This window comes from Cryptomeria japonica, chromosome 11 (genome assembly GCF_030272615.1).
Source record: "Cryptomeria japonica chromosome 11, Sugi_1.0, whole genome shotgun sequence".
Classification (NCBI taxonomy): Eukaryota; Viridiplantae; Streptophyta; class Pinopsida; order Cupressales; family Cupressaceae; genus Cryptomeria; species Cryptomeria japonica.
In genome coordinates, this window is record NC_081415.1 from 357,705,262 (window position 1) to 357,849,440 (window position 144,179).

Below are 144,179 nucleotides of genomic sequence, written 5' to 3' on the forward strand. Positions count from 1 at the left end.
TCCAAAACCAACATTTTCAAAACACAAAAAGATCAAAAACAAAGAGCAACAATCAAAAGTATCAAACTATATGACCATTCTTCACATCTTGAGAAAGAAGAATCTTCATCAACACATCAACTTGAAGAAAAGACCATTGAGCTCAAAGGTTTTTATCAAAAGGAGGAAATTCTTCTATCTTAATAGACAAATCTTTGTCTCTCATAGAGCTTTTTTATGTCACATGTGTCTTTACCTTCAAGGGAAATCAAACGAGTTTGATCAAGAGTCATTAAACCCCAGAGCTTTTACTCAATATCGAGCTTTGAGTTATCATCAAAATAAGGGAGGCAAGATCAATCCTGTCTTCTTTCCAGATATTTGTATCACATTTAACTCAACTAGGGAAGAACCACCAACCCCTGAACAAGAAGAGGAAGAGTTTGTTCCTTTTATAACACAAAGTTTCTATTGAAGTTCACATCTCATCCATTATCATATTCACATCATCAATCCATTCCAACTCTCAAAACATCAAGAGGTTTTTGTCCTAAGTTCTATTTTGATATTGCTTGAATCAAACACAATACATCACTTTTAGAGTGTCTCTACATCTAGGATAAACTCATCCTAAGAGGCATTTCTACGCAGGTTAAAACTAGTCTATGAGTGAATCCTCTCATTACTAGGTAGTTGAGTCTGTAATACATCTCAGATTTCTCTAAACCTTATCACATCAAACATTGTCAATCAAACACAACAAGAAATTCAAGGAAGAATTTTGGTAGCATCTACCTTTATTGCTAGGGATTTGTATGCAAAGCACTTCACCAAACATCAATCTTTCATTTCATCATCAACTCATCATCATTTTCATCAAACTTGAACAAAAACTTATAAACAAAATGGCTCATACCAGGTCCAAGTCTAGACAACAAGAAATTGAAGAGGAAGAGGAGGAAAATATCAATGAATTCCAAGAAGCCCTTGGGGGAAACGTAAATGATGACAATCTAAGTACTCCTACTCCTGCGGCAATAGAAAGGGCACAACACAACCCTCTCTTTAATCGACTGTTTGATGAAATACTCAGGAGCAATGTCGATGCTCACTTTTAAAGACTTGCTCAAGAGGGAGCCAAACTACCCTCTGACTTTGATGTTGCACAACTAAGGCAAGCATCAGAACGCCAAAGTCGCAATGAGGATGAAAGAGGTCGAGATCACATTAGATATAACCTTCATTAAGGTAATCCCCCACCTCCTCCTTCTCCAAATGAAATAGACATGTTGCGGCAACAAGTCAAAAATATCGCCCAACAACTTCATAGTGGTGTAAAAACTAATCAATTTTCACTCAATGACATATATCCCTATCCCTTTGATAGGAATCTTCATATGCCACCTTTTCCACGAGGGTTTGAAACACCCAAGTTCGAAAAGTACCGAAGAAAAGGAGATCCTCGCAATCATGTTAGATAATTCCATTCAGCTTGCCTCGAAGTGGCATACGAGGACACATACCTAATGCGAATTTTTCTCCAAAGCTTGGGAGGAACAACCACATCATGGTTTTCATGATTACCAGGTGGCATTAGGACATTTGAAGAACTCGTCCAGAAGTTCCTGGCACATTACTCACACAACATTGAATGTGATATCACAATGGCTGATCTATGTAACACTAAACAAAAACCAGGTGAGCTATTTTCAATCTTTCTGCAACGATGGCGTCAAATGTCTAGCAGACGTTCTTTTCAATTACCTGAACAAGAACTAGTGGAAATATTTATTTCCAACTTAAATGACGAAATGGAATTTCACCTAGACGTAAAAGACACAGACTCTTTCAATGACATGATCACAAAAGGTTTAAAATGTGAAAGGGCTCTCATCAAAAAAGGGCTTATCAAGATATGCAATGAGCCAAAGGATGGCCCTCACCCATGCTTCAATAGTGAAAAGCCTAACTTTTGGAACAAAAACAAAAACGTCATCAACGACGGGGTTGTGGATGCAAGAACTATCAAAAGTGCACAACATGTGGTCCGATTTGCAAGACAGAACCCCCCACCCAATAATAACACAGTTGCTCCCCCAAATCAAGGATGCAATGTCTCTCAAGAGGAACCCAGACAACGCCAGCAAAATTTTAAACCAAAACAAACATACACTCCCTTAGGGGAACCCATCGAAACAGTGTTACGTCAGTTGGTTTCTCAAAATCTGGTGACCTTACCCAAAACATCAAATTATGAACACCAAGTCAAACCTTCATGGTGGAGGGATACTGAACATTGTGATTTCCATCAAGGGAAAGGGCATAAGACAAGCAATTGTCATAGATTGAAAGATCTTATTTAGGATCTTATTGACCGAGGTGAAATCGAAATCGAAGGACATGACCCAAAAACAACAAACAATGATCATCTTATGTTCAAAAATCCACTTCCATCCCAAGATCAAAGGGGTCCTTCCACTTCAGGGAGAAACACAGATACCACTGATTATACGCAAGCCGCATGTAATTACACTGTGAATCACCTATATGATGCCAGTGAATAAATTGCAACTATTACCATCAAAAATCTCAGCTCCACTTGCAATGTTGTTACACGTTGCGGGAAGATTACCATAAAAGCAGCTCCACAAGGTACCCCATCTATCCCAAAGCAGTATAACCTTGTGGAACAGTTAGACAAAATGCACGCATTGATATCTATCTTAGAGCTATTGCCCCTATCACCATCTCATAAAACAATCTTGGATCAAGCTCTCCAAGAGGCGTCAGTCCCTACAAACCTAAACACAGATCAGTTCCAAGCTATGGTTGGTAATCTAAGGTCATCACCTTGTCTCACTTTCTCTGAAAGTGACAACACATCCTTCCAGCAACCTCACAACACCTCACTCCACATTGAAGGGTTTATCAACCAACATAGGATCAAGCGAATCTTGATCGATAATGGAGCAGGCCTGAATATCTGTACACTACAATTAGTCACAGCTTTGGGATATGCAATTGAATCAGTGGATCCCCACAAGAAGATAACAATCAAAGCCTATGATGATGCAGAGCGTTCATCCAAAGGAGTTGTTGTGCTACCAATCTGAGTGGACACTGTGGTGAAACACATCATCTGTCAAGTTCTAGACCTTCCTCTGCCATACAATTTGTTGTTAGGAAGACCTTGGATACATGCCATGCAAGTCGTTCCATCCACCTACCATCAGCGTATCAAGTTCCCGCATAATGGTGTAGAAATCACAATCATGAGCGATGCAAACCCCTTTGCATATTGTCACAATATCTATCATCAACTAGAGATTACCATTCCCAACAACAAAGAAGCCATCTCATCCACCCCATATGTAATTCCAATCTCTCTTTCCAGTTCAAACACCACTATACCCAAGAAAGAGAAGCTCAAGATGAAAATAGCAAAGGAAGGTCCTGGAGAGTACAATTTGAGTCAACTCTTTTGTGTTGGACAAATGCCTACTTCTCCTAGAACTCATGGTAAACCTCAACAGTTACTTCAAAGCCACTGGTCAAGCCAGCATGCACTTTGACACCTTTCATCCTTGGAAAGAGTCAAGAAGAAGAAACCAGAGATGAAGACTTAGCAGAATGGATCTATACTGACCCAATCACCACGGACATTCCACAAGCTAAGCTTCCCACAGATCAATATGGCAAAGGCCTTCTCATTATGCAAAGAATGGGTTATGATGGTCAGAGTGCTTTGGGACCTTGCAAACAAGGAAGACATGAACCGCTGCAGCCAGAATTTAAGCCCAAAGACAACACAGGACTAGGTTTTCAAAAGGAGATCCTTCCTAAGCTTAGATTCAAAGGGAAACCCAGCAAACCTCTATATCAACCTGCTACAAAGAAGTCACCTTTGATTATATCAACAGCACCACGCATCATAGCAACTGTCCCACTAAGGCTAAAAATCCCAGCAAAACCATCCACAACACCAATCATCCCACCAATCAAACCAGCAACCCCATTAGCAGCAGCAATAACATCAATAGCACCATTAGTAGCAGCAATTGTATCAAAACCCATAGCAGTATCTACAACACTGGTAATTCCAACAGAAGCAGCAGATTCAACACTACCAATACTCCCGGTGTCGGATTCTTTGATCCCCATAATCCTTCCTGCAGCATCGATCATTTCATCTACAAAGGTACATCAACCGATCACACCTGCAACGTTTAACTCAAAGGACATCCCAGTATGGTATAGTAATCGGATACTAGAAAGCGACTCAGAGACTGACTCACATGAGTGGGAATTTGATTCCGTCCAGCTTAATACTTCAAATGAGGAAGACGCCTCATTACCTCCACCTCGCAAAGACATTCCTGTTTATGGAGAAGCAAAAATAAAGACCTCTTGGATTCCTGAACTGGAAACTTCTTGATTAATGTTGACTGATATTTATTAATAAATTGACAAGTTAATGTTTAAATGAAGTTCAATAGACTTTGTTATTGTAATTAAGATTCTTCTTGTTGATTGCTTTAATTTTCCTTTGTTGGTCTTTTCTTTAAATAAATAATTTAAAGTCCGATGTGCTACCCAAAAAGGATTTAAACGCACATCAGACTTTAAAGTCCGATGTGCTTGCAAAGGGGAAAGGCAACTGGTTGACATGTCGGGTTTTAAAACCCAACATGTCAACCTACTCCCCTCCGCATATTGGATTTTAAAGTTCGATATGAGAGGTCAAGATCCCGCATATTGGACTTTAAAATTCGATATGCGGAGAGACTTTTCTTCAACTACACACTGGACTTTAAAGTCCGGTATGCAGCTTTAGAAAGGGGACTTTTGGAGGGCAATCAGGTTTTGAAGTTCGATTGTCCTCTGAAGCATGGGAGACAATTGGACTTCAAAATCTGATTGCCTTCCGAAAGAGAAACCCGAGAAGAAAAGCAAAAAATGAAAAGGAAGACAAATAAAATGAAAACTTGGAAAATAAACCCGAAAAGACAACAAGAACCTACCTCTTCTGCTATGCTGATCGAAAAATCCGACGGCGAGCAAAATCCGAGGAGGGCGTGCGGAGAAAACGAAGGAGTGTGCGCGCGAGACAAACAAAACGAAAACTAAAATGCGGAAATTAACTTTAAAGAGCAAAAAAATGTTTAAATACAAAAACCCTAATTAGCAATAAATGCTTCATAAATGCAACTCGCAGTCGCAGTTTGGGCTTTAAAGTCCGAACTGCGAGCAAAGACTACCTGCAGTTTGGACTTTAAAGTCCGAACTGCAGGCAAAGAGACCTGCAAATACACACCAGACTTTCAAATCCGAAGTGTCTTTGGCCAAAAGAACTCTGCAGTTCGGACTTTAAAGTCTGAACTGCAGGTAAAGCTACAAACTTAAGAAACAAGGAAAACAATAAAAACGGAAAGCAAAGGACGAAACGAACTAACCGACCAAGTCGGTTAAGCTCTCCCAGAGACCATAAGGTACGAAACGGACTAGTTTCGTAGGGTTGCCTCATGATTTTGGCCATGCTGAAATCGAGTACAACAGTTGGCTCTAACTGGGGAATAAGCTGCACCACTTGAAGCTTGTAGAATCTAGAACTCCGAGTGCCTGTATCCATTGGACTATAGAGTTAGGCGACGAAAAGGCTGAAAAGAAAAGACTAAAAAATATGTACTTCTTTTACATCACTCTCTATTGAGTAAAGAGCTTCAAATGTTCTCCGCTATGTGGTAGTGTGAACGAGGTACCATCTGCATATGCAAGTAAGTAGCTATGCTCGCCACATACTTCATGAATAGTAAAGGGACCTCTCCATAAAGAATCAAACTTTTCGTGCAAACCCTTTAGTTCCCTCCTTTTGTCCCATAACAAGACTTGATCACCAACTGTGAAGTCACGGGAAGTTGTTTTCCTATCAAACAACGCCTTCACTTGGCTTTGGTGTGCAGCAATCCTATCTACCACTTCAGCCCTTGTTTCTTCCAACTGAGAAAGAAACATAATCCTCTTGTCTAGTGAATCTTGATATGTTTCGTCTTCAATAGCCTTGGCGAGCTTTAGTGTTGGAAGTTCCACAGTGATCGGAATCTCAGCATTCAACCCATACAAAAGTTGAAAAGGTGACATACCAATTGCTCTTTTTGGAGTTATATGGTCCTCCCATAGCGCATCATAAAGAGCTTTATGCCAAATCTGTTGTTTCTCATCAACAAGTTTCCTCATAATAGTAACCAAATTCTTGTTGCTTGACTCAGCCTGCCATTTCCTTGAGGATAATAATCAGATGAGTATGAAAGAGTAATACTATGATCAAAGCAAAAGTCAATTATCTCATAAGACGAAAAACATGAAGCATTATCAGCTACAATCTTATGAGGAACACCAAACCTTGAGACGATGTTCTCCTTTAGAAATTGACAAACCACTGCCGAGGTAGATTGCTTAGTTGGAATTGCTTCCACCCACTTGGTGAAGTAATCCATTGCTATGAGGATGTATATGTGACCTGCACTTGATGTTGGATTGGCAGGTCCAATAAAGTCCAACTCCCACTGTTTGAAAGGCTCTTCAATTATTACTGTCTTTAGTGGGAAAGCAGCTAATTTAGGCTTGCCAACAAATTACTGACATTGCTCGCACTTGTGAACCCAATTGTATGTATATTTAAACAATGTTGATCAGTAATACCTAGCACGCAAGATTTTGTGTGCAGTAAGAGGGGCAGAAAAATGTCCTCGACAAGCAAGATCATGAAAAGCTTGAAGTAATCTTACTTGTTGTTGTTTGTCCACGCAGCGCAGGAAATTGTCGTCCAGACCCTTCTTGTACCGACCTTTGTCCCATAGGACAAAATTAACTACTTTAAGCTTTAAGGTTCACTTTTCTTTCCTTGATAGGTGTGCAGGACAATCTCCATATGTTAAGAGATATGCCAGGTCAGAATACCACTCATCAGTAGTGCTAACAAATAGAACATGAGGAAGATCTTGATTAACACCTTCATTTTTAAGCACCACTTCATCTATTGATTTGTTGTCAGTTATCAACTGAAATAGACCTTTTCCACGAACCAACTTAGTGGGCTTGATTTCCATATCATATTCTTGAATCTTGGCAACCCAGTTGCCCTTTTTAGTCCCAAACTCGTGTTGCGTCAGAATCGACTTGACAACAGCATCAAGAACAAGAGCAATGACATGCAAATTCAGAATATAAAACCTGAAATGTTTAACCGCTTTCACCACGGCAAAAGCATGCTTCTCCATTTCTGATTAATTCAACTCATGAGCCTTCAGTGGATAACTCATGAATGCAATAGGTGATTCCACACCTTCCTTATTTCTTTGCATTAGTATAGCCGAACAAGTATGATCTGATGCATAGCTATACATAATGAATTCTTTAGTATAATCTGGGCATACTAAGACTGGAGCATTTGCCATGGCTTCCTTGATCTGGTGGAAAGCTTGCTTCCCTTCGAGATTCCATTTGAAGAGAGAAATACCTTTCATCATATTGACTATATGACGAGTTTGTTCAACGAAGTCTAGAATGAATCTTCGCAGGAAATTAACTTTTCCGAAGAAGGAATGAACAGTAGTCTTGCTTGTTGGCGAGGAAAGGTCACGGATAGCTTTTACCCTTTCTGCATCAATTTTTATACCTTCCTTCGAAACAATATGCCCAAGCAATTTACCTTCAGTGACCTCAAAAATAGATTTCTTGGGATTGAGGGAAATTCCATGCTGACGACATTTTTCTAAGACTCGTTGCAGTTGAGAAAAATGATCTTGACGTTCTTTAGAATAAACTGTCAAATCATCCAAATAGACCACAATGAACTTACCAAGAAAACTTCGGAAGGCCAAGTCCATTGCTCGTTGGAAAGTTTCTCCTCCATTTATTAATCCAAAAGGCATCCTGTGATATGCAAAGGTACCCCAAGGTGTAGTGAATGCGGTCTTATGTTGATCTTGCTCCAGCACTTCTACCTGATTATAACCTGAAAACCCATCCAACATGGACATCATTTCTACTTCAGTAACAGCTTGTAGGACATGGTCCATGACAGGTAAAGGATAATTATCCTTCAAGGATGCTTGATTCAAGTTTCAGAAATCTACACATATCCGAATTTTGCCATTCTTCTTACGTACAGGTACAATATTGGCTATCCAAGAAGAATGGTGGATGGGGAAGATTATCCTTGCTTTCAACATCTTTTGTACGACAGGAAAGATAGTATCGGAGATTTTTGGGTTGTATTGTCTTTGCTTCTGACGGAAAGGCATAATACCTAGTTTCAATGGAATGTCATGGTGGAGCTCTTCGTGACGAAAAGACTTTAGATCTTCATAGGAGTATGCTAAGACGTCAACATACTGCTGCAATAATGCAACAAATTTCTGCCTTTCTCCTTATGAACAACACTTTCCAATGTTGATCATTTTTGGATTGTCTTCAGTCCCAATGTTTATTTGTTCATATTTCATTGACCCTGTAGTTGATCTTTGTCGCTTCTTAACATAGCGATCATGCTTGTCAAAAAACTTTTCTAGCAAAACTAGACCCTTGGCGATCTAGTTTCTGCGTTAACACTTTCAATTACATCATTTGAAGGGCAGTGACTACCTTCAAAGTACAAATCATCAAAATTGTCAGAAGTCTGCAAGATATTTATTACATGCTGATCATCATTAAACACCTGCCAATGATCAGAGTTGTCAGTAATGCTTGGCCGGAAAACTAACTCAACAACATAAGTTGATCCTAAAAAATCTTTGTGAGGAACCAAAGAAGTTGCTGATACTGCTAATGAATCAGCTATATCGTTGAATTCACGGGAAACCACAGATATATCAAAAGCATCAAATGTTTCTATTAGATCCCAGACAAGGTTGCGGTAATGTCGCAGCCTTTCACTCCTTGTTTGATATTTGTTCTTGATCTGACAGACTATTAACTCGGCATCTCCTTGAGCATGCAAGTTCTTGATTCCCTTCTTCTGAGCAACATTCATTCCCAGAAAGAGAGATTCATACTCAGCAGTGTTGTTTGTGTTATCGAACTGCAATTTGAAGGAGAAAGGAAAAAGATTACCCTCAGGAGAAACCAAAACAATATCGGCTCCTGATTCGGTAGAAGAACAGTTGCCATCAAACTCCAGCGTCCAAACATCATCTGGACCAGCAATGCTGACGGTATCAAAATTGAGAATTTCTTGTTGTGAAGTTGAAGATCCTTCTAATTCAATAACACTACTTTCACAACTACTTTCACAGTCAACTGGGAAATAATTGAGTGAAGTATCAACTTCACTCTCAGGATTCATCTTTAAACCATCATCAGCATGCATGAAATAATTACCCATGCCTGATGATTCGAAAAGAATCTGGGCCCGCTGATCGTCGGACTTGACAACGGTATATTTTGATTCTTTTTCTGGAAGTAACCTTTGGACAACTCCTTTAACTGGGATATGAGCCTCGGTCATATCCATGTTTAAGTCACCCCCAACATCTCTATAGAAATTTCTTCCCAACAATAGCCCATAGGAAGCCGGTACATCGTCTACCAGTACTGTCATCTTGATTTTCTTTTCTGGGAATGAAGCAAAGGCAAACTGTGCATCCTTGATTTGACCAATCAAAGGAACTTGTTTGTTATCCATAGAGAAACACCTTCCAAATGTTTTGGTCAAAGTTAAACCAAGGGCATTGGCAACTTTTGACGGCATAACATTATCAGATGCCCCAGAATTAATTACACAATTACTAAGCTTGTAACCATTTATTAACAAAGAGATGTAAAATGGTTCTATCTTCTCGACAGGAGAAAGGGAAGATACTAGATTGTTTTGAAGCAAGTTTGATTTTGGAAGATTGCTAGGGGTAGTATCTTTTTCTTTAACAAATTTGACCAAACGGTCAAATTGATCTGGGTTAGATCTCAAAACTTCAACTTCAAACATTTGTATTTTGGTTTTCTTTGCATGATCTAAAATATCAAATGACTAAAAGGAATTCATCATCAAAGATGGATTTGGATTCTCATTTTGAGAATTAAAAATATTTGGTACACTAGTCTTCGATGCATGTGTAGAAGAATTGACAGGTGCAGAAAAATTGACAGCAGTCGAAGAATCACTTACATTTTTATCCTTCGCGGCGTCCATTGAGATAGTGTTGTCCTTTGCAGGATTTGGTATGGGAGCCCCACGCTTCGCAATATAAATCGGCAAACATTGAGAGTCCTTTATTTGAGTAGAATCGTCACTCTTCGCAATGATAGGTGGTTGAGCTGCCTGTGTTTGCGAACGGGTGAATACTGCAAAGACATCTCCATCATGTGCAATTGACGTATCATCTTCTTGATATTGCATAAACCTTATATTAGAGTCGCCAGCCAACTCTGCATCACATTCTTGATGCGAATTAGCATCTTCTTCACCAAAAGGAGGAAGATCATTATGTTCAGCTTCATAATATCCAGTAGCTGAACTTTGAGGTGGTGCTTCCAATGCAAGCCACTCTGGAGCAGGAGGTAATTTATTTTGATTACGCATGGCATAATTGGAAGCATTGTTTGGATAAGTCCTTCTTGGAACATCACGATAAGAAGTATTTCCTTGTGAGGAAATTTGCTTCTTAAGCGCCCATAACTCATTTGCTAGCTTCTGTATCATAGGATCTGCAGAACTAGTTGAAGGGAGAGATGCATCGACAGCTTGATTACTCCTAACCTTGTTAGGATCTCTCCTTATCTTACCTGCAAGGATAAGATCGTCTTCAACAGATATAGCCATTTGTTGAGAAGCGGTCAAATCTGAAGGATTGTTCCTTCACAAAAGGAAACTCACCTCTGGCAATTGGGAGTTGATGAAAAAGCATTTCAAGTTTCCAGCAGTGGGTCTTGAAGCAACTGGAATACGATTATGTAACTTGTCAAATTTTGCTACAAACTCATGCATGGGTTCCTGAGGCTCTTTTTTCAACTGAGTTAATTGTGTCAATAAAGCATGATCATCTTCGGCGAACTTGAATCTCGCCTCAAACAACATTCTGAGAGTTGCCCAATTTGTGATACAAGCGTTAGTAAGATGATAAAACCAATCAGCAGCAGCTCCATGAAAAGTCTCAATGAATAATCTCACTGAAACATCTTTGTGCTCAACACCTAGGACTCCACATGCGATGTAGAAGGCAGCAATGTGTTCGTCCGGGTGCTGAGAACCATCCCCAAAAAAATTGGGTAAATTTTTCCGCGTACCTTTGGGAAGTTCATGCAAAGGTGTGGTCAGGTTTAGAGGACCAAAAGCAGTGCCCCAAGGGCCAGCAGCGGCCATCCTTAATGAATTATAAGATGGTATTACAAAAAGATTTGCAAGTGGAACAACTGAAACTTGCAAACTCGATGCCTCACTTGGTACGGGAGATCGCCGTGGAGATGGAGGAAAACTTCGTGTCCGCTGCAAGGGAGAAAGCGTCCGTGGAGGTGTCACAAAGGGAAAATTAAACTGTTGCAATACTTCAAAAGTAGGATCAACAATTCCTGCTAATCGTTGCCCAAGAGTGTAACTTCGATCAACCAGATTATGATTTGAAGAAAAACAACAATATGAAAATTACAATGAAAACGCACTGCAACCCAAAAGACAAACCGGTTGCACGTCGCTCCCTAGCAAAGTCGCCAAAAAAATTGTTGGGTGAATATTTTGTCACCAGCGTACTAATGACAAAACATAAAATTCACACAACGCTATGCTAAGAAATTAATCTCTCCTCTCATCATGAGGAGGTTCCCTATGAAATTTCTCCTCTAATTAATAAGAAATTAAATTTGTGGGTTGGTGTTGGGCATATAACTCTCTTTTTTCAGAGTTTATGTATTCTCCCTTCACCTAGTTACAATTTCTCTACCTCTTCAGATACTTAAAGAAAAGAACTATTAATCTAACAAACTACACAAAGAGTTAATTTTAAGCAGCACAAAGTCTCCTTTATGGTAACACTAATTCACACTGATCGTTACAAATTAAACAATTGGAAACTTAGCTTAAAGCTCAAAGTCTTCAAGTATAGATTTCTAATCCATTAAACTACAAATAACCGCAGCAATACAAAGCTTACTACAAGTCACTTAATTTATCAGCAAATTTCTCAAGTATGCTAAGAGCACAAAGTCTATTGGCAAGATTTGAGAGCTCTCTAACCACGTAGCAATATCTTAAAGATCAAAGAAGTAAAGGTAATATGTATTCAATGGACATAGGAACATTAAATAATATAAACAGCTTTCTTGATACAACACAAAGTTTGCAATCAACAAAACTATTTTCTTTATTTGTTTGATTGAATTTTAACCACAAAAGCCCAAAGTCTTAATTGGGATAAAAATCCAGCAGAGTTTTGCTAAGCATGAAAAAGAGAAAAATATTTACAAAAAGGTCCTCCTTATATAGGAAAAGAAGTTGAGAAAAAGGTGGGCACAGTTGACTTGTTCAACCGTACAGTCCCATTTTACTACAACTACTACATAAAGAAAACGTGCAGCTGCACAAAAATTGACAACATCTATCAATGCAGCTACATGAAGAAAGAGTGCCAAAAGAGGGTACTTCATTCTTGATTCTCTTCTTCATTGGATTTCTGGAAAACTTCGAATTTAGCAAGGATGGATTTGACCTCTGCTTCGTTCGGCATTAAGGTAGAACTTGTGATGATTTGGATGCGGGACATTGCATCTTGAATCTTCACCTGTTTCTTTTTAACATCCTTCAACATGGATGTGAGGACTTCAAAGCTGGCCTGAATTTCTAACAATTTATCAAAGGTATCAAGCGAGAAATCCTGTCTCGTGCATTGGTCCATCAAGGAAAGGAATTCATGTGTGACGACTTCAACAGTGACGAGATTTTGATCGCTATCATATAAATAGCAAGGGAGATCACCAACTTTAGAAAAAATAAGGTCAACCTCGTCATCACCTTGTTTCTTCTCCCGATCCAGCTCTGCAATCATTAACTTCATTGTCTCTTGTTTATGAGACAATAATGACAAGATCTGAATGTACTTCTCCCTTGTGGGAATTACCTTGTTCTCAACCAGGACATCTATCCTGAAATCCTCCATTTTGCTCCACAAGGTAGTGCTTTTCACAACTTCCTCAATTTCCTGTGGTAAAGAGGTTTTGAGTCTTTGCATTCGACTCTGGATCACTTCATAATCAGACAATAGTTCCACTGTTAAGCTTAGAAGATGAGAGCCTTCTGACCTTAGCCGCGAGATCCATTCGTCCATTACCTGGCCTTTAGCTCCTACCTGTTCAATCTTTTTGAGAGCTTCGGTGTCTATTGATGATCCTATAGGTTCAACCTCTTGAGAAGATTGCGTTACCTTTAAAAGGACGTTGGTCAGCTGTTCACACTTCTATTTCAAGACATTTTTCTCATCCCTCTCTTGATCCAATCTTCTCAATAAAGAATTAAGGGTTGTTTGAGAATCTAATTTCACACTCTCGTGTGTTTCCACCCCGAGCTCTACAACCTGCATGGTATAATCTTCTGATTGTATGTTGCCTTTGTCCTTGTCTGATGATGGCACCATAGCTTCAGCGTATTTCCTCTTGGAAGCTGGGTCTACAACCACCCGAGATATTGTCTTTGGCTTTTTCGTTCCCTTAGGCTTTGGAGGAACTAAAAGTTCAAAGTCAAATTCATCAGGAGATATTACCTTTTTTTTCCTCTTAGGGTCCACTACTTCCATCCAAGGGGGTAGTTCTAGATTGGATGATGGAGTAGTAGCTCCTTGTTCACTTAGGGTCGAAGATTCAGGGGCAGGTTGATTGGAACTTGGAGCAGTTGTGAGTGTTACTGATGGTGCTGACATTGAAGCATTTAGTGGAACATTTGTTGCTACTACCTCTTCAATTACAGGTGGGAGAGTCGAGGGTGTTGTGAGTGTAACTTCAGCACTTACCAATGGAGGAATTGTTGTGATGGTGGTAGTAGTGGCGGGTAAATCTACCGAAACCTGTTCTGCAAGTGCATCTTGTAAGGTTTCATTAAAATCCATCATGGTAGACTCAAAAGTAGATGAAGGGATATCATCTAAATTAGAGAAGTCGGTTATTGTAAAAAATTGACCAACGGTCTCTGATTGCGTCATGCCCATACTTAGATCTCCATCCTCATGAAAATCTTCATCCTCTTGGTCAGAGTCAGAGTCAAAATCAATAGAATGGACGATTACCTGTGAAGTAATCAGGGCATCAACTTCAGATGGATGTGATACTTCCTCTGCTTGTACTTCCTCTTGTTGAGTAATTTCACCTTCTTCGACCTCTTTTCCCTTTTCAGCTTCACTGGTAGGCGGTTGTTCTGACTCCTTCGTCACTGCTTCCTATGGTGCGGATGATGATTCACACTTCTTCGACCCTTTAACTGTAAATTTGATTTTGGGCCCTTTACCTTTTGATTGTATCACAGTAGCTGAGGATAGTGCTTGTGAGTCTACCCTGCTCTTTGTTCTTGTTTCAGCCGTTGTTGTCTTGCCCAATGGACCATCATTGTTGTCATCATCTCCTAAACTGGTGGGAAGTTGTTTCATCCTGAGATTCTTTTTTAGCAACCAAGCATTGGTGTTTGCTAAGATGGGAGAGATCCTCTGCGTAATGGACTTGCTTTCCTTCTTTGACCATTGCACAAGTGGAAGTGGGGAGTCTGCAATCTTCTTCTCATAATAAACAGGGTCCACTATGTCATCTATGTCTTCCATAGTCATTGGGATCTTAGCTAGATCCATATTTTCAATTTGTTCTAGAGTAAGGTGGCTGAAATCCATCCTTCTTATATCCTCCTCATTCTTACAATCCGCCCAAACATCCTCAAACCTATAAACATGAGTGTAAGTCCTTTTGAGCTTGCTCTTTATACCCCGAAAATCAAAATCGATTCGGGCCTTGAACCTTCTCATGGTATTCCACTGCATTTCCTCCTCAATATTTTTGGCCTTGGGGTTGGTTAGCACTGAATACCTGCCAATTGACTCTGGGAATTTCAGCCTAGTCTTATGTGCTTGTGATTGTTTCTCATGCACATTAATCAGTTGTTTGCACAGCTCCATAAGGACGATTTTGTCTGAAGGAAACCTTGGAAGAATAAAGGGCTCACTTGAGAAACATCCAATTCGGATATAGGTGAATGTGGGAAACTGTAGAAATACACACCCAAAATGAGACACCCTGCTGTAAGCGGCCTTTGATATTCTTCTCTTCTACAGGCCTTTATCAAAAATGCACTTTCATATAGCAAAGAAGGCGTCATTAACCCTCCTGTAATGATTACCTTGATTTTTGATAGTTAGCTGGTCATAGTACTCCCAAACGGGCACCACTCTTTTGTCACCCTTGGTTGACAAGCCTGGATATTGCCTCATTGAAGCAGCTGCGTAAACCAGGTATGAGGTCATATAAAACTTCAATGTTACCTTGACCTCTTTCACTCGGGCGCAAAGCGCATCACTGATCTGTTCTCCCCAATCAATTCTCGCAGCTCCCTTTCTGATTATATTTATGTAGTAAGTCATCCAGCTTTGGAAATAATGAGTCTTTTAATCCTCACTCTGGATAACATAGTAACCATGTCATTATATTCTTCGTTAAAATCACTCCTATGGAAGGACTTAGGCCATCGTGTGGTGAGGGACCTTCTTGCAGTGGAGAGATAAACAATATTGATCACTTTTTTGCATTTATCCTCATGTTTCGCGTAGTACTCTTGAGCACTCTCTTGATAAATATCAGCTACTTCTTCAACTGATGAACCTTTAAAGGCACTATTGAAGAATACACTGTCTAGAGTCATGATAGCATTCTGATTTTCATCTTTCACTTGCCTTGTGCTTGGATCAAAGTGATCAGCTATTGCCAGTACAAATTTAGGATCATGAGCTGCAACTGGGAAAGATGCATACTTATGCAGCTCAGATTTGATTAAATTGGTTAGACGTGCAGGAGCCCTTTGAACCCGGTCAACAAATTCTTGCATATCAACATGCCCAATTTTGGTGTCTCTGATCTCCTTAATATTTGAGTCCACTGAACTCTCTGGGTACATATTCAAGTACCTATCGTACTTGTATTTCATCTTTTTTTATGATGCTTTACTTGGAGAAGGTTGTCCTGAGGAAGACTCGGGTTTGTTGTGAGAGAGCTTTGACATTCATGCACAATGATTGCATTCAACACTGATGATTAGCTATTCATCATAATCAAAATCAATTTTTCTCAAACGGATCGAAAAACGGGACTCAAAACAGGCTTAGGAGTAAAACTATCAAAAACAGCAGGTCGGGGAAAAAAGTCTGACCTACTTCTTTACAAACAAAAATTTGCACATCGAACTTTAAAGTCCGATGTGCAATCTGGGGAAAAACATTAACACATCGATGTGTAGGGGAAAACTTACAACTAGCATATTGGACTTTAAAGTCCGATGTGCTACCCAGAAAGGATTTAAAGGCACATCGGACTTTAAAGTCCGATGTGCTTGCAAAGGGGAAAGGCAACTGGTTGACATGTCGGGTTTTAAAACCCGACATGTCAACCTACTCCTCTCCGCATATCGGATTTTAAAGTCCGATATGCGAAGGTCAAGATCCTGCATATCGGACATTAAAATCCGATATGCGGAAAGACTTTTCTTCAGCTGCACACTAGACTTTAAAGTCCGGTATGCAGCTTTAGAAAGGAGACTTTCGAAGGGCAATCGGGTTTTGAAGTCCGATTGTCCTCTGAAGCAAGGGAGACAATCGGACTTCAAAATCCGATTGCCTTCTAAAGGAGAAACCCGAGAAGAAAAGCAAAAAACGAAAAGGAAGACAAATAAAATGAAAACCTGGAAAAGAAACCCGAAAAGACAACAAGAACCTACCTCTTCCGCTATCCTGATCGAAAGATCCGACGGAGAGCAAAATCCAAGGAGGGCTCACGGAGAAAACGAAGGAGTGTGCGTGCGAGACAAACAAAACGAAAACTAAAACGCGGAAATTAACTTTAAAGAGCAAAAAAGCGTTTAAATACAAAAACCCTAATTAGCAATAAATGCTTCATAAATGCAACTCGCAGTCGTAGTTCGAGCTTTAAAGTCCGAACTGCAGGCAAAGAGGCCTGCAAATACACACCGGACTTTAAAATCCGAAGTGTATTTGGCCAAAAGAACCCTGCAGTTCAGACTTTAAAGTCCGAACTGCAGGTAAAACTGCAAACTTAAGAAACAAGGAAAACAATAAAAACGGAAAGCAAAGGACGAAACAAACTAACCGACCAAGTCAGTTAAGCTCTCCCGGAGACCATAAGGTACGAAACGGACCAGTTTCGTAGGGTTGCCTTACGATTTTGGCCATGCTGAAATCGAGGACAACAAGACCCCAATAAGACTTGATTGAATCTATTTTTTTATTGTTGATCGTTTCTAATACATGAATTGAAAGGCATGATTGTTTCAATGGAATGTTTTAATTCTCCAATCTGCAAGTAAAACTGCAAACTTAAGAAACAAGGAAAACAATAAAAACGGAAAGCAAAGGACGAAACGAACTAACCGACCAAGTCGGTTAAGCTCTCCCGGAGACCATAAGGTATGAAACGGACTAGTTTCGTAGGGTTGCCTTACGATTTTGGCCATGCTGAAATCGAGGACAACAAGACCCCAATAAGACTTGATTGAACTATTTTTTTTATTGTTGATCGTTTCTAATACATGAATTGAAAGGCATGATTGTTTCAATGGAATGCTTTAATTCTCCAATCTGAATTAAATTCCTTTACAGTGAATTGCTACTCTAAAATGTTATGATCTAAACTTTTGTTTTTTAATCCCTTCTAGATAATGATCTCCTTCAACAAAACTTGATTTATCCTTTACATCTCTTTCTAGGAGGGTTTGCAAGTCTTCTTTACTACCTTTTGCAAGGAGTCACACTTCATAATGGAGCGTTGTCTTCGCTCTTCATTTATTAATTTATTTTATTGTTTTAATCCTAGTTGACTCCCCCATTCGATTGGTGACCCTTTAATTTAATAAATTCTTGATTAGCCATCACATTTATTCAATCGCCTAGGTTTTACTATTTCAAGTTATGATTTGCCTTTATAAATGTTGTGATCTAAATTGGTATTTTGTGTGGCACCATAGTCTACCCTTCCGAAGATTGCTTGTCCTCGAGCAATTTTGTATTGGGATTATCATGGAGAGTGTGTTCAAGATGACTTTTAATAGGAAATGGCTTGGCCTTTGAAACTTCTAGCTTTCTTGGGAATCATTTTATTAAGATCTATTTCACAATTCAACTTTTGTTGTGATACTTTGATATTATCAAGTTGAAAATTTGAACCACAGTATATTTTTGCCTTTGATTCAAAAGTGAATTAGCCCACAACATAACCAAGAATTGGAAATTTGTAAGGTTAATAATTTTAAGACAAATTTTCTCTCAATCTTGAGAGAAGGAACAAGGTCATCTTGTAATTGCATGGCATCAATCATATTTGTAAGAAACTAATTAGTTGGCCCTATGTTTGCACAATGTCATTGATGTTTCTTTAAGTGAGCCTTCCATATATTAAGATGAGGATTAGAAGCATGACATACATCTATGACCTTAAATGTGATTATTTTATTTTGAAGAGTTTGATATCCTTTAGTCCACCTTCAAAATTCTTCTTCTTTTAGTGGTTATTTTAGGATCAAGGATTGGTTATTGTAAAGGTCTTTTCTTATTCTAGTAAACTTGTTTGTTATATTTTGCTTCCTTTTGGATGATGCAACCCCTGGAGATCCATTTGATAGACCTTATAGAATTACTTCCTTACCATTATGTTGAAAACGTGGTTCCATCTTTTGAAAATCTTGATAGAATCTATCTAATGAATGTGACCATTAAATGCCCAAAACCAAATTTGTATCTCATGTATTTACCACATAAAATTCTTCATTATTTGGTGTCTCCCCAAGGTAATTCTTAGTTGGAGAATTCTTCATGTGCAATAGTTATTAAATCCATCTGCAATGGTTATTAAATCCATCTACAATGACTACCTTAAAACCTTAGAAGTTCTCGACTTTTAATTGCATTCTTGTTACTAGACCTTCATCAATGAAGTTATTTGTAGCACAACTATCAACAAGAACAATGACTTTTTGACCCTATAGAACACTAGGAATTTGAAAAGGGTGATACTAGGGTGCCCCTAAAAGCATAAGCCAAGATACCATTTTCAAACTCTTCTTCACCTTGTTTTTTTTATCCTCAAGTTCAAATTCTTCTTCCTCTGATTGCTTCTATGAGGTGTATTTTTTCCTTCTTGGAACATCAATGACCCATTTCCATCTTTCTCTACAAAAAACACAGTTTCTTTCAAAGCTCATTCTTGACTTCTTCCATCATTTTGTATTTAGGAGGGAATGGTTTCTTATATTGCTCAGTGCATCCTTTGAGTATGACTTTTCTTGGTCGTTGAAATCTCTAACCTCAATGCCTTTAGAATTGCATCTTATAGAGATGTGATATCAAGAGCACCCACCAAGCTACAAATAGACTATGTCAATCCTTCAATAAATAGGTATGTGAGCTTTTTCCTTCAACAACACTTAGCACCATGATGGAAATTCTATAAAATTTTGCAACTTAAATCTTCTACTGAACCCTACTACTTCAATTGTGTCAATACTTTGAAATGTCTTTCAAGATGCTTTTAATCAAATCAATCTATAAGTCTTTGTATAAAGTCATCATACATCATGATGTTTTGATGTCCTTGCATGACAAGTTTGTGGTGCCAACATTTGCAGGCAATCCCCTCTAAATGAAGAATAGCAAATTTGGTAGCTTCCTCTTCTATCATTGGGTTGAGAAATAGATATGTATGTAATTTTTGGACCCATGCTCACATAATGACCCTCCCAAAACAATTGAAAGTGGGAAGAGACATTTTACTTTATGTTGTACAAACTTTGTTGAGTTGCTTCTTTTCTCTTTTAAAGGTATTTCTTGTCCTTGAATCACAATATTCTCTAAATGGAATGTCTTTTTACGTCAAGTTCAATTCTTGAATATGTTTCAACAAATTCGTCAAGGTCATTTACGGCCATGTTGGGTTCTTTTTCTTCTCTTGGCTACTCTTCTCTAAGTAGGAATGTAGGTCTTATTAGTCTAGGTGACAATATTAGTGGAATTTATTATTTTCAAAATGGTTGGAATTAACCTCTCTTCCATTGGTTTGGTTAGGCCTAAGAGTATTTTGGAGTGCTTGGAGTGCTTGGAGGAGCAATTGTGTTGTCTTTTTGATCTTCAAGTTGGCAAGATCAAAGCTCCAATACCAATTGTAATGTCCCTTTCTGAGATATTCCTAATTTCTTTATCTTGAACAATGATTCTTAATTCAAAATGATAATAATTATCAAATACTATAAATTCAAGATAATAATCAAATTAACCAATCATATCACAATCTTCAAAATCAAACAAATCCTAAATTTTAACTTGCCTATGGCATGAAAGGGTCCCTATACCTTGAAACAGTCCCTTGCCAAACTCCTAGCCTCGGAAGCATAAAAGCCCTAGAGCATGAAAGGATTATGTCCTTACATATCCTACAAGATACTTCCTCACATTCAAAGTGGTTGTTTGATGGATTTGCTTGATTAATGTTGATCCATATTTCTTTATGGATTGACAAGTTAATGTTTGAATCAATGCTCAATAGTTTATTCTCAGATGAATAGTTTCTCTTTGCTGTTGTTTGCTGATCGCTTTAATTTCCCTTTGCTGATTTTTTAATTAAATAAATAATGGTCATTTATTCTACAACTGCTGTAGATCCCAATGCGTCTAATTGAATCTGTTACTCTATTACTAATCGCTGCTGATATTTGAATTAAAAGGCTTATTTGCTTAAATGAATTGTCTTAATTCTCCAGTCTGAATTGAATTCATTTTTTCTGCTTCTAATTCTGAATGGTTATGATCTGATTTATTGTTTTGAATCCCTTTTAGATGATGATCTTCAACAAAAATTGATTTCTCTTTTATATCTCTTCATAGGAGAGGTCGCACCTCTTCATTACTATCTCTTAATGGAGCACTACCTTGGCTCTTCATTTATTATTAATTCATTTTATTGTTTTAATCCTGGTCAGGTCTCTGACCCTTTTAATGTCATTAATTCTTGGTTGGCCTTCACATTTATTCAATCCCCTATGTTTTATTATTTAGAGCTGCGATCTGCCTTAGTAAATGCTGCAATCTAAACTCGTATTTGGCAGGCTATTACAGTGGATGATGAAAAATTGCTCATATAGTCTAAATCCAAAAATCTTCAAGCTTAACATTTATGGACCCAAAATCGAAAATTTAATGTCTTTAATCAAGTAATCAAGTACCAGTAACTCTTATAACGTTACGATGAAACATCAACTGGAGGTGGGGTATGAGTTGGGAATGTTGTGTCATCTGCTAATCAGTCTTACCAGTAATGGTTCAGCTTTAAATTAACGATTGCTAGCAGTTACTACTGGTGTAAAGACTGTTAGGACGCCTGCTTGGTTTGTACTCAGTTGTACCCTAATCATTTTTTGCACTTTTGCAGATGGGCTTTGTTACGTTATTCTTCTGTTATCGCGATGAAACAGAAAGCCATTTTGTTTTTACATCTCTCTACAAAGCTAAATCTCAGAAGTATAAACATCTTGTTTTTTCACTCAATTTTAATAATACCTTTTTCATAAGAAAAACATATTAAAATATAATAGTGCAATATTGATATAACGGTCATCTTAGTCATTAAAGTATTTAAAAACTTTATTTTATATCTTTCATCTTTATTTAGTTTTAGGAAGTTTCCTTCCTGTCTTTCGTTGGATCATTTCTATTGTGAAAATATCCTTCATAATCTCTATTTAAGGAGCTTTCATCTCCTTTTGTAATCATCAAATAATTAATAGAAACAATCATTTATTATTTCAGAGTATTAAAGCATGGAAAGATTTTGACGAATTTTTAATAAAAAATTGTGATTTCATTAGTTGGAATTTTTTTCTAGAAGTTTCTTGACACAATTTTTTTATGAAAAATCGTGGTTTTCTCAAACCTAGGTTTTCTGATTTTTTTCCAAAAAAATCATGGTGAGTTTTTCATGATGGTCTCAATTTCCGTATCTCTCAATAGCGGCAGGGATAGCTTTGTTACCCAGCATCACTTGGTCATATCCAGAAGTTCTACAGAACCAGGGAGGGTCTCAACAACAGGTTCATGTTGAGAGCACTATAAGGAGAAGGGGGCAGCCTTCTATGCATTCGTGACCAAATGACCTGCAGATTATATCACAATTTCTTAGTCATTTAGTATTTAGAAACTTGTTTTTGTCTTTCATCTCTAGCTAGTTTTAGGAAGTTTCCTTTGTCTTTTGTGTTTCTATTCTTGATCATTTCCATTATGGAAAGATCCTCTTGTAATCTCTATTTAAAGAGCTTGTCTCCTTTTGTAATTATTGAATCAATCATTTATTAGTTCAAAACAAACCACCAACTGTGCAAGCCATATTAATATTTCCTCCAACCACAGCGGAGAACAACTATGATTCAGTGTAAAATATAACATTAATTTGCATCTAGCAACGGCATTATTAAAATGCAAAGCAACGGCACTAATATCCAGATAGGCAACCTTAAAGCAACTAACGAATAAGTTTTTTCTGATAGGCAATCTTAGTCCTGTTTTGACAGAGCCTCTGACACCTCATCCAGTCAATGGCTGAAATGGTTGCTGGCCGCTCACTAACTGCAATAAAATTCTGAAAAGAATCTAGCTACATTAGTTCGAGCAGAATTCTTCATATGCTCCTACCTGTGGATATTTTTTTCCATTATACTTTCTACACCTTGGTCAAATATTGGAATTATACTTGGTCTGTATGCATTTCTCTCGGACAGCACAGTATTAAGTCTCCTGCACAATATATCACATCTGATCATAGTCCTCAAATTTAGCGTCAATTTTTTGCATAACATGCTCTTTTCAAATTCAAACTACATATAACACTTTTCTTGAAATGTGATTAACATATAATATTTCTACAGGACTTTTAAGCCACATCTTTGGCCTTGAAAATAAGAACCTTATGAACATCATTATACATTGCATCATTTAGCACTTATCTCTAAATCTACACAACAATCAGATACTTTTGATGTCACACTATCATTTAACCAGATTGTCCTCTACACTTTCAACTATTATTCCTGCCATGTTCACATGTAACAAACCTTTTCGATGTTCTTTGTCATTTTCCTAGGTTATGCATCTAAAGGATCTTATTATCAAAGGACATGAAGTCTTCACCACAAAGACAACAATCAAGAGTTCAACAAAGACCTGCAGAAAACAATATGAATAAGAAATCAAGGGGGTCCAACATATCAAAAGTTGAAACAATTAATTGAAGATATAGAGAGCTTAAGGCAAGAAGCCTTCCATCTTAGGGAAATGTTGCTTCCATCTACAGTTCACAACACCCCCACCAAGAGTTGCAGAGGGAGTAAAGCATTTATAAGATTCCTTTTCTTAATGTTTTAGCAGTTCAGTGGATCCATGATGATGGCTTACATGCACAATAAACATGCCCAATCTTTTTTGCTCTTCTCAAATTTCACAGTAACATGATAGCACAGAAATCATAAAGGGCTTACTGCTTGAGTTGCTCCATGGATACAACACTACATTTCCAGTTAAGATATCAAAATAGGATACATCGTAATCAGGTGACACCAAGTAGATTTGGTCCTCAAAAGAAATTGAAGCAATGAATAATAGAAGCATTTAACATTGATCATCAAAGTTTTTTAATACTAACAATACACCAATCAATTTCTTCAAATCAGTTATGCAAGCCGCATGTGACATTCAAATTTCCCCCGAATTCCACTTGACTCGTGAATTGTATCTTTGACAAGCTTTTCTTATGTACACAAAGGTGCAATTGGATGTCATCTACCAAACTGGTTTTGAAAAGCACCCTTCAAACACAGGTTTGAAAGAAAATGCCAATTAATCAAATGACAGAACAATCAAGATATAAACTGCCGCTTCCCAATCCATCAATGACAGGTATCGTGAACTTCAATGCTTATGTTTGATACAACTGCTGAATCCTAGGCCACAAGAATACAAGGGGCTCAAATTTATATAAATTGTCCAAATGCTTCCGTGCCTGCTCAGTATCACAAAATGCACCAAAAAAAGCTTAAATAACCTACTTCATGTGGTAAAATCTCTCTCTCTCGAAGAGAAGCTCTTTGTGGATGAACAAATGTTTTATGCTATTGTAAAATTATTACATCTATATAACTTAAGTTACCAAACAAGGATACTTATTATGCTGTTCTGAAATTATTAAATCTATAAAACTGAAGCTAATGAACTACAATCTTAAGTTATCCAAAAACAATCTACGAAGTTGCTTCCAAATCCAATTAAAAAGTACGTCACATTTTGAAGTCAAAAAAGATGTGGTGGTTCAAGACCGACCGTTTGAAAAGAAAACAATGGGCATCAATAATCTCAAAACCAACAGCATTCAGTAGCAAGAAAAATTAGTATACAAGAACCCATTAATTAACTTGAAAATGCTTTGGATAGGCAATTTTCCTTAAGAATGATAAAACCCAATTGGGATACTACCCTAGGGCATTGCAGCAATATGCAATTAAATTGTATGCTGAGTTAATAGCTAATGAGAAAGATTGCATTGGAACAATAAAAAACAGCATTTAGGAAAGAATTTAAGCAGCATACAGATGCCCAAATTTTGAATGAGTTAACCACTTTAAAGTAGGGCAAATATCTAATGAGGTGGAGGTGAAGGCTATAGTGAGTAGCCATATGCCCAGGAACTCATGAACATGTCTACTAGAAAACAAAACATAAGTAGGGATATCGATTTTGATGAGGGTAACAATCTTTTCAGTTGTGGTTTCTAATCAAAACCAGCAACCATATAAATTCTTCCATGTATTTTGTGTTCTAATGGAGAGGCTTTGAACAAGAATCAGAATTTTCAGGTGGTCCAAGAAGGTTGTAGAACTGAAATCCATTATAGACAGCATTATTTACTTCTTAAACATGTTGATGATAATGCACATGTAAACTTGATTAGATCTGATCTCGATACCTTGGTTATGCTGATTGAGTGGCTTGCACCAGTACGGAAACCATGTATCATATGAATTGAAGGAGTTTGAAGCAAGGAGTCAGACATATTGTGGCCAATACAATAGTAAATTTAAAATTACAATGTGTACATTCACTGTTGCAATCCAGCATACAGGATCAAACCCTGATTTGCTGACCACTTTTAAAGGTACATGTATTTTATTTTTTGTGCCATAAATGTCTGCCCTCTGCTAAAAGGGATGCCATCTCTCCCACTCCATGTCACCCACACCTCCTCACCCAATACTTTTCCCCAAAATAATCAAAGACAGCCACACAACACTTTTAATGCTACCTCCCCTAACACTTCTGCTAAGATAAAGCACCCATTGAAGTGTATGCCATACGATTCTCTCAAACTCAGAGCATTCATTCTTCCAACATGGAAGTCAAAGCCAAGCCCAAGTGTCCTAGTAAAGAGGTGGAGTTCATGCCTTGGATTGAAGCTCAGATGCTAGCATCTTTAGGGAAATATTTTCCTTGTAATACTGTTGTTAGACTGATATCACACATTTTTTTGGTAAAGTAAATATATGATGCATTCCTCACTAAAAAAATTGAATGCGCTCAAATCAGATGTTGCCTTGAGAACTTCTGAATCTCTGGTAAAGTTGTTTTTCCCAATTTAAATGTAGTTCCATTGTGGAACACTAATTGTAGCTCAACTCAACTTGATGTTAGAGGGGGAAAATGTGGTGTTTCTGATGTGAGGGACAGGTGTTGCTCAATTAAAGTGGAAAAATAATGAGTTTAGTGTACTAATCAGATTTCAAGATGGTTGTTTAAAAGTTAGTGAGCTAAAAATAAAAGGGATGGTTGACACTGCTTCATGGATTGTTCAATGCAACCAGGTATTTGTCTTGCAAAAACTTATATGGAACCTTGAATTGGCTATTCATTTCTCCGGGATGCCCACACGTATCTTCAGTCCCTTCTTTTAATTTAGTGATGCATAGCAAGCTCTTTGTTCTTGCCAACCCATATGCAGAGGCAGCTTCCCGTTTTGAACAACTATTTGGCTGCTCTAAGAATGTTTATCCTCTTGAAAAGTTATGTCTTCAGGTAGTTCGTGTCTGTTTAGGCTAATCCTCCTTTATACAGGATTCTGAAGCAATTAAACCCCTTCATTTCCCTCCAGATTCAAATGCCGGATGCTGATTGCAGAAGAAACCTGGTTTTGGATCATTATTTCACAGTTTCAGACCCTTTCTCTATGGTTTATGATGGTAAAGTATAACCAAACCACCTACCCAAGCACATCATACATGTTTTTTTCTCGTTTTTCTTTTTTTTTCTTTTTTTTGGTGTGTTTCTGAGCTGCTGTCTCAAGGTGGCCAATAAGGCCCCCATCCTCAAGATTCTCTATAAATGTACTATTTGCAACTCAACTTGCCCTGTGAAATCCGTTGCATTGCCAGAGCTGAATAACGCATCTTATGCTACTTATGCTATTGCATAAGGGTGAACCTATTAAGGACAGATTTTGTCATGATCCTATTGGGGCTTTTTAATTCTTTTGTACATTTTTCATCATGCAAGACTATCCCCTTCATAACCAGATTTCTTGAAATGAAAAGTTTGTTATATTCTTTCTTTGAAGAGTGAGGTGATCTTATACAGAATCCAGTTAAAAAGATACTGAGGCTTACCATAGGCAACCATTTATCTACAAGCATTATTTAGACTATTTTGTCCACTGTTTCACACAATTCACTCATGGAACTGCTTATAAATAATATTTTCAATATTTCTGAATCTTTAAACTCCATAAGCACTTCCCAAACTCCAATGCATACAGAGACATTCCTGAGAAAGAGATGGGGAGAAAGCATACCTCATAGTAGAATTAAACCTCTGGCCTCATAAAGGGTGAGGAACTTATGTCAGTGCTGCAAAAGGAATCATCAATTCCATAGTAGTTTTCCTCCTTTTCCTCATCCCACTTTAAAACCTCCCGAATATATTTGAAGGCTTCATCAACTGTGCTGCGATCACGGGCCTTTACTTGACATACAAACAACTTGTGGCTGCTAAGGGATGCATATAGTTCCTTGAATTTCATTGCCACATAATAGTAAGCTTGATGGGCTAGTGATGGATTGTTATGATGCGGCTTCACAGGACTAAAATCCTTAAACCATTCACATGTAGTAAGTGGCACTGTATTGATCTTCTCCTCAAATATATCATATTTGTTTAGCAAGAGGACAAATGGTGTATCTTTGAGACAAGAGTGCTTCACAACATTCTCAAACAGGTCTCTGCTCAAGATCATCTTATTGTGGAGAGGACCATTGCTTTCAGCCCACATTTGGTCATATTCACTTATAGCAACACAGAAGATGACAGCACGAACATCTTCAAACATTTCTAGCCATTTGCAGCCTTCATTTAGTCCTTGCGCATTTACTCTGATAAGCTGGTACCTAAAAAATTAGATTTATCCATTACTAACATTTACCGTAAAAGCTAAAATTTAAGTTCTTAAGCCGTCCTATGCATATATTTATATGTACTAAATGCCAGAAATAAACTTCCACAATAAGCTTTAAGGAATGTGAACCAAGGCCCTTACTTTGCAGGTGGTGCTGGGCAATCAAAGTTCTCATTATAAGGTTCTGACATGGGACTCCGATCATCCAGTGAAAATTCTATGAATGTCAACCCATTACTTTGAGTCACTCCTTCAGCATATAAAATGTCTGTCTCTGAAGGCTCATATTCATTACTTGATACCTCAACAGCCTACAAAATAGCATATTTGAGTCATAATACAGCCAAAAACTCAAATCAGAGATTCAAAAATATAGAAAATTATGCTTTTTCTTTTTGTATTAAGAGTAATGCTTTGCTAACCAGACCGGTTATTTCTTTAGATTGATCTTGCTGTATAAAAACGTGTAGGGACAGGGAATTTGTCAACATTCATAAGATACCAAGCAGATTTCATAAGTTTTTTGTGGTCTGTAAATTAGCTCCTTTAATTAAGGAATACAAGCTTAAGCAATGAAGGATCTGCACATGAAAAAACAATATTTGCATGGAAAAAAAACCCTGTAGAGATATAAAATCAACCAACAAAATCCAAAACCTTATCATTCCTTTTTAAATACATCATCACACAGATAGAGAGTGTGTGTTGACTATGTAACAACTCACAAGGTGATTTTATCTTAATTACAGACTACAATTGATTTCTCTGTTTCTGTCTACATTACTTTTGTTCTCATAAATGCTTCCAAGGATAATATCTTTGAGCTACATGGAACGAAAATAGAAAATTACCATATACTTACATTGCCTTTTTCTCTTCCCTCTAGAGTTTTGGTGCAAAAGGGGGATAACAACTTCAACTGCTTTTGACACAATAAAGAAGCAAGTTGGTTTCGGTGTGATTTGGCTTGTTTCTCTCATTGGACATGTCCAATTGTATCTGAGTCTTAATTTTCTCCTACTGTGGTACACAAATCTGTAATGTTTTCATACTCTAGATGAAAGGGTTGGACAAGGCTCTCACAATACAGTATATCAAAGCAGCCAACTCAAAGAAAATTTTGCAACCCTGAGCACTTGTCTAAGCTTTCCAAAAAAAATCACTCCCGAGTCCAATAAAACATTAGTCAAGTTTTCCTTCACTTCAAACGCCTTTTCATTTTTTTATGATGATCAATTTGAAATCATACATATCTTGTTCACAGACCTAATTTTCTTCATATATTAAATGCAAATATTAGAGACAATGCACCAAGAATGCAAGAAAGCAAGTTCTTTGACAACAGTTGCAATCATGATATAGCCTTATATAGCATACACATATACAAGTGCATGTTAGTGCTTGTACTCTATTTTCTTATAACAGTAAATATATCCAAAAAGTCTTGCAGCAAAAAATTTACTTTATTTTTCAGGTCATAAAACACCTCTTCTATGGTGCAGACATTGCTTATTTATGGTTAAGTACTTGTATTGTAGGTGGTGTATTCTCAAGCTGTTAAACTTTCCTAGTGTCTCTGTACTGTTAGTTCATATTTATATTGTGGCTTATTCACCTGTAACTTATTGAAGGGCATTTTGCTTTCAAAAATCAACACTCGAAAAAGATCTATCGTAGTGAGGATATTGAATAAGAACTAATATTCTATGATGAAAAAAACTAAGAAATGCTTGCCATCACTATGAATTTGATTTTAAAGCTCTTCTCAGGTGTAAACAGTAAGAATATATGGTCATAAATTTGATATCTCCAGTCCTCATTCTACAAAATCTTATTCACTCATTTTTTTGCATACTAAAATTCAAATTTCTACTCTAATTTGTTAACTACCCACTCCAAAATAAATATGAAAGACAAAGAAAATAAGGATAAGAGACTCTAGTAAAATACTCGCTCTAGGAAGTAACCAGCAGCATCAGGAAGGACATGCAGCTCATTTCTTCTTTCATAAGTTGCCTGAATTGCGGGGTCCCTCCACATTTCATCAACTAATGGAGCATACTCACGTGTTGCAGCAGGGAAAAAAGCATCTAGATCCCCCATTGCCATAATTTCAAGTAGCCAGTCTGAAAAATGCTTCAGTTTTGGATTGATAGAATAAATACACGGAACAGCTTCTTTTCCTTCATTCTCATCTGCAAAGACAATATATGGAACCACCAAATACAAATCAAAATTATGCTCCTGTGTACTAAAGTAATTATTACAAACTGATCAGAGCACTATCACTATAGCAATCCAAATTACATGGTTTCTTACAGAGAATATGTTGGAGACTTGAAAAGATATATGTTAATAGTGATAAATCCAACCAGAGCACAGTAGGTGAAGAAATTTTGAAATAAAATAAAATTGTCCAATATAATTGTGAGTACATAGAAAAATGACAACATCAGACATTTTTTAGACACTACCATTCGATTTAAAATATAAAATATCAAAATTTTCAGACACAAAGTCCGTGCTTCTCCCTCCTGGGCGACTTGCCATTTATGGCAGACTCTTATTCACCATTATTGCCAACTGCACTTCGCTGTGCTGCTAATCTCATCACAACTCAACACATAAATAGCATCAACTGATTTGTGGTCACTATGAGGACAATGTACAATAAGATCAACAATGTTGACAGAGATAAAATTGTGTATTAGGAGGACTATACATTTTAATATTTTATATAGTAAGTGCAGCCAGTTATAACATTAGGAGGTGACCTGCATTGAAGAAACTCCTGACTTTCCTATTTGACTGCTGTTTGACTGGACTTCCTGTAATTGAACATTAACTGCTTCAAGATAGATGTTTGACTTCAGCAGAAGGTTCCTAATCACTTGACCTTAGTTTGACTGTTATACTTGATTGTTACAAGAAACTACATCCTGCACTGCAGTAATAAATAACTTGGATAATAACAGTTAGCCATCTAAGATGTCGTTAACATGGCAAAGGGGCATCTAAGATGTCCCTCAGCCATCTTAGGGATCTCCAAGAATCCCTAACATCAATATTTTTTCTCTGTTCTGTAAAAGAAAAAGAATACTTCATTTTTTAAAAAGGAAAAAAATAAAATGTGCATGTGGAGGACCAACAAGCACTCCCACATCTCTTATGCAGCCCTAAACACCTTAGAACTGTTAGTGTAGGTTTTTATTTTCTCTTATGTTAGGGAAAAATTATTTTCTTACACACTATTAAGCTTGCTTAGGTTATATTAGAATGGTTAGTATGAAGACATGTGGCATAATCCTGCATTCGCATGTGTCATTCACACCCACATTTGGGTGATTGAATGTCACACCCTCTTTTGGATTTATTAGCCACCTCCCCATAACCGTTTCTTGTCTTTACATGAGTTGGCATAACCATGTACTTGCCATTTACCAAGTAAGTAAAACTCCCTCCTATTTTGGGCTACAGAGAGTTATTATTCCTCTTGGTCTTATATGCCCATATTTTCCTATATAAACAAGCCCTCACCTCTCCCTATGCTTAGTACTGAGAATGAGAACACTAGCCCTCCTAGTTCAATGCTAGGAGAGTGTTGAGTTTTGTTCATCTCTGGATTCTAGTCTTGCTTTCCTTCAATCACATTGATCTTGGGTGGCTTCACCGCTAAATTTAACATGGCACCAGAGCTAGCTGTGAGTTGTGGGCTAGCATTCTTTTAGAATCTAGAGTCATTTCATTCTTGAAAGCATAGTATGATTTTTGTTACATCCGATGATGTCTTAAAGAGTCAGAAAAGCTTCAAGGAATTTAGCTTCTAAGGGGATTCTTGTTTCTTGCTTATTATTGCAGGTGTTTTGGAGCTTTCTGGAGTGAATCTTAGCTCACCATTGAGTCCAGAGCAGCCGAGAAAGTCAGAATTGACCTTTGTTTTATCCAGATCAAACACCGGATGCAAAATTGGTGAAGGTGTGAAGCAGAGCTTTCATTAGCTGATCTGGAGGGTAGCTGATTTTAAGAGCATTATGAGGCCAAATGAACAGCACCATTGCATCCAAAAGGCCCAAAAATGCTAAAGATTGACTGTCATTTTGTTAATTTTCAACAAAGTCAAATTTGAAGCAAAAAAATTTTGCAAATGAGCCCTATGGCCCACGGGCATAGTACGGTACGAATTTGACATTTTCTTTTAAAAATATATATATTTTATCCTGCCATTAAAAAAAAATAACATTCAAAAAATATTTATTATATTATTAAAATATTGCAGGTGTTTTAAATCATCCTAATGTTTTATATTTAAAAAGTTTATTATAAACTTTTTGCAAAAAAAAATATAAAACAAAGTTTTTTAAAAAGTTAAAGGGTAGACTTGGGCCCATGTTGGCTTCACACCCTACATTGAAAAGGTTTTTATTTTATTTAAAAATCTTCAAAAATTTAAAATCCTTGGGCCACGTATTGTCCACGGGACTGTTGGCCAAAGGTTTTGTGGTGTAGCATGTGCTTATGCATTTGATCACCGCCTAAACATTCAACGTCGTGCGCCTTGAAAACAGTGCAAATTGACCCTTTCTTGTGGCTTGGTGTGTATTGCCTCAACCTCCGTGTTTTTTTAAGCGGACCCTTAAGCATTGAAAGGGGACTCTACAGATTTTGCAGCCTCACGTGGAGGGTGAACCCCTCACGGGATCCTTCTCTCTCGGCCTATGTTCCATACAACAATAACTACCGACTTGCAGTGGTCGCCTCATCTCCTGTGTCAACATATTTCTCGGCCTTTGTGTCATTCTTTTCACATGTCCTCCGATTTGAGCAATCATTTTGGCAGTGAAACCAAGTTCAGTGCCACCGCTTAATTTAACGGCTTTTTTGGCATGCTCTTTAAATTTGGAGGTGGTTTGTCAATTTTGGTGAGGCTTATTCTGGCAGTTCTTCATATTTGGCATTATTGAAAGTTGGCCACTTTCAAATTTGGCAAAGGTGGTTGGTTTTTTCAAATTTGGTGACCCTTCATCATTGAAGTTTTGTTTTTTGAACTCAAACTTCAGAAGGCCTGTTCTCACTCATACATAGGTGTTTTCAAGTGCAAATTTTTTTTATTTGGGGCAGAATTTTGTGCTCTTCGTAGTGGAGCTATTATTTTTTACTCAAGTGGTCCTCTTTTTTCAGAAAATCAGTTTTCTCATCAGAACTGAAGGACAATCCTTGTTTTCTCAACTTCAAACGTCTGTAACTTTCACATACGACCTCGAATCGAGGTGATTCTTTTTTTAAAGTTAATATTGTTTCGAGTACTACACATTGGCGCTGGTTTGAAGTTCTCACATTGAGATTATATTGTACTTTCAGTATTTGAGTTCACATTTGGACGTTGTAAAACTCTCAAAAACAACTCCAGCATTGTAAACGCACTGATTTATAAAGTTCCACAATCGTTCTTTGTTGGGGGTGATTATTGATTGAGTGAAAAAAGGGGGGTCTCTCTGTGTGTGTTTCTGATCTACTTTCTTGTGCTCTTCTTTTCCTGTTCCTATGGATCATTCTAAAGTTCCTTTGCTTACACCTTATAACTATGCAACTTGGCATCAGCACGCATGGAATGCACTAATGCAACTAGGGTATACTCCATATGTTGAACAAAAGGTAGCTGAACCTATAGAAGATAAATGGATGCTTGAACAAACTAAAGCTCTTGGATGTCTTCGCAGTTTTGTTTCCCTTGATCTTGTTTCAAATTAAAGCATGTAAAACTTCACATGAAGCTTGGGAAAACTTTAAAACTTTGTATGGTACAACTGATGAAGTTAGAGGCTCTCAGATAGATAATGATTTGATGAACCTTGATCCAAAGAACTTTTGACAACATCCAAGATTACATAACTAAGGTTAATGATTTGAGAGCACAATGTAAAGAATGTGGCAATGAGAAAAAGGACAATCAGTTGGTCTACAATGTATTGAACAAACTTGGTCCTAAATATGCATCTTTTGTTTCTAGCTTTCATACTCATAGGCTAACTATGGGATCGGCTTATGTTAAGCCTTCATTTGCATCTTTTTTATGAGATGTTGTTCATGAACAACAGAAGCTTATTTACATGGGTCTCATTAAAGAATCAAGCCTTGTTGGATGGCCAGCCTAAGGGACAAAAAGAATCAAGGCAATCTGACAAGAAACAGAAGAAATCAAAGAAAAAGCCACATACAGATCAAGCACAACATAAATCATCTTCAAAAGGTGATTCATCTAAGAAGAAGTCTACTTGTTCATATTGCAAAAGGACTGGACATGAAGAACATTCCTATTACAAGAAGGATATTGATGAACTCGAAAAACAATATTGATCCCCCTTCTAGAATGTTTGAGTCAACTTCTCCCAATTCAAAACAGTCATGATATACTGAGGTAAAAGGTCATGTAGAACTTGCTTCCGAAGCAGCTAAAGGTAAAGGTAAAGGTAAAGCTCTTTGTGCTTCTTCAAGTTGTGAATCAAGGAGATGGCTCCTAGATTCTGGAGCTTCTCATCATATGGCTGATAGACTTATAAAGCACTGAGAGAGGGGGGTGAATCAGTGATAGCAAAAACAATACCACTTTAAGCACTGACCGGTTGAGATACTTAACAAGTTTTCTCAACACTATGCATGCAATCCAAAATGATATTAAAGCATCCACAATAAGTAAAACAAAGTGTTTATACATGGAAAACCCAAATGGGAAAAACCACGGTGAGATGGGACTCACGAGTTAACTATCTGCAATAATAGGTAACTGACCAGTTAAGGTCTACAAAAGTGCTCTGCTAAGAGCGAATCCTGTTAAAGATCCCAAAGCTCTGTTAAGAGCTATACCCTGTTAAAGGTAGTACCCTGTTAGGAGTAACCTCGGTAGAGGATTTCAGAATCCAAACTAATGGATCACCTTGTTAAAGGATTTGTACAATGAAGCTTGTTAGAGCTTACCCGATTAGGGGATTTGACTGTTGTAGTGATTAGAAAACAACAGGTGGTGTGATCTAAAAGTAGCACAACTTGCTTGAATAGATCCTCTTTTGCGCACTCAAAACTGCATCACCAACATATTATGTAATGCCTTCAACAACTTAACACTTCTATCTTCGCATCAAATCATCTCATAAGAAATAGTTCATCATAATGTCATTATATAGACATTTAGATTTCATGTCAACTTAGAAATCATATCACAATTTCCTAGATGCAGTGTTTTAGGACAATCTAACATAACTCATCACAAATTACCACCAAAATTTGTCGATTAGGGGTAACTCATCACGATCGGTGATAACTCATCACACAATCAATGATTACCGGTTGGAACACCGATACCGGTTAGAGTTAACCACTATCAACATGTAAACCGATTGTCCTCCATTGCTTCTTTGATGGTCTCCGTTGAATCTTCAAGTTGGTGTCAAATCATTCCTGCATATACTGGTTGTCTACATGTACCGGTTGACACTCTCTAAACCATCATAAACTAAACATCCAATACCGTTGCAATACAAGTAACTTTAGAAGTAATATCAGTAGACAATGTGAACATATGTGTGCATGTACATGTTTCATCAATGACAACACATGAAGTCATTCATTACAATCATCATCAGGCCAACAATGGCTTCTACACAGTCTATGTTCTCCTCTTTTGAGCCTTGAGTCATGCCACCTATTTTGATGGGCGACAACACTTATGTGAGTGTAATTGGGAAAGGTTCTATTGATATTGGGGATGGCACTTTCAATGATGTGTTGTGCATACCTCATCTGTCAAACAATCTTCTTTCCTTTTATCAGATCACTCATGGTGGAACAGGGAAGACTATGGAATTCACACCTGATTCAGTCATCATTCGAGATTTGGAAAGCAGAGATATAATTGCTACTGGGATGGTTGATCATGCATCTCGGTTATATACCTTTTCTAACTTTGCACCTGATGATGGTTTTGATCCTTTGGCTGTTGATCACACTCCTAGTGTGAACTTTGATTTTGAGAACTTTGGTTACTTGAACTTGGGAATTCTCACATTAGATCCAATTCTTGAACCTTACATTCCTTAACCTTCATCTATTGTTGCTTCTGAGGATACTTATGTTGCTACATTCATGGCTACCTGTGATTTAGTGCAGCAAGAAACGCATCGTCTTCTAGATCCCATTTCATGGGATGACTACTTGATAGACATTGCAGGTTTGTTTATGGAGTCTCATATTTCTGATTTGGGAGACTCTATTCAAGATATTCATCTTCTCTTTGATGAAGTTGATTCTTCTTTGGTTGTTGTCGAGGAACCTATGGATCCTCTTGTTCATTCTCCACATGATCATTCATCACAATTTGACATGAGTGTGGATACTTTTGAGCATCATTTGGAGGAGGCATCTTTATCTTCAAAGGAGATTCAGGGGTCTTTCGATCTTATTCAACATACATCTCTACTAGGTTTTGGATTGTCATCTTCATCAATGTGGCCTAGAACGCCTAAGCAATATTCAAAGACTTCATACATTTTACACCTTCCTACATCTTCCATTCAAGAATGGGAAGACATTCTTCATACACCTTTGGTTTTGTTTCTTCCTAAGGGGAGGAATGTTGTTCGATGATCGTGGTTCATCTTCTACATCCAGTTTCGAGCATCAACCATGGGTACAATTGATTACTTTTGGGAAGACTACATAGTCTTTCTTATCCTTTCTATCTTGGAGAGGATCTCTTCCTTACATGGGATTATTTCTTGTGTTGGGAAACTTGTTTTATTTTCTCTCTTTTGGGGAGGAGTTTTGTCCCACTGGGTTTTCTCCTTTACTCCGTTTGTGAGAGATTGTTTTGTACATAAGTACCTAACATGGCCTTGTAGTCAAGACCCATCTTCGTGTGTTTCACCCACCTAAGCTATGTTTAAGGGGTGGTGTTAGTGTAGGTTTTTATTTTCCCTTATGTTAGGGAAAAAATATTTTCCTATACACTATTAAGCTTGCTTAGGTTATATTAGAATGGTTAGTACAAGGACATGTGGCATAATCCTACATTCACATGTGTCATTCACACCCACATTTGGATGGTTGAATGTCACACCCTCTTTTGGATTTATTAGCTACTTCCCCATAACCATTTCTTGTCTTTACCTGAGTTGGCATAACCATGTACTTGCCATTTACCAAGTAGGTAAAACTCCCTCCTATTTTGGGATACAGGGAGTTATTATTCCTCTTGGTTTTATATACCCATATTTTCCTATATAAAGAAGCCCTCACCTGTCCTATGCTAAGTACTGAAAATGAGAACACTGGCTCAGATTATGAGTCTAGTTCAGTGCTAGGAGAGTGCTGAGTTTTGTTCATCTCTGGATTCTGATCTTGCTTTCTTTCTGTCACATTGATCTTGGGTGGCTTCACAGCTAAATATAACAAGAACATAAACCCATTTCTTGAAATTCTCTTTGCCATTGTCATTTGAGTTTTTTTGCAACTTGAACAAAAGAAAGGAAAAAACAACAAGCAAGAAGATTTGCAGTCACTGTTTGCTTTGAAAATCACTTTAATTGATTGCAAGGTATGCCACAATAACCACAGCTGTTTTTTTCCAGCTTTATTATAATTTTATTTTTTGTCTAAAAAATTAAAGAGTACTTTTACTTTGTTTTTTGTTTTCAATTTTCTGTAAAGCTGCCACATATTTATTTGCAAGTAAACATGAGCAGCAATGATGAGTATGAGACAGACAGTGAAGGGAATGTCAACATAAACAAAAATGAAATTGAAGGGAGCGGTGGGGTTCTCATTCTTTTGAAAACACAAGTGATGTTGCACCAAACTGTTTTGCATGTACTTCCTCCAATCTCAAGGATTATACAATAATCTTTCAATCCCAAAAAACCCTTGATGCAATATGTGACCATTTTGGAATAATTAGTCCAAGACTTCAGTAAGCAGCAAGCATTAGTTGTTTCATATTTGCAATATTGATTTGCATGCATATTATAGTAGAGTTGGATACCATTTATTAGGTGAGACTTGAGAGTGAACATAGGGTTAAGGTTTGTGGGAAATAAATTTAGAATAGAGGGTTGAAATGGCAAAATTGGTAAAGAAGAGTGGGACAAAATCTAGATGTACACCCATGCCATCAATTCCAGAGTATTCCAATGTATCATTTGTTGCTAGTAGGAGAGAGTTCTAATAGAGAGAACATGAAGGACACTTTTATCACAAATGGAAAAAATACACACATGAGGATGTTGATGAATTAGTAGCCAAAAAAAAAAATTTGCCCAAGCCATTCCATTATATGTGGCACAATCTTCTTATTTCAAAGAGATGTTTAAATTCAAAAACAATAGGATCCTATTATGCACCCCTGGCAGAACATATATTGCATACCTCCCTCTTCAACAAACAATATTCAAAGGTGAAAATGTTGATGGAGGACATGAGACAAACATGGATTAGGTCAGGTTGCTCCATTGTCATGGATAGATGGACTAGTATTTAACATCAACCACTATATCACTGTCCAATGTCTAGCAAGCTCCCAATTTCGTGTGCTACTAATAGCTCTAGAAAATGCAAGGGTTGCAAGTTTTAAGTTTCAACTTTTGATGGAAAATATAAATGAGTTTGGACATTTTAGTGTTGTGCAAGTTCTGACATATTTAACTCATGTTTGTAAGTTAATTGGTTTCATTGTTAAGAATGATTACAAATACATTTTTGGGGCTCTGTTTTGTGTTCATGATTTGAACAATATTTTCAAAGATACCAGAAAAATAAATTGAGTGAAGGACATTGGCAGTTGAATCTACAGATATACGAACATTTGTATGTAACCACCGCATGGTACTTACATTATTTTGGTCTTTTTCAAAGAAGGAATTCCTCGAGCCAATGGAGAATAGACAGAGCTATTTCATTTTGCTACAGAGGATGTTCGAAGTAAAAAAGGCTTTACAATTCACTTTGGTTTGTAGAGAGTGAAGAAATTGGCTGAATCAAAGTCAAAGGAAGAGAAGGCATGACAAAAGGTATTTGATATTGCTCGGTAGTCCACTACGTGATAAGAATGTTTCATATAATATGTTTTCTTTCGATTTTAGCAGTTTACCTTTAATTTCTATTTTTTTTAAGATTTAGCATTCACTTTTAAATCTTTTCACTTTGTTTTAGTTTAAAATTTGTAAAAATTTTAGTTTTTTAGATGTTGCTTGCAAATATATTTGCCCGATCATATAACCTATCATGGAGAATAATCACATAATGTTGATATGGGCTCTCCTAGCCTTGAAGAGATTTGGAGACTTTTGATAGCATACTTGACCAGATGAAGCAAGCAATTCTTATCAAGGATCTTTTATGACAAGCATATCAAGCCTATGGTGACAAAAAGGTGGAACACAATGAACACGCTTCTTCATATGGTTGCTTATGCTCTTAACCCCCGGTAGTATGTACCTATATCTAGCAAAGTTATTCGTCTTGAAGATGATGAGATGAAGGAGGGGTCCATGAAGTTCATTGAGAATAAGTCTAATGGTGAGAATGCATCCAAATTTTAGGAGCAATAGATTCAACTTGCCAGTCTTTGCAGTTCAGCATTCAAAGACCTAATATGATCACTCTTGCACAAAACAATCATATTAGATTGTGGGCATAACATGGGAAGAATACAACAGAGCTAAGGCATCTTGTCATTCAACTACTCCCAAAGGTTGCTAGTTCCTCTATTGAAAAAAGAATTGGTCCACTCAATGCGTCATCAAATTGATCAAGACGAGCAGGCTTATAAGCAAAGAAGCTAGTTGTAGTTCATAGTACCTTGAATAAACTCCTAAGTATCAATTCAACTTTTGCCACATGTTGGGATGTCAATATTATAGATGCTCAATTTCTTGAGCATCTATAATAATATACAAAGTGACTCAAATTCAAAGAGCTCAATTTATATTAATTGAGCCAAATAACATAGTTGAACTTAGTGTTGTGACCTTTTCACACATTGCCCCATTGCAAATGGGAACCCCCTGTTTTTGCTTTTTAGGGTTTTTGTTAGAGTCTCGCAACCTTCCCAGTACCAACTTTCTCAGTTTTGAAAGGTCTGAGTTTTGGAAGTCATAAGTCAGTCTGTGCAAACCATGGTCAAGACAGAGTCTAAAGGACGAAGATTGCAATTGATTTGGGTCAATTTGGACAACTTTCTATTTTTGAAAAGTTTGGCTTTTTCGCTTTTTCCTATTTTTTAGGAAGTTTTGTTTTTGGCACTTTAAGCACAATCTCCAAAATGGCTATTTTTAGAAAGTTTTCCCTATTTTTTAGAGATGCTTGCTTTTTCTATTTTTGGAAAGGGATCTAGGGTTTGCACTGTTGGCTCTGAGTTACATTGAAAATGATCAAGAATTCCACTCAAAATTCAAGTTTTGTCCTAAAAAGCCAAGTTCTTAAATTTTAGGGATCCAAAGGAATTCAAAGGATAAATGGAGTATGAATTTCAAATTTCAAGAAGATCCGAGTTGAAATGCATAAGTTATGGAGATTTCAAATCTAGTTATCATAGGGATCAACTCTCTCCAAGTCTGCCCAGCAAGGATGCATTTCAAGTTCACATAGAATGAACTCCCCTCGAGTCCGCCTTGTAAGGTGCAAAGGATTGATCAAGTCTGCCTAGGACTAGTTTGCAAAATGGAAGACATTTCATAAAGTCTGCTTGACATAGTGCAAGGGTGTGATGAAGTCCACCCAATGTTGAAGAAGCAACAAGTAAGAGGTGCACAACTTTTGTCAAGCCCGCCCACATATGGAATACAATCTATGAAGTTCGCCCTGCCTTGGAAAATTTGATCGGCAAGCAAGGAAAATATTTTACCAACTCCATGGTGAAGGAAAGAAAATCTGCCTAAGTTCGAACCAAGGGAAAGAAGAAAGTTTTAGAAAGTTTCAAAATTTGAAAGAAGAAACAAAGATGGAGTTCGATTCATGAACTCAAACTGAAAATAGAAACTTTCTAAAGGAACTAAACTCAAACTAGAAACAAAATCAGAACTTTCCCAAGTAACTGAGTTCACTGAAATAAAAATAGAAACTTTCTCAAGAGACTAAACTCAACAAAGAAACAAGACATGTCTAGGTTCGATGAATGGAAGAAAAATAGAAACAAAACTAGTTCAAGATTGGAATGACCAGCTCTGTTTCTAATTGCAAAAATTCGAACTACTTGAAGGTTTATACAAATGGTCATTCATTCATTCATTTCATTTATGATTGAAGTTCGAACATGAGGAGAATTTTAAGAGTTTTTCTTGGCAGGTCTCAAGAGTTTTCAACAAGTTTTGAGAGTTTTTGTGCAGATTTCAAGAGGATTTCGAAGGTTTTCTAAGGCATCTTCAGAGCTTCAAGAACAGTTCGAAAATTTTCTAAGGCATTGAGGAGAAGACAAACAAAGGTTTTCATCTATTTCTCAAGGTGACAGGGGTATTCTAGTTTGTTTCCTTACCTTTTGATGAAGATTCAAGGCATCTTTGGTGGTTTTCAATCTACTTTTCAAAGTTTTGGAGGAGATTTTAAGGGACTCTCTGATTTTCACATATTTTCCAGAATTCAAATCTGATTTCAACATTTATTTCACAGATTTTGGGACTGAGTAGTTCGTTTTCAGATTAATCAAAGACAAATTTCACTTCCAAAGCTTCAAATCAGATTGAGTTTTCAAGGGTTTCTAAAATTTCCAAGTGTTCGCAGCTTGTTAAAAGCTAAAAGTGTTGAGGAAGTAGAAAATCAGAGCACACTCAGCCATCAAACCTTCAAAATTCACGTTCAAAATAAGGATTAACTTATTTTCTTTAATTTTGGCAGGTTTTGGATAACAGCGGAGGCAAGATCATCGCAGAGAACAACAATGGAGTTTCAAGCCAAATTCAGAATTGAAGACGAGTCCAAAAGCAAGGTTCGTCCGAGCATAAAGATGGCCAAAATTTGGCTAATTATGGGAAAACTATTTCATAGAAAAAAAAAATTAGATTCCTCCATTACGGCGAAAGCATAAAGAAATTCTTCTCCAAATTCAAGGCACTTGAAAGAATCTCAAGATATCAAGAAAGAAAGGTCCTCAAACTTGGTGAAGATATGGAAAAGTTAAATAAATTTCCAACTTCTTGAAGGATTTCATCTCCTAGAGAATTAAAGACAAGCTCCCAATCAGAATCAGATGGTGACGAAGAAACAAATTTCCATACTTAAACAATTTCTTCACACAAATTGGAGAATTCACGGAAAACATCCAGCATGCCGAGGTAGCACCTCGTCATCTTCCAACCAATCAGATTGTTCCAAGCCAGCATGTCCAGATTCAATGAACCTGACTTATCCACAGAAGCTTCTAGAGGGCACACTTCACAATACAACAACCTTCTATTTTTGTTGTTGGTTCATATTTAGCAAGAAGGACAAATATCCCCAAATGTAATTTTCTCATTGGTCGAGGGGTAGTTAGTTTTAGGAAACGCCAATTAGGGTTTTGATCTTTTGATTTGGGCCCTTGATCACTGTTCGATCTCGGTCGTTCAAAACTTTTGTGTGCCTATATAAGGTTTCCTCCTCTCATTTGGAGAGAGTGAGGTTTTTGAAACATTGTTGCGAGAAGGTCATTTTGGATAATATATTGCTTGTGTGCTTTTTAGGCCTTGTAATCTCTACTATCTGAAATGATTGGCAAGATTTTCAATTTCCTCAACACAATAGTTTAGATTTTATTTAATGTATGTTAGATTGAATGCAAGATTTGATAAGAATTGATTTATGGTGTATCTCCGCTCATACTTTTGATGAATAGATGATTTGTGTTCATTGTGTAAAGTTATTCTGAGCTTTCCTTTGTGTATGCTTAACTTCCGATCATAAGCACATTCCTTGAAGATTGCATCCGCTTTGTGTAGTTGTCCTAAGCGAGGCGAAGCAAAGTGTGTTTATTGAGTTCACCTAGTCAATACACTCTCTTGAATTCTTAGGAATAGATTAGAATTTCTAAACCCTTGTCTCCTTTTCAGTTTTTCCATGATCCAAGTCCCAAATGATAGAGCTTCATTGTCTAAACCTTCATTGTGAATTGAACAATCCAAGCGTAAGTCCCTTTGTGTATTACCAGCATATCACAACGCCCATTGAGCTTATCCACACGTCAAGACCTGACAAAAGAAACCTTGGAATCGCCATATGATCTTCTCGCAATCTTAGCATAAGCGGTGACTTTTCAAGAGAGGATAGAGTGTCTTTGGATATTTTATTCTGAGTTTCGTGAATGATAAAACAAACACCAACACTAAGTACTATAATTTTTGTGCTACTATGTCTATCAAAAAAATTTTAAAATGAAATCAGAAATTTCTATTTTTATAGCTGCTATACTGCTATCAATTATGTCAATTAAATTTTGATTTAATTTATTATTGAATTTGATACATTAAATGAATGTTTACACATAAATTTTAAGGTCACATATAGCTGAACTTGCAAACAAATTAGTTTCCCTGTATATGTATATACTATCATCTATTGCTAAACCTAAATTTTGAGTTGTAAATAAGGCAACTGAAGCCAAGCTTACGAAGAGGGAACGTCAAAGTCTATAGAGAAATCTACCAAGGTTTAGCAGACTCATGTTGACAAAATTAAAAAAAAGTAAGAAGCTTACGCTTCATGAAACTGCTTAAGATTGTATTCATGAATTTGATATCAGATGCAATGGAACTGTGTTGGATAACGATCAATATTATTGTAGGTGATCAATTATGGAAACCAATGGAAATAAAGATACAACCATTGCTTTAAAAATTAATAAGCACAAATAATGCAATTATTCAGTGTATAGCAATTTCAACATCAACTTCTTTCACTACATAGAAGCTTGTAAGGCATATAGATATTCTTCATGACATTACAAAAGAGCTTAAGTGCACTAAAGTGATTATCGATGTTATACAAGTGCAATGTTCACCAATAAAATTCAATCTAGAATTAAGTTAGTTAAAAGAAGATTTGTGACATGGATATAAAAGGGCAATAAGTTGCGAGTTGTAACCAAACATACCACAGTTCATCTCATATATTGATAGTTCGACGCATCCACAAAAGAGATTCTATTACACATGGATATCAATCTACAACTCTTGTTAGATCCAATTTAGTTATAATCAATGGGTGAATCAAAAAACAATTCAAAAATTTAAGTATATTTGGAAATTTGATCATGGTCCTCATTCTATGTTTCAAGGATCTTCACATTCTGGACTTGCATATAATGGAAAGGTCCCAACTAGAATGCAAGGACAATACCAAGAACGAAAGCAATGAAAACTTTGAGCGAAGGGCCAATGTTGTGTCCACAAAATCAAGCTTCACGAATGAAAAATTACTTCTACACTTTATATGTGATGAAATGGTTATTGGCAAGTCTCTAGAGTCAATTATACGAATAGCAAGATTTGGACCTCAAACTACTAGTACCATGATTTTGTTGGAGTAATTAGGACACTTTATCCAAATTAATTAGGTCCTTTAATTACTTTATCCACTTAAGCTAAACTTAGGTGCTTTTTGCCTTTTATTTAATTAGGCTAATAAAAGCTTAAATTGTCCCATTCATTATGATTGTCACAATTGGCACTAGCTAGTTGAATCTAGCATTAGAGTTTTGCATCTAGGGTTTCATTCATCCTTTTATAAGGATTCATTCGTTCTTTGTAAATATCTTCTTTTGCCCAATCAATATAGAATTCCACGGTTGTGTTGAGCAAATTATCCTTGCTTGATTTGTCTTTGCGATAAGTGGTGTGCTTGCAAATGATTCTTGGCTTGTAGGTTGCAATCATCAACGTCTACATGGTATAAGAGCTAAATATTTGCTCTTGCGTGGTATTAGAGCAGATTTACTAAGTTCTTGTCTATATTCTTGAGGGATCTAGCCTTAAGCGATTTTTTTGTGCACACTAGGCTCAAACAAACGTTGCCACCATGTTCATTGCATCCCAAAACTTATAGATTGACTACCATTTCATCAAAATCCGAATAGTTAAAGTTTTGGGTCAAATTTGCTCAAAATACGAAAATCGAGGCAAAAGTTGGAGGTCAATGAAAAATCTAGGCACTTTGGAGCAAAACGAACACCACCATCGACTCAACAGCCCAAAAAACCTAAGATTACTTATCAAATTGCCAAAATCGAAGGTCAACAAATTTTGGGGCAATTTCTTCGGGGCACACAAATCCGTACGGTCATACAGCTATGCACACCCATACATACGTCGGCAACACAAAAAGCCATCATTAGTAAAAAAAAATTACGCAAGCCATTAATTAATTTTTATTTTGCAAAAAAATTAAATTCAAAAGTTTTTCTTAAAAAAAATCGAAGGCTTTGAAAATCGTGTGCCTGTACAACAGACTTGCAGCAGCATGACATCAGCTTTTTTTAGTGCAGCTCCTCTAATTTCAGTAGCATCTCCTTTTTTAGCAGCTCCTAAATTTGGCATCAGGAAAATCTTTTGAGAATATTCTGTCCAAAAAACACTATCACTTTTTTTTTTGAAAAAATATGGAATATTTTGGAAATTTTCTATTTTTGAACCCTTCAAGCCCTTTTTGCATTTTGACCTAGGTGTGGTTTTTTGGCCATAACTTGGTCAAACGAAGTCAAAATCATGCAAACGAGATATCCTCAGAAAACTGTTTCTGGTGCCAATCTAGTTATCTTGGTAGATTGGTCAAATTCTGCTCCAATTTTCTGTACCAAGCCTGCAAAATCAGATCTTCAGTTTTGCACTTGGCCATATATTGCACATCTGGACTCTGTTTTTCACAAACGAGTAGGCATTGGAAAGTTGGTGGAGTCCTCTACGCAAATCTTAGGTTCATTTTTCTGGATTTTGACCCAAGTACATTTTATTCAATTTTTTGTGATTTCACTAAATGGTTAAATTACTTGGACGTTTTGGCACTTAGAAAAGATTTGTCTGTGCGAAAGGGCTTTGTTTGATCTGATTTACAGTTACTAAGGTTTTGGGGGTCTAATTATTTCATGAGGTATCATGGGTTTTTTTGTTCATCCTTTTATTATCAATCTGGCAGAGGGAAATTATGAGTCTTGGCAAAAGGGCATGTTGACACATCTTAGGTGGCTTGAATTTATGCCTTATCTATATGGTCTCATCCCTCAACCATCCCCAAAGAGGGCTATAAGCATGCTTGGAGGATAATTAATGATCATGTTGTAGGAGTGATTGGTTCTAGTGTTGATGATGACACTATGTGTGCTTTATTGGACATTGTCCATACACACTTTGGACTCACCTTTGGGAGATCTATGGAGACCCTCATATCTCTCCACTTTCAGAGGATCTTGTAGTAGATTGTCTCATTCCCCTTGCATATGCAAATCGTATACCCTATGATTGTGGTACTTTTGAGATGCTAAGAGTATATCACAAGTCTTTCATATCCTGATGGATCAAAAGGCTTGTCTCTCAATTCCCACTCATATTGATACACCATCTCAATATTCATCATCTTTTGTTGTTCCTGATCATATTGGCATTGGCTCATGCATGGCCCCCATTGATTCAATTCAACAGGTTGATTGTTCCCTTCCAGTTTCTGCTTTGTGGGATGAGTATTTGCCAGATATTGCAGCATTGTTTGATACACAACACTCCAAATATTGGGGACATGCTTGAGGATATCCCATTCCTCTTTGATGGTAGCTTCAGTATTCTTGTCATCCCATCTTTAGTGCCTTCAGAAGTTGTTCATTAGGTATTTTCACAATTGCTTGGATTTGCTTCACTTGATTTGGCATGTCATGATTCGACATATCATGATTCAGACATGTGGGCAGTTGAGCAATCTTCCATAGCACACCTCATAAGACTATTGCTTTCGTGGAATTGCTTCTACCTTGGCCATTTGATCTGTTTCTTCCCAAGGGGAGGAACATTGTTTGTCTCTCTTGGATCATCTTCAACATTCATCTTTGAGCATTCACCTTTGGCATTCAAGCTTCTTCATTATGGAAAATCTTGATTGTACTTTGTGACCAATTCAGTACTTGGAATCCTTATGCTTAGTCACATGTACTCTTTTTTCATTTCTTTTTCTCTCTTTTGGAGAGGAGTATCCTCCCATTGGGTTGTTCTCCTTTTCTCTGTTAGTGAAAGTTATATTGGTTTGTACATGAATACCTAATCAAGCCTTTGTTGTCAGGACTCATTCATGCTTGCATTCATTATTAGCTCTTTAGATTATCCCTAAGTTAATCTTAAGGGGGAAGGAGAGGGGGCGGGAGTGAAGGGATGTTGAAGCAATCAGGACACTTTATCTAAATTAATTAGGTCCTTTAATTACTTTATTCACTTAAGCTAAACTTAGGTGCTTTTTACATTTTATTTAATTAAGCTAATAATAGCTTGAATTGTCTAATTCATTATGATTGTGATAGTTGGCACTGGCTAATTTAATCTAGCATTAGGGTTTTGTATCTAGGGTTTTATTCATCCTTTTGTAAAGATTCAATCACTCTTTGTAAATATCTTCTTTTATGCAATCAATACAGAATTCTCAGGTTGTGTTATCAAACTATTCTTGCTTGATCTTTCTTTGTGACAAGTGGGGTTCTTGCAGATGATTCTTGACTTGTGAAGTTGCAATCATCAACTTCTACATGGTATCAAAGCTAAATCTTTGCTCCTACAGATTTCACCAAATAAATTGTTCATCCTAATTGTTGTTGTTGTGGAGGAATGTTAGGGCATCCAATGTGCATGGTTGCTATTATTGTGCAGTATTGTTGCAATGCAGTTGTAGAAAAACTCAAAATTTTGTCCCTGGTTTTATGATATTCTTGGATGGCCAAAAGAGAGATGAAAGATCCTAAACCTATTATAATTTTGCAATACGAATTAGCATACCACAATTCTTTATTCAATATTTGAAAAGACATATATGCAATGTAATTTGTAGGATATGATCTTATCACAATCTGCTCATTCTTCAAAAAATCCTCAATAACAACCACTCAATAAACATATTCATGCCACCAATCCTATTATCTAAGTTAGATTTCAGTTTCAAACAATACCAACCCCCTCACTCGCCCCACCCTTCCTTGCCCATTGCCCATGAACATCCAACTTGTGAACATTGTTCACTACATTTAACCCTATAGTCTAGAGACTAGGAAACTAAACACTTTCATGAGGATTGGAGCATACATAATCCAACAAACAGATAATGGACGAGGATACTGTCTGTTCCCTCATTTTTTCTGATTACATTAATATATCCTTTTAACAGAAATAATAATAAAACAATACTCGATAATTATTACTATGCACCAATTATTATAATCTTTGTTTCTAAGTATTATGGTTAATAGAATTCATTATTTATTTGTTTGTCAAACTGTCATCTAACTAACCGAAAGCGAAGGAGGTGAATATTAAATATCCTAAGGGCGGTGACTTTTCAAGGAGTCACCGCCACTAAGGAGCCTCCTAAGGGTGTGACTCTCCACCACGGGTGTGGGGAGAAATACAAGAGGGCTCCCGAAGAGTGAGAAAGGATACGGGGGATAATATACACGGACTGGAATCTAACATATGCCACACAATTGCCTCTTTGCTGGTACGGGTTTCTGTACTCATGTTCTCTCAATATTTACAGGGTTCTCTGATTAATAATGTTGTTTAAACTGCAAACACTATATCCTTATAAGTATCTGATATATATATATATATACTCCACGATAATATGGGTTCCAATATGAATTAACCCTGCAATGATTATGTTAGTTTCGAATAAATAATCGGTTCACTTTGCAAACCATTGCTGTACAGAATCAATCCTATAATAATAATATTAAATTCTGCATACTAATGAACAGAAAACTCTCTAACTGGTAAATAATAATAAACTGGAAAATTTGCAGTAAACTGAGTAATAACACATATTCGAATAAATTGGTATTTGACGGTAATGGATAAACTGTATACTGGCAACCAACTGATAATTAATCAGAATTGATTAAGATATGGATACTGATAGTAATTCATTTATTAATAATAATCTGACATAAACCCATCCCTGAGACGTAGGGGGAACTGCTGTACAAGGGCACCCTACATGGTAGGGGGAACTGCTGTATAAAGGCACCCTACATGGATACATTGGGTAGGGGGAACTGCTGCATTAAGGCACCCTACTAAATCTGGCACTATAACATCACTACCATCATTCATGATTTTATCTCTGTTAATGTTACAAGAATCCCCTCTTATGTTATACATAGCTAATTCTACATATAATCGCTTATATGATTATTCTTTAATGTGATTTGCAGTATCTTCTGACTTCATTTTTGTAGGTTCATTGACAACAGCAGAGGCTAAGGTACCTTTTCTTAACCCTGTACTAAGAATTGAGATCCATAACTAAGATATTTTTTAAAAGCAATTTACTAAGGGACATTACAAGTGGTATCAAAGCATGTTCCTGCCAGCCTAGGGGAACTAGTTGATGCAATTGAGTCAACGAACCTTAAGGGCCCTAGAAATAGAAAGGAAGAAAGCCACAATAGCCATGAAACACGAGTTTAGGGCCTTCATGGAGCAAACCACCCAGGCCCTACAAAATATAACAGCAACCATAGGTAATCTCAGGCCAAACCAAAGGAGTGAAAGGGAAAGATCTCGAAAGTCAATCAGAAAATGATGAAAGGATTACCCAAGAGTCTACCCATAGAACAAATATACCCCCTTTTCTAATTAGGGAAGAGCCATCCAGGGGTGGTTAAGGAGCTCAATCCCTGGTATAAGGGAACTTGCTGCAGAATATGCAAGATCAGACCCTGAGATTAAAAGAAGTATCCCGTTCTCTGAGTTTTGTGAAGCCGACTCAAGGAGAAACTGTAGAAAAAGGAGGGCACAACCTAACAGAGATATACAAAACAAAGTGGGGAAAATGACCATACCCAACTTTGATGGGTCTGGAAAAATCTCAGCTCATTCATGGATCCAAAAATTAGAGACTTACCTCATGCTCTGCCCTATGATAGAAAAGGATGCTATCACATTTGCCATAATGCACTTAGAAGGGACATCACATGAATGGTGGCATCATGGCCTAGTCACCCAAGATTACAAGGATGTAAAAACATATCATGCTTTCAAACAAAAACTTACTGAAAGATTTGATCAGCTGCACCCCCAAAAATATTTTAAAGATCTTGCTAGGATCAGACAAAGAGGGACCGTAGAGGAATATATATCTGAGTTCCAAAGATTGGCTGTTATGGTTCTAGGGATAGCTAAAGAGAGATTGGTCTACCTATTCGTAGAGGGGTTGGCTGATACAACCCAAGGGCTGGTAAGTGCATTGGACCCCTCTACTCTGCAAGAAAGGGATCCCTCCAAAAAGGCAACATCAAAGGATAAACATTCTTATGACAAGAATGACCACAAGAAGACCTTCGACTCACGCAATGAACGAGAAGAACTAAAGAATAAAGGTCTATGCTTTGATTGCAAGAAGAAATGGGAGAGAGGTCACAAATGTGAAAAGCCCATGTTATGTTACAAATGTAATGATGAATGGGGACCGAGACATGAATGCAAAAGAAAGAATCCAAGAAAGAATAACATGTGTTTCAAATGTGGAGAAAGGTGGGAACCAGGGCATAATTGTATTAAAAGAGGCCAAGCTCATTACATTGAAACCATACCCAATGAAGACAAAGAGCCTCCTGATAAGAAAGCAAAATACCATAAAGAAGATTAGGAGGAAGGGACATTGGCATCCATTTCAAGGGCAATAAAACACCGCCCTTCAGGATCCGAGGAGTAATCAAAGCGAAAAAAGTGATGGCTTTGATAGACAGCGGAGCTACACATAACTTCATAGATGAGGAATTAGCCAAGAGGTTGGGGTTGGAAACACAAGACTTCACAGGATTTAAGGTAGCTCTAGCCGATGGATTCACAACTCCATGAACCAAGAAGATCCCTCAACATAAAACTTAGGGAAGCATGAGATTAAGGATAAATTCTATACTGTAAAACTAGGAGACAGATTTAATTTTGGGCACCCCTTGGTTGGATTCACTAGGAGATATTAACATAAACTTTTCAAAGCAAGAGTTGCGTTTCGAGAATAATGGGGAGAAGATTGTGTTGCAAGGACTCTCTGATGGATCTCCTAGGGTAGTTTCAACAAAGAAAATGGGGAAAATCCTTAGTTGTAATCAAGCAAAGTGAGTAACCCAATGCCTAATTTTGGACAAAACCACTCCCAGGGGTAAAGAAGTCCACATAAAAATCCAGCCATTGCTAAGAAACAACAAAAAAGGTTTTTGATAATATTCCCCTAGGTCTAACCCCCAAAAGAGGGTTTGAACATTCCATTGAACTAGAGGAAGGGACAAAACCATGGTTACCACACCCTACCGTCATGCACACAAATATAAGGAGGAAATTGAAAAAACTATAAAAGAATTATTGGAGATGAGACACATCTAGCCAAATTGTAGCCCATTCGCTTCATCTGTGGTACTCTCCAAGAAAAAAGATGGTACGATGAGGATGTGCATTGACTACAAAGCATTAAATAAGAAGACAATAAAGAATAAGTACCCCATTCCTCGAATTGATAAACTCATCAATGAACTTCATGGAGCAATCTACTTCTCCAAAATAGACTTAAGATTTGGATACCATCAAATACGGCTAAAGGAGGAAGATATACCAAAAACGGCTTTTAGATGCCATTATGGGCACTTTCAATTTCTTGTTTTACCATTTGGCTTGACAAATGCCCCCGCTACCTTCCAATCTTGTATGAACCACATCTTCAAGGGTCAATTGAGGAAGTTTTTGCTGGTTTTCTTTGATGACATCTTGATCTATAGCAAGACATGGGAGGATCATTTGAAGCACATAGATGAAGTTTTAGAGATACTTGAGCGAAATTCCTTATATGCAAAATTATCAAAGTGTGAATTTGGTATGGAAGAAATCTTGTATCTAGGACATAAGATTAGTACACAAGGAGTAAGGGTAGATGAGGAAAATTTGAGGCCATCAGGAGTTGGCCAAAACCTAGAACCCTTACTCACCTTCGAGGGTTTTTGGGACTTTGCAGCTACTATAGGAGGTTTGTAAAAGAATTTTCAAGACTAACAACCCCACTCACTGATCTCATGAAAGAAGGAGCCTTTACATGGACTGAAGGGGCCCAAGCAGAATTTGAGAAACACAAGGAGGTTATGAGCTCTTGCCCCATTCTAGCCATACCAAACTTTTCTTTGCCTTTTGAATTATGTTGTGATGCCTCGGGAGAAGGTATTGGGGCTGTGTTGATGCAGAATAAACACCCCATAGCTTTTGAAAGCAAGAAACTTAAGGAACAAGAAAGGACATTTTCCATTTATGACAAAGAGATGTTGGCAATAATGCATGCCCTAGCAAAATTTAGGCAATAATTAATCTGTGGGAGGTTCATTGTTAAAACCGATCACAATAGTTTAAGATTTTTCTTAAGTCAAAAGGACCTAAATGACAAGCAGCAAAAGTGGGCGAGTAAGTTGCAAGCATATGACTTTGATATTGAAGTATATGAAAGGCAAGAATAACATTGTAGCATATGCTCTATCTCGGAGACCCCATCTTGATGTGTTGACAACAATATCAACGGATTGGAGAACATCTGATACTCACTGAATATGCTAAAGATACATTTTCAAGTCATTTAATTGAAGGATACAGGATGAAAACTATCAAATTAAAGATGATCTCATCATCTATAAAGATCGGGTATACGTTACACCTGGATCTAAGATAAAGAAGGAAATCTTGAAAAACTATCGTGATAATCCATCAACGGGTCATCAAGGATACTACAAAACCTACAAACAGATCAGAGAGAGGTTCTCATGAAGGGACTCAAGGGGGATGTGCAAACATATGTTAAGGAATGCATGATATGTCAAAAGAACAAAGATGAGCATACCTCTCTAGTAGGATTACTTCAGCCATTAAAAAATTCCCAACCAAAAATGGGAAAGCATATCTATGGACTTTAAACCGGATTGCCCAAGGTATAGGGGAAAGATTGTGTTTATGTGGTAGTTGATCGGTTGACAAAATATGCACACTTCATAGCTATTTCCACAGAATTCAGAGCACCTCAAATAATCAAGATCTTCTTTAAAGAAGTCTTTAGATTACATGGATTACCCCATAACATTGTAAGCAACCGGGACAACCATTTCCTCAGTCTCTTTTGGCAAGAACTATTCCGGCTAGTTAGAACAGAATTAACTCCCAACACAAGTTACCACCCACAAACAGATGGAGAGACTGAGATAGTTAACAAATGATTGGAAGGATACCTATGGAATTATGTTACAGGACAGCAAAATGCATGGGTCAAGTGGCTTCATCTAGGAGAATACTGTTATAATAATGCTCATCATATGTCTATAGGGATGACTCCCTTCAAGGCCTTATATGGGTACACCGCAACATCCTTTGGAGACTTGATTCATTCAGAGAGTTGAGTTCTAGGAGCTAGAGACTTCATACAAGAAAGCATGGATATAATGAATGAGCTTAGGGATAACCTTCTCCAAGACCAAAATCAGCAAAAGGTATATGCGGGTAAAAGGAGAATAAAATGAACTTTTGAAGCAGGAGACATGGTCTTCTTGAAGCTACAACCTTACAAGCAGTCATCACTTAAAACAAGTGGAGCAGAAAAACTTAAGCCCCATTTCTATGGGCCATATAAGGTAATAAGGAAAATCGGGGAAGTGGTTTATGAATTAGAGCTACCCTCAAACAGCAAAATCCATAATGTATTCCATCTGTCCCATCTTAAAAGGGTATTGGTACAACATGTCACTCCATGTATAGAATACCCCCACTAGATGATGAGGGGAAATTGATCTTGGAACCAAAGATGATACTCAATGTAAGGGAGAAAAGATTAAGGAAATTGATCTTGGAACCAAAGATGATACTCAATGTCTTGTTTTGCTTTCCTGTTTGTTTTCCTTTTTGGTTTCGGTTTTGCTTTTCAGCCTTTGGTGTTGGTTTCCCTTGAGCTTGTTCGCTCAAGTGGTTTTGCTTAGGTTTAGGATTTTGAGCGGCCTGAAATGTTTGGAGTCCTTGTTTGCAAGTTGGTTGATGATGTTTTCCTTTAATCAAGTCTGGTTGTATTCCTCTGTTGTTTTATCACGACACTTGAGTCTTCAGATTGTCACTCTTTTCACGCTTAATCAATTGCTCTGAGTCATTTAGATCTCTTAGGAGAGGTTATGGCTGGTGAAAACCTTACATCTTGCTTCAGTGCCACTGGAATCTCCAAACCCACAGTAGGCTTCATTGCTTACGAGCCAAAGGAATTGACGAAAATGAAATGAAATATCAAAAGAAAGAAAAGATAAAAAAAATGGAAAGAAATATCAAACTATTGGCTTTGGGAACATGCGAATAACTACACCGGGGCTATAGACGCCTGGCTGGCAATGGAGCAATATTCGTGGGAATTTCAGAGACAACCTCGTCGGAGCTATGGACGCTTGACTGGCAACAAGGCAATGTCCCGGATGCTTTTGAAGTATAGATATCTTTAGCTCACCATGACTGATCTTAGGAGTTTTGGATGGTCTTCAGAGATGGAATTAATGCATATGCACACACTTAAGCAAGTGTGCTTTAATTTGGGTTCTAGCCCTTAGTGTTTTTCAATACTTTCCTCGTGGATTGAATTCTTATCTTTGAAATGTTTGAGAACATTTATTCGGGTGGGGGCTAGATGTTGTGACGTTTTCACACATCGCCCCATTGCAAATTGGGACCCCCTACTTTTCAGGCCCTTCCGGTCTTTTGGCTTTTTGGGGGGGTTTTTTTCGCAGCAGCCTCTCCAGTCTCTTTGCTTTGCAGGTGTTTGGGGGGTTGAATTGGTCAAGTCTGCTTTTCGTTTGAGTGATTTTGGTGAAATCTAGGGCATGTTTCGTCAATTTTAGGGTTTCTGCCTTTAATCCTAGATTTTAGGGGTTTCTGCTAGGTTTTTGGAAAAACTGAACATGGAACTAGAATCAAGACCCTTCGAGGAGCCTTCCAATAAAATATGAGCGGAAACATAGCAACTTTCTATTTTTAAAAAGTGCCTATTTTTTAGGGATTTTATTGAGCCCCAAAATGTCTTCATTTTACCAAAAACAAACTTACTATTTTTAGTACTTTCTATTTTTGGTAAGTTTCTATTTATAGTAAGTCATTCATGTGTCCTGTTTTGGGGTCTAACGCTGACCATCTAAAAGTTTCTATTTTTGGAAAGTTTATTTTTGATAGGACCATTCAAGCAAGCAATGAAGATCAAGCATTCACGACTACTTCTAAATCTGGAAGGTTTGAAAAGCAGATAGAATCAGTCAAAATTGGCTAAGTATTGGAAGCCCATTCTTGAAGTGGAAAGCTCGAGAAATTTGTCTGTCCGGGAAATCACCTCAAATCCATATATGGTAGCCTGATTCGGAAGAAGCTCAGAAATTTACCTAAGGCAAGAAGAAGAAAGGAAATCATGAATTCCTCCACACATGGAAAAATCCGCCCTACTCCTCAGGAGGGCGCAAAAGTGGAGTGGTCAAGGAAGGATAGAATAGTTGTGAATTCCTTGGCTTAGGTAGATTTGCGCCCTAGCAACTAGGGGGACGCCAAAACAAGGGAGACAAGGAAAAGATTGCAAAACAAGTGAATTCCTTCCCCAGTGACAAATGTCGCCTAGGAATGATGGAGGGCGCCAAAATGGAGAAGTTAGGGAGGAATGGAAAAAGTGTGAATTCCTCCTTCATGATCAAAATCCGCCCAAGCACTGTGAAGGGGCGCCAAAAAGAAGAATACATGGAAAATGTAAAAAAAATCATGAATTCCTCCCTCCTTGAGGAATTGTGCCCTGGCCGAGGAAGAATGTTGAAATGGCTAAGTCAAAGAGAATCAAGGAAATGATGAAATTCCAAGACATAGGGAATTCCATGCCTAAGGTGGAAAACTGAAAATTTGTCCAAGGCATGAAAATCCAAGGGTCAAGGAGGAAATTGAGGGTTAGGAATGGATTGAAAAAGCAGAAAATCCCCTCGAGAAATATTTTTAAAAATCCATTTTTGGGCATCAAATCACATCCAAATTTCAAAATTCTTTTAGATTTGGATTCATGGGAGAATTTTCTCTCTCCTAGAACCTAGAACCCTATTTTTGGAAAGTTCCTAAAAAATAGGAGATGGTGGAAAATCATTAAAAATCTCCTCCAGAGCAAGGAAAGTTCGAGAAACTTCAAGAAAATTCTTCATGGATCAAATTCTTCTCTCCTGAAGTTTTCTCTCTCCAAGGTTTTCTCGCCAAGTGGCAGCTAAGTCAACGCACGCTGAATTAATGAAACATCTCTTTGCATGCAGCCATCACATTTATGGCATTATGGCAGATTCCTCCTACATGCAGCCATCACGTTTAGGAGATGATGGTGCATTTATAGCATCATGGGTGATTTTTGCATGAGGGTACATTCATTGCATAGTGCGCACTTTTTGAATGTAATGGTTAATTAATGCTTTATGGGTGCCATTTTTGGCAGGATTGTAATTAATTGTATATGGGCTTTATGGGTTATTTATTGTTGATTCCCACCAAATTGCATCTTGAGTGGAGAATCTTTTGGGGAAACCCTAATTAGGGTTTGCATGTTATCATAGCTTGAGGCTTATATAAAGGGGTGACCCCCCTCATTTGTAACAGGAGGGAGCTTTGTATGAAATTGTTGCGATAAGTTTTTGAGAAAATAACAGTGAAACATTGTTCTCTGATGGTGTTCACTTATGTTATTTTTTCAAAACTTGCATGGTTTCACCTTCCTCACTTAGATTAGAATTTTATTTTCTCAGTTGTTAGATAAAGTGCTTTGATTTCAATGGAGAATGTAATGGTGTTTGATGAATTTCCATGGTTCATACTTTTTGCATCTTGCTAATTGTAAGTTGCAATGTAAAGTTAGCCTGAGCCACCAAATTTGTGCTATGTTCGATTGTGAATAGTCGTTTGGATTGAGTCGTGTTCGGTATTCAAATGCACCTTCTCAATATGAAAATCCTTCATCATCCTCAGAAGATTGCACCGATTCTTGCGGAGTTGTAGTTAATCTTGGCAAAGCAAAGCTTGGTTTATTTGGAATTTGTCCACCAAAGCACCATCTATTGATATCACTGCCCTTAGGAGTAGATTTAGGTCCTTCTAGACACTTTCCCTTTTATTTTCAGTTCATTTTAGTTCGTTCGAAGCAGAAGCATCGCAGAATTGCCATATCCGATGATGGAGTTCCAGCCACAACAAAGAAGTGAAAGAATGATGCAAACGTAAGGCCCCTTGGATTACCAGCAATCACATCGGCCAACTGAGTCACGTCCGTAGCATAAAGGAACCTTGGAGTCGATTGTTTGAACTTCTTGCAATCTTAGCATGCAATCGCACTTTGATCAAGAGAGAGTGAAGTGACTGTTAGGCAGCTTTATTTTGTGTTAGATGTAGTCATAAAAAACACGCCAACACTACCCACTAAGAATGCTACATGGGAAGGACACAAAATATTTGATCATTCCAACTTGAAATTGCTTGAGGACAAGCAAATCTAGGGAGGGAGGACTGTCACGTTCCCTCATTTTTTCTGATAAAATCAATGTATCCTTTAAAAGGAAATAATAATAAAACAATACTCAATAATTATTACTATGCACTGATTATTATAATCTTTGTTTGCTAAGTATAATAGAATTCATTATATATTTGTTTGTCAAACTGTCATCTAACTAACCGAAAGGGAAGGAGGTGAATATTGAATATCTTAAGGGCGGTGACTTTTCAAGGAGTCACCACCACTAAGAAGCCTCCTAAGGGCATGACTCTCCACCACGGGTGTGGGGAGAAATAAAAGAGGGCTCCCGAAGTATGAGAAAGGATATGGGGGATAATATACGTGGACTGGAATCTAACATATGCCACACAATCGCCTCTTTACTGGTAGGGGTTTATGTACTCATGTTCTCTCAGCATTTACATGGTTCTCTGATTAATAATGTTGTTTAAACTGCAAACACTATATCCTTCCTTATAAGTATCTTATATCTATATATATATATATAGATATATATGGGTTCCAATATGAATTAACCCTGCAATGATTATATTAGTTTTGAATAAATAATCGGTTCACTTTGCAAACCATTGCAGTACAGAATCAATCCACTAATAATAATATTAAATTCTGCATGCTAATGAACAGAAAACTCTCTAACTGGTAGATAATAATAAACTGGAAAATTTGCTGTAAACTGAGTAATAACACATATTCGAATAATTTGGTATTTGATAGTAATGGATAAACTGTATACTGACAACCAACTGATAATTAATCAGAATATTGATTAAGATATGGATACTGATAGTAATTTGTTTATTAATAATAATCTGAAATAAACCCATCCCTGAGACGTAGGGGGAACTGCTGTACAAGGGCACCCTGCATGGTAGGGGGAACTGCTGTACAAAGGCACCCTGCATAGATACAATGGGTAGGGAGAACTGCTGTATTAAGGCACCCTACTAAATCTGGCACCATAACATCACTACCATCATTCATGATTTTATCTCTGTTAATGTTACAAGAATCCCCTCTTATGTTATACATAGCTAATTCTACATATAATCGCTTATATGATTATTCTTTAATGTGATTTGTAGTATCTTCTGACTTCATTTTTGCAGGTTCATTGACAACAGCAGAGGCTAAGGTACCTTTTCTTAACCTTGTACTAAGAATTGAGATCCATAACTGAGATATTTTCTAAGAGCAATTTACTAAGGGACATTACAGATACGCTCATCAATTTATCAAGAATAAGATGCATAGACTAGAGCACACCCTGATATCCATACATACACCTATATGAACAAGGACAGACACCGATGTTCACAATAAAGCAATATGTGAATGCACGCACACTCAACTATTTGCACTTGCATAGCGGAATGGCCTCCCTATGTTTCTTCAACAAAAATGGTCTCATTGGCCTTGTTTGAATAGGACACGCAGTTGTTTGTAACAAAGAACTCCATATGAAAATAGTGACACACAATTGTTCATAAAACAATGTAGTTGGACTAGGCCTTAATGATCTAAAATATTTTGTGAATGGAGACAAACACTGCTATTCACAAGAAGTGTGGCCTGCGCCTCCACTAACATATACATTGGTCTTCAATTGGTATAGGCCTAATGAAAACCTTCCTTTCCTCAATCAAATTTGCTACTTACCCATTGATCCAATCGCCAACCTAAAAGTGAGATCAAGCCTAGAAGTTGTCCTCCAAAAACCTCTTGTGGTCCACTACCCTTCTATTGCTTTTTTGCTTCACTTAGGCAAGACAATCTATATGGTCATGTGGACCACAAGAAGCAATATAAAACCCTTTTACGGTCCTAGCAAGTTCTCCCAAGGTAGAAGCAAGATGTTTTCTAGGACTTGTCTCCTCCATGCTATTATGCCTTTCACCCAACTTTCCCACCACCCTCAATCCTTTCCCCCCAATCAAAATATGGATAATATACCTCTTAGAAAACACATCGACAAAGAGGATGTCTAATGAACTTGAAGTGGGAAAACAATTTTATCTTACAAAGTATGAAAGCTGAAGCAAAACCCTTTTGGAGTACAATATGAGTCTAGTACAATTTGGTAAAATTTTGCACATAGACTCCTCATCAATTACAGGATACAAAATTGATTGAATACGAGACTAATTTTTAAGGAAATATTCAATTGCCTCCTAAAGGTTCACTTCATTTTTTTAAAGATTCTTTTTTTTCAAAACAACTAACATGCCCTAATGGTATGAAGCTAAAACTATATGCTTAAAAAAATAGTTTTCAATTTGGCTTCTCCTTGTTGAGACATGGACCAGCTAGGACTCAAACCTAGGATCTTCCATACGTTGCTGGAGTGCTCTGCCACTGAGCTACTGGCCCCTCTTGGACCAATCCATTGTCGGTTCGGGTGTAGCTTATTTCCAACACCAACAACCCCCCTTAAGCCACACCTCTCGTGTGCTTGGGGCTCCTAGCCTGGACCTAGCTCTGATACCATGTTGAGACATGGACCAGCTAGGACTCGAACCTAGGACCTTCCATACACTGCTAGAGTGCTCTACCACTGAGCTACTGGCCCCTCTTGGACCAGTCCATCGTCGGTTCAGGTGTGGCTTATTTCCAACACCAACACTCCTAGGTGACATCTCATAGCATTGTCTCCCCAAACACCATACATAGTCACTTTAAGCACTTAAAACCACACCTACAATCAATAATATATCTTGCTAGATGGAAGGTTAACCGCATCAAGTTCTATCTATTTCCCTACCGTTGTTGGATTGGACAAGTTATGGTGTTGGCCTAAGTGCCAATTCACATATGGTATGTATAGCCAAGGCACAACTCTATTGTGCCCAAGGCAACTCACAATCAAATAACAATTTTTTATAGAGAAACATCAAATCTATGATTTTTTTAACAATACAAAATGCATTTCCCACCTGTTGATGTGTTTTTTATGACAGCGTCGAACACAGAATAAAGTTGCCTAACGATCACTTCACTCTCTCTTGATCAAAGTACAATTGCATGCTAAGATTGCAAGAAGTTCAAACAATCGACTCCAAGGTTCCTTTATGCTACGAACATGACTCAGTTGGCTGATGTGATTGTTGGTAATCCAAGGGGACTTACGTTTGCATCGTTCTTTCACTTCTTTGCTGTGGTTGGAACTCCATCATCAGATATGGCAATTTTGCAATGTTGCTGCTTCGAACGGACTAAAATGAACTGAAAGTAAAAGGGAAAGGGTTTAGAAGGATCTAAATCTACTCCTAAGGGCAGTGATAACAATGAATAGTGCTTTGGTGGACAAATTCCAAAATAAACCAAGCTCTACTTCGCCAAGATCAACTACAACTCCGCAAGAACCGGTGCAATCTTCTGGGGATGTTGAAGGATTTTCACATCGAGAAAGTGCATTTGAATACCCAACACGACGCAATCCAAATGACTATTCACAATCGAACTTAGCATAAATTTGGGGGTTTAGGCTAACTTTACACTGCAACTTACAATCAGCAAGATGCAAAAAGTATGAACCATGGGAATTCATCAAACACCGTTACATTCTCCATTGAAATCAAAACACTTTACTATTTCTAATCTAAGTGAGGAAGGTGAAACCATGCAAGCTTTGAAAAAATAACTTAAGTTGACACCATCAAAGAACAATGTTTCATTGTTATTATCTCAAAACTAATCACAACAATTTCATACAAGTATCCCTCCCTTTTACAAATGAGGGGGGTCACCCCTTTATATAGGCCTCAAGCCATGATTACATGCAAACCCTAATTAGGGTTTTCCCTAAAAGATTCTCCACTCAAGATGCAACAAGGTGGGAATCTCCAATTAATAACCCATCATGCCCATATGCAATTAATTCCATCCCATTACAATTAATTACATTCAAAAAGTGCCCACTATGCAATGAATGTACCCTCATGCAAAAATCGCCCATGATGCCATAAATGCACCATCATCTTCTGAATGTGACGGCTGCATGCAGAAGGAATTTGTCATAATGCCATAAATGTGACGGCTGCATGCAGAGAGATGCCTCATTAATTCAACATCCGTTGACTCGGCTGCCACTTGGCGAGAAAACCTTGGAGAGAGAAAACTTCAGGAGAGAAGAATTTGATCCATGAAGAATTTTTCTTGAAGTTTCTCGAACTCTCCTTGCTCTGGAGGAGATTTTCAACAATTCTCCACCATCTCCTATTTTTTAGGAATTTCCACAATTTTAGGGTTTTGGTCCAAGAGAGAGAGAATTCTCTTACGTATCCTTATCTTCAAAAATTTCTAAATTTGGAGGTCATTTGAGCCCTGAAAATGGATTTTTCAAATTTTTGCCTGGAGGGGAAATTTCTTGTTTAGTTCATCCCTGATTCCTTCCTTGCCTTAGAAATTTTATCTTCAATTCATCCTTGGGTGTGATTTCTTGTTGTGGAGGAATTCTCCTTTGGAAGGAAATTTGTTCCTTACCCTAAGGAAGGAAATTCTTCATACCTTAGCCAATTTTCATGATTTCCAAGAACTATGTCCTGAAGGAAGAAATTTCGAACACTTAAGTCAATTTTTCACCTTTCCTGGGATTTCTTCAATTTTTCACCTTTCCTAGAATTTCTTATTCTTGGGTGCAATTCTTCCCCGATGAAGGAATTCATCTCTTTGTGCACTGTCCATGAGAAGATCATTTTAGCGCACTCTTGTGTTCCTAGGCAACATTTTACACTTGGTGGGGAATTCTTTCAATTCCATGGATTCCTTGCATCCCTCTATCTGGCGCTCGTTCTCTCACTTGGGCACTAAAATGCCTTGGTCAAGGACACTTGCAATTTGCCTGTTTCTCCATGCACTCCTCATTCTGGTGCCCTCCACAAGGCTGGGGCTGAAATTCCTCTTGAGGAAGGAATTCACTGTTTTGTGAATTGTCCATGTCTTCTTTTCAACATCCCTAATTTTTAGGTATCCTCCTAAAATTTAGGAGTCAGGTTCATTGGATGGGGAATTTCATCCCGAGTCCGAATCTATAAAATTTTCCACACTTCATCGAGATTCGGTGTCTAAAAATAGCAAATTCAAAAATTTGCCCGAGGGGAATTTTGCTTTTTATTCCTCCTTGACTCCTTGACTCCTTGGATTCTATGCCTTAGGCGAATTTTCAACTTTTAGCTTGGGCGGAATTTTCCAGTGTTCCACGGAAACGCGTTTCCCCCTCCCAGGCCCAAGTCCCCCCGTCCCCGAAACCCGTCCCCAAAACTTTTTCCCTTTGTCCCCCCGTCCCTGAAGCCCGTCCCCGCGTCCCCCCGTCTCCCCGTCCCCAACATCCGTGGAACACTGGAATTTTCTCTATGTGAAGGATTCTTGAAATTTATCCATCTATCCTTGCCTGACCCATTTTGGCGCCCAACTGCATCCTTGGGCGCAATTTCCACTATGCCATGGATTCGTGGATTTTTCCATCTGTCCTTGCCTTCCTCATTTTGGCACCCAACTGCATACTTGGGCGCAATTTCCACTATGCCATGGATTCATGGATTTTTCCATCTGTCCTTGCCTTCCTCATTTTGGCGCCTAACTGCATACTTGGGCGCAATTTTCACCATCCCATGGATTCATGGATTTTTCCATCTGTCCTTGCCTTCCTCATTTTGGCGCCCAATTGCATTCTTGGGCGGAATTTTCACTATGCCATGGATTCATGGAATTTTCCATCTATCCTTGCCTGACTTATTTTGGCGCCCAATTGCATCCTTGGGCAGAATTTTCACTATGCCATGGATTCATGGAATTTTCCATCTATCCTTGCCTGACTCATTTTGGCGCCCAATTGCATCCTTGGGCGGAATTTTCACTATGCCATGGATTCATGGAATTTTCCATCTATCCTTGCCTCCTCCATTTTGGCGTGACTTCTTGAACCTTGGTGAATTTCTGAGCTTTCCATTTTAGGCATAGGCTTCCAACACTTGATCAATTTGTGGTTTTCTCTATCTGCTATCTGATTCTCCGGAATTAGAAATATCTGCAAACGCCTGATCCTTGTCGCCTTGTCTGACTGACCCTACCAGTACTGACTTTCCAAAAATGGAAACCTTCAAAGTGTCAGCGTTAGAGACAGGGTGCAGGAATGACTTACTATAAATAGAAACTTACTAAAAATAGTAAGTTTGATTTTTGGCAAAATGACAACATTCCGAGACCCGAAAAAATCCCTAAAAATAGGGACTTTCTAAAAATAGAAAGTTGCTCCGTTTAGGCTCAAATTTTACTGGGAGGTTCCTTGAAGGGTCCTGATTCCAGTCGTATGTTCAGTTTTTCCAAAGCCCTAACAGAAACCCCTAAAATCTAGGACAAAAGGCAAAAACCCTAAAAAAGGACAAAACAGGCCCTAGACTTCATCAAACTCGCTCAAACGAAAAGCAGATTAAACCCAAATGACCCTCGAACACCTGCAAAGCAGAGAGACTGACGAAACTGCTGCGAAAAGACCCCAAAAACGCAAGCCAAAAGACCAGGAGGGCCTAAAAAGAAAGGGGTCCCCATTTGCAATGGGGCGATGTGTGAAAACGTCACAACACCACCCCTAAAATGTGATTGCAAGCCTAAAAGCACCCCAAAATATTTGTTGAAGATTCATTTCACAAACACAATCCCACACAAACATCCAATATCATTGAAAATTGCCAATTTTGCATTTTTTAATGCTTTTTGGTTTTTTTCATAGGCCAATGATTGCAAAGGTGCCAAAAAGGTCTACTATGTACTATGCAAGGTGGCTAACTTTCAAAAAGGACATTTACCAACCAAAAGCAATTATTTTCTAAAACTTGTTTTAAGTTTTAATATAGTTTTAATAAAAAATTAAAGCTTTTCAGATTTTTTTAAAATCTTTTTAATTTTTATTATGTTTAATGTATTGTTGGGTTGTATTTTTATTTACATTTTATTTTATTTAATTGTCCTATACCAGCAATCTAATCAAAATGGCTACCAGTTCAAGTTCAATGGTCCCTGAGGCAAATAGACGATTTTATCAAAAACTTATATGCGACTTTTTAACACCAAAAAAACAAACACAAGCCCACAGAAACATCAAATATGATTGAAAGCTAACTTGTTGGTTCTAGTACGAGGTCAGATGTAGGTTCACTAGTCCAACAAAAAAATCTTGGTTACAAAATGATTGGGTATGATTGTGTGTGAGTTGTGTGTGCGTGCAGATGTGTGTGTGTGTGGCTATGTGTGGGTGCATGCGTGTCTGCGCATTTGTCTGCATGCATGTGTGTGTATGCAAAAAAATTCAAAAAAATATTGAAGTGAAGATAAATTTTATATAACATCAATAAAAATGACATTGGATTCTTTGATAGTATGATACTTCATTGTTGATCAAAAATAGTGATAAAGATAACATTAATTGTCAACTAATAGTTCAAATTTTCAATATTGCAATATATCATATATCTCTGTGACTCCAGATAACATTAATTGTCAACTAATAGTTCAAATTTTCAATATAACAATATATCATATATCTTTGAGACTCCAAAGTCAAGATTCAAACTGATATCATTACAATTACAGAATATGAAAATAATACAATCAAAAATCTATATCTTGGTCTTTTATCTTCATGAAAGCACCTAGATCAAAGTTATCACTTGGTTCAACCTCATTTGAACCACAAGCAAATGGCATGCCACTCCTACTAGGCACATCATGTGGAGAAGGATTTTTATTTTTTACAAGTTTTTTGTGAAATAGGTTTGTTTTTGTGAAACAACTCTTAGTATCGGCACATTTTAGCACTTTTTTAATGTTTTAATGTTAAAAATATGCTTTAAAAAATAGGTTTTGATATTAAAAAAATAAATAAATCTATAAGTTGGTTTTCTTATTTGAAAGCATAAAAATCAAAGTTATTGCTTAATTCAACATCATTTCAACCACAAGCTAATGGTTTGTCATCATTGTAACTTTAATTTGTTTGTACTTTGTACATGTCAAAGCCTTTGGTGAGGGTTTTGCACATGGTAGATGGGGAGAAAAATCCAATGGTATATATTTATAACGTCATGGATAGTGCCAAAGAGGCCATCCAGAACTATTACAGAGAAGATAGAAATAAATTTGATCGCATTTGGCAGATCATTGATTGGATGTGGAACAATCAACTCCATCAACCCATTCATGTAGTGGGATATTTCAGAGTTACAAAATTACAAACAAGCAAGGAGGTAGCTCCTTTCTTCGTCACTAGCTATCTTAAGGAGATCCACCCAAACACCAAGTAACATAAATTGGAGTCTTTACTTATATCTTTCAAGTTACAGATTATAATTTTTAATAAAATATAGCTTGCTCAAAAAATTTTGAATCTTATTTGCAAGTTCTTTGTGGGAAGATTAAGATGGAAACACCCTGAATCTTCAAAAGCTTAGCTAGCCTTCTAAATTTTGTCCCAACCTTGTAACGCTTATAGTTCAAGCTATGAGTGCAACAAGAGTTTGTTTGATGCCATTCAATAAGTTGATTCAACAATGCCTCAATTGTTAATGCATAATAGCTTCGGTAAGATAAATGATTGAATGAGAGATAAATGAAGTCTCTCATTCAATCATTTATCATATCAATAACTATGATAAAACCATCAAGCAATTAATTCATCCTTGATAGCCATTCTATATTTGCATATGGGCAATCTATTGATAATCACACTATGTATCTTCCTCATGTTCATCTATCTAATGAATCTTGTATTTAGATGAATATCAATTAAACATAAATAATGATGACACCGATTAATATATACCGAATTGAATGTATATTATATCGGGTTACATATAATATTATATCGGGGTGCATATAATATATATCGGGTTGCATATAAGGTATATCGGAATGCATATCGGGTGGCAATGTCTTAGTCACCGATAGTTATCGGTGTGTTAGTCTACACCGATAGTTATCGGTTGTCAAGGCTAACACACCGATAACTATCGGCTGTTAGCATTGACAGCCACTGATATACTATCGGTTGTTAGCGTTGGGTTAATACACCGATGAACTTCGGTTATAATCACCGATTGGCATTTACCGTAACATGCTTTTGTTAGTATAAACAAAAAGGCACGATCAAGTAATGTCTTGATCGGTCATGACCGATCAAGGCATTGCTTGACCGTGCCTCCTTTGTCATATACTTATAGTAAGTGGCATTCTTGAGATAGGACATAGAAAACATTAAATGCTCCTCTCATCTGCCACAAGCAAGAAGATAGTTAGATATATACAATAAGAAATTAATAATACAAAATTAGATAATAGAATTATAACTTGCATATTGAATGTAAATTGAACATCATTTACATCAATGACCTATTTTTTGTGGAATAGATCCTTTGGCTTTGCACAAGAAAGATGGAGCAAAAATCCCTAGAGTGATTGGACCGTGTTACAAGAGGAGATCTCCTTGTTTATTGAGGATGAGAATGCTAGGTAAATTATGGAACGTGGAGATGCAACAAAAGAATAAGAGATTGGATTGGATGACATCAATGTAGAGGATGTCCAACATGAGGCAACGAAGAAGTCTTTGCCATCTAGTATCAAGGTGGATCCACACATGCAACCTTCTCGGCCAAGCAAAGAGTTGCAGCAATGTGTGAGGACTAGACCCTTCCCCCAATTTTCCACTAGAATGGGAAGAGGAAATTGAAAATTCTTGTAATTCATAACTTGCATGGATATACAACTCATGATGATGATTTTCAATGACAATCATCATGAATTCATTTTAAGTATTTTTTTAAGTTGTCAAATTGTTGAGTTTTTTCCAAGCTGGAAAAATTTTGCTCTACCAAGCCCAAATCAAGTCCAAGTATGCGAACTATAGCATGCTTTTCTTCATCTCGTCTGACAACTTACCATTCCAGATCTGTTGTTCTTGGAAGTGGCATGATAAGGTTTTGAGAGAAGTTGCCCTTTTACAATTGCTAGTCCAAGGCTGGTGTATGAGAAGTCATGGCCTTTCTCTTGGCATGAGTGTCCTGTGTCATTTCAGCCAATTAGCAATTTTGCTTAGCTGATGTGAGGACAGTCTCAATTGCTTCTGCTCTAGTCTGCATATTCTCAAACATATGAGTAAGATTAATAAATGGAAAATGAGTGAGCATTTCCTGTCCCTTTTGTAAATGTTGGATACACTAAAAATACTTATGGAGAAAATTAATTGAGCATTTTGATGGGACTTCCATGCGTTTCATTGTCTGTTACTTGGGCATCAATCCTTTTGTTATCCTCCAAATTGTAGCATTTGTAATTGTTTGTACATATTGGAGGCTGGCTTTGTTATGATCACCCTCATAGGGATTGTATGGTTTATTTGCAGCACCATTCATATAATTAAGACCTTGCAAGGCTAATAGAATTAAGACCTTGGAAGGCACCTAGTGGATAGGGTGTGGGAGCAGACCTTTGCAGGGTTTGGGTTTCAGAATTAAAGTAGTTTTCTGGAGCAAAAGATAAATACGGCAGGGTAATCCCTCTGAAAGTTAGGGATATAGTGAGGCTGTATACGGAGAGTTAAAATTTGATGAAATACCTTGGTAAGAGGAGTATGGAACAGGTCTCCATGAGAAAGGACTTGAGTTGTCCTGGTATATTCTCCATTACTCCTTAAAACACTTAAGGGAGAATTGTTTTGCCTCATGGGACTAGTATTTCAGAAGAGAGAAGCTGCAGAATGAAGCATGGATTTGACTTGCGAATTCATTGAGAATTAGAAATGAGAGGCCGAACATTGTAGCTCCTTCTTATCCATGTTTATGGTCTCTGTTTCTTTAGAGTTGTTCTCTTTCCTTGCTACTGCTTTGAGGATCTGTGTCTCATTTCCTCTATTTTTCCTTTAGTATACCTTTAGAGGTGTATTGTAATTGTGAAGGCACTTACATTTATAACAATAGAGATTTCCTTTTATAATTTTTTGGATGAGGCATTTACTTCTGCTTTGCACTACTATATATATAAAAGTTCCCAACTTTAAGATAACCAAAAAATACTACCTGAATTTATTACAGCTGAGGCATTGATGTTGTATCTCACGGACCTGAAAGTTGCCTCACAAAATTGTAACAAGTGACATCATTATTCTGGCTGGGAATGATTCTGTGACCTGATTGGTTGTGATGGGAGCAAGCAGAAGAGGGGCATTTTTTCAGGCAATGGTTTAGGAGTTCCAAGGTGGCCCCTATAAATTAAAATGTCATCTAAACAAGGCTCAGTCTTTCTGACATTTCCCTGCCATAATGAGAATTAAGACAAAGATTTCAGAAGTACTGAGGCAGGTATTTAAAGCACCTGAGAATAGTAAAATCTTATGAGTTGTTGCAGCATTCCCTCCAGTCACTTGAATGAAAGAAAATCTAGTGAGCGTTAGCTGTCTTTGATGTTCAAATGCATTTTTCACTTACTCAAATGGAATTTCACTTAGTCAGATTTTTAATGGCACGGAATTGTTCAGCTGTTTTGGATCTTTGATCTTTGATCATTTGTTTCATAATGATTGATTAGGTAATTATACAAATGGTCACACACGATAATTACAAATCATAAATGAAAGTATCATGAATTGAGAAAATTGATATTAAATATGGAATTGGGTCATTGGCCAATCATTTATATCACCAATTATATCACATACGCAGGTAAAACCTGCAACATTATGGATGATTTAAACTGGAATAATTTTTAAAAGTCACAAATACCAGGTAAATACAAAAGGAAAAAGAAAGATAACAAAATCATTTGGCAGCCATAGTCAACCACACAAGATTTAGCTAAAAGAGGAAAACCAATCTGAAAACTAATTTGCTTTTTGTGATGGTATCACAAATTGATGCACTACATGCAGAAAGATGCCTTAATGCTCATTCATGACCACTTTTATTCCAAGGACTTGATTCAACCAGTGAAACACTACCCTACTTTTAGGTTTCAACAGAACCATCTCTCTTGAATCCTTGATTCTCAAGGAAATGCTTCAAGTGAAAGCATTACACCATAACCAATCACTCCAGCCAGAAAAAGATGCTATTTCTCCAGCATTTATTATCATGATATAATGGAAAATGATTTCACTTAGGTGTTGAGACTATATCATGAAAGCAGAAAGCTAACCGTGCAATTGCAAATACAAGTTGAACAGTTAAACCAAGTTGAAAATGCAGCCATTCTAGCTGGTCAAATAGAGCATTAAGAATATTAGGATATGAACTGTTTATCTGGAAACCTGCTTGTACCTATAAAGATTGTCCTAAAACAAGACTAACAAAGGCCATTAGTTGCACAACATGCTCATTTATTGCAATGCTTCTGAGAGCAAAAATGGCATAGAACTTTAACCAAGGATGTCTTCTTAAATGAATTCTTAAATGAATATTTGAGAAGAAAGCCTATTTCTCCAGCTGTAGCAACTAATGGATCTGGAACCCTATAGAACATGTTCATTAATTGAAATAAACACAAAGAACACTATTAAGCCATGGAAGTGTATCAAATAATTCATTAAAGACTATAGTAGGAGGATAGAAATGCATCATAGCAGTAGAATGTTGCCAGTCACATGGACCAGCCTATTATTCAATCATCCATGTTACATTATAGATGTTCTTTACAAATCAAATTGTTCTCAATTTCAACATTGTATGAACCTAGGATGCCATAAGTTATAATGAGGTTATAGTATAAAAGACTATGGCACATTTATATTATCTGAATAATAGATAGCTCTTAGTACGACAGTATATTCCTTCTATTTATTTAATGAAAGAAATCGGAATTGCATGTTCTAAATTAGTAAAGAAAAGGATTTCGCCAATGCAAAAGGGTGTAAAATATTGAATTGAATATAACCTGCAGTAAATCCACCAAGAAAAACATATAATATATAATCAATTACAAATATATGGTGCATATATTTAAATTGTGCAAAAAACTAAATCCCTCCATTATGTGTGAATCTCCAATCATTTATTTCCAACAAGAATACCTGCAGGAGTGATTTGCTCGGGTACATCATGACCTTTCAAATTCATCAAGGTTTCCTCCTCAAAACGCTCACGTCCCTCAAGTAATATGCTGAGGTACTTGTACAAGTTGCTCTGTACCATTAGTTTGATACTTTGCAGCTCCTCCTGTGAAAATTTGTCATCTTTGTAGAGAAATTTTGCCTGTCAATATCCAATATAGAGATCAGCTGAAATTCCACTCGCCTATTTGTTGCAATTTCATTCACTTCAGTAAATTATAGATATTCAATAACTAAGAAATATAGCAAGGTGATCCACGAGATGCTGCACAGCAGACCATGAAGATCAGTTTCAACTATCCAATACAAAAAAAGTGAAGATATAATTAATGCAACTTCAAGGCAACCAAAGCTAGTTCAGAATGAGGATAACGAATCCAAATACATCATATGTTTAGTTAGAAAAGCATAAGAAGTTCACAATGATAAGTTGCTAGATTTTGAACTCCCCAACAATGTGAAACCCACACCTAGAAGTTTCTAAATACACTTCAGATTGTACCCTGAAGGTAATCCTGATCTTGCAGTATCAGCTTTCTGCAGAGATAGTAAAGGGATGATGAAGCTTTGGTTTGGTACGGAGCCAAATAACCATGCAAACAAAACAGTTGAGGCCATAGGCGTAAAAATAGAGATGATTGACTCCTTTTGGATAAAAGGCATTGAATTCCCCATGTTGAGACCAAATCCAAAATCCTTTGGTCCCACACTGGCAGTTTTACTAACGTTAACATATTTAGGGTACATGTGTATTCAAAGGTAAGAACACATACACCAGGAAAAAAGGTAAAAACATATTAAGTAGTAGAACTTGAATAAACAGAGTTCTGTGCCAATTAGTACATGGACTAGTGATTCAGCATCATGCTGCAATTTACACAAAGCACACTTATTGTTTGACAAAAGCCTCGATGGATTTCAGTATTAATGAATTGAACTATTGCAGGATATGCACAAAATGAACCTTCTTATTAGATTATTGATGCACTTATATTGTTTTCCCCATTTTTATTTGCTTCTTCTGACCTCAGATAATTGTACTGGCATGTGTATTCCTAGACCCAGACAGATTCAACTCCATATCTTTTTATATGGATTTTTTCTATGCCCATCCCAAATAAAACCCCTCATTTATCTAACAAAAAATAAAAATAGAATTCCATCCTGAGGATCTGATTTAGCTCTACAGCTATAATTTGTAACAGATAAAGGTCCTTTTACAACTATGACTGACAAACCAAAATAAGGGTACAATCCCAAAGGTTACAAAAGTCGGACAATCATTTGCACAACTTAATGATATTATGAATATATCCATATCAGTCTGTACCAGCACTCCAGAAAAAACGGGTCAAACTTCAGGCATACTAAGTATCAGCATATGTAATAGGTTGAAAGATAACAGTGGTCAACCAATTTACTTTGTCTAATGTCCCCACCTTGAAATATAATTTAATAATAAATAATAATAATAAAATTAAAATACAAAAGAATAAAAATAAGAAGGGCGGATCTGATTGTGAAAGGTTGTGTCCCTTTCAAAGGGTAGAAATAATAAAGAGTTGCACTCTTTCAAAGGGTGCTAATGATCAAAGGGTGCGTCTCTTACCAAAGAGCATACATGATGAAGAGGTGTGACCTCTCCCTCACATTGAGAGATACAAAGGAAAGGAATCAAAGCATCCAGTAACATGGCCATCAATCAGATCAGATCAGATCAGCACTGTTATTAAGTTAAAGGCAGTAACATCTTTGTTCTTGTTGGTATGCATGGGGATATGCTTTACATGTATGCTTAATATATGAAGCCTGATAATGTTCTTATGCAGAATTTAGTAGTAATATTTATATAGGCTGCAATATGCATGACAGTCATACTTAATTTCATATATATGTTAGTCCCAACCGGTGCTGAGAGGGGAGGGGTGAATCAGCACTATACCGGTTCTACCAGATTTTAACCTTAATCAAAGTTTCTATTCAAACTTAACACTTATCAGTATAAGCAGCATTAATAAGAAACATGCACACATAAAATCAATCACACATGACTACCAAGATTTATCACGTGGAAACCCAAATGGGAGAAAACAACGGTGTGAGTAGAAACTCACAAAATCTGCACTCTTCTGGAGTACGCCTGGTGAGGAGCCATCCCAGTTAGGAGATTACAAAGACACTGTTAGGTGCCACCCGGTTAAGGGATTTTCTTTAAGGCCTGTTAGAACCTTTACTCTGTTAGAGGTAGCCTTGTTAAGGAACTTAGGATCATCAATTAAGATGTCACCCAGTTAAGGGATTTTACAAAGGGACCTGTTAAAGTTCACCTGGTTAAGGGATTTTACAAAGGGACCTGTTAAAGTCCACCCGATTAAAGGATTTTACTGTTGTAGTTATTAGAAAACAACAGAGAGAATGATCTGCTCTAATAGCTACTCTTATCTTAATCAGATCCAATTGAAGCTCTTTGTTTTGACCATCGGTTACACTTGCTCTGCACTCAACTGGTGCTCTGCATTTCACTTGCTCTACACTCTACTGGTGCTCTGCACTCTACTGGTGCCCTACACACTTTCTCTACTCTTCACACTCTCCGAGCTCCGCACACTCTCTTTACCACTCTACTATTCACTTAGCAGTTCTGCACTCTTCTCACCTTACTAGATCGCCTCTCTTCAAAATTGCACTTAGCAATTTTCCAATCAAACTTTTTGGTTTTCGCCAAAAACCTTTATACCATGTTTTGCCAACACATACCTGCTGATTCCTAAATGAGTTTACACCTAACACTCGATAGATTTGAAATCCAAATCTTCCCGCACTTTCTTTGCGCGCTCTCCATCAATCTCGCCATCAACTCATCCTTATCTGCCACTGCAACTCATAATTCTACCAACTTTTGGGTCGTGTTCTACCTTTTTAATGCAAACCGGAAAATCCGCACAAATCTCACCTTAACTGGTTATTAACGGCTGGAGACTTCACTAGCAGTTTGTTTTGATGATATCTCACCATGACCGACTCACCTTTGGTCATCACATCCAGCTTATTGGTCACTGCTCCGAGATTCTCGATGGATAGCACTCTTCAACCAGTATCACCGGTGTAACACTTCATCTTTTGCCACCGGTCACTAATCATCAAGCAAATTGATCACCTATCTGTCCAGAGTGTTCCGGTCGTACATAAGACTTCTTAACTGTATTCTGAGTCACCTCTTGTGACCGCATCATCATTTCAACTACCAGTTTAAGAGACTAATCTCAACACCTATCAGATGCTTGACTGACTGGTCAGCTACTCTGTTTATCCTTCAACCGATTAGTCTTTGACCAGCACACTGCTTAAGTGTGTCAATAATGCATATTAGGGAAGCATTGAATCCTCCATACTGATTGCAGCCATGAGTAAACCATTGAGGTTTACAACACCTCCTTGCCTTATTCACCGGTAAGTGCTAGTCATCAATGACAATACTAACTGATGAACCAGTTGTGCCAACACCATCAGTTATGCCAACAATATATTCATAATTCATGAGAACATAGTATTCTCATAGCCTAGTCCTTGATACTTCTGCTAATGCCTATGGAGGATGGGCTAGATTTGTGCTAAGGGAGAGGCAGTCTAATTCCAACCAATTAGGTGGTCCCGAGATGGGGTAAGGATCAGTTTCCCATAAACCTTGAGGGAGTAGTCTCGAGATGGAGTAAGGGCCTACATCCGTAAACCTTGAGGGAGCCTGTTGTAGTTTGGTTTCTCAACGCCCTAGTAACATAACCACCCCTTCCTCCCTTGGGGTGAGGTAGTAATAAGGTTAGATCATAATATAGAGGGCTATGGATTATTAATGTGGAATTGATAGAAAAAAAGAATAATAACTTGATAATGCATTTAGTAATGTATAATAATTGTTGGAAATATGGCAGCCTCCTAGTAGGGGACATTACAAATGGTATCAGAGCTTTGATCCTGCCATCCTGCAGGGTAAACATGAATCAATAATCATTCTAGTCAATAAGAAGGAATCTAATAATACATGTATTTGCATGTATGCTCCGTGTTTGCACATATTCATGTGCATGCTCCATGTTTTTTTATGTGTATGCTCTATGTTTGGTTCATGCCTAATATGTTTCCAGCATGCGCATTCCATGTGTGTTTGCAAAGCCATTTCATATTGGAAGTCGTTTTGAACACTCCATGATCAATTGCTTGAGGACAAGCAATCTTGGGTGGGGTGAACTGTAATGTCCCCACTTTGAAATATAATTTAATAATAAATAATAATAATAAAATTAAAATACAAAAGAATAAAAAATAAAATTAAAATACAAAGGAATAAAATTAAAATATAATAGAATATAATTAAATATAATTAAAATTTAATTAAGTTAATGAATTGTCAAAAGACATGGAAAGAAAAGTTGTAACTCCCTCAAACATGAGATATAAAGGGAGAAGAGAACCTCATTTGAGGGGATAATTTGGAAATTAGAATTGTAGATATGATTTAAATAAGAAGTGCAGATCTGATTGAGAAAGGTTGTGTCCCTTTCAAAGGGTAGAAATAATAAAGAGTTGCACTCTTTCAAAGGGTGCTGATGATGAAAGAGTTTGTCTCTTGCCAAAGGGCATACATGATGAAGAGGTGTGACCTCTCCCTCAAATTGAGAGATATAAAGGAAAGGAATCAAAGCATCCAGTAACATGACCATCGATCAGATCAGATCAGATCAGAACTGTTATTAAGTTACAGGCAGTAACATCTTTGTTCTTGTTGGTATGCATGGGGATGTGCTTATATGTATGCTTAATATATGAAGCCTGATAATTTTCTTATGCAGAATTTAGTAGTAATATTTATATAGGCTGCAATATGCACGATAGTCATACTTAATTTCACATATATTCATAATTCATGAGAACTTAGTATTCTCATAGCCTAGTCCTTGATACTTCTGCTAATGCCTATGGAGGATCGGCTAGATTTGTGCCAAGGGAGAGGCGATCTAATTCCAACCAATTATGTGGTCCCGAGATGGGGTAAAGATCAGTTTCCCATAAACCTTGAGGGAGTAGTCCCGAGATGGAGTAAGGGCCTGCATCCGTAAACCTTGAGGGAGACTGTTGTAGCTTGGTTTCTCAGTGCCCTGGTAACATAACTACCCCTTCCTCCCTTGGGTTTAGGTAGTAACAAGGTTAGATCATAATATAGAGGGCTATGGATTTTTAAATGTGGAATTAATAGGAAAAAAAGCATAATAACTTGATAATGCATTAAGTAATGTATAATAATTGTTGGAAATTTGGCAGCCTCCTAGTAGGGGACATTACACTTTTCCTGAATAACATATTTTCTGAACAGTGTTTAAAAGCCTACCACTACCAGTATGTCATCTTTTCCCAATAGGAATTAAGGACCACAAGACTAATGAATGTTCAGCTTGCCACAAAGGTGAATCATGTAGCAAAACCAATCTATACAGTACTTCTAAGCATTTATATTTTAAATCTGCTAATTTCACCAATTTCAATAACTTTGGTTTTTGAAATATATGTTTGAGTCGTCTTATAATTTTCTTTTGCTTTGACCTTTCTTTATCATAAAGTCAGTTTTCAAGTTGTGTCTCTAATGTCCTCCATTTATTAAAGGACACACAACTTGAAATTTGATAAGAAAGATAAAATTAAAGTTAGAAGCAAAGCTTGATTTCCATGAAGAATTTCCAAGTAAATAAATATAGCTAATATAGAGATTATCATCATAATTCCATTGCAACTCAACTTCCATTTTGCAGTGTTTCAAGATTATCATTCAGAAAAGTGCCCCCCAATTGTTACAAAAGCAATGGAGATCAATGAATCAAGGTGTCATGGAAATCACATTCTTCATGTACTAGGAATTTACCTGTTTAAAAATGGTACTGGTGCCAGAGCCTTGAAATCCAAGTAATAGAAGCTTTTGAATCTTTTTCTGCTCCAAGTAATCTGGGACAGATCTGCTTGAGTGGTTATTCGCATCTTCTCTTGAGCCATTGGAACTCCCACGAGGAGTGGGCAGCGAGAGCAAAGAGCATATCAGCCTTGTTAATGCCTGCCTAGCAAACATTGTAAAGCAGATGCTTCAAACTCACAACCAAAGCCATAAAATTTTGGTAATAACAACATAAAGAGCTCGAGGGAATGAAGCATAAACACAATACACAACCAAAACAAAGCTCAAATATTTTTTTTCCTAAAATAAAAGGCGCACCTTGCCCCATATGTTTCCTTTGATATTATTCTGGCCTTCCTCCTCATATGTACCATCAGAATACACCCAAAAATGAGTGTCTCGTGGACACTGCACTCCTGCCAGCTACATGACACAAGAAAATCATTTATGACAGGATACAAACAAGCTTTAATTCACGAGTATGCATTTTAGTGTTCAAACAAACCCAAATGCTCAGGATAGGAAACAACTCAATTCATTGCTGCTGTGCTTGAATAAAGTCACAGCTGCAGCAAAACCCCATATAGAAAATGTTGAATCATGTGTGACAATGAAAATGGACAAAAGAAGGAACAACTTGGTATTTGAAGAGAAACAACTAAGACTTGTTTGCTGCCAGACAGTATCTGATTCTAGACTCAGCAGTTTTGGATAAAAGCCTACATCAAAACTGCAACTCTAGCTATTTCACAAGAACAGCCACAATAAGAAACTGACAAACTGGATGTCAACATACCCAGAATTGTACAGATCAATGCCCAAAGTTTAGTGTTTGAATTGAAATATCTGGTGGTACCAAAGAACTTTTAAGACATTTTCATCAGTATTCCATTCTTTGGACCATGTAGACAAAAATGAAAAAAATGAAAAACTATGTGTGATCAAGGTTTGCCAAGCTTCTCGACAATTCGGTATCCAGTCATGCATGCAGCATACATGAAATCAGAAGCATCATCTAATAAGTCACAACTTATAGAGTATTCTCATTCTTCAATAACATTACATAAAACAGTCAGATTATCTTCTGGTGAGAAGTTATCTAACTATTTTATTTAACAAAGTTCTATTAACAACTTAAGAAACTTGAAATCTAGTTGTCTCATATTTTCTTCTCATTTATAGCATCGGCAATCTTGGCAAAAGACGCATTCAAGCTGAAAAAACATTTGAGAAAAACAGGAACAAAGTCAGCATACTTTACTTTCTAGTTTTGGGAGAGTTTTTCACAAAAAGAGCATGACAGGCGAATTTCCCAAACCACGAGAACATTTTACAGACAATGTAAGTCATTCAATGACCTATCTAGAATTTTCATCTGCTCTCTGGGTACAACAAATAAGCTTCGCAAACCTTCAAAATAATTTGCAAAGACAAGAAAACAGTTTTGTTTGTATACAGTTCGGTGGCATCAATCATAGAAAACATTTCTGTCTGCTGTCTTATAACATCTATAGTGGTTTTTGTGAAGTATCTGTGACTTCAGTGTTTTGAAATGTATAGAAACAACAAATCGAACAACATGAAATAACCTCACAGCTCAATGGTGGAACCCACAGTTTACAATGAAAGCAGCACACAGTCATGGAGATATAATACGATTAAACTATCTGCAAAAATGAAAACTTTTTTTTTTAAAATTGAAAATATGGAGATGCATCAATTAATCAAAGATTATCCCAGCTTCAAGATATCACAAAATTTGCACCTCCAACATGTAAATCAAGGAAGGAAAAAATCATAATTGCGGGCATGATTCATATAACAAAAGCATAAGAAATCTAGCTAATTCAAGCTTAAAAACCCAAATATTTAAACCAGAGGCTACCTTTAGCATCTTTAGCTCTACTTTAGTGATCTCACGCCCATTGATGTAAACTTGGGTATTTCCATTACTTGCTTCAGGTAGAAGTTTTCCTCCCAAGTTCAAGTTTGCACTTATGATCTTATCTGGCTTTTCACCCTCCTGCCATCTCAACAGGAAAGAAAGAAGTACCCAGCTCGTTAATTTTAATGCTCTTACATTTGGTGCTCAGAAAATTAACTATTTTACAACAAACTCTAATCTTACCAATGTTTATAAATACTGACCTTGCCCCAAAGTCCAGATTCTTTGTCATACCAATATCGCCCAGGTTTTAGCTTTTGGGGAGGTTTAGGACAACCAAGTAATTCTACCATTTCTTCTGGTCTTAGTTGCCTCCCATTCACATATAGTTGTTCTGGTCGAAGTTGATTTGCTGGGCATTCCTTCTCAGCCTTCATAATTTGCTGAATCTCTAATGGGCTAAGAAGGCGACACAGCATCCGTGAGGATTTTCCTAGTGCTGATCGTCTTGACTCGTTAATAGGCTGACCAATGCAAGCCACACATTTTCGGCCCTCGGGCATTGATCCCATTGCTCTGAGCACACAATTGCTACAGTATTTGGCATTGCAGACTAAACATGTTTCTTTATCCTTTAACCGATTACTTTTCATGCATCTCTGGCATATGCCTTTCACCTGCTGCTTTTCTGATCCTCCATAATAACCAGTTTCCATATGACCTAATGATACTGGTGGCAGCTCTGCGGAGTTGAACTCGGATGAACATGGATTATCCGATTCTGTGTCGTCTACATTATGAAATGTTACTGAAGCATTATTTTTTGTTTCATTTGAAATTGGATTGACCAATCTGCATAAAGAATTACGAAATGAGGCTGAAGGAGATGATGATGAAGAGTTCGGATTATGATATTCCTGTGCAGATGAACTTCCAATGGCCCTAGAAGTTAGAGAATGTTGTGAGCCAGTATACAAACCACTCAATGTGTTGACACAGACTTCATCATCCTTTCTGGAAACGCTACTTTGAGGATGTATTAATGATGATCCATTCCCAAATTGAGGTGGAGAAGAATCAAATTCTTCTTCCGCTTCCTCTGTTGATAGTTTGTCACTACCATGTTCATGTTCTTTATTCCCTGAGTGAGGGGAATCTGATTCTGATCCGTATAAAACTCTAATGGCAGTGCCTTGTGAAGTTGTTGCGTTGGGTGTTTCTGTATTTTCTGAGGGACTGGTTGACGTAGGTGTAGGAGAGTGTGATGGAGCGCATTCTGAAGGAGAAGAGGGATCTGCTGGCAAGTTAATGCATATGCTTCTACTATCTTCATCCTCGACTAGCGGAGTGGAGGGAGTATGAAGCGCCAAACGTGGTATAGGAAGCGGTTGCACAACCGGCAGTGGCGTCGAGATGGGAAAATCAATGGATAATGATTGTGCAGTGGGAATATCTTCATTGTCATCTAAAGGCAAAGGCTCGACTTTGGGAACCTGGTGGGCTGGGGGGCCTTCATACTCTATTGCAAATGCATAATCCTTAACCTCATCCCCCAATGTCCTGGTCTTGTCTGCTTTGGATTTGTTCATGCTTCAATAACAGAAAAACACTAACTTACGGGGTTGAGGAGGAAGAAATGCACCTGCCATAGGACGATACCTGCCAACTGTAATTACCTTGTAACGCGATCGCCGGCTTCTATCAGTGATTCACTCGCTATCTGTCTGTGCAGAGAGAGCTGGCTTTAGGGTTTGTTGGAAGAAGGAAGGTCTACTGATGCTCGTGTTCTTCTCTCTCTCCACCAAAGCTGAGCCGAGCGGAGCCACTAACGCGCTGACTTGTTGCAAATGTAAAGGTAATAATAGCTGTATAGTTGAACTAGGTAGCTCTTCCCAACAAATGCTCTTCATATTGCATATTGCAGGGCCTGTCAACGCCAACGAAGCCAGCGCCTGTTTCGCCTTTTACCTATATTTACTTGTCTTTTTGGCTTCACCTTTTACATTGCAGAGTATCAAACTGAACACTAGATAGCATCCCATAAATATCTCCTCTCAATTAAAAAATGGACTAGCCATGGTGAAGATAGATAGCATCCCTTGCACTTTTCCCTTTGATGGGGATATTCTTAAAGAGAATTTGTTATAAGTTTAAATTATGTTTACCAGTAGAGTATGTAGTCTATAAAAAGATGAATTTCCATTTTCATTTTCATTTATGCAAGCAATAGTACAAGTCGCTTTTTTTAATTAATATTTATATATAATTTAAATTAAATTTTGTAATTTGTAAGATTGGTTTTGATTGATTGATTTATGAAAACAATCTTTGAAATTTTTTGTTTTCAAATGTAAATTTATGGTTCACTTACATTCATAATTAGTTAGTGTATCAACTTCAAATACAAAGCATTTCATTCGTCATCTTTAGAGTTGTATTTAAATATTGATCCTAGCTTGTTTTCTACATAAAAAGTCAATCCTTATAAGATTTAGTTATGCAAGCCACCCAAGATCAAGAGACTAAAGATAGGCACAAAAGATCAATAAATTGTATTATAAAAGATTAACATATAATCAATGTGTATACAAAATGAGAGCAATATTAGTAATGTGGGATAATAGGACGTATAGTCATATGTGTGCATGGCATCTCCACCAAACTAGAAAAGTACAAGTACATGATGCAAATAAAATATACTTTAGTAGATGCCTACCGAAGCAAGCTTATTGTATCATAGATATATAATATGAAATAAAGTAATAAATTAAATGCAGATAAAATAATGCACCAAGACCCCCCATAAATGTAGCTTGATTAGTTGGGTGAAAAGACGAAATCCAACAAATGAAGCTTGATGCAAAACCAATTTACAAATAGATCCCCCAAGAAGAGAGATGGAAACCCCCCCTACATAGAGAAAAAAAAAGTCAACTTCAAACTAAAGAGAAAAGGGAAGGAGTTAGAAGCCCCTCCCAAAGAAGCAGTGTCTCACAACCCCAATAAAGCTCACAAATGAATACTTAAGTTTTTGTAAAGGGTTTGATGAGGATATCAACAATCTACTCAAAAATTGAACAACATAAGAAAGTAATGACATGTCCATATGTGAGCTTCAAATATTGTCTAAACTGGGGTAGAGACCTAAAAACATCTATATGGCACACTAGTTATCAAAAAATATGATAGATAGTCATCTAAATTGGATACCAAACTTAATGAGGATGTATTGAATTCAAATGACTTTACTAATGGCATTAACAAGCACCCAATACTTGGCCTCAATGGAACACAAAGCGGTAGCAAAGTAGTTTGTGTATAACCAACATATAAGACTTCAACCAAGTAAGAAGTTATAACTTGATGTGAGTGTCACATACCATTTTTATCAATATTTTAATTGCAAATATTAAATTAGGAAAATGATTTATATCTTATGATGATATGGATGAAATGGAAAAAGAAAATGAAATTGAAACTTAAATTGAAATGAAATTGGAATTGGAAATGGAAATTTAAATGTGAATGAATGATTTAAATTGTTTGATTGTGAAATTGGGGATTGTCATTGTTGATGAACAATCGAGTGCAAGTGAATGCAGGAACAGGTGAACGTGGATGAAGCTGAGAACTTGGTTCATGTAGAGTTGTGTTTAGCATTTTGAATTCAATAATGGAGATGGAATCTCACACACCACAGTGGTTGCATCGACTGCATCTTGCATAAATGAATGATTATTTGATACGAAGGATGTAATTTTACATGAAGAGTTAAATTTGATGTCATTGTTTTAAAAATAGATTGATTTAATGTTTTTAAATGATTAAGCGTGTATTTTGATGTTTGTTTGTATATACATTGTTTATGCAGAAGGAGTAATTGTCTTCAAAATGAAATAAATGAAGTACAATGTTTATATTTCATCATTTGAAATATTGATATACGTATATACATGTATAATGTGTATATATATCGACTTGTCTAATGCATGTTCCATACATTGAAACTTGTATTAATAAGGAAGAAGTCGATATGGAAAAAATTGACTTTGCATGCTTTACACTATGCATTGAATACACCAAAATTTTGGAAGCAAAACAAAATCGAAAGGGACTGTTAAAACTAAACTGGCAATTGGATTTAAATGTGGCAAATTAGATAGTCATGACTCATGGAAAATCGACTTGGCATGTTTTGAAAAACAGTTAAAAGTAATAAAGACTCTTGGATATCGATTTGTAGAGGAAGACTTTGCTAACCAAACTACACTTACCTAGCAAAATCAAAATGCCACCACTGCAGTTGGAAACAATAAAACTTCAATTTGTTGTTAATGAACATAGAGTTTAAAGCCATGATTTCAGGAACAAAAACTTACACCCTCAGCATATAGGTAAATACGTATTCATTTTTCAAGGGACAACAGATGAAAAAAAAGGAATAGATACGCTAAGAACACAGCATAAAAGCACAAAGAATAGTCTTAAACATTTAGCCAATTTGGGAAAAGAGAAGAGAGGGAAATCAATAACATCTTTCAGGTTTTTGATCATTCCAATATAGGAGAATCGATTTTATCATGTAGGTCATTGTTTCAGTTTGTTTAAAATATGAATGGTAGAAAAATTATTTATTTTGAATGAAATCATTGTCTTAATCATATTTCTGAAGAATATGTCTTTCTCTGTCAATTTAGAACTCCAATTTGGTAGAATTGCATCTCTGTTTGTTGTAGAATTCATCTTTGTTTGGCTGAAGATCAAATCAGCACAATAGAGCTTATATATATATATATATATATAAATTGTCACTAGGAAATTTGAGCATAAGATTCATAACCTATATTAGCTAACCACAAAAACTAACAGGCTATGAAAGAAATCCCAATACATGCAATAGAAGAAGGAAAAGCAAGATTTCAACATAAACATGCAAACCATATGAAGAAAACTCCTTCCTTGACCTCCATTGTTCTCCTTTCTCCTCCAAATAGCGGATTTGTGTGGATCTCACCTACAAGTGCAAAAGCATGAAGCAAGATTGATTTTGATAGCGCAGGGATACTAGAAGCGTGGTTAAAAATGATGAAAAAATGCATCCAATTTATAAAGAAATTGGAGAGATTGATCAAAGATTGGAATAAAATCAATAAAATTTGCAATTTAATTCGATCAAGGGAAAAATCAAATTGAAAAAGGAATGCCATGACACACTTTCCCATGCAAGAGGATAAGATCATGTCAAGATAAGATTTCCAAATCCTTGAATTTGAAAATTATAGAAGTAATATCTTCCAAAATATCCATAAAATAAGATAGATTTTAGGAAGGATATTAGTTGGCAAAATCAAAATGGAAAGTCGAGGAACTAGTTGGATATTGATGAATTAAAAATTAGGAAAATGAGAAGAAATTAAGAATTAGAAAGATTTGAAAAAAGGAAATTAGAAAGAATCAATAAATAAATATTCCTTATTCATTAATTCATAGTTAGCCAATTAAATAAAAATATTTAATTGTGACAAAGGGACCTAGGATAAAATTAAAAAAATTATTTAACCTAGAAGGACAATGACAAAAGCATTAAATGATTAAATTAGAAAACCCTAAGAGAAGAATTAGAAATGCAAGAACGACAATTAGGTCTTGACAAAAGATAATTGATGTAGGGTTGATATGATCATGATGAAAATTGGACAATTGATAAAGTATCGAAGTTGATTGATAAAGATCAGTGATTATTTGATCAAAATTGACAAGGATGAAATTAATAGACATCAATTGATGAGGACCAATGACTAATCGATCCAAATTGACAAGAAATGATGATTAATTGAGATCGATGACGAATCGATCGAAGATTGATAAAAGGTTGACTTAATGAAGTTCGAATGACCAAAGACCAATGACATATTGGTTGCAAATTGATAAAGGATTGATAAATTGATGATTGATAAGGACATTGAGAAGGTTTGACAATGTCCAATTGATATGATAAGATTGATAATGATCAAATATCATAATTGATGATGATGTCGACAAGACCTAATTGAGAATGCGAGAAACACAATTGAAGAGGGAAGAAATGCAGAAGAATGACAAGATGTCGACAAATGATGAAGATCAAGTGCACGACATAGAAGAAATGTTAATAAGATGTGAAAACCCTAAAATAAGGTCACACAGACATGTTAAAGTATGACACCACAAGCATTGACCATTTTTAGATGCCTACATTTTGCCCCTCTTTGAGACAATGCGATTATGAGTGTTGTTTCAAAGAAAGATCAAGAAATATGCCCCAAACAATGACAACATATATGGATGCCCCCTCGAGGAATTGGCTGTAAAAAATCTAGAAAAGAGGCCAATTTATCGAAAATAATACCAGGCCTAGACCAAGATGACTGCAATGACTGACAGAAAAAATGTTAGAAAGAGAAAATATGATGAAGGAGAAAAATGTTAATAAGAAGGGAAGAATGGCAAGGGATTGTAGAAAAATAGGATGATTGATACCAAATGAAGAAATTCTTGATTGATCAAAGAGAATAAATAGCATGATAATGATCGACTTGATGAAAAGATAGAAGGATTCATGGGATAGAGGAAATGTTAGCCAGAAGAAATGCAAGCGAGAAGTGAAGAATGATTAATGTGATGAAATCTTGCTTTCACAAATTCAACTAGTAGGTGAGATCATTTATTTGATATGGCAAAATAGATGCGGCACACCATGGTAATGAAGGCCAGGGCGATAATGCAATCCCTTTGCGTAAGACATACATGTTCACAGACAAGGAATGGTTCAAAAATCCTAAGACAAACTTGCCCCAGAATGTTATGAAACACTCCACAAGAAGAAGACAAAAATAATAAAGGACCATGAGCCATCCTGACCACTCTAAATCACTTAGTGACATCATCGAGCAACATAGGAACATGGTCGAAGCCAAAAATAAATCAATAAAAAGATAAGACTCACAAATTCAAACAAGTCAAACAAACATTCTAATCTTCGTTGCCAAAGTGACAGTGTCGTGATAAAAGGAGGATCATGTTGTCTAGTTTCAGGGAATGCAGTACCCCGTCTAAGATAGGACATAGTCTGGTTTCGAGTATACCACACCCTGTATAAGACCCATGATAATAGTGACAAAGACAAATGATATTGATGTTGACTGATTGACATGACAATTTTGATCAGTTTGAATGCCTGGTTTGATTGAAAAGTTCATCTATTAATGCATGATTTGTTAAGCACAGTGTTGTAACATGTTATCTGTTTGTTGTCTACACAAATGTTTGTCTATGTACAAAAGGGACAGTTTATTGGTGAAATGAAACAAAAGCGACTGTTTTTTAATTTTTAATGTTTTGAAATTTTTAGGGTTTTTGAACATTTTAATTTTTAGGGCTTTTTTTTGGGGATATTTTATGAATGTTTTTGAATTATTTCGGGACATTTTTTGAATGTTTTTGGATTATTTCAGGACATTTTTCAATTTTTTTAGGACTTTTTTTTTTTAGGACTTTATTTGATTTTTTTGGATTTTTTATGATTTTGCCCCCAATTTCTAGCAAGGCAAGGAGTATGACAGGTGAATAAATAGGCTTGCTGAAATGATGGTGGATAGAGGGAAGACAAAGACCTTTTATTATGGAGACAATGGGACAAGAGATTGGATATGGCAATGTAAAGCAGTGACATGGCATGAGGGACATGTCAAGAGGTTTTTGAATCCATGTTTAAATTTTGCGTCGTTATGTCAGATCAAGCTCAAGGAACGAAAAAAAGAGTGTATGTATAGTGATTTGATATGGATAGGATAAGAAAGACCAAGAATGGATAAGGGACATGGACTGAAGGTTGGGGTAGGCTAAGGGATAGTGGCAGAAAGTTGCAATAAGCCAGAGAATATGGATGAAAGGTTGTAATAAGCAAATGGATAAAGACCAAAAGCTGTGATAGACTAAATGTTGCAAACAAGATACATGATGCTCATGAATATCCTCAGCCTTGTCAAGATCAAATGTGGAAAAGGGGATATGTGCATGAGGGACAATAGGATATGAAGGGTAATAGGACATGATAGGATAATGAAGTGTAATAGGATATGACAGGATAATGAAGGGTAATAGGATATGACAAGATAAAACCTACCCCCAAATATGACATGCAAGAAGCTCATGGATTACACATGACGCCTGTTTGCCAGGTTTCATCATGGTACTTGCCCAAGGCGTCTATTTGCCAAGTTTTCACCAGTGGATGAATTATTTTTGCTTTACTTTTTTTCTTTTTTCTTTTTTCTCACTCTTTTTTTTTGTATTTTGACTTTTTCAATAGAAGTTGGACACATGATAGGGGATGGAAGAAGGACTCAAGCATATTATTGTTTGGATAGTAACCTTGAAATAAATGGACCATGACCTTTAAAAGCATGCTCAAAGACGTTGGTAGGATAAGGATATGGAATATGAGATGGAACTAAGGAAAGGATTGGACCAAAGGGATCGAAGGATGGAAAACATGCATTGGATAATGGATAGGGTATTGGAAGAATTGGGCTTGAGCGGATGGAAATGAAAGCAAGATCAACATTGGCACACACCTTGAGGGGTGATGGACTGATGGAGGAAGAGTGGGTTTTGGATATGGAGATTTTTATGAAGGAATAGCTAGGGATTTGCGGACATAAGGGCCCAAAATGGATGAAGAAGGTGATGTAAGAATAGACTTGGAAAGTTTAGATGGAGGAATAGCAATTTCAGATATCAATCTGGGTTTTTCTTTTTGTGCTTCAAGAAGCCTCTTGGGAATCCACATGGTTTTTGATGTTTCATTTTTTTGTAGTTCCTTGGAGTGCATTGCTTGCATAAAGGATTTAGGAACCCTTATAGATTTTGACTTTCCTTTATTTTTCTCAGTGGGCCTTTGTGGCCTTTTGGATATATTTTTTTCTTTATAGATCATATTGTTTTTTGTTTTGACATGTTGATTATATTGGACATGTTGATCCTTGAATACATGTGGATTGCTAGACTTGTGACTTTTATACTTGGCATTCAAATTGCTTGGAGGGGGAAAGGAATGCATGGATGGATATGAATCAAATGGAGTTCTTTTGGATTGATGAAATTTATTCAATGATGTGTGCATTTGCTGACCTTGCATAGAGGACGAAGGGATATAAGGACCTAAGATGGATAGAAAGTATGATGAGGAAGGTTTATGTTTTGATTTTGATGGAGGGATACCAACGTCTTGAGAGTGAGTTGTGTATACATGACCCTTAAGATCTTCTTTGATATGGAGGGGTCATTTCTCATGAAGGTCTACCCCTTTTCCTTTATGAATATTTTGACATGTAGGATACTTTGTGCTTTTAGAGGAAGATGCAAGTCCATTATTAGGTGGACATGACATGAGAGAAATAATGAGATCATAAAGTGGATCAGAATGGACCAAAGTGGAAGAACCCATTGTGCATATAGGGGGTTCATGAACATATTGCACCAACATGTTAGAATCATGAGGGGGATCAGGATCATTAGGGGGATGACGATCATGAGGGGAGCTAGGATTGTGTGGTGGACATGGATCAATGATAGGCTCTTCAAGAGATGGAATGGGATCATCAAAAGAAATGAGATCTTGGAGTGTATATGGGGGATTAAGACAAGGAGATGGAGGAACAAAAGGATCTTATGGAGGATTTAAAGGAATAATTTGACCTTTACAAGGAGGAAGATCATTGGAATCCTCTTTAAAGGTGCTTTTCTCTTGACTTTCAATGGGATCATCGGAAAGGATGGAAGGGATATCTTGATCTTTCTTAGGAAGTGGAATGTCAATGGGATTTGAAAGGACGTTTTTTTCATAAAATGGAAGGGGATCATTTGGGATTGGATGGACTGGGATATCTTGATCTTCCTCAGAGAATGGAGTGTCAATAGGACTTTGGATAAGATGGACAAGAATAGGGGAATCATCATGAGTTTCTGGGAAGATGAGATCCTGGTCAACAATTGGATGGGATGATAAGGTTTCAAGGTCTTGATCTTCATCTATTTCAAGACACGTTTCTTCATGCTCTAAATTATCCTCTTGACATGGGGTTGGACTTTGGATATGCATGGGGGATTTTGGCAAGGGATCAATTCTTTGGCACGAAGGGGATGGAATTTGAATGAGACTCTCTAAAAGAGAAGCATTTGATGGCATTAAATCTTGCATTTCCAAATAGTACAAGGGATTTGTATAAATGAATTGATTAGCATATATTTCTGTGGCAAACAATCCTTGGGAGGATGCATTATTTGATGCATCATTTGGAGGCGATGGTGTAAATTGCTCTTGTGAAACTTCAAAATATGATGGAATGGGAGGGGAAGTGGAGGCAAATTGAGGGTCAAATTCTTGATGGATGGATGAGCCATTGCTAGACATTGGTGTATGATTTTGATCATCCTCGGGAAAATCACTTAGGACTCTCTTTAAGATTTGTCTAATAAGGCCACCTTTCTTTGGAGACGCATTTGAATCCTTGCGAGGTTTTGACATGATTGGATTTATATTTTTAACTTTCTTGGCAAGAATTTGGTCTTTGTTTGATGTCATGTTTTGATATTGGACTTGGTTCAATTGTTCTGACATGTTTGAAACCTGGGTTGGTGTGTGTTGTAACCTTTGTTTTTGAATGTTTGGTTGTAGTTGTTGACATTGATATTCCACCATTGGTTGAACCATTTGTTGACATTGTATAGTTGGTTGGACATATTGTTGAAATTGGACCATTGGTTGTATATGTTGGACCATTGGTTGTGTCTGTTGGAAATGTTCGAACTGTTGAACAATTGGTTGTGATGGTTGAAAATGTGATTGATAGTAAACACCTTCTTGTTCTTGTTGTGGAGGCACATAATGTTGTTGTCTCTTTTCTTGAAATTGTTTCATTGTCTCTATTTGTGAGAGGAGAGATGGTATGTTTGATTGTTCGATAAGAGATCTGACATCAATTGGCTCAAAGTTTGGGTTTGGACCTTGAAATTTTTGAAATGTTTTGGACATTTGGGATCTAATCTTCTCACTGTTTTTCACTTTTCATTCCAATATCTCCTTTTCTTGAGCTAGTTTCTCCTCTAGTTTTTGTATTTGGACATTTAAATCATCATGATAAGTTTGATCCAAGTTATGAGACATGTAGAGATTGGATTGACATGATTGATTGCTCAATTATGATGACATGGCTTCGTAAGAAGGTTGAGACCTCATTTCAACAAACATGTCACTATGCAATGCAACTAATGAGATTGACAAATGCAACCTAAAAGGATGACAATGCAACTAAATGTTTTTGGACTTTTTGAATTTTTGGAATGACAACTAGATGCAACTAAATGCAATGAAAATGTGACCTTGCTTTGGACCTTTGAGTTTCTATGGTTTGATAATGTTATGCAACTAAGTGCAACCTATTTTTTTGTTATTATTTCAAGAATTTTTGGAAATGATATGCAATATTAAGCAATGGTAATGCAACCTATTTTTATTTATTTTTAGGTTTGGACAAACCTTTGAAATTCAACCCTAAAGACATGACCCTTGGGATATTGAAATGAAGTCTAGACCTTAAAAGGACAAAGAACAAAATGACAATAGGACAAATGACAATGTCTCACCTATATGCTTGGATACTAAGCTAGGTTTGACGAAATCATGTTGACAGAATAAAAACGTTGGACGAGCTCAAGACTTCCTAACAACAACTTAGGGTTTAATCTAAAGAATTGAATCCTCAAGTATGACAAAAACCTAATTTTGACACTATATGCAAAAGGACAATGATCTAAGGTGCAAGCCTACAATATGATATGATAATGACCTAAGTTATGAAGAGAGACCTAGGGTATGCAAATGTGACCTTATATGATGATATGGACAAAAGTTGATTATGACACAATGATATGACACTAAAGATGTAGGTGCAAATGTATGCTAGTGCTAACCTAAGACCAAACTTAGGGTTAGACTATGAAATGATATTACCCTACGTGCAAAAGGACATATGCAAAGGAATGACTTTTTGATATGCAAAGAATATGACCTAGGTGAAACCTAACTTTGGTATTTGACAATGACTATGAAAAATGCAAACCTAGAAAGGACCTAATGTTGGTATGCATAATGACACCTAAGAGAGGACCTAATTTTGGTATGCAGAATGACACCTAGGAGAAGATATAATAATGATATGCAAAAGGACACCTAAGATAGGACCTAATAATGGCATGTAAAAGGGCACCTAGGATAAAACCTAATAATGACATGAAAAAGGACACCTAAGAGAGGACCTAATAATAACATGCAAAACTTAGGAAAATGGTGTTGAACCTACGTTCAAAATGAGGACACCTAACAATGAAATGGACTGAATGGAGTGCAATGACTATGTCCTAAAACCTAAGTATGTACTATGAAGGACCTAAATCCAAGTGACATGAATGTTGAGACAAAGTTTTTCAATGTGTTTGAAAGCCATGTTTTGAAAATGTTTTGAACTTTTTTGGATGAATGCTCTTTTTTTTAAAACCTTGTTTGGATAATGTTTGGACTTGTTTGACAAATGATGTTTTGTGACAATTGTATAATTCAACTTTTGACAATCACAAAAGACAAGATGTTTGGACTTAGACCCAAGACAATCATGCTCATTCACAACATATCCTATGGCTGGCCGGGGCAATATCTGTTGAATCCTTTAACCATATAATACAACACTCAGTCGGATAGCTAGACACTTGGTAGAACTGGCTCCCCCTTACAGTGCACTCACTTCTCAGGCATACCAAGCTTCAAGTTCAAGGGGCATCACTTCCCAAGAACTTGCTATCTCTAACTGAGGAGTACATGAGATGTATCTTCGGCATGCGCGTATCACAACGCCTGAGCCAATAGATAGAAGGTTTTTGGTCTCTACAAACAAAGGTTCTAGTTAAGGCATCCGTTCGAGTGGGTATTGATCTGGCGAATAAATCGTCACAATACCATTCTAGCACCCGTTGTCTACAACTTTCGTTGCATCCACAGTTATTTAGAGTGGTTTGGAAGGGGTTTGTCTTCAACCCTATCACCACTTAGGGTCGTTCCCTCTCACAAATTGGGAGGCAGGCCCACTATCTAAAGTTAAAACATGCAAGCAAATGAAAAACAAACATAGTATACATGGTGTTCATTAACCCTTTAGAAAATGAAGTGTGCAACTACACTAGAAATCACAAACACATAGTTTTGAATATGAATCTTTGGCTGCGTCCTGCAACAAATATGTCAGTAATTTCAATGTTTGTCTTCAATATACGAAAATGCCAACCTCCAAACCTGCACACATCAAAAGCCCCAAATTAGTTGCCAAAAAGAAATCCAAAACACACTAACAAAAAACAAAACATTAATCTAATTAACAAAAATAATGTTTAATCTAATTAAGAAAATTTAAAATCTAATCTAAAAAATCTAATTTTAATCTAAAGAGCAAAATCTAATTTTAATCTAAAAAGCAAAATCTAATCTAAATTAAAATAATCCAATAACAAATTAAAAATCTAACTAATTCTAAATAACAAAATTAAAATCTAACTAATTAAAAATCTAAAAAAAAAAGCTAATCTAAAAAATTAATTTACAAAAATTAAATTAAATCTAATCTTAAAAAAAAAAAAACTAAATAAAATCTATTTAAATCAAAATCTAAAAATCTACACTTTATTTAAGCCTAAAGAAACTAAGCTAAACTAATGAAACTAAGCTTAAATAAAAAAAGAAAGTAGGCCCCCACGTAAGCCTAGAAATAAATGACTTTGCCCAATAAAACATATTTGCAGAGCATGCACAAAATGGTATTGAAAACATATTTGCTCCTTCAATATATTGATTATTAAACCTACAACCTTTCAACGTATTTTGCACTATTTATGATCTGAAATGTATGGGCAGATCTAAATGCATTCAAAAAAAAATTTATTTATTTTTTTTCAAAGATTTGAAATGCCTTTTGTCAGATTTTTAACATATTTAGCAGATTTAGCCATATTTTTAACAAGTGTTGAAACGTTTTTTTTTTTTTTTTTTTTTTTTTTTTTTAAAACAAATTTTTACAAGTCATAAACTGATTTTAACAAATCATTGAACATTTGGAGTAAATTTAAGAGCGCATTTCTGCAGGTTTAACAGACTTTGCAACATACTGGACAATCGTGCATGCTAACTATCATCAAGATCCTATCACATCAAAAACTCACAAGAAAATTTTTGTCAGATTTTAATACGTGATTCACGTCGGGTTCACCAGAAAATGTAACTAGGAAATTTGAGCATAAGATTCATAACCTATATTAGCTAACCACAAAAACTAACAGGCTATGAAAGAAATCCCAATACATGCAATAGAAGAAGGAAAAACAAGATTTCAACATAAACATGCAAACCATATGAAGAAAACTCCTTCCTTGACCTCCATTGTTCTCCTTTCTCCTCCAAATAGCGGATTTGTGTGGATCTCACCTACAAGTGCAAAAGCATGAAGCAAGATTGATTTTGATAGCGCGAGGATACTAGAAGCGTGGTAAAAAATGATGAAAAAATGCATCCAATTTATAGAGAAATTGGAGACATTGATCAAAGATTGGAATAAAATTAATAAAATTTGCAATTTAATTCGATCAAGGGAAAAATCAAATTGAAAAAGGAATGCCATGACACACTTTCCCATGCAAGAGGATAAGATCATGTCAAGATAAGATTTCCAAATCCTTGAATTTGAAAATTATAGAAGTAATATCTTCCAAAATATCCATAAAATAAGATAGATTTTAGGAAGGATATTAGTTGGCAAAATCAAAATGGAAAGTTGAGGAACTAGTTAGATATTGATGAATTAAAAATTAGGAAAATGAGAAGAAATTAAGAATTAGAAAGATTTGAAAAAAGGAAATTAGAAAGAATCAATAAATAAATATTCCTTATTCATTAATTCATAGTTAGCCAATTAAATAAAAATATTTAATTGTGACAAAGGGACCTAGGATAAAATAAAAAAAATTATTTAACCTAGAAGGATAATGACAAAAGGATTAAATGATTAAATTAGAAAACCCTAAGAGAAGAATTAGAAATGCAAGAACGACAATTAGGTCTTGACAAAAGATAATTGATGTAGGGTTGATATGATCATGATGAAAATTGGACAATTGATAAAGTACCGAAGTTGATTGATAAAGATCAATGATTATTTGATCAAAATTGACAAGGATGAAATTAATAGACGTCAATTGATGAGGACCAATGACTAATCGATCCAAATTGACAAGAAATGATGATTAATTGAGATCGATGACGAATCGATCGAAGATTGATAAAAGGTTGACTTAATGAAGTTCGAATGACCAAAGACCAATGACATATTGGTTGCAAATTGATAAAGGATTGATAAATTGATGATTGATAAGGACATTGAGAAGGTTTGACAATGTCCAATTGATATGATAAGATTGATAATGATCAAATATCATAATTGATGATGATGTCGACAAGACCTAATTGAGAATGCGAGAAACACAATTGAAGAGGGAAGAAATGCAGAAGAATGACAAGATGTCGACAAATGATGAAGATCAAGTGCACGACATAGAAGAAATGTTAATAGGATGTGAAAACCCTAAAATAAGGTCACACAGACATGTCAAAGTATGACGCCACAAGCGTTGACCATTTTTAGATGCCTATATATATATATACCCATATATTTTCACATATGTATATAAATATACACATACATGTGAACAAATTCATGAAACCAATACTTCCTATAGCTAAATGAATTTTCACTTTCAGAATTTACGAAATAGAAGAAGATAAAATCCTTTTTAGATTACATCTCTTTCAAATAATCTTATTTCATTTATCTCTATTACGTAAAAGATCTATGTTTGTTTTGCTTTCAAATATGTTGAAAACAGTAGTGAATTGTAACAACACAGTATATATATATATATATATATATATATATATATATATATATATATATATTCACACACACACACACACACACACACACACACACACGCGTATATAACCTGAGTATTAAAAAGATGAGTTTTCATTATATGCTGGTGAATGTATTCTCAGATTTTAACTTGAGAAGAGAAAACATGTTGATTTGTACCAAACTAGTTCGAAATTGTAGAAAACCTGTCAGATAACATGAAAGTGAAGATACATTCATGTAAACATGAATTCTGGAAATTTTAGTACTGCTATTGAAACATAAACAAAGTCTGATTTTAGTAGTTGGAAATCTAAAACATAGATGTTAAATAACAAAAACAATGAGACAATACATACAAAAAATAAACTCAGAACCATATAGAAACATAGAATTTAAGAACGTGTGCTCATATCTTCATTTGTGTATTCTTTTATATGCAAATATGTGCATACATGTGTTAGACCTTCTTTTCTTCATTTTACTATTTACTTTATGCTGAAAATGAAAATATTGTTTTCTTGAGAAAGGAATTACGTTTATCATTTGCATGTGAATTATAGAGTATGTCATATAATTTAAAGATATTGTGTGAAAGGAATAGGCATGCTAGATGAATGAATTTGCTAGACATGTGTTTTATTTGAAAGTATACCTTCTGGGACGGGTGCCGAATATGGGGTTTAGAGAGTATACTTCACTTTTTCCAAACTATCTTATTGCCATGCATGACATTATACTCGGTCGAGTAACTTATTGACCATTGAAATAGATGGATTTATTTATGACTCTCTATTGTGTCCTTATATTGATCTTGCTTGTTTCTTAAATGAATTAGAATAAATAAAAATGCATGTATCATACTAGGCATGCACCAAGATTCCATCTTGCATATCTAATTCTTCTTGCTAAGAAATTCGTGCAGAGTCGGGTATTCTAGATTGATTTAGAATTCCGGGGAAGCATATGCTTCAAGGTTGGGTGGAAAAAACACTTGAATCTTGTTCTTGTCTTCATTCGAAGGATTGAATTGAAGATAGCTAAAGGATTGGAGATCAAAGGATGCATCTCATCCCTTGTTGTGTTATTTATCATTTATATGTATATTTAAGCTTAAGGCAATTGAATGCCTAAGTTATGTAATGAAATTATGAATGATGTATAGTATAATTGAAATACTATGAAAATGGTACCCTATGTTGTAAGAATACTATATTATATCTCTTTAATGAATATAGACCTGTGAATTTTTATTGTTGAACTCGCATATGGAATGACATTATGTGATTATGAAATGATTAGAAAGAGAAACAAATGAATTTGTTAAAAGAATTATAGATTTGTTTGAAGAATAAAGAGTACTCATTCTTTTATTGAAGTTAGAACGTCTACATATTTACATTTTGGTATTAGAGCCAAGTTTATAACACTGGAACCTATGAGTTCACTAAAAACTTTGAAAGAATCTAATGATTGAGTATTCTTGTGTCAAAATGGTGCGTCTCAAAAAGACTGCTAGAAAGTCAATGGCTGGAAATGAGTGCTACTTAAGGGTCAAGAAAGAAAGAGAAGCAACTGTCAAAACGATTGAAGGAACCAACAAAGACAAAGCAATCTGGTTAGGTGGCACTGAAACCTTAAGTCATGCTATGTCTCGAATTCGTAGGAGAAAAGGAAGATGAGGGAAGTTGTTAACTTTATACCTCCAAACTCTCCTACAAAATCCAACTCTTTCCCACTTTCTAGAGAAAGGCCTACTGAGAGGAGTATAGAAATGATTTGTAAAGATCCACGCAAACCCACTCTATCGGAAATAATTTCAATTTCCACTAACGATGAATCTGAAGGGTATGTACCCCATAGCTATGTGTCAAAAGAGGAATCCATGGGTTATCTACCCTATGACTATTATCATGGCTTTGAACAAAAATCGGAGGAGTATGTCCTCCTTGATCATGTAACTGAAAGTAAATCCAAGGAATATTCACCTCTTGACTACCTTAATAGTCGCTTTATGTAATTGAATGGATATTTGAAATCCATACTGTAGACGTCTAAAAATGGTCAACGCTTGCGGAGTCATACTTTAACATTTGCGCATTGCCTTATTTTAGGGTTCTTGCGTCGCATTAACATTTCTTCTATGTTGTGCACTTGGTCTTTATCATTTGCGAGCATCGAGTCCTTCTTCTGCATTCTTCATTTGTCTCGCTTTCGAATTTGGTCTTGTCGATAATAATCTTCAGTCATGATTTTTGGTCGATCTTATCATGTCACATCAATGTGCATGCTCATTTGGCATATTTTGACATCGTCAATTCGATTTGATTTTGGACATCGTCAATCCTAATCGATGATAGAATTAGGGTTTTGTCCTCTTGTCAATCTTGTCATCTTGCGATTGATTTGCCATTGATCCTTGTCAATCTCGTCATCTTGCGATTGATTCGTCCATCGATCCTCGTCCTTGTCAATCTCGTCATTTTACGATCGATTTGTCATCGATCATTGTCCTCTTGTCAATCTCATCAATTTTGCGATTGATTTGTCATCGATCATTGTCCTTTTCAATCGTGTCAATTTGGATCAATTAGTCATTGTTCCTCGTCAATTGGCGCTTATCAATTGGTCTCTTTGTCAATCTTGGTCAATTTGTCAACCAATCTCAATCATTTATCAACATTGGTCCTCTGTCAGTCAGAATCATGATCAAATCGAACCTACATCAATTATCTTTTGTCAAGACCTAATTGTCGTCTTTGCATTTCTAATTCATCTTCTAGGGTTTTATGATTTATTCATTTAATCTTGTTTATCATTTTCCCTCTAGGTTAAATAATTTATTTATTTATCCTAAGTCTTCTTGTCACAATTAAATATTTATTTAATTGGCTAATTAATTCCCTCTCTTTTTGTGAATTAATTAATGAATGAAAAATTATTAATTAATTTACCTATTTTTCATCAATTTCTAATTTCCTAATTTCCTAATTTCCAATTCATCTAATTTTCCATTTTCTCCTATTTTTCTAATATTTCCCCTAATTTCATGGGAATGACATTTCAATCTTGTCATAATTTATCATAATTTGTCAATCAATCAATTTTGACATAGCAATTTGTCATAATTTGTCAATCAATCAATCTTGCATAGAAACTGTCAATTTTGTCATAATTTGTCATATTTGTCATTCTTGATTTGAAATTTCCTTTCAAATCTCTTCATGCTAATCTTGTAATCTCTCCAATTTGTCTATAAATTGGATGAATTTCTTCAATCATGGTCCCTGATCAATCAATCACTCTTCTAGTATCCTTATGTTGTCTTGTCAATCTTGCTTTCATATTATGCTTATGCACTTGTAGGTGAGATCCACAAACAAAGCAATTTGAAGGAGAAAGAAGGACAATGGAGAATTCTGGAGAAGACATTCACGTTTGCGATAGTTTGCATTTGGTTTAAATGTCTTATTTTCAGTATCTCTATTGAATGTAATTAGGATTTATTTCATTGTAATTTGGCTTTGTGGTTAGCTAATTTCTATTTGCTTTGATGTTAATCGAATTCCTGATCTACACATTTTGGTGAACTCGACGTGAACACGTAAATCTGACAATTTTGTGAGTTTGATATTTGCATGCAGGTTTTATGTGTGGATTTGTTTTTGCATGCAGGTTTTTGGTGTTAATCCATTGTTGCATGTAGGCTTTTTGGACTAATCCATTGTTGCATGTAGGTTTTTTGGACTAATCCATTGTTGCATACAAGTTTTCTGCACTAATATGTTGTTGCATGCAGGTTTTATGTGAGGATATGTTGTTGCATGTGTATTTTTTGGACTAATCCATTATTGCATGCAGGTTTTTTTGCACTAATATGTTGTTGCATGCAAGTTTTATGAGAGGATCTATTATTGCATGTGGGTTTTATGGAGTCTAAACAATGATTTATGCAGGATTTATTAACATGCAATGAACAACAAATCTTCACATAGTTTAATTAGAGGGATTTAATGAACAACAAATCTTCACATAGCCTAATTAGGAGGTTTGAATGAATCCTACAATTCTCACATAGTTTTAATTAAGATTTGGATCAAAGAACAACAACAAATTCCATATTTCATGCATGCAAAGGGTTTAAAATAAACAACAAATGGCATTTAATCATGGCTTAAATTGATCGAATCTTTTTCAAATTAATGTGGAATTAATCTCATCTAGTCTTAATTAGGATGCAAATGAATCAATAAACTCATTTGATTTTCTAAAGGTAAAAAAAAAAATCAATGCTTATCATGTCTTTTTTATTTATTTTGTTTGTGTGTTTTTAGCCTTTAGATACTGGGCCTGCCTCCCGATTTGCCTGGCACTTTGCATAGGCATTGGTGAGAGGGAACGACCCAAAGTGGTGACGGGCTAAAGCCAAGCTCTTCCAAACCACTCTAAATAACTATGGATGCAATGAAAGTTGTAGACAACGGGTGCTGGAATGGTATTGCGACGATTTATTCACCGGATCAATACCCACCCGAACGGATGCCCTTACTAAAATCTCTTGTTTAGATGCCAAAATCCTTCTATCTGTTGGCTCAGGCGTTGTGATACGTGCATGCCGAAGACACCTCTCATGTACTCCTCAGTTAGAGATATCAAGTTCTTGGGAGGTGATGCCCCTTGAACTCGAAGCTTGGTATGCCCAAGAAGTGAGTGCACTGTAAGGGGGAGCCAGTGCTACCAAGAGTCTAGCTATCCAGCTAAGTGTTGTATTTTATGGATAGAGGATTCAACAGATATTGCCCTTGCCAGCCATAGGAGTTGTTGTAAATATGCTTGATTGTCTGGAGTCAAAGTTAAACAAACATTTTGTTTTTCGTGATTGTCAAAGGTTCAATTAAAAACAAACTTTCAAAAGTGCTCATAATCAACTTGGATTTTCAAAATCAACAACATTCAACTCAAAACACAATCCAAACAAAGGTCCAAATTTGTCCAAGTATTCATCCAACATTTGAACATGGTCGTCAACACATTAAATGTCTTTGTTTCAAAATTCATGTCACTTTAGGCTAGGTTTTGCATAGTCCCACTTAGGTCCTAAGGCATATTGTCATCTCCTTTCATTTTAGTCCTTTTTCATTGCAAGCGTCCTCATTTTGCACTTAGGTCCAAGATCATTTTCCCTAAGTTTGCATTTCATTGTCACATCCAAGACAGATTTCCATTTAGGTTGCATAGGTTGCATTTCGCATATTCCAAATCATTGGTCTTCGCATATCCTTATCATTGCATTGTCATATCATATCCTTAGATCATTTCCATATCATATCCTAAGTCATTGTCATAATCATTGCTTTCTTGCGTGTAGTCTCAAAAACTAGGCTTTGTCATACTTGAGTAATCCAAATCTTTGAATAAACCCTAAGTCATTGTTAGGAAGTCTAGACCTTATCAAAATTTTGTCTTTTTGTCATCAATGTCATTTCGTCAAACCTAGCTTAGTATCCAAGCATATAGGGGAGACATTGTCATTTTGTCCTTTTGTCACTTGGTCCTTTTGTCCTTTGAGGTCTAGACGTCATTTCAATTTCCTAAGGGTCTCCTTTTTTAGATTTGCATTCCAAAAAGTTTGTCAAAATCTTGAAAAACAACAAAAACATAGGTTGCATTCTTGCCATAGATTACATTTTCATCTATTTAGGTTGCATTTAGTTGCATATCATACATCATCCTTTTAAAATCAAAAATCCCAAAAACACTGCATAGTGACATGTCTATTGAAACAAGGTTCCAAGCACCAATGATGCAACAAAGTTTGACATATCAACCGACAATGCAATCACAATTCTATCCAACCCAACAACAAAGCAACATTGATCAAACTTTTTATGATGAAACAAGTCTCCAAATACAAAAACTAGAGGAGAAACTAGCTCAAGAAAATGAGATATTGGAACAAAGAGTGAAAAACATTGAGAAGAATAGATCACAAATGTCCAAAATGTTTCGAAAATTTCCAGGTCGAAATCCAAAGATTGAGCCAATTGATGTAAGATCTCTTATCGAACGATCAGACATACTAGCTCTCCTCTCACAAATAGAGATGATGAAACAATTTCAAGAAAAGAGACAACAACATTATGTGCCTTCACAATAAGAACAAGAAGGTGTTTACTATCAATCAGATTTTCAACCATCACAACCAATTGTTCAACAATTCCAACATATACAACCAACACAACCAATGGTCCAATTTCAACAATATGTCCAACCAACTATACAATGTCCACAAATAGTTCAACCAATGGTGGAATATTAACAAGTTCAACCAACATATCAATGTCAACAACCACAACCAAACATTCAAAAACAAAGGTTACAGCCCACACCAAGCCAAATTTCAAACATGTCAGAACAAATGAACCAAGTCCAATATCAAAACATGACATCAAACCAAGACCAAATTCTTGCCAAACAAGTTCAAATTCTAGATACAACTATGTCAAAACCTCGAAAGAAAGGTGGCTTTATTGCAATGATCTTAAGGAAATTACCAAGTGAGTTTATTGAGGAAGATCAAGATAATACACTTATGTCTAGCAATGCCTCATCTCCCCACAAACAAATTGACTCTCCAGTGGCATCTATCCCTACACCTTTAGAAGTTTTACAAGAACCTTCTATATTGTCCTCATCAAACAATACACTCAAGGATGCAATTATCCAAGGACTATCCATAATTGATTGCCAAGATAATCCAATTCATGATGCACATCCTTGTCATGTTTCAGAAATACAAGACCCAATGCCACCATGCACTTTATTGCCATTACCTGTTTTAGAGGACTCCATTCGAAGTCCCTCTTCCTCATGTTCAAGCATTGATTCCTTGCCAGAATCCATCACAAATGTTCAAAGTGCATTTCCTTCATGCCAAAACATTGATCCCTTGTCAGAATCCTCCATGCATATCCAAAGTCCAACCTCATATCAAGAGGATAATTTAGAGCATGAAGAAACGTGTCTTAAAACAGATCAAGATCAAGATCCTGAAACCTTATCATCCCATCCAATTGTTGACCAAGACCCCATCTTCCCAGACACTCATGAAGATTCCCCTATTCTTGTCCATCCTATCCAAAGTCCTATTGACACTCCATTCCCCGAGCAAGATCAAGATATCCCAGTCCATCCAATCCCAAACGATCCCCTTCCATTTCATGAAAAAAATGTCCTTTCAAATCCCATTGGCATTCCACTTCCTAAACAAGATCAAGATATCCCTTCCATCCTTTCCGATGATCCCATTAAAAGTCAAGAGCAAAGCACCTTTAAAGAGGATTCCAATGATCTTCCTCCTTGTCAAGATCAAATTATTCCTTTAAATCCTTCACAAGATCCACTTGTTCCTTCATCTCCTTGTCTTAATGCTCCATACACACTCCAATATCCCATTTCTTTTGATGATCCCATTATTTCTCCCATTCCATCTCTTGAAGAGCCTGTCATTAAACCATGTCCACTACACAATCCTAGTCCCCCTCATGATCCTAATCCCCCTCATGATCCTAACGTGTCAGTGCAAGATGTTCATGAACCCTCGACATGCATAATGGGTTCTTCCACTTTGGTGCAATCCGATCCACTTCAAGATCTCATTATTGCTCTCATATCATATCCACCTCATAATGGACTCGCGTCTTCTTCCCAAAGAAAAGAGTATCCTACAAGTCAAGATATTCATAAAGGCAAAGGAGTAGACCTTCGTGAGAAAGAACCCCTCCATATCAAAGAAGATCTTAAGGGTCATGTCTACACAACTCACTCTCAAGACGTTGGTATCCCTCCATCACAATCAAAACATACACCTTCCCCATCATACTTTCCATCCATCTTAGGTCCTTATATCCCTTCGTCCTCTATGCAAGGTCAGAAAAGGCACAAATCCTTGAGTAAATTTCATCAATCCAAAAGAAGTCCATTTTATTCATATCCATCCATGCATTCCTTTCCCCCTTCGAGCAATTTGGATGCCAAGTATAAAAGTCATAAGTCTAGAAATCCACATGTATTCAAGGATCAACATGTCCAATCTAATCGACATGTCAAAACAAAGAACAAATTGATCTATAAAGAAAAAGAAATATCCAAAAGGCCACAAAGGGCCACTGAGAAAAATAAAGCAAAGTCAAAATATATATGGGTTCCTAAATCCCTTGTGCAAGCAATGCACTCCAAGGAACCACAAAAGCATGAAAAATCAAAAACCATGTGGATCCCTGAGCAGCTCCTTGAAGCACAAAAGCCTAAAGAAACATCCAACTTGGCATCCAAAGTTGATATTCCTCCATCCAAACCTCTCAAATTTGTTCCTCCATCACCTCCTTCTTCCATTTTGGGTCCTTATGTCCACAAATCCCTAGCTATTCCTTCATCAAAATCTCCATATCTGAGATCCACTCTTCCTCCATCAGTTCATCACCCTTCAAGGTGTGTGCCAATGTCAATCTTGCCAACATTTCTATCCACTCAAGCACAGTTCTTCCAATACCCTATCCATTATCCAATGCATATTTTCCATCCTTCGATCCCTTTGGTCCAATCCTTTGCATAAATCCTTGCCTTAGTTTCATCTCTTTTTCCATGTCCTTATCCTACCAACATCTTTGAGCATACTTTTAAAGGTCATGGTCCATTTTTTTCAAGGCTCCTATCCAAACAATAATATGCTTGAGTCCTTCTTCCATCCCCTATCATGTGTCCATCTTTTATTGAAAAAGTCTAAATACAAAAAAAAAAAAGTGTAAAAAAAAAGACAAAAGAAAAAAGTAAAGCAAAAATAATTCGTCCACTAGTGAAAACCTGGAAAACAGGCGCCTTGGGCAAGTACCGTGATGAAAACCTGGAAAATAGGCGTCATGCGTAATCTATGAACTTCTTGCACACCACACTTGGGGGTAGGTTTCCTCCTTCAGATCCTATTGCCCTTCATTATCCTATCATACCATGTCATACTCCTCAATTATCCTATTGTCCCTCATGTTCATTTCCTCTTTCCACCTTTGATCTTGACAAGGCTGAGGATCGTCATGAGCATCATGCATCTTGTTTGTAGCTTTTAGTCCATCATAGCTTTTGGTCATTTATCCATTTGCTTATTACAACCTTTCATCCATATTCCCTAGCTTATTGCAACTTTCTGCCACTATCCCTTAGCCAATCTCGACCTTCAGTCCATGTCCCTTATCCATTCTTGGTCTTGCTTATCCTATCCATATCTTATCACTATCCATACACTCTTTTTGTCCCTTGATCTTGATCTGACATAAGGATGCAAAATTTAAACGTAGTTTCAAAAACCTCTTGACATGTCCCTCATGCCATGTCACTGCTTTACATTGTCATATCCAGTCTCTTGTCCCATCACGCAATAGCCCTTGAAAATTGCATCCGTATTGTCTCCATGATAAAAGGCCTTTGTCTTTCCTCTCTCCACCAACATTTCAGCAAGCCTATTTATTCACCTATCATATTCCTTGCCTTGCTAGACACTGGGGGCAAAATCCAAAAAAATTGAAAAATGTCCTGAAATAATCAAAAAAATTGAAAAAATGTCCCGAAATAATTCAAAAAAAATCATATAATGTCCTGAAAAAATCCCTAAAAATCATAAAATGTCCTGAAAAAATCCCTAAAAATCAAATAATGTCCTGAAAAAATCCCTAAAAATCATATAATGTCCTGAAAAAATCCCTAAAAAGTCAAATAAAGTCCTGAAAAACGAACAATAAAAAATTGTAAAAAACTCGAAATTCCTACAAAGTGAAAAACATCAAAATCCAAAAACAATTTCTTTGGCATTTTGCATTTTGTCAATAAATAATCCCCTTGTGCATAGGCAGATCGCTGAGCATACATCCAACGACAATCAATCAAACATTGTGCTTTAATGAAATCACACATTAACAGATGAACTTTTTCAATCAAACCAGACATTCAAACTGATCACAATTGTCTTATCAATCGAACATCAGCATCAACATTATCTGTCCTTGTCACATTATCATGGGTCTTATACAGGGTGTGGTATACTCGAAACCAGACTGTGTCCTGTCTTAGACGGGGTACCGCATTCCCTAAAACCAGACAACATGATCATTCTTGTTTTCCACTTTTGACAATGACGATCAGATTGTTTGTTTGACTTGGTTGAATTTATGCGTCTTATCTTTTTACTGATTTATCTTTGGCTTCGATCATGTTCCTATGTTGCTCGATGATGTCACCGAGTGATTTTGAGTGACCGGGATGGTTCATGGTCCCTTTCCTATTTTTGTTGTGTTTGCTGTTTGTGGAATGTTTGTCACAAACTGGGGCAACTATATCATTGGGTGTCTGAGATAAGTACGTTTGCTTTGTGAATGTTGCACATACCTCGACCCTTGATGTAGGCACCCTAGGATGCTTCACTCATTCCTTGTGTGCGATGTGTCTGTCTTGTGCAAAAGGGGTTGCATTCCAGCTCTGGCCTTCAATGCCATGATGCTCTGCATCCGCTTTGCTACATTAAATAAAGGATCTCACCTACTTATGTGCATTTGTGAAAGCAATTTTTCCTTCATCTCTCACTGTCCTCTGTCTAATTTCTTCTTATTAACATTTCTTCCGTCAGTCTTGGCAGTCCGTTTGATCCGTTCGAACCTATCATCTTCTGTCATTCTTATCGATCACTTGGCCTCTTTTCTGGATTTTTCCGGCCAATTCCTCGAGGGGGCATGCATATGTCATCGTTATTGTTTGGGGCATTTTCATTATTGTTCTTTGAAACAATGCTTAGAATCGCATTGTCTCAAAGAGGGGCAAAATGTAGACGTCTAAAAATGGTCAACGCTTGCAGAGTCATACTTTAACATTTGCGCATTGCCTTATTTTAGGGTTCTTGCGTCGCATTAACATTTCTTCTATGTTGTGCACTTGGTCTTTATCATTTGCGAGCATCGAGTCCTTCTTCTGCATTTTTCATTTGTCTCGCTTTCGAATTTGGTCTTCTCAATAATAATCTTCAGTCATGATTTTTGGTCGATCTTATCCTGTCGCATCAATGTGCATGCTCATTTGGCATATTTTGACATCGTCAATTCGATTTCATTTTGGACATCATCAATCCTAATCGATGATAGAATTAGGGTTTTGTCCTCTTGTCAATCTTGTCATCTTGCGATTGATTCACCATCGATCCTTGTCAATCTCGTCATCTTGCGATTGATTCGTCCATCGATCCTCGTCCTTGTCAATCTCGTCATTTTACGATCGATTTGTCATCGATCATTGTCCTCTTGTCAATCTCATCAATTTTGCGATTGATTTGTCATCGATCATTGTCCTTTTCAATCGTGTCAATTTGGATCAATTAGTCATTGTTCCTCGTCAATTGGCGCTTATCAATTGGTCTCTTTGTCAATCTTGGTCAATTTGTCAACCAATCTCAATCATTTATCAACATTGGTCCTCTGTCAGTCAGAATCATGATCAAATCGAACCTACATCAATTATCTTTTGTCAAGACCTAATTGTCGTCTTTGCATTTCTAATTCATCTTCTAGGGTTTTATGATTTATTCATTTAATCTTGTTTATCATTTTCCCTCTAGGTTAAATAATTTATTTATTTATCCTAAGTCTTCTTGTCATTGGCTAATTAATTCCCTCTCTTTTTGTGAATTAATTAATGAATGAAAAATTATTAATTAATTTACCTATTTTTCATCAATTTCTAATTTCCTAATTTCCTAATTTCCAATTCATCTAATTTTCCATTTTCTCCTATTTTTCTAATATTTCCCCTAATTTCATGGGAATGACATTTCAATCTTGTCATAATTTTTCATAATTTGTCAATCAATCAATTTTGACATAGCAATTTGTCATAATTTGTCAACCAATCAATCTTGCATAGAAAGTGTCAATTTTGTCATAATTTGTCATTCTTGATTTGAAATTTCCTTTCAAATCTCTTCATGCTAATCTTATAATCTCTCCAATTTGTCTATAAATTGGATGAATTTCTTCAATCATGGTCCCTAATCAATCAATCACGCTTCTAGTATCCTTATTTTGTCTTGTCAATCTTGCTTTCATATTATGCTTATGCACTTGTAGGTGAGATCCACAAACAAAGCAATTTGAAGGAGAAAGAAGGACAATGGAGAATTCTGGAGAAGACATTCACGTTTGTGATAGTTTGCATTTGGTTTAAATGTCTTATTTTCAGTATCTCTATTGAATGTAATTAGGATTTATTTCATTGTAATTTGGCTTTGTGGTTAGCTAATTTCTATTTGCTTTGATGTTAATCGAATTCCTGATCTACACACATACTATTATAAATAAAACTTTGGATTGTCAAATCTAGTGCAGAGTTTCTTAGGTCCTTTATGTTTATGAATGATGTCTTATTCTATTTAGAATATCTTTAAAATTTATTAAGATCTGCTTCAACTGAAAACTTCAAGTGAAAACAATTGGCAAAATGGTTAGAACTAGAACCAACTAAGAGGGTAGATTCATGTCTATTTTGCAGTGATTTGGAGCTTCCTAATTTCCAAACTCAAGTTAATATATATGTAGCACCATTGGAATTATATGATGTGATCTTGGGTATAAATTGGTTAACTGAGCATAAAGCTATAGTAAATTGTGAGGACAAAGTTTTCAGTTGTGTTGATGATTATGGAAATTCGGTTGAGATTCATGGGTCTCAAAAGCCTCTTGAACTTAGACACATCTCAACTATGCAACTCAAGAAAGATCAAAGGAAGGGATGTTCCATTTTTGTTGTCATTGTAAGTGACTCAGATAATGCCAAGAAAAACCCTAAGGATTATCCAGTTCTCAGAGAGTTCTTGGATGTATTTCCAGAAGATCTTACAGAGTTACCACCAAAGAGAGAATTTGATTTCTCTATCAAACTCTTACCTGGAATCAAGGCACAATCTAAGGCTCCTTACAGAATGACTACCACGAAATTGTATGAGCTCAAGGCTCAATTGTAGGAGTTTCTTAAGCAAGGTTTTATAAGACCAAGTGTATCTCCGTGAGGTGCTCCAATAATTTTCGTGAAAAAGAAGGATGGTACTTGAGGTTATGTATTGATTACATAATGTTGAACATGATAACCATTAAAAACAAGTATCCTTTGCCTAGGATAGATGAGTTATTTGATCAAATGAAGGTTGCTACCGTATTCTCTAAGATCAACCTTAGATCATGATACCACCAATTGAGGATAAAGGAAGAGGATATCTCAAAGACAATATTTCGAACTCGATATGAGCATTACGAGATCACTGTAGTACCTTTTGGTCTGACAAATGCTCCAGTAGCGTTCCTGAACCTTATGAATAGTATCTTTCGAGAATATTTGGATGATTTTGTGCTTATATTCATTGATGATATATTGATCTATTTCAAGAATGAAGAGGAACATAAGAAGCACTTGAGAATTATCTTACAACGGCTAAGAGATTGAAAAATTTTTGGCAAGTTTTTGAAGTGTTCCTTCTTTTTGGAAAAAGGTACACTATTTAGGTCATGTTATATCTGTAGAAGGAATCTATGTTGATCCTGCAAAGATAGAGGAGATCATAGATTGGCCGACACCTCAGAATGTTTTAGAGGTTCAAAGTTTTATCTTGCAGGATATTACAGGAAGTATGTGGATGGATTTTCTAAGATAGTAGTACCTATTACTTCTCTTCAAAAAAATGAAAATAAATTTGAATGGAGTGAGAAGTGTGAAGAGGCATTTCAGCTTTTGAAGCAAAAGTTAACATCAACACCAGTCTGACTATACCAAATCTTAATAGACACTTCATAGTGATTACACATGTTTCAGGTGAAGGTGTAGGAGCAATGTTGATGCAAGAAGAAAAAGTGGTTGATTTTGAGTCTAGGAAACTAAAGCAATATGAATTGAACTATGCACCACATGACTTAGAGCTTTTGGCTATTGTTAATGCATTGCATATGTGGAGGCATTATCTCCTTGGGAAAGCATTTGAGTTGAAGACAAATCATTTAGGACTGAAGTACATCTTTACACAACCTAACCTTAATGCAAGATAGAGAAGGTGGCTTGAATTCCTAAGTGAGTACGATTTTGGTATAGAATATATCAAGGGAAAGGAAAACAGAGTAGCAGATGCTCTCAGTCGAAGAAGACAATTATCTTTTATAGTTACAACAAGGTCAAATTTGAAACAACAAGTGTTACAAAATCTTTCGGGAGATGAAAATTATGAAAGGACCAAGCAAACCTTAGAGGTAGATCCTTCGGATCATCGATTTGATGGATATGTGATGGAATCAAATGGTATTTTGAGATACCGAAGGAGGATGTATATTCCTAAAGGTGGAGACCTAAGGAAGATGATCTTGCATGAGGTGCACAATACACCTTACTCTGGACATCCTGGAGTTACGAAGATGGTAGCTGAGCTGAGAACTTTGTATTTTTGGCCTAATCTCAGTAAAAATGTGATAGAGTATGTGGCACAATGTTTGGAATGCCAGGGATGAAAGCTAAGCATGTTCATCTAGCATGACTTTTATTTCAATATGTCATACCTGAGTATAAGTGGCAGGTAATCAATATGGATTTCATCCAAGGGTTACCTATGAGCAAGAACAAGATGATACCATCTTAGTAGTTGTTGATAAGTTGACTAAAGCTGCACACTTCATACTTGGGAATCTCAAGGATTGATCATTTATTCTTGCGAAGAAATTTGTGTGAGAGATATTCTGGTTGCAAGGTGTAGCAGAAACTATTATATCAGATAGGGATACCAGGATGATGTCTATTTTGGACAACATTGAATGCAACTTTGAGAACTAGATTGAATTTCAGTTCGATGTATCATTCTTAGATAGATGGCCAATCAGAAATGGTTAATCAGGTAGTAGAGGATCTCCTATGGATGTACTGCATGGATCAGTAGTACAAGTAGGAGGAATTTTTTTGCCATTGGTTGAGTGTGCTTATAAAAAATCATTTCATGCATCTTTGGGGATGACACCTTTTGAGGCACTCTATGGACAAAAGTGTCGCATACCCATTAGTTGGGATAGAATGGAAGATAGGATCATCATTGGTCCTGATTTGCTCAAGGCAATGGATGAGCGGATGAAGTTGATCAAGAGTAGGTTGAAGGAGGTAGTCGATAGACAGAAGAGCTATGCTGATAGAAATAGGAATTTCATATAGCTTGTTACGGGAGATAAAGTCTTTCTGAGGGTTAAGCCTTATAAGAGCTCTATCTCATTTGGGAAATCATCAAAGTTGGCACCGAGATATGTGGGACCCTTTGATGTGCTGGAAGTCATAAATCCAGTTGCTTATAGATTAGCTTTACCACCTACTCTAGCTTGAATCCATAATGTTTTCCATGTTTCTTTATTGAAACCATATCATCATGATGCCTCATCATCACTTTCATAATTGGGATAGAATATTCATTGTCAAGAATCTACCCAGGTGAATTTGAATTATTAGAATTATAAGCGATGGCCAATGAGTCTATTGTGAATGTGGGGGGATTATGAGTGTCAAGAGTGGAACTCGAAGAGCTCTCCTTAAATGAAAAATTAATTTTAAATAACAACACATGTGTGGCAAGGCAGAGGAGAAAATAACCTTTAACACCAATTGGATCCTGCAAAATTATAAGGCCTACTTGGTAGTATGTAGTCTTATATTTCTTCATAGGAATGTGGGTACATGTAGGAGAATTAAAATTCTTGAAATACTTAATTTTGGGTTTCTAACCACTCCAAGCTTCTAAAGGGGTAAATTGTTTTAAATCTTAACCCAATACTAAAGTACAAGAGATGTGAAGTGTATAATATAGTAAGTCATTTCCTTTAAAGACCTATTCTTTTATTCTACCACATCAATTTTCTAGGGATTGTATGGAACTATGCACTATAAATCAATCCCTTCATAAGTGTAAAATTGCTCAAAATAATGGTTAACATACCACCATTTTGTGTATATAAAACCTTGATGTCTTTTCTTGATTATTTATTTACAAAAGATTTGAAAGTCCTTAAAAACTCAAATACCTCAAAATTTTATCAAGGAAAGTACACCTAAGTATACCTAGAGAAGTCATCACTGAAAGTAAAAACATGTATAACTTTACTAAAGGAAGGACATGAAAATATAGGTATGTGATAAATAGTTTAGTACTGTGGAGCAAAATTAGGAGGGTAGACAAACAAGGGAGTGGAACCCTAATATAGGGGTTCTTTATACATGGTGCAGGAGGGCTTTGGCCTCCTCCACACAGGTAAGCAACCCACCACCTACCTTGGCACCCTAAATTTATTTCTCTTTTTGCTTGGTTTATGTTTTCTTCATACAATGTGTTAGTGTGTTGACGTAGTAAGTAGCCCTTCGGGCATCCTCGACCATTATGGATGGCAATCCGCCTAGAGTGAGCATTGATAAGGATAATACACAAACATTTGATGCCAAATTATTCAAGGAGGCATTAATTGATGCACCAATAGTAGTTCTAGAGGCTGAAATGTTTGAAACCATCCTTGTTGCCTTATTAGAAAGTAATGGACAACCAAGAGGACGAGGTAAGCAACCTAACGTTACTATTTCTTAACTTTCTATTATCCCTAATGTTGATATGAATATTATAACTGAAGAAAAAAATTATTTAAAAAAATATAGCTTATCTTTTTAGCGGTCATGGATATTAGTAAGATATTGGCCTATAAATTCTTGGATGAGTGGTTAAAAAATGTTTGTGCTAAAAAGCTAGGGTTTCAATTCTCATTCTATAGAATGATATAGAAAGGGCTTTTTCTAATCTTCTTCAAAGATGTAAAATAACATAAGGTTGTGGTTGATAGGCAATATTAATTGGTTTGCAATTGTACATTTAGGGCTCTCAAATAGTCACTTGAAGCAGTCAATGATGAGATTATGGCCATATCTTACCCTCTTTGGATTGTTGTCAAGAACCTTGACCCTCTGCTATTGAATTCAATTTCACAAATGCTAGAGTCGATTAGAAATGTAATTAGGGTTGATAACACCTAGTCTATCCTGCATATGGATGCCAGAGTGCTCATCTCGATCAATCCTAGTTGTGACCTTCCCAAGGTCATAGAAACCTCATAGACAATGAACCTATTACTTGCATTATAGAAGTGTTTGGTGGAAATAATTCTTGTTTTTTTTTGTCATCATGAGGGCCTCATCAAAATAAATTGCCCTATCCTTGCACGACATAAATCGCCTGCTAAAATTACAAAAGAGGCTAACCCTAATATTCTTGGAAAGGATAATATTGAAGCTACCCCACCTAATCAAGCAAGTCTTCCTCCACCGTCGACCTCAGTCACTTCAGTCACTGGTACAAATCAAGGTCCCCTCTTCAAAATGCTAAAATCATTGCAAGATGTCATTTAGGTTGTGTCTATGGACCCTCCTGCTAAGATACCCGTCATTGAACTTTGTGTAAATTGGGAGGTTCAATGTTGATCCTCCTCCTCACTTTGTTTTCTTTGTCTGTCTTTTCCAAATCAGGGAAGACCCAAAAGATAAACTTGGTCAATTTGCTATGCCCAAACCTCATAAGGTTAGGAGAAGAAATACTTAACAATTAACTTTGGATGTAATATAAGGAATACTATGGTTAACATGACGGATTTGACTCCATCAAATAATGTCGATATTGACACTTCCCATACCAAAAGTGACACCATCCAGTTGGATATTGCCTCTCACCTATAGTCGGATGCGAATGATGTGTCTGAGATAGTAATGATTATTTTGTTGTCTATGGTTAGGGATTTTGAGAACAAGGTCCATAATAGTATGGGGTTGAATGGGTTTGATGATATAGTTAACCCCAAGGAGAGAATTTCCTCATTGAAGTCGTCCAACAATTTCATTGCTCTTGTAGATTTTTCTGTTGAGTAAACCCACCCTAATGATCTTGGTGAATGCTACTCTTCCCCTCCCCATGAGGAGAATCGTATCACCACCCTTGAGAAATCTCTTAGTACTATGACCCCTAATCCCATTTCATGCCCAAACTTTTTGGGCAAAAACACAACAACAATTTTTTTTTTAAACACTTAATTACTTGTGACCTACGTTTAATTAGATGTGATAACTTAATAAGCATCACTAAAAGATATCTTAATTGACATTAATAATGGGTTTCTAAAGTGAGCGATGTATTAAAATTTAACTAGAAGACTTAGGTCTTATCTCAAACTCCTAAGCGATCAAATTAGATTTTAATTTACGTAACAATTACAATAATTCCCATAATCAAAAGCAAAATAAATTAATTTATTAAGGATAATTCTATTTTAATATTAAATACATTCGCCCAAAAGATCCTCCAATTTTAATTACATTTTATAATATTTAATTAATCCAAAATCAATTAAATTAACATTAATACAAATTACTTGAATTAATATTAATTATTTAACTAAATAAAGGAATATAAAGTTTCCCAAATCGTCGTTAAATTAACTAATCCATTAATAATGTTGCCTAGAAATATATTCTCCATTATTGATATCTGGTCCTCTAATAGATTTAAATAATCATTCACAATAGAAATACCCCCATAGGGATTAAATAAACATTATAATTAAAATACCCATTCATAAGAGTTCTTAGAAAATATGTATATATAAATATATGGTTATCCACACAAGAAAATATAACTTCATTTATTAGTACTTGCCGTTAGGCAATACTCTTGTAATGAATTTTTTTTGTTATGCTTAAATAGTTATTAAAAAAAATTATTTTGACCAATCATAAACAAATATTTTTCTTTCTTTTAAATTTTTAAATTTATTTTAAAGTATACATGCATATTTGTTAACTTTATAATTGAAAAAAAATATTTCTCTTGTAAACGATTGGCTAATACTTTTTACCCTGTTATACACGGGTTTCTCGGAGCATAATAGATTTCTCGGAAGCAGCATAATATTTGTTAACTTTATAGAACTTGAGTTCATCCAACACTATTTTATTTGCTTTGAGTAATTATTTTTTAGAATTCACAATTTTTTTCCTTAAAATATGCTGCAAACTCACAATTAAATATGTTCGAAAATATAAAAAATAAATTTTTTTTTAGAAGGGGTCAAATATTTGTTCCTTGGAAGGAACGCCTTCAAATTTGACATGCTTGAACTTTTAAAATAAATTACTATTTTTATTTAATTAATTTGACTTAATAAAATTATTATCTCTCAAGATTATTGTTATTTATTATTAATTTTAATTTTTCTTAATATTTAATTTTTTATATAATTTTGTTTACACATTTTTGTTTATTATATTTTAGTTTTTAAAGTAGATTTAAATCTAAAACTATTTCAATTATTTAACTTTATTTTGTGAAATAAAAAATTTATTAGGATTTCTTTAATTTATATTATTTTTTCTAGTAAAATTTTAATTATTATGAACTGATTATGTTTAATTTTTTTAAAAAATTATTATAATTTTTAAAATATAATCATTATTAAAATAAGATCATAATTATTATTAAACATATACTAAAAACAAGGCAAGTACTAGCCACTATGTGGCACTTATTCTATTATACTTTTACACTCAACACCAAAATAGAAATTCCTCTTATATAAAAATGAATCTCCATAAGCTATTATAAAATAACTTATTAACAATGGGGAAAATCTCCCCATAACTTTACTTTAAAATTCAAACCCTACTTTAGTATTTTAAACCATGTGGGAATAACCCTATTTAGGGTTTCCCTTTTTATTTTTTAGCATACTATCTATTTGTTTCTTACTCTTCTTCTTTCTTCTTTTTAATCCCTAACCCTAATTCGGGTTAGGGTATTCATTCTAAACTTTATGCTTCTTGTGCAAGGACTGGTTTCACTCATGGCGGCCGAGGGTTTTATGGAAGCAGGCGGAGAGGGGAAGTGGAGGCCGAGGCCCGCACTGTGGTTAGCCACAGTGGCGGTCGAGCCTCTACTACGAGCTACCCTCAAAGAGGCGGGGGTGGGGTAGAGCTCTCGGCTCCCCCATCTCTGAGATCCAATATAATTTTTTTTAAATATATATATATATATATATATATATATATATATATATATTTATTTATTCATATTTCATTTTTGATATATATATTTCTTTCACTATGTCATTTCTAGAATGATGTTTAATAACAACATTAGTATATCTTTTTTTTCCAGATTAGTATGCTATGTAACAACATTATATATATATATATATATATATATATGTAGAGATGAATAAGTTAAAATAATTGTATTCTCAAAATGTATACTCACTGTAATTTTCCAGATTTACTAAATGTAGAGATTAATAGAATGCTACAATAAACTTTTACTTCCAGATTGATGTTTTATAACAGCATAGAGATAAATTACATGTTATGTATTTATGGATATGTATAAGTCAAAAGAAAATAATACTCTTAGAAATATACTCACTACAATATTTTTCTAGAACTAGTTTATTAACAACAATGATATTTTTCTTTTGACCAGCATTATATCTTTACAGATAAATAAATAACAAATGATTCAATATGAAGTTCTTTTTATTTCCAGAATCCTAATTTATCTTAACAACATTTATTCTTTTATTAACTAGTAATATATCATTATGCAACAAATGAATAAACGCCATTTAAAATATGAGATTTATTTTCTGCAACTACATTCTGTCCTTTCTTTCTTAATCAGAGAACAATAATTAAAATGAGATGACAATTAATGTATCAAACATAAATATTTCTCATTTTGTTTTTAAATCTGAAACTAACTTTCATAATCATGTATGTTTAACCATTTTCAATTATTGACAAAATTACAAAACCAACAATCATAATGCCCTTTTTCAATAGCAGAATAGAAGTATTATATTGAATGCTTCTTTGATTTCAATCTAATGAATAATGAATAAAACAACAAATAAATACATCTTTCTTTCTTTTCTAGAAATACATTGTTCGCAAGGAGATATATATGAACCTTTCCTTCTTTACATTTTTATTGAAAATGACTAATTACAATAGGAAGATTTTATTATGCAAATAGACAAGGAGTGCACTTCCAACACCCTTAAAACTCCACTATAGGAAAACTAGCTTTTCTCCATCCTTCAATAGATTGCAGACCTGCAAATAAACTTAGATATGACCATGGAGGCTCACCTCCCATCCTAGGCCTACAAGAGGCCACCCTCGAGCTAGGAGAACCAAGGCTAAACAGGTTACAAACAAACTCAACAATACATGTAAGAAAAACTTATACAAAACATAAACTCTCAGCCCAAGGATTTACATTGTCACTATGTGACTACTTTTCTGGGGTGAAGGTGGACCAAGCACCTAGAGGAGATCTGCATGAAAAAGAGAAACAAATGCCTTCACAAGGCTACCAAAATACAACAAACTTAAGGTCACATACTTGACCCAAAAACTTCCCTTATGACCCCCATGGCTTACAAGCCCAAATCTCCCCTTATGACCCCCTTTTTTTGCATAAGCATAAAATAATGCAACAAGGGTCCCATAACCCTTGTGTATCTCTCTCTTCCAAGAAGAGAGTCTCTACACTCTTAGGCTATCAAGCAGGCCTTCACCCGAAGGCTTCTCTTCCCTCCCAAGGGTGAGTATGGCCTTGAAACACCCATATCACAAGATAATCACAAAAATATCACAAAGACAAATCACCAAGAAGGATTTCAACAACCAACACCACAACTCATATATACACCAAAATCTATTACAAAAGAAATTTTCATTCACATATAATAATGGTAACCAAAATGCATGGAAGAACACTACCAACCTTTGATCCTGCAAATGGTATGAGGGATGGTTGTAGAAGAGCTGCCCATTCCACTAGTCTTTTCTTCCCAAAACCCAAAAATGCATCCTCTAACCCAAATTTTCAAAACAACTCTAAGTGTCCAAGATTGGAGAGTGGGTGATCAAAATCCTAAGTTTGAATCCCTTCCCTAAGTAGGCTCTCCTCACACTTTCCAACTTCCTTGGAAAGGATGTGAGATCCCATAGGTTGGTCTTCCCAACCTCTTACATGGATTCTAAAAATGGAAACTGAAAAAGGTAAGAGAAAGTGGGGAAGAGCAACTTTTACTCAAATGGAAGGTTGTCTATCCAAGGAGAAATCCTCAAAAGTTGAAGTTTCGTCCATCTTGGAAAACTCACTTTTGAGGTGACTTGATTGTCACATGTGAGTGGTCACATGGCTAAAATTGACCTTTACCCATAGGTATAACATATGGGCCTTCAAAAGTGCCCTAAACCTAACCTTAAGAGTTAGTTTGACCCTCCAAAAACCCACCTAAAGTTTGTCTACGGGTCAAACTTGAGTTGACCATTCCAATCACTCTCTAACCAAAACTCTATTGGGACCACATCAAGATATTTGAATAATGCATTGGTAACACAAATTCCCTCCAAAGCACGTCATTGCCAACTCACATCGCAACACAAGTGTTAAGTGACACCATAAAATACACATCACTTTAATACGATTGGCATGTCCTTTTTGGAATTAACAGAATTAACAAATACAAACTGAACACACATCCAAGCATTCACATTTACGAATATAAACACGTCACAAATGAGGTGTTATCTCTCCAAATAGATAACCCTTGGCTTTAGTAATGCACATAGGTTTAGTTTGATTCTCTGAATAGTTTCCATGGTCACATGGATTAGTTTTCCAGCACATCTCATTTTGCACATTAGTAATCTCAAATAATCACATGCAATATTCATATATGAAAAGAATACAAATCAGACATTTTGCATACAATTTACATCATAACAATCAAATTACCAATTATCCAATAGAATCCACATGAAATAATTTACTCTATGGCATTATCATAATCATCTTGAAATTCAATCATTTGTAAGACATGCATCCAAAGATTAGAACATCACTAAGAATAAGTACTGAAATCAAGCATAATGTGGAATACATCATATCCACTAGTTTTCATGAAGATCATGTGTTAAGAGGTCCCATGACCATGATGTATCAAGGTTCCATCTTGAAAGATAAGTCCATAACAGAAATGAAAGATATTCTTATGATGGGTTCGGGATAGGACCCCAAAACCCTAACATGTATATGATACACAAGCAAATTACGTCTAATTATCCCCAAGGGGTCAACATTCACTAATTTATCCATCTAACATAATCCTTCATATTGAATCAAAGAATCTTTACTTAGTGTTCCAACCATCCATACAACTATTGATAAGGTCACCATGGTCAAACTAGGTTAACCAACGCTTGATCGGGGAGGGGCTCTACATCCCAATCTCTATAACTTTGGAATCAAGAATTTACTCCCCTAGGCCTCCCAAAGATTGAGGATGTGAAGAATGAATATAATCCTAATTTTATCAATGTAGATCCTAGTGTGAGTGATGAGGATGCAAATGGGCATCTTGACCTAGCCATTGTTCCTTATGACAATGAAATTATAAGCTTCAACGTGGTTATGGAAGAATCCTACCCTATAGAACCTAATTAAAAAATAGAGATAATTTCTTATGATTTCATCAATAGGGAGGGGCAACTTCCTAGCAGAAGAAACAGTAAGCTCTCCAAAAAGGAGAACTTTGAATAACCAATTCTTATCAGAAATGGCTACTTTGTTGTATTTAAGAAGAAGAGAGGAAGACCAACAAATAATATGTCTACTCTACCAGGAAACAAGATAATAACTAGGACTTACCCAAATTATTTGATAGCTTTAAGGTTGCTATGGATATTTCCCTCTAAAAATGACGTATAGAATGAAACTATATATTATGAAATGTTAGGGGGATTGAATCCCCAAATAGGAAATTTGTAGTTAGGAGGTTCTCGAATCAACACAAGCACATCAGTGCAATATTTCTATAGGAAGTAAAAGCCATGAACTTCACCATGGATGTGAACCTCAAGTATATCTAAAAGGATGCTACTCAATTTTCAACTAAGCACAATAGCGGAAAAGGGGGTGCAATCATCTTCTTAGCCAACAAATTGCAAAATTTGGTCTCAGATAATGGGTCTTCCCCATGCAACAGGGCAGCTTGGGTCATTATCAATGATAAGGGGTCCAAATTAGGCCTATGATCTTTGTATGCATCTAATAATTATAGAGAAAGAATCAAAGTCTAGTAATGGCTCTTTGACCTCCTTGATGTACCTTGACTTTAATATGGTTGAGCACCAAGAAGATAAAATAGGGGGTGTAGAGTTTGAATGAAAAATTAATGAGAAGTTCAACTATACCAAGATGAAAGAGAAACTTATAATATTTAATCCCTTAGAGGGAAAAAAAAGACTATAAATCTATTTTGTATTCATGGTGTAACTTTCAACTGGAAGAAGGATATACTATATAGTCATGACAAAATTTATGCCAATAGGGATCATTGCTCCTTCAATTAAAAGGAGGATAGCATCACTGCTAGAGTGTGCCCATGCACTCTCTTTAATGACCACCCTATCAAGGCTTTGGTCACTATGAACAATAATCTCAATAAGCCTCTTGTTATGAAATATAATTTCATTCTCAACATCAATCTACTCAGAGATCAAGATATCATGTGTACAATCTATATGATAAGACAAGTTAACAAATGGGACAACAACACCCCATCTGCCATTGACAAATGGAACAAGAATTTCAGTAGTTGGAAAACCTTATTCCAAACTATGGGAAATAAAAAGGCTAAAGATGATAGGAGGGTGGAAAAAGAGCTTAATAACAATATTCTCGCTCTTAAATCCCAAGCCCAATCAGATCCTATCAATCTAATAGTTTCACAATCTTTGGCTCTTATTAGAAGTCAGTTGAGGGATCTATAGACTAAGTGTAGTGGAGGAAATTTGTTACCTCAAGGATAATGGATCGTAGAGAACAAATTGGCCCTCTAGTACCTCACTTAAATTGGCGCTAAGGGTGAGCCAGGGGATGAAAATTAAAAACTAAGTACAAAATAGGATAAATGACTGACAGGAAAAGTTTCTGAACGACTCTGCTAAGCCTCTATCCCGAGGACAAGTGCGTGGAACTGGGACACTAGTGCGGCGCATTGTCATCCTATACAGACAAGGTGCAGAGGTCATACGAAAATGGCAAACGTGACTATATTACTAGATAAACACGGAAAATGACAAACTAAGCTAACAACACATAATATGAAATACTAGAATGAAATGAGAAAGAGGAATGAGGGAAGCTCATAATCAGTCCACGATTGAAGCCTCTCGCAAGGTGACTGCTTTCCCATGATTTAAACAGGCACATAGGCAAGAAGGAAAATGTTTGGGGTTGTGTTTTGGAGTCTGCCTCAGTCAGACCCCATTTTGGTGTTCCCACCTCTACAGACAACCCATATAGTAGCAACGGTGAAATGAAATGATAAAGATAAAAGAAACAAGATTAAGACAATAGATAAATTGAAACAAAAGATTACAAATTTGTAAACAAACCAATGAAAGTAAGTGAAATCCCCTTCCAAGACTTGTGAAGACATCATTGTGAGTTTTTCGAGAGACTGAAATAATGTGGTCCTCAAGATGCTGGAAAACTTGTCTCCCCAAATATCGACGTATCTCCCCAAAAATATGATCCAAAAGTCCCAATAATGACTAGAAATATGAAAGATATAGCCTCCCAGGAAAATCAGAACATCAGGGGCACATGCAGGGGCATTATGGTTTCTTCTAAGCGTAGGAGTAACGCTCAAATGGCCACCTGCGGACTGCCAGATTCGCGGAAGCTAGTGTGTCACGCAGATGTCTCTACGCCACACTAGTGTCCAGGATGACAAGTCGACAGAGTTGGTAAGATTCTAGTCTGGAGTTGAAAAAGTGATCTAGGTGGGCAAAAATACAAAAGCAATGGTACACAACCTCTGATGACATGGAGGAAGGTGTCATTTATTGCGCTGAATTGTACGAAGTGTGATTTTTGATATTACATTTTTCCCCACTTTAGCGAGCATGTCTTTGCTGAGAGATGTGAAGCTAAAGTAGAGGAAGATAAAGAAAAGAGTCATAAAAGTGAGGCATAATTCCATTGCTTATATGAGGTTTCCCACATTGAGATGAAGCTGAAGTTTAAATAGATATTTCTAACCGATACATCACAAACACGCTAGCTATAGACTAACATGTTGGATGATAAGATAAAGGATAGATTAAGATGGCTGATAGATAAGATAGCCTAATAGAAACGAACATCGCATGGATGAAAGCCCCTTATTATGAAAAGATACAAGATAAGCGACCGTTGTGATATGAGATGTGCAATTATCGATAGCAAAGTGCGTTATGCTAGATAGCCATATGATAGGGCGATGATGTTTGCGACATCATGCTAGTATAGATAGCCATACGATAGGGTGAGATTTTGTTGGCATGGGTAGTGATACACTAGGTAGCCATGCAATTAGGAAATCAAAGATAAATTTGATAAGTATTTGAGTGGCCCCACAAAGGCAAAACATGATAAAGAAAATGATCAAGTGGTTTGGCCCCCACCTGGGCAAAATATGATAAAAAAGATCAAGTGGTTTTGTCCCCACCTAGGCAAACATGATAAAGAAAAAGATCAAGTGGTTTTGCCCCCACCTAGGCAAACATGAAAAAGCAATCAACAAGACACATAAACACAAGAGGCCAAATGACAAATGAGATCATGCAGAATTGCAAATATGATGGCCTCCCCTTAGAATGACATGCATGAGAGGCATGTTATTCTAAGGAGAAGAGCAGTTATGGCACGTCAACATAGCAAGATGTTTATGAGGAATTCCACCATGAACGGGTGACACATAAACGTCCACAACATAAATGACTAATACAAGAGGATAGGGGGATCTAATATTTTGGTGTCAAAACCCATATAAGTGAGAAAAGTATGTAATACAAGTGTGAGATGGGTATAGCATCATAGTGCCAAAGTTCTCGGATTTGAAGAAGAGCACATGGAGATAGAGATAAAATAAAAATTTGTGTCAACATGGAAGAAGGCCAAAGATACCCCCAACGCTTTGCATCATTCTCGAATATCACAAAGCGAGATATGACAGATATAAGAAGTAAAGAGACAAATAGAAGAAGGTGCACGACTAAAAAAATCTCCCATATCCGAGAACCTACGAAGTAACTCGGGTCCTCTAGGAGAGCACAAACATATAAAGCAAGCACAGGGGAGCACAATCAAGTGCACATGCAAGAAGATGGAGATAAAAGATAAACAACCTAAAGGTTATCCCTTAGGAGATGATCATCCTCCCAATCGAGGTCATAAGGAGAAGGAGGATGAGCTCGGAGAGGGACTATCACAAGAGCTTCACCTGGAACCTCACCAATAGCGAGGGCGAGGGACAAAGTAGCAACAACATCCACGTCCACAAGATCGGAGGAGGAAAGGGTCAATGACCGTGAAAATATCATAGACAATGACGGGATTTCCTCCAAGGAGCCGAACATGCAAGCCTTCGTAGAGGAAGCAGGTGACTTGGTTGGAGGAGATGAAACAAGAATAGGATTGTTGGCCTCCAAAAGAGGGGTAGTGACAAACTCAGGAGAAGGCGAAGCCTTCTCAACCACACACATAGAAATAGGCAAAGCAACAAGAACTGAAATAGGTAAAGAAAGGGATGAGGAACATACCTGTGAGGATTTTCGCTATCAAAATTCCAAGATGGGGCCTTGCTCAAACTTGTGTTTGGGCTAGACAAGAATAATAGCTCTCCTATCAATCATAGCAAGCTGAAGGACCCCAGAAAAAATCTGATGCGAGATTGACTACAGAAGAGCAAACAAAGTTGTGTTGGACACCACTTGCGTATGCAACATATCAATGGGTCAAGACAAAAAAGGTACATCTAGTAAGGAGGTAATGAGGGGTGGCTCCAAAGAAGGAGAAATGAAAACTTGCACCTGTTTAGAGGGAGGTTCATCGATGGACCCCGAAGCAGTTGGAAGTAAAATTGAAGATGATGCAAGAAAAGAGCAACTAATGAAATAGGATTTGATGCGACAGAAATGTGTGTTGCATAAGCACCAACAGATTGTAGAGCAATATTATGCTCTTGAGCCATGACCCATCGATAATGCTTATTCTCACATGTACACTAATTATGATGGAGATGAGGGCCACCAAAAAAAGCCTGAGAGGACTCACGAGCGTCATGCTCCATGGGTAGGGCCTTTACAACTGTGTTCGAGATAGGAGAAGACCCGACAGATGCGATTAGGACAACATTCACAACAACATGCACCCTACTTTACTTTGCCTGAGGAATGACTAGAGGAACAGGGGGTATTGATGTGGGTTGCAAACAAGAAGCTAATGGAGAGGAATGAGAGCGAGGAGAATTCCTCCTCCTAGGATAATGAGAAGGTTGAGGAATATTAACCAAGATCGAGAGCTCAAAGGGAGGGTGAGTCACAAACTTGGATACTACAGGTGCCTTTCCTTTGTCTGCATTAGGGACAAACATGGGAACAGAAGACACTACTGGAGGTTGCCTAGTCTGGGATGAATGAGGAGGTTTGCTCGAGGGAGTGGGTTTAACCTTCAGCCCTGATGATGAAAGAGTAGAAAACACCACCCGCTCTAGCACCAGAATGGATGGAGCAAAAGTTGATGCAGGAAGTGGTAACAAATAACTAAGTTGCACCAACTTAGGGGGCATCTCCTTCATCTTATACTAATAATAAGCATGGTACATCAAATCACCATGGGGAAGCATTGGCCCCATTGGAGTAGGCTATAAATGTTCTAACAAAAAGTCTCCCCGAGCAATGAGGGGTTAATATCCAGTGTCTTGGATGGCACAGACTAAACCTTTGTGGGAGAACTTCAATTATTTATGCACAACTGAGGAGACTGCATCGACAACTATTAGCCAAGGAATGCCCAAGTTAATGCAAAAAAGGTCCAACTCAGGAATGATAACAAAGGTCGACAAAATAACCTTGGGTCTGATGAGGACCGTCAAGGTGATGTTGCCCAAAGGAGGGATAAAGAAACCATCATGTGTCCTCAGGTTGCTCGACATTCATCATATGTAGGCCTATTGCACTCGTTCATGAATAGAGTCTCTTCCATGATGACATTGACTCTGCATGATGGGTCAACCATCACACCTATGATAGTTTGATCGTTCAACTTAGCAGGGATGTACAAAGGAGTAGGTTCTCCACAATACGGGGCATCCAAAGGGGTGAATGACAATAACATGTCAGACACCTTCCCCTTCGAGCTAGGAGGTGAACAAATAGGAGCGATGGTGACCATGTTCAAAAATGGACCATCATTTGAAGGAGGATCTGAGGCAAAAATAAAATTGGTTGAATGTGGGGGAAATGGATCGGTGTAGATCGGCAAATCCCTATTGGTCTTATCAATAGACTTGTTAAACTTATGCTATTGCGCATCAACTTTAATTGTACCATTGTCGATGTGGTCTTGGAAAATATTCTGAAGATGTTAACATGGCTCAGTGTCATGAGCAGGTACACAATTGTAATGGCAAAATTTTGATTAATCATACCAACACGAATAGGGTCTATTATTGGGCAGTGGTCTAACCTCGGGAAGGGTGATCAAATTATCTTTTAGCAATCGCTACATTATGATTAAATAGGAGTCATTCAATTTAGTGAAGACTTTTTTATGTTGTGATATGTGGGTAACATCCATTGAAGGAACAACCACGACATTAGCTACAACTTTGCTCTTTCTAGACCCTTTCGGGGACATGCCTGCGAAAGACCCACCACAAGGGTTCGAAGTAGAACCTTTGAAACTACATGATGGTGTGTTGGTAGTCCATGAGTGTGGAACACATATTGGCAAAAAATTTATAACAATTAAGAGATAGATTCTCCCTTCATGTTGGCTACAGGTTGCCAATGAACATCCTCTACAAATCGCTATTCAGTAGGGCAAAGAGAATCCTGGTAGAGATCGACTAATATCTCGAGATAAAGTCTATGACTTTTTTGTTGGGTTTTTGTTTACAGTGAACAAGTTCAACGTTTATGAATTTGCTACCAATGTTAGCCTAAAATCATTTGAGAAATAGATCCATAAGTTTGTTAAAGATACAGATGGAATGATCTAGCAAGGAGATACACCACTCTGATGCGGTCCCCTTAAGGGATCACAAGAATAATTTAAGCAATACAAAGTCCAGGATGTGGTAATCATTGCACATGGTCATAAAAGAGTCAATGTGCACATTAGGGTCCCCATCACTGTTGAATCTGTCAAAATTCAATGATTCAGTTGCAACAGGAAGGCTGGTGTTCAGTATAGTGATGTCAAGGGGAGTTTTCCTATAGTATGCAGGCATAAACAATTGACCAGAAGTGGAGGCCCGGTTTGTAAGTTGTGACTGTAACTCCACCATGTTCTATAAGATAGTGTTCAAGATAGGATTAAAGGGTAGAGGAGGCAGAGGTGGTCCATATGTGCCACCACCTCCATTGGTGCCTCCAAGAGGACCAGTGCCACTGATAGATGTAGTGCTAGTGCTGACCACTGAGATATGAGCTGCAATAGAAGCAAAGGTCAAGCTACTAGACATGCCCATATAATTCAAGGTAGTGGATGAGGCATTGATACTAGGAATAGTGGGTCTGGGATCAACCATGTGTACCATAAAACCAAGTATGTCAATACCAAGTTGAGAACCACAAGTGTCAGACTGGCCATCTTGGGGAGAGGCACCAGCCAAAGGCACGTGGTTCTTGACAATCATAGATAATGCCCTCAACATCTTTGGGCCTCTTCTATTTGAGATCAACATGTCTCTCAGAGTGCTTACAACATTTCCAACTTGGGGGAGGATATTCCCCTAATTCTAAAAACCATCAAAGTCCCTTAGATTCTGCTCTACCATGTTAATTTGTTCAAAATCAATGGTAATGGCAGAATCATGTTCAACAATAGGAGGGGAACATGGAGGAGAATTACTTGGGGAATTGTTCTGGGAATTGGATTGCGAATCAAGTGGAGAAGGACCCCCTGTCAAAATGCTCTTAAAAGGGTAAGAAGTCAGGAAATCATTTGGGTCGGGAAGGTGATTGTTAAACATTGGACCTGACCTAGGAGGACTGTAGCAATTTGTAGGAACACTCTTCCTAGCAGTCCTTCTCACAACAAATTTTGTGGTAGTCTAGGTTGTAAAGATCATGGACAAGCTTCACAACACTTTAACCACACTACTAGGATGTCTCAAATCTATAACACTTGGTGATAAAGAGAGTTGTTTTGAGGTTTGTTTCAAGGTTAAGATGTGATTATGTTTGTCTTCTTTTTTTCTTTTTTTCTTTTTATTTCTTTTTACTTTGCCTTAGATTTTGAATGCAATCAAGAAATGGAGACTAAAGAAAATGACAATGCAACTGGTTCACGCCAAGTTCACCAAAATGTAGTGGAGTAAATTTGTCCCCTCAAGGATGATGGATCCTATAGAACACGTTGGCCCTCCAGTACCTCACTTAAACTAGCATTAAGGGTGAGAGAAGGGATGAAAATGAAAAACTAAGTACAAAATAAGATAAATGACTGACAAGCAGAGTTGTCGAATGACTCTGCTAAGCCTTTGTCCTAAGGATGAGCGCGCGAAACTGGGACACCAACGCAGTGTGTTATTGTCCTATACATATGAGGTAAGAGGTCATACGAAAACGATAGACACAAATATATTACTAGATAAACATGGAAAATGACAAACTAAGCTAACACCAAAAAATATGAAATACTAGAATGAAATAAGAAAGAGGAATGAGGGAAGCTCATAGTCGGTCCACGATTGAAGCCTTCCGCAAGGTGATTGCTTTCCCACGATTATAAACCTACATACAAGCAAGAAGGAAAATATTGGGGGTTGTGTTTTTGAGTCTGCCTTAGTCAAACCCCTATTTTGGTGTTTCCACCTCCATAGACAACCCAAATAGTAGTAGTGAAATTGAATGATAATGATAAAAGAAACATGATTAAGACAATAGATAAATTGAAATAAAAGATGACGAATGTGCAAACAAACCAAGGAAAGTAAGTGAAATCCCCTTCCAATACTTGTGAAGACAAAACTGTTCAAGCTGTTTGAGAGATCGTGACAATGGTGGTCCTCAAGATGCTGGAAAACCTGTGCAAGATAACATCAAATGGATGCTCAGAGTTCAAAGTATCTCCCCCCAAAAATGATCCAGAAGTCCCAAGAAAGACTAGAAATATGAATGATATAGTCTCCCAAACAAATCCCAACGTCGATGGGTGTATGCAGGGGCATTATGGTTCTTTCCAGGTGTAGGTGTAACACTCAAATGGCCACCTCCAGACTATCAGATTCGCAGGACACTAGCATGTTGCACGAACATCTCTGTGTCGTGCTAGTGTCCAGGAGATGACAAGTCGACAAACTTGGTAGGATTCCAGTTTGGAGCTAACAGAGTGATCTCTGTGAGCAAAAAGACAAAAGCGGAAGTACACGACTTCTGATGACATGGAGGAAGGTGACATTTGTTGTGCTAAATTGTACAAGGTGTGATTTTTGATATTACACTAAGAGGATACAAATCCAAAGGGTAAGAGCCATAATCAATTGGGTGCAACAAGGAGATAAGGGCTCCAAGTTTTTCTTCAACTTGCTAAAACAAAAAGAATTCAAGGAAAGAATAGATAGAATATGGGAGGGAGACAAAGAATTGGTAGACCAAGAAGACATAAAAGATGCTTTCCTTACATATTACCAAAATATTTTCTCATCTGAAGGATACTCGCGTAAGAGACAAAAAGCCAAAGAGATATGTAAAGTGCTCATTCCTAAGAAGATCTGTAAGGATGAAGCAAGTGTGCTTAAGAAACCAATCACATTGGAGAAAATCCTCAAAGTCATTAACACTCTTAAAAATGATAAATCACCTAGCCCTAATGGACTACTTATTGAGTTCTACAAAGAGGCTAAGAGTTGGATTGGTAATGATTTGTGTTAGGTATATGAGTAAGAGATGAGTAAGCTATCAGCGTAGGTCCAATGGGAATGAAAATTAATAAAGGAGTCATCAAAATTCTTCCTAAGGATGGGGACAAATCCCTCATCATTAATTGGAGACCAATAATATTGTTGAATGTATCTTACAAAATTCTTCCAAAAATTATGGCTCTAAGACTTGTTAATATACTTTCCAAGTTTGTTAGTAGGACTTAAATTGGTTTTGTCAAAGGCAAATACATTTGTGAGAACCTCATTACTAGTTGGAAAACTTTGAGTTGGGCTAATAGAACTAATCAGAAGGTAGTCATGTTCCTCTTAGACTTTGAGAAGGTATATGACTAGGATGAGTGGATTTTTTTAATCATGATGTTGGAAGGATTTGGATTTCCCTCAAAATTTTGTTAGGTAATTTGGATCTTGTGAAAGGATGCATCTACCTAGATTGAAGTCGATGGATCCCATACCCATAGCTTCACCTTGGAGAGATCTATCAGACAAGTATGCCCCCTTGCACCAATACTATTTGTCATCAAGCGTCTGATAAATTTTTCTACCATCTTAGAGACTCCTCCTATTTACCAAGGATTAAGGGTATCTCTCTCCCTAGCAATGATGACTTGATTAAAATTAGTTTGCAGATAATATTGCCCTCTTCCTAGAGCTCGAGAAAGAAAATATGGATTACCTACTTAAAAATTAGATATGTTATATAAAGTCTCTTGAGTAAAAGTATCTTCAGCCAAGTCTATCTTGCTAGGATGGAATGAATACCCCCTAGATGGTGTGCAACAAATATAACTATGAATGGGGTGCTCCTAACAAGTAAGTAAGATACCTTGGTATTCCTTTTCTAGTCAACCCATGTCTAAAGGATATTGGGATATGGATTAAGAGTAAGATTGACCATAAGCTTAGCAAATGGAACAAGTAGTACTTATCCATGGCTGGGAGGGTGCAAGTGTGTCAAACAGTTTTATCATCTTACAATATCTACTAGATACTTTGGTTTAGCTATCCATTAACTACTAAAATAATGATATTAAAAAAAACATTAGGAGGCATTTTATGGAAAAGGTAATAGGGAATGACATTCAGTTAAATGGCAGTTGTGTTTCTTAGTAAAGAACATGGGAGGCCTAAGACTTAAGGATCTCAAGCTACAGGGAATTTCCCTTGCTGCCAAATGGATTTTTCATCCTCTGGATAGTGATGATCCATGGAAGGTGTTCATTAGGAACAACATCAAGTAGCAATTCCCAAACAAGCCAAGACTTGGAAGTTGCTCCCCTTTAGTGACTTGATCACTGGAAAATTTCCTATTTTCCCTATGGGTTCTAGTGTTTTCAATGCCATATGGCTGGGAGGTCATTTGGAACCTCATTTCTCACAATGGAATCTGAATTTATGATAACACCTTATGTAGGGAGAGGTCCATTTGGTGGAACCTTACCCACAAAGGTATGCCTCTTTCCCTTATACAAGGTTACTCAGTTAAGAGTTGGAATATCAAAGGCATTAATTTTTTTAATGATATTATCCATGATAGGCAACTAATATCTTGGAATGTTCTTATATTGCATCACCAACTTCCCCCCTCCAATTGGAGAACTTACTTTGTTTTGAGGGAGGCATAATACGGTCTCCTGCTCCCCAAGACTTGTTCTTTAGTAGATGATAGGTTTAAGTTATTCAAATGGAAGGATGGTACACCTCATCTTAACATCGAAGCTAAATATTTTTATGAATTTTATTATGCTATGATAAGGATTTAATATCTCGCCTTAATAATGTATGGAATCTCAATCATTCTAATAAAGATTGGCAAAATGTTTTTGTAGACACCTAAAATTGTTCTAGCCTAATTAAATAAATATTTTATTTATTTAATTATTTTTATCCTAAGCCTTCTATTAATTAAATAGATTTTTATTTATTAATTAATTCATTTATCCTCTTCTAGCCTTTCCCTATTTAAATAAATATTATTATTTATTTTAATCATCCTTTCCCTAAATTAGTAAATATTTTATTTATTTAATTAGCCCCACCTCTTCTATTAATTAAATAAATCTTTTTTTATTTAATTAATTCATTAGCTTTTTCTCTCTAAGACACTTGTCATTTATCTCTTAATTTTCCTCTAACAACCCCCTTCATATTTTATTATTTTCCCTACCTACCCTTTAATCCTAGTCGACCATTTATTCTTTCACCTCTTAATCACAACCCTCTATTTTCTAAGGTGTTCTCTCTATAAGAGGATACTTTCATCCTTATCAAGCCTAACTAATGCGTCTATTAAGCTTTTAAGCGATCAAGTGACTTCACAACCACAATCGGTTCTTTGTTGAGCTCTAGTGCACAATACAAAATTTGAGAGCAGCTATATCAAACAAGACCAATAGAGATTGAACCCTACTAAGCAAGTGAATGGTATAAACTTTCTATTTTTTTTTGCGATTTGCATGTTTTAGGTTCTTCACTGGTGTATGGTGGATTCTTGATTATAGAACTAGGGTTTATGTGGTTGGATCTTTTATGGTTTTGCAATAGTTTTAATCTTCCAAATTTCACCATATACATTTTGGCATGCCCGGTGGGACCCTTGTCCCTTGTTTTAACATCATCTTTGCATTTTTAGTCTTTTTGTCAAGTTGCAGACTAAATTAGCGATGATTACAGGTAAAATCGTGTTTACGAATCATTTTGTTGCGTCTATGTATTTGTCCAATTGTCGATTTGTAGGTTTTATTGGAAATCACATATATGTATCTTATTTCCGCAGTTTTATTGGAAATCACATATACGTATCTTATTTCCGCATCCACCTTCACATTTTCACTTTTGAATTTTTCGATGCATCTATGTATTATTTTGCAGTGTTTATGTTCCAGATCTAACAATATTTTAGATTTCTATTTTCGTGTCTGGGTTTATTATTGTCGCGTCTATGTTATGCCTTGTTGGTTTTGCAGGTTATAGGTGTTTCAGTGTTTGTGTTAGTTATTTTCGGGTCTAGGTTTATTATTGTTGTGTTTGTGTTCTGCCTTGTTAGTTTTGCAGGTTCCAGGTGTTTCTGCATCTGCATCAGGTATAGCCACATTTGTGTTTTTGCATTTTCAATTTTTAGTTTTTCATCTTTTCATTTAATTTTTTTTATTTTTCGGGTTTAGATTTGGATTTATCATAACCCTTGCTTGGACTAACAAAGTGGTGCAACTGTTAAAAATGTATTGTTAAAGGCCCCCTTTTCACATTTCGATTTGGATTTTCAAAAATTAACCTAACTAGTGTGCTTGCAGGTGGGGGTGATTATTCAAAACTACTAATCATTTTATTGCAAGGGTAATTTAGGTGTGTGTCTTTACATTTCAATTCTTAATTAGGCTCACATGTTTTCTTTAATAATTTTTCTTTACTTGTTGAGGGTTAATTAACTTTTCTTGAAGTGTTTTATACCTTTGGCATGCTTGTGTTTATATTAGAACCCTAAAGGTGATAACAAAAGTATCCTCTCCCCTCGCCTTCCTTTGGACCTTGGGTGTAAGAGAAATAGTTATTGTCTTTTAAAGGGCATGTCTCCTGTCTTGTGAGAGGGAATGACTCAAGTGGTATTTTGTTTTGGTTTGCTATATAAAAGATTATGGTTTAAGACAAAAGTCTCTTATCACTTGGTCTCGATGTGTTATACCGACAAATGTCTCCTTCAGTACTCATGTGGTGTAATCCACACATTGGTGCGTAAAAACCCAAAAGGGCCAGGAGGCCTCATTAATTTGAGTGAACCGCCACACATATAGCCACCAGATACCCCAAAACATTACTAGACACCTTAGAGTAGTGGCCCACCCTTTTTTGTTTGAACATCACAATAATTTCAGTGCAAGGCAAAATAGTGAATACACCCCTTAAGGTGTCCCTTCACTTGAGCTGATGGAGATTCCAAGTTATGGGCTGAGGTTATCACCATGAGAACATTGACCTTGGGCTAGTAAAGTGTTTGACGTGTCTTTGATTGTGCTAGACCCATGGAAATTTGGTTGATTCTGTAATGCCCTGCCAGGAAACCTCGAAGGGATAAGCCAAAACACAAGAATAGAGTGCAATAATTTTTTTTTAAAGATAAACACAACATAAGATACAACAAGATATCAAAGATTCAGATTACATAGCGGAAGACATCAACTAACACCTAAAGAGTTTCCCAACGAGATTACTTAAATTTCACAATTCACTTAACTCACACAATTAATCCAATATGCTGATTATCTTAATAACGAGATAATTCTTAATCAGGATAATTTCTTTCAAAAGATGGAAATATAATTCACAAGATAAGGTTCATCCATTAAGATTTATTCATACTCTTCATTCAAGCTTTTCATTAAAATACAAGCCATACATCTAATATTCTAACACACTAGAATTTCATCATAAACATATGAGATCTTATCAAGCATACTTAATTTCCTTAACAACAACTGAATATATTCCATTACTCTAAGTTACATTGTTTCATATTCCAATTTATTGCATTTTAAAAGACGATTGCATACATGCATCTACGATAAATCTCATCTAAACCACTTATGCATTCAATCAAAATGGCATTCAAGAAAGGAATGAATATAAGCATTTAAAGTTAATTCCATCTTATCCACTTATACATTCTAACATAAGCTATTCATACATGATAAAGTTGAATAAGGGAAACATAAGAGAATAACATCACATAACACCATAATGATCTCGGAGTTCACCCCTAAAGGGCTACATCTCCGGGTCTGCTTAACTGCAAGACCCCTCTGATAATTAATAAAGTTAGGAATACAAGAGGTTACACCATTACAATCCGGCCATCAAGGCAAAACATAAACAATATACAAGCGACCGCATCGGTCAATAAATACATAAACGATCCTTGAAAAGAAAAGGATCCAGCTGAACATAATCAAAACTAATACAAAGGTCCATAGGAGCATCCACAAAACTGAGTCATCACCACCCAAGGTCTAACATGAAACCAAGTACTTACAAGGTCATAGACAAAAGGACGACCCACAAAGGTACTCCTAACAGGACAAAACGACAACATACTAGCGAAACGTAGGGACAAGTGTCATCACACAACCTGGTATGGTTACCATGGTAGGTCTTCATAGGTCCCGGCCCCATACACTGGGTTACCCTGGCAACCTAATCCAAGCCTCCAGCCCATCCAAGCCTCATGTGGACCCACACATCCTCTCGTGAAGACAAGGATGATGGTTTGCCATTTCAGGCCTTCTCACAGCATGTCGAGTCTATGCTAGCACTCGTCCCATGTGTGAGGCACATTTATCTTACTTAGAGATTACATTCTAATCTACTGTTAGATTATCACTTATTAGACTCACTTTCGATGGGTTACCCAGCAGCCACTTTGGGCGCGACCCCCAATCGAAAGCCACTTTCCCATACGACACTAGACTATACTCAGACGAACTCAAAAACCAAGGAGTAGACATGGTCAGACGAACGGAGTTCAAAATGGAGAAATCCACCATTTGGTCAAACATGACTTCATACGACACCCACACAAAGGATATGACCAACTATGACACCACCACAATACAACAGTCAACTCGGGACCGAGGACTGAAACAGGTACCCCAAATCAATCCATACGACATGGTCCTATCAAACAAGCACGACTTGCCATTACATAAGCAAAAGCGACTACAGGAATTAAACTCGCATAGGTAATATTCAACAGATACAATCTTTTCCGAATTGATCTAAACATTAAAAGTCGATCAAGTTTTCCTACGTGATCTATAAGAGATTGCAGTTATCTACATCATTTAGATACAGGTTGTTCTTGGTTTTCTAACTCTCTAAGGTTCATTGCATCGAACAAACATATTAAGCCATAATGAGTTCTTAACCCAAATTCACATTAATAAAACTCAAACAACCATTAACCAATTAAATAAGATATTTAATCTCCAATTAAAACATCATTGACATACTGGTTCAAAGTAAATCCTACACATTTGTCTTTTCCATAACCAATTTACACTATACATATCAGGGAAATATACATATTTAGGGAAGCCAAATAAAGAAAATCCATTCCCAGATTAACAGATGGTTTCCTTGAGCATAAAAGAAAATTACTCAAATAATTATTAATCAAGGTATATATTTATTAATCCAAGATTAATCAAATATAACCAATTAATATTTAATTGCGAAATTAGCAATTCTAGAATTTAATTAGAAAAAAGTGCATTAATCATAAAATGAAATCGAATATTAATTTAACGTATATATTCCCTTATACAATTAATTAATATCAAATTAATCATTATTTATAATTTACGCCACATTAATCATAATTAAAAACTCAATTAAAAATTAACTATGAATAATATTAAAATATTATATATATATTTTTTTGAATTAAAAAAAATACATAAAAAAAACATTTTTTTAAAACTAACAAAAACAATAAAATATTAGGGGGCGGCGAAGGCCGGGCACACCTCCCAACGCGGAGGATTGGGCGCCCAAAACCCTAGCCGCAGGGAAGACCCACGCGGGCGGTGCCACTGTGGTGCACGCAGGTTCCGCGGTGCCATTGCGGCCACCACGGCCTCTGCGGCCACCGCGAGCTGCTACCAAGCGCGGGGGAGGGGAGGAGGAGGCGGGTGGAGCTCCGCTCCCCGCCCTCCAACCCCAAGTCACGAATTTTTATTTGTTTGAAAATTTCGATTTGCCAAGAAAAAATAACAGTTTGGTAAGAATATGATTTGTTTCATTTTTTTTTTTAATTCGACTTACCAAAACAAAAAAATCGATTTCCTTTAATTATAGAAATGGGGTTTTTTATAAACTTCTCTCAAAACAGCAAAACCCCCATTTGAACAGTCTCATAATGAGACTTAAAATATTATTTCTAGAATGATAAGGTTTCTATATTTAGAGGAGTTTATTAAATAACCCTCCAAAATAGCCAATTTGGGACAAAGAGGAACTCATTCATCATACAAAATTACAAACAATCAACCAAACTAGCTAATTGCCACCACCGTTCTTAATCTTGGCAATCAATGGAGAATTTGGAACCCAGATAGCATGAAAACATTCAAACCCCCATTTTTATTTTATTTTAAACAATAACTAAATTGATAAACAGATCCTACCTGATCTCGCATTCCTAGCAAGATCTGCTGAAGAGCCCCAATCTGCAACTCCAGGAATCCTTCCCCATCCAAAACCCCCAAATTTCATCCAAAAAATATTTTTCCAACAAACATCTTTCCAAAAATATCCATCCTCTAAAATTTTCCAAAAGTTTAGGTTATAAGGAAGAGTTGACCAAAATTTCATTTTTTTTTTTTGGAATTAAAATTTTTATTTAAAATAATTCCCAAAATAATTCTTTTCCAACTATATCAATAAATTGAATTGCTTTTCCCATTTAACATTGATTTTCTCACTCAACCAAAATTTAACCTTTCTATATCAAAAATGCCAAAAGATTAAATTAATTCTATTGCAATTAAATTTAAATCTTTCTTTTCGCAGGCATAAACATAATACACTTAATATTCAAAATCAACCATTTAATTGAACTTACTCCCAATTTAAGACGAACAATCCAATATCAACGATAATCGCATAAAGAAATCCCGATTAATTTAGTCCATAATCTTAATGCACAAACATATAATTAATCAAATTAAATACTAAGGACTAATTAATCAATTTAACCAACACACCAAGCACGCAAACCAAGAAAGTCAACTAGACAGACGACTCGCAAACCCAAACAAAAAGGGAATATCGACGACGACTGACGATGCTCACTTGAGCACGACTATGGTCAAATAGGGTCCTACGACCACCTAATCCAACTCTAAGGATTAAAGAGGTACACTCAAACCTGCAAATCCAGGTGAAGACGAACCTCGCATTCATGCGACGTTGTACCTGAAATCTCCTGCAACCAAGAGTCATACATGCATACATATATAAACTTAATGAAAGCGTTAGCCCGATATTAATACCATGAAATAGGAACACTAAGCAACTTGCATACAACTAGTGCGAAAACCACATCAACAGCTATGCATTAAATCAAACATCTAACTATAACATTATATTAAGATAAACTAACCAAGATTAAACCGAGATTAGAAATTGATTAGGGCAGGGGTACTACAGATTCGACCTATTGGACAACACACATTATGATCTTATTTTGACCAAACACCTTCAAACATTGTGTCTTCATTGTTTGTTGTGTTTTCTTGCCACAAGACATTCAACATCGAGATATGGTTACTCTCAACAATTTGAAAACTTGGACAAAATTTGTAAAATTTGTTAGAAACACATGTGTTTGATATCAATATGTATATGTGATTTTCTAGCCATGTATGTGTCTGTTCTTAGTGTGTATCTGACACTTAAAATCGTTTCTGTGTAGGACAACATCACGTATTTGTATTTGCATATCAGATTTGGAAAAATTATCAACGGAAGTTAAAAACGTGTCAGTGTGGGATCAAATCATCTCTATGTTTTTAAACTACATTTGTGTAGAGCAGAATTGTGTACTTGTATTAGACTAAGAATTTGCATTGCCAACAATGGAAAACATGTTTGTGAACTTGGAAACTATGTATAAGTGGGCTATTTTCATGTCTGTGAACTCACAGTGTGTTTTTGTTTTGAGATCAAAGAGATTCTAAGGCAACTTCCCCTAGGGCTTCATTTTTAGTCAGCCAGTCTTTATCACGGCTTTGTCACACATTTTCAGTCATCATTTGTAACCCCCATACATACTTTCCAACTAGAGTCAAAAGGTTGTTTGGGAGTCCACATCTTATCTTGCAAACATACTATAATATCTTACTAGGTGGTTCCCGCATCAGATCTATCATCTTGGGTACCATTTGGCTATCTTTAGTTAAGGTCAATTTACCTCATTAAGAGATCTATCATTTATTTGGAAGACACACCTTGCTTTAGATCATATATATCTTAGACTTACACTTTTGGGACATTGCAAGACAATTCTAGATTCTCATTTCATCTTATAATTCCTTTTGGTCTTCCATAGTCTTCACATTTTCCTTCATCTTTCATTTTAGCCAAGGTTTAGTTCATGGTTGAAACCTGTTCACAAAGGTCTAGAAGAGAAGCTGAGGAAGCTCTAAGATCTCTCAACACGAGTACCTACGAGTTTGAAGGAGATGAATTTTACAACCCATTTGAGAATCACAATAATATACTAGACAATGACAATGACAATAACAATAACAATGACAATGATAATGCATCCTTCACTTTTGTAGACATTCAAGAGACTATAATAGATCCAAGGTTCAATAGAATGATTGAGGAAATCATGAGAAGAGATCACCAATATTTCGTACAAGTGTTTGCACAGAGTGGAGCAAGACTACCCCATCATTTTTATGCGTCACAAATCTTAGAGGAGGATCCTAATCAAGTGAATCAAGCAAATGAAAATCCTAGAGGAAACAATGGTGGTAATAGAAGAGAACGTCTCATGTCTGAGTCACCGTCTTCCTTGTTTTAAAAATCATAAGTCACCAACACTCATGATTATGCTAATTTTGCTAGAAACACACATGAACAACCCCGTAGTCATCCTTTTTTATGGAAAGGGAATGATAACACACATACCCATGCTCAAGGAAACACACAAGATCGTGAAATAAGAAGACCCAGTGTAAGATTTGGGGGCACCAATACTCAAGATCATACTTATAATACCCCTTATCCTCATGGTCATGACATATAGAATCGTCCTAGGCCTACTGCTCCTCATTATAATACCATACCAGGTGGATCATACACTAGCTACAATTATGTTCCTCCTCTATATGAGCTCATATCTATGACCAGTATCACCCATACATGCATTATATCCCTCCTCCTCCACCAAGTGGCTCAGGTGTGGGAATGACTCAAAGATAGAAGACACCACCTAGCAATGACTTGGAACAATAGATCAAAGATTTGCCAAAAAAGATGGTAGATGTGCATGCACCAAAATAAGACTATACAATGAAAGACATATGTTTGTATCCATTTGACAAAAGTATTCCAATGCCTCCCTTTTCCTCCATATTTTGTAACACAAAAAATTGACAAGTATAGAGGTAAGGGAGATCCCTAGGCACATACTAGAGAGTTCTTCACAACTTGCATAGAAGTGGCAAGAGAGGAATCATAAATGAGACTATTTCCACAAAGCTTAGGTGGACAAGCCACATAATGCTTTTCACAACTTCTACTTGGGATCAAATCACAGGGTGAAGTAGCAGAAGCTTCTATACAACACTTCTCATACAATATTGAAATAGATGTATTAATGCCCACTTTGTGCACTACTAAACAGAAAAATGGAGAATCCTTTGCATCATTCTTACAACAATGGAGAAGTTTAGCTAGTCATTGCTCTTATGATATCCCACAAAAACAAATGGTTGAAATGTTCATTCAAAACGTTAATAAGGATATTGGATATGAACCAAGAAAAGATTGTTTGTCTACTTTTAAAGAACTCATTGAAAAAGGATTAGCAGTTGAGAAAGTCCTTATTGAACAAGACACCATTAAGTTATTCAAGGACAATAAATATGACTCAAATGGGAAAGACAAACTCTATTTTTGGAACAAGAACAAAAATATCGTTAATGATGGGGTAGTGGATGCAAACGTGGTAAAACCAAAGTTAAGTTTCCTCGGTGCAAGTTCATCTAATAACAATAATCAAGTGAATGCTTAAAGGACATTAAAGCCTCCAAGAAAATACACTCCATTGGGAGAGCCAATTGAGACAACATTTAATAAATTGGTTGCAAATAAGCTTTTAAAAATCCCAGATAATCCACCATATGAACTAAAATTAAAAATTACATGGTGGAATGATGATGAGTTTTGTAAGCACCACAAGAGCAAGGGGCATAAGACTAGCAATTATAATAGATCAAAGAACATTATATAAGATCTTATTGACAAGGGCGACATAGAAGTTGATGGTCACACTTCCAATTAGGAACATGCATTGTTAAAGGAACCAGTCCTAAAGCATGGTAAGGAAAAAGCTTCTAAGATAGATAACAATGCCAATTATACTACCACAACATATGATTACACCATCAATCATATTTCAATGGACAATCATGTATCTACCATTATTATCAAGGACAAAACTCTTGAAGATTCTACCTAAATGAGTAAAGTTGTTTTAAAAGTTATTGGACCATCATCTTCATCATCTAATAACGACACCCCCAAATGAAATGTTACAACTTGATAAAGTAAAGTTACTTTGCAAGGTGTTATATCCAAGACCACAACTTGATCATTTACCAAGATTGAGTATGACCTTGTAAAATAGTTAGGGAAGACACCTACTCTTATCTCCATCCTTGAGCTTTTGTACATTTCACCTTAACATAAAGCTATTCTTAATAAAGCATTGAGAGAGACCTTTGTTCCCACTAATCAGAACGCAGACTAGTTTCAAGCCATGGTGGGATATATTTCCACTCCACATTGCCTTACTTTCACAGATTTTGATGATGAATCTCCATGTCAACCACACAATGCACCCCTTTATATTGAAGCCTTTCTCCATAAGAACTGTATCAAATGGGTCTTGATAGATGGAGGAGTAGGTCTTAATATTTGCACATTGAAAACAATCTTATAATTGAAATATTTTGGACAATATATGGATTCAAGAAAGATCTCCATAGAAGCATATGATGACAAAGAATGCTCATCTAAAGGAACAGTCACCCTAACATTAAGTGTTGGGATAGTGACAAAGGATGTGGTTTTCCAAGTCCTTGATCTTGATGTTACATACAACACACTCTTGGGACATCCATGGATACATGAAATGAGAGAAATACAATGAACATATCACCAATGTATTAAGTTACCATACAATAGAGTTGAAGTAATAGTCAAAGGTGATCCAAATCCATTCATATATTGCAACAACTCGTGACCAAGACCAGAGACAATATTTCCCATTAATCAAGAGGCTATTCCATCTTTAGCATATAATGATCCAAAATCATTGAAAGCTTCTAATTCAAAGCAAGTAGATATCAAAGGTAATTTCAAGATTAAAGACATGGGATGTGGTGGGTATATATTTTATGTTGATAAACTCCCACTATCTCCTAAGAAATTTATTCGACAAGAACAACCTACAAACAATTTTCAATATCAAGGAATCAGGTATGAACCACCTAGTGTTGTGGCTATTAAGTCTGAAAGAAAATATCCTATAGTAGTGCAAGAGACTCTTGATATCAATAGTCCTAAGAGTGGTTCCAATGAAGAATATGTTGAATATATCACCAACCCTTTTGAAAACTCATATATCCTTACCATTTCATCTGCTCCTACCATTTCCACTCCTCTCATAGAGCTGGATCAACAAGAATCACAAAAGCCCTTACTCATTGGGGATCAAAAATCAAGCTTTGAAAAGAAAAATCTAGAAGTCAAAAATAAGAAATCCTTTAGTCCAAATCAAAATTAAAAGCTATTTGACTCTACAAAAATCAAATTCAAGAATGAAAATCCTATGAAGAAAAAGGAACAAGAGTTGATCTCCCCTAACACCAAAATAACTTGGGGCAAAAATTCTAAAATTTCAAGTCAAAAGGTATACTTGTTAATCTTGAGTCTCCATCATGCCATGCTACTTTCACTTCTTTTCACAATCATAAGCCTTCGTCACTCATCCACTTGTTCCACACATCCATCCCCTTTTGGTGATACATCACATCAATGAACCTTTAATGGAACTTCCTTGAGGGACTTTGTTATTAGGGATGCCCACAATTCTTTAAGTGACACACATTTGTACCTACGTAGTTCACACATTAGTAATTCTACCTTAGTTATTTCATCAAGGAAGACAATCAAGGGAGCAACACATCATTCAGTCAAGGAATGACACAACTACAATCACAAGGTAAAGCCTCACACATTTGAGGTGGGTGACTTGGTCTTAAGAGAAAACCCTAAAAATCAGCAAGATAGAGAGAAGAAGGGTAAGTTTGAACCAAATTTTCTTGGCCCTTATGTCATCACAACAACCTATGGATCAGGTGTATATCAGCTATCAACACCAGAAGGAGAACCTTTAGAGGATCCTATCAATAGCATGCACCTTCGCAAGTTTTATACATAGGTTTTTAGAGTATCCTAATAAAAAATACAATTTTTTTTTAAAAATACCAAAAAGAACAAAAAATAATATAAAAAATGCAAGAAAAAAAAATCAAAAAAAATCATCACTTTGGTGAAAACCTGGCAAACAGGCACCTTGTGACACACAAAAATTAAAAAATTGAAAAAAAACAAAGAGAAATAAATTTGTCCAATAGTGAAAACCACTTCGATGGTGCCTTGGGAAAGTACCATGGTGAAAATCGAGCTACTGATGCCATGTGTAGGGACTTTTGCTCTCCCTCCTTTAGGATTCAGTTTCACCCTTTCACTTCACACACACTCATAGCCTTTCATTCCATAATAAAATTAGGCCATTCCCATCATGGCTTGTTATTGACTACCTAAGATTGGTTCGTCATCCATAATAAAACCTCATTTCGATAATAAACCTCTTTCCATTTCTTTCCCTTCACCCATAATAAATTATGTCCTATCTGTAACTAGGGCAGATCCTAAACCTAGTGATGGAAGTGGATTTCTTGGCATCACATGTTTTGAGGAGTATCATCTTTTCATCCCTCCTTTTTTTGTGCACAATTCGTACATAAGGGCCAAGCCAATTTAGTTCAAACTTACCCTTCTTCTCTCTATCTTGCTGATTTTTAGGGTTTTCTCTTAAGACCTAATCACCCACCTCAAATGTGTGAGGCTTTACCTTGTGATTATAGTTGTGTCGTTCCTTGACTGAATGATGTGTTTCTCCCTTGATTTTCTTCCTCGATGAAGGAACTAAGGTAGAATTACTAATGTGTGAACTACGTAGGCACATATGCGTGTCACCTAAAGAAGTTTGGGCATCCCTGATAACAAAATCCCTCAAGGAAGTTCCATTAAAGGTCCATTGATGTGCATTACTGATCTGCAATAAAGTTTTCAGTCTTCTCCGAATAAAGTATCAGTTTCATGGAATAATTTAGTTTCAAATGAGACACAAGTAGTAGTGAGATTTAAACAAATCAATCTCTCGAAGACTTTGGAAACAACATTATCTGTCCTTTAGCAGGATAACAACATTGTGAGTAAATCAAACATGTTAACATATGTGGAAAGAAACACTAGTAACTTGAGGATTTCATTGTATGTTGGTGTCAAGTCCTTGATTTTGTTTTGATTTTATCTTTTATGGTGACATGTCTTTTATCTTTTCTAGGATGTCTCTGACAAGAAAAGAGAGGATGGGGTATGTTCACCTATTTTGTTGTTTGTGGATTGTCTCTTAGTAATACTATGTCTCATCTAAGGATATAAGGACGTTGTGAGTCTAGTGTGAAATGGGGCATTCCTTGTTTGGGACTATTTGATCTCCATACATAGGGTACAATGACTATCTAGCTCGAACATATATCTAGACGGTCATAACCTATTCACCATAATAAAGCTCAATGATGATAATTGAACAAGAAGATCTTTCACCTCAATATCTTCTACCTTCCATCCCCCTTGTGTGCTTTGTCTTCCATCATCCGTCCCGAGTTCGTGTAGTCAGGTATCACATGACTGAGTATAATGACACATAAAAAATATTTGCATCTTATGTAGTGTTCATTTTCATCACCACATATTAGTACATCTCATCACATGCATATATCATATCATATCCATGTACATAGAACCACATCCTGCACCCACAACTTGTTAATACATCATATACATATCATCATCATATTGCATCCATCATACAACAATATAAGCATAAAACATATGCATTTTCATCATCATGCATACCATAAACATAAAAATATAATGCATTACATCATGTACATAAATTACATCTCATAACCATCATACATAAACAACATCATCATATAAAATCATCACATCATAAAGCATATAGAAGCATCACAACATCATAGAAAATGCATCACATAGGAACACATGTATATAGTCGCTAGAAGGATGGGTCTCTCATATATATATCAAAAAATGTAATGTGTCATGATACAATGATGTCAAAAATCATATGACTACAAAATCACCCAAAGTTGTCTATATCATCATACAAAAATGGACCCACGAGAGTTATGATGAACTCCCTCCCCCAGAGCTTGTAGGCCTTGACAAAATTTGAGCTCCTAAAGGCCTAGCCCCTTGATCATATCATTAGACCCCACCTGTGAATCTTGCTAGTGGTGCTGGTGGTCCCATCACACCTTCACTAGATACCTTTTTTTTTAATTTTTTTTAATTTTTTATCTTGACCTATAGTCGTAGTCTGGGATTCTTGTCTATAATTACTTGCTCTCAAGTGAGGAGGAACTGCAGCCTCATACAAGATCCTCTAGTAGGTGATCTCCTCTCCTACCCAAATACAATATATGTATCTTGATCTTGTATCCCCTTGTAGTGTAGCTCGAGTAGGCCTCAAAGTATCCTCAGTGGTTGTGCACAACTCAATAGCCAAATCTCTCTCATCCCTGGCCTCCTATAGCTGTTGCCTCAATCAAGTCACCTCTCTCTCAAGATCATTGATCTCATTGGCCTGTCCTTGTGTGAGCTCCCTCAACATGAGTAGCTCATCCTCCTCCTCATCCCAACCTGCCCCTCCCTCCTCTTGTCTAACCTACTATGGGGCATCTTGACTAACATGTCCCTCTTGTCTTTTCCCACCCTAAATAGCCTATGCAGCTTGCACCTATTACTATGCTGCTCTAACCTATTGAGGTTGTCCCCCTCTCCCTCTAGGTGGCCTCGGTGGTCTTCCTTTCTTGTCTCCACCATGATCTTCCTCTCTTTTCCCTAGCACCACTCTCCTCCTTTCCCCTCCTCTCCTTTGTCTCCTCCTCCCACCCCCTCTTTCCTCATCATTTGGTATGTCCTCCCCTGCACTATCAATCATAGAAAGGGATATGTAGAAAAATAGGTTGCATACTCTTTTGTTGTACCTACATCAATCACATCTAGTAGCATGTCCCATGGCATAGGGACCATCTTTTCATACTATTGGACCGCTGCATCATATGAAAAAATCGGTCCCCAGTGCACCTTCTCCCTCATAGCTCGTGCAAACTCTCCCGAGCCTCGAGGCATCTGTTATACTATTGTCTTACCCTGTTTGGCATATGTATATTCAAAATATACCATGTGCAGCGAATGAGATACCTGTTGTGGAAACAAAATGTTAAATCTGTAGCATCATTTGGTCATGGCTCACAATCTATATAGGGCCTTTGTATGACCATGTCTATGTCATCTATAGTCCTATGCCAGTACTATAGCTTCCCAATTCGTGGCTGGGAAGTATTCATGTCATAAATATGTACATAGGCTTGACCGTGTCCTCTAAATCTAAAATCTACAAGTTGTGTCACTACTATATGCTCGTATGCCCATACCTGTAAAAGTGTCACCCTGCATCCTAACC

The 144,179-nt window shown here is 36.4% G+C and overlaps 1 protein-coding gene across 1 annotated transcript; it reads right to left on the reverse strand.

The window, feature by feature from the left end:
* Positions 1 to 23,708: 23,708 nt before the first annotated feature.
* Positions 23,709 to 80,464, reverse strand: LOC131040192 (extra-large guanine nucleotide-binding protein 3). The gene is made up of 9 exons (XM_057973060.2): positions 78,630 to 80,464; positions 78,367 to 78,504; positions 76,800 to 76,904; positions 76,455 to 76,640; positions 70,505 to 70,685; positions 29,641 to 29,885; positions 27,832 to 28,001; positions 27,091 to 27,682; positions 23,709 to 24,255 (listed from the first exon to the last, which is right to left on the reverse strand). The coding sequence occupies exons 1-8, from the start codon at positions 79,953 to 79,955 to the stop codon at positions 27,103 to 27,105; spliced, it is 2,931 nt and encodes a 976-aa protein (XP_057829043.2). The 5' UTR covers positions 79,956 to 80,464; the 3' UTR covers positions 23,709 to 24,255; positions 27,091 to 27,102.
* Positions 80,465 to 144,179: the final 63,715 nt, after the last annotated feature.

Excerpts from the sequence above, each read along its gene's own strand:
- LOC131040192 (XM_057973060.2), bottom strand. The coding sequence starts at position 79,955 with ATGAACAAATCCAAAGCAGACAAGACCAGGACATTGGGGGATGAGGTT. Across the intron at positions 76,641-76,799 it reads AAGGAAACATATGGGGCAAG|GCATTAACAAGGCTGATATG; the intron begins GTGCGCCTTTTA and ends TTTGCTAGGCAG. Across the intron at positions 70,686-76,454 it reads CCAGTACCATTTTTAAACAG|GCAAAATTTCTCTACAAAGA; the intron begins GTAAATTCCTAG and ends GGATATTGACAG.